Source organism: Sceloporus occidentalis, unplaced genomic scaffold (genome assembly GCF_023333645.1).
Source record: "Sceloporus occidentalis isolate IW3139 unplaced genomic scaffold, rSceOcc1.0.p SCAF_1, whole genome shotgun sequence".
Classification (NCBI taxonomy): Eukaryota; Metazoa; Chordata; class Lepidosauria; order Squamata; family Phrynosomatidae; genus Sceloporus; species Sceloporus occidentalis.
The window spans coordinates 173,328,192-173,472,370 of record NW_028316981.1 but is presented as its reverse complement, the minus strand read 5'-3'; the positions used below and the strand labels follow the sequence as shown (position 1 = coordinate 173,472,370).

The 144,179-nt window shown below is 44.4% G+C and overlaps 1 protein-coding gene across 3 annotated transcripts; it reads left to right on the top strand.

The window, feature by feature from the left end:
• Positions 1 to 40,836: 40,836 nt before the first annotated feature.
• On the top strand, positions 40,837 to 143,921 carry ITGA5 (integrin subunit alpha 5). Of its 3 annotated transcripts, XM_089482554.1 has the most exons (30): positions 40,837 to 41,030; positions 77,083 to 77,216; positions 89,164 to 89,264; positions 94,509 to 94,632; positions 95,599 to 95,660; positions 97,794 to 97,839; positions 100,488 to 100,613; positions 102,216 to 102,260; positions 102,797 to 102,840; positions 105,397 to 105,453; positions 106,890 to 106,942; positions 107,986 to 108,194; positions 110,942 to 111,133; positions 111,547 to 111,592; positions 112,749 to 112,856; positions 114,998 to 115,053; positions 117,032 to 117,186; positions 118,953 to 119,090; positions 120,415 to 120,482; positions 122,381 to 122,531; positions 123,765 to 123,857; positions 124,980 to 125,059; positions 126,059 to 126,139; positions 128,044 to 128,149; positions 129,107 to 129,259; positions 133,862 to 133,963; positions 136,046 to 136,159; positions 137,296 to 137,397; positions 139,222 to 139,344; positions 142,965 to 143,921. In XM_089482554.1, the coding sequence occupies exons 1-30, from the start codon at positions 40,867 to 40,869 to the stop codon at positions 143,046 to 143,048; spliced, it is 3,117 nt and encodes a 1,038-aa protein (XP_089338680.1). In that variant the 5' UTR covers positions 40,837 to 40,866; the 3' UTR covers positions 143,049 to 143,921. The 3 variants fall into 3 exon arrangements, with proteins under 3 accessions (XP_089338680.1, XP_089338687.1, XP_089338693.1); XM_089482561.1 differs by lacking the exons at positions 40,837 to 41,030; positions 77,083 to 77,216 and adding an exon at positions 87,730 to 87,850 and having other exon boundaries at positions 100,493 to 100,613; XM_089482567.1 differs by lacking the exons at positions 40,837 to 41,030; positions 77,083 to 77,216 and adding an exon at positions 87,731 to 87,850.
• The last annotated feature ends 258 nt before the right edge of the window (positions 143,922 to 144,179 follow it).

The following is a 144,179-nucleotide window of genomic DNA, read 5'->3' as shown; positions in this document are numbered from 1 at the left end:
TTATACCAAGCCTTGCTCCTCTGCCTTTAACAACAGATTTCCTTGGATACATGAACAGATTATTATACTTCTCCCTGTACAATGACAGATTTCACTTGCTGATGCTGATTTTTGCAGTTCAGGCCAAATTAGGGTTACCTGGTGAAGTAAGGGAAAGGATTCCTGTAACGGTAATGGTTACAAACCTCCTTTGAACAAATTTGGGCAAGAAAACTCTATGATAGGATTGCCTTACAGTTGCCATAAGTCAGAAACAACTGGAAAGCACATGGATTTTAATATGTAGTTCTTAATCTTATACGGTTTAATATGGATGCATTTTAACTTGTTGTATGCCGCTTTGATTGCCTGGCAAAAAGTGGGATAGAAATAAAAATATATATTTATTTATTATTACAACAGCAACAAGAGGGAAGCTTACATGGCCTTCCGAAATTCTCTCCTCTGCACAATTATTAAAGGCACTGGACCCATGTCCTTATTTCACCAGGCAACTCTAAGCCCAGTTGAGCTATTAGGACAAGGCTTTGGGGCAAAAGCCCTGGGGCCGACTAGGTGGAATGGACACAAAGACCCAATTTAAATATGAGCAAGGATACAGATAACTATCTAAACAGAATCATATGTTGCTGTGGAGGGCCCATAGGTCAATGACAGAGCACATGGTTTCCATGCAGAAGGTTCTAGGTCCAATCCCCAGCACCTCCAGATAGGGCAAGAAAAACACTGTGAGCAAACCAGACACCCAAAAGAAGAAAAATGAGCAAACCAGAAGCAGAGCTATTATTTTTGGGGGAGGGGTATGATTTGCTGCTCTAACTGAAGTAGAAAAAAATGTGGCTGGTCTAGGTTATAGACTGTAGTCACTTTCCACTATGGGCTGCTTCTCCACTGAATGTCACCAGGGGGCATCTTGTCCAGGGGGGGGGGGGAGATCTGGCTTTTAACAAGAGCTAGCTCCCCTTCCTCATAGCTTGTTGTTCTAATCTTATTATTTGAAAACAAATTGCAAGATTTGTCAAAATCTGGGTAGGAACTGTGTACTTCTCAAGATGCTGTTCTACAGTTCCCAGCAGCCTTGGCCAAGATAGCCAGTAGTGAGGAATCATTCCCATCTTTGGTCTAAAAACTGACATACAAAACCCTGATTAATTGACTAATGCTGTCTACAGCTTACCCCATTCAAGCTGAAATAATTTGAAAAACTACTGAATATATGGATGCACACACATTTCACTGCAGCATTGGAGAGGGAGAGGGAAGAGGAGAGTACAATGGGGTTGCACTGAATATAATGGAGCTTGTTCCAAACCTCCTCCATTGTGCTATATATGCAGTATATATTCCCCCAATGCATTGTTCAGTGCATACATGTTTCATTCCCCAACTTGATGTGCTCCAGATCTTGTTATGTGCCTTCAAGTTTACTCCAAGGTATGGTAACCCTATCCTTAGGTTTTCTTGACAAGGTTTGTTCTCAGAAGGTTTGCACTGATTTCCTCTGAGGCTGAGAGAATGTGACTTGCCTCAGGTCACCCAGGGTTCTTTCACACAACACACTGTTATTCTACTTTAACTGCCATGATTCCATCCTATGGGATCCTGGGGTTTGCAGTTTGATCAGAAGCACCAGAGAAGTTCCCTGGTTGAGGATTCTAAGTGCCTTCCCTAAATTTCCAGTTCCAGGATTCCATGGGATGCAGCCATGACATTTAAAGTGGGATTATAGTGCTATAATTCTGTAGCATGAATGGACTCCTGGAGGGCTTACATGGCTGAGCAGGGATTTTAACCCTGTTCTCCCAGAGTCCTAGTCCAACACTCAAACCACACCATACTGACTCAGATGTGCTGGACTACAATTTCCATGCTAGGAAGCATGGCCAAATTTTGCAGCCCAAACACATCTAGAAGGTGCTAGGTTGGAGAATATTTGTGCAGAATATGGGACTTATTTGGTGAGTGAAGTTATTTCGGCAAGCAGAGTGTTTCTGATCAGGAGTTGTTGGATGGCAAGAGGAGGAAATAGGCCTCTTGCAATCTTGCTAAAATTGAAATTTGGACCAATTTACTATTGGTGAATGGAGTTGTGCCATCATGTGACCATAAAAAGTACAAATGCTGTTATACAGAAAGTCAGAAGTGCTGTCTTTAGAATTGCAGAAGTGTGTACATTTTAAAGTTAATAATGTTTCCAAAAGGTTTTTTTAAAATAAATTATTTGGCAGAGCACACCAGCAGACTCCACGGAAGTGGTTCGCTCATTTGGCTCCCTCCCCATTAATACTATGAAATCCCTTGTTCGCTTAATGCAAAACAAGTGTTCTTATTTTCCACTGTAAAATATTGAAGGGAATAGTGGCTGAGAAAAATAGAAAGCTTGGTGTATAGCTGAAATGCCGAGCTGGAAAGACCTTGATTCAAGGCCATGAACCTATGTATGCCCAACTAGAAGAAACTTCCACTGAATTCAGTGATACCTAGAATCATACACTTCAAAGGAATCACAAGGGTCATCTAGTACAACCCTGTGCCATGCAGGAATAAACAACTAAAGCACTCCTAAGAGATGGCCATCTGACTTCTGTTTAAAGAGCTCCATAGAAAGAGAGACCATTGCCCTCCATTCCATTCTTGAACAGTTCTTACAGTAAAGAGGGTCTTCTTAATGTTTAAATAGATGATTAAGTTTTAATTTGAATGCACTGATTTGTGTTTTAGGGCCTGTACAGACTGGCACTTTGTGCCGGCCTGTGGGTGGAGTCGGGGTGCAGTGTCCTGACGACATTTGCTCTAACTCCGCCCCGTGATACCATGATGGCACACACTGCTCCAGATGACACGTGCCATCATGACACACCTCCGGCGCTGCGTCCAGATGATGCAGAGCCGAAGGGGTGCCATACAGCTGTACCACTGTGGCCATGGCACCCTTTGGAGGGTGCAAAAAGGAGCCACTTTTTTCAGCTCCTTTTTGTGCACTCCAGAAGCCAGATCAGGGCCGTGGGATGAGGTTGCCATGGACCCGATCCAGCCAGGAAAGGGGCAGCCTTACGCCGCCCCTTAGGGGCAATCTCTATAGCCCCTTAGTCTCTAGAACAGCAGAGAACAAGCTCCATCTCCTGCATGACATTGCTTCAAATTTTTAAAGATGATTATTGCCAGGGGCATCACTAGGAGGGTGTGGAGAGTGTGGACCGCACTGGGTAACATCTGAGAGGGGGTGAACACCCGATGGGGTGGTCACTTCTAACTGTTGTAAAACCGCCCCCCCCCCCCCGGCTACCCAGAGTGTCTCTGCCATTCATTGGCTGTGGTTGCTGGTGGGGTGCTGGGTCTGGCAAAGCTACAGCCCCCAGTGCAGTAACTCATGCTGTCACCTCCAGGCTTCCTGGCACTCCCCAGATGCCCCCCCCCCCTCTGCCAGCCAGACTACCAGGGTGAGGTGCAGCAGCTGCTTTCTGGGTCTGGCAGAGTTGCTGGCTATGTGGGAAAGAGTGTGTTTCTGTCAGGAATAAACAAAAAGTCAGGAATAAACTCTTACAGAACATGGCCACATAGCCCGAAAAACCCACTAAAACCTATAGAGTTGTTTCCCTTTCTACTCACCCAGCAGCCCCACCAGACTAGGAAAAGGCTGCAGGGCAGCAGCTGCTTCACCTCACCCTGGCAGTCTGGCTGGCGGGGGGGGGGGCATCTGGGGAGTGCCAGGAAGCCTGGAGGTGACAGCATGAGTTACTGCACTGGGGTGACACTAACCTCTCAGTCTTCTCTTCTCCAAGTTGAACATAGCTAGCTCCCCAAGTTATTCCTCATAGGCCTTGGTTTGTAGATCTTTGATCATCTTGGTTGCTGTCCTTTGGATATGTTTCAGCTTATTACTATCCTTCTTAAACTGCGGTGTTCAGAACTGGACAAATTTGGGCAGGAACTCACCCTCGGCAAGGCTGTTTACCTTAGTCTTCCTTCTGTTATCTAAAACATCAGAACTTTGAAAAGTTACATGTGGGATCTCAACTTTCCAAGGCTGTATCCGTGCTGGAGAAATAATCCAGTCTGACATCACTTTAACTGCCATAACACCATGCTATGGAATCCTGGGATGTGAAGTTTGTTGAGGCACCAGAGCTCTCTGACAGAGAAGGCTAAATGTCTCACAAAACTACAGTTCCCAGCATTCCATAGCATTGAACCATAGCATAAAGTGGTGTCAAATAGGATTATTTCTCTAGTGTGGATGCAGCCCAAATTTCCCTTCTTTGCAGTCCAAAAGCTCTACCTAGCATGGCTATTGTAAAGACTACTGTAGTGTTTCCCAGATGTTTAAAAACCGGAGTACAGTTGTTTTTATTTTTGTTTAACTTGATTTTCAAAGAAGTAATTCACTCCCCCCCTCCCCATTATAGCAAAACAACAAAGAGCCCTGATTCACAAGGACTTCACATTTACTGTATGGACTTTAGCTCATTTTGTCAGATGTAGGATGTGTTCTCCAGAATTTCAGATATAAATACAGTACGTGAGTTAAGACTGAGTTTGTACACAATGAGGTCAAAGTGAAACTAAATGTCAAAAATACTGATAGTGGCCCTTGCATTCTTAACCTAGGTCTTCTGCAAAATGGTTGCTGATAACAGAAACATTCTGACACTAGGTCAGCAAGTTATCAGATGCAACCAGTAAGAGGCATGTGTCCTCCTTCCACCTGAAAGAATTTTACTTTTTGAGTTTGTCAAAGTTTGAGTGACTAATCTACAAAGGTGCCACCTCTTTTGCATGACCACATATTGCTGTGAGGTAGCAGCCTTTCTTAACAGCAAGGATTTTGCTATGCAATTGAATAAGCAAATCACAGAGGCATGGCCAAACAAGCCATCCTCCTGACATAGGGGTTGTTCCCACTTAAGATTTGAAACGATTTAAAATACAACGTTTTTAATAAAATCGATTCAAAATAACACTGTTCTTATCCCGCTATCCGAATCGCTTTGTTCATCGTTCCCATCTGGTTATTTAAATCGAAGTTTTTACCTGCAAGCGTTCCTACTTGGCATGAAATCGGTGTTTAAATAAAGCGATTCTTCTCCTCCATACCTTATTTGGAGCTGTCAATCAATAGTACGTCAGAATGACGTAACGTTAATCCGGAATATTTGGAAGCGATTTATCTTTTGGCATCGTTTCCATTTCATTGACTGTTTGTGAATTTAGCGAATTTAGGAAAGTGAATTTAGGAAACCCAAGCTCTTTCCAGAGGAACTATGGGATAGGTTTTGCATGACAGCATCCCCTCTTCATGTCTCCCAAGACAGCCAGGGAGAATCCCTTCAGAGAGCCCAGAGATCAATGGGGGAGGCTTCTGGCAAAGCGAATTTAGGAAACCCAAGCTCTTTCCAGAGGAACTATGGGATAGGTTTTCCATGACAGCATCCCCTCTTCATGTCTCCCAAGACAGCCAGGGAGAATCCCTTCAGAGAGCACAGAGATCAATGGGGGAGGCTTCTGGCAAAGCGAATTTAGGAAACCCAAGCTCTTTCCAGAGGAACTATGGGATAGGTTTTCCATGACAGCATCCCCTCTTCATGTCTCCCAAGACAGCCAGGGAGAATCCCTCCAGAGAGCACAGAGATCAATGGGGGAGGCTTCTGGCAAAGTGAATTTAGGAAACCCAAGCTCTTTCCAGAGGAACTATGGGATAGGTTTTCCATGACAGCATCCCCTCTTCATGTCTCCCAAGACAGCCAGGGAGAATCCCTTCAGAGAGCCCAGAGATCAATGAAGGAGGCTGCTGGAAAAGCAGGGAGGGAGCACTCTTCCCAAAGATTCTCTTTCCAGGGTTGGAGGAGAAGGCAGATTCCATTTGAGAAATGGAGGGAGAAAGGCTCTATTCCCCCCCCCCCCCATTGATCAGAGCCCTTCCTTGCCTGAGCGAGATCAGATGCCTCCTCGCGAGGAGCCTTCCCTTCCCTGTCTGGGCGAGATCAGAGCCCAAGCGGGCAGGGAATGCCTCTTCGAGAGGAGCCTTCCCTTCCTGCCTCTCCTCCGTTAGAAATGGGCTCTCCCCAGACAGAGGGGAGGTTGCAATCCACCGGCAGATGCAGGCGCTTGAGCAGCCGGGACTTCAGGCGCTTAAAGCGCTGAAGAGATTAAGCGCCTGTAAACCATTAAAATAAAAAATAAAAATAATCCTTATCTCTTATTGAAAGACCACAGCGGACAAAGGGGTGAGGGAAGCAAAAATGGCGACAGCCATGACGGATGGGGACAGAAAGGGCAACTCCCCCAAGGCCAGCCCCATCGCACTTGGCTCCTCCCATCCATCTAACCCGATTTCAAAGGTTGTCGTTCCTATTTAAATGCTCCGGTTCCTAACTCGAATCAAGGGAAAAACGTAGGTCGGACCCTAGTGTTTTTTTAACACGCGTTAAATGAGGAAAACTCGATTTAAATTTTTATCCCGCTCTACGATTTGATTTGTAGTGGGGACGATTGCAGGTTGCTCTAGAACTGTTCTAGGTTTAAATCGGATCCTAATAGGAACGCCACTCCTTGGATTCGATTCAGAACGCGGGGTTTCACCTAGTGGGAACAACCCCATAAACTGATTTGTGGGACCTAAGCAAAGACAAAATGGGGGAGTAATGCACAGATGCACCAGAGATGCAACAGGAAGTGGTATCTTTACAAACCATGTCTGTTTTTACTTGGAATTAAGTCCCACCATATGGATTGGGGCTTACCCACTGATGTATGCTTAGAACTGCAGTCTTAATTATTCAGGTGATGTTTTTCAAATGGCACACCTTCATCTCTGATGTCATCCCAGGGTAGCCCAGTTCACAAAGTCTGGCAGTTCCTGGATACTGAAGTAATGAATGCGAAGATATTACCCTATGGCTCATACGACTCTGAACATACCCATTCCCATCTGATTTAAATGTAAGTGGGAATGGCGCCTTTGAGGAATATCAAATTGTTGGCATCTTGATTTTGGGGGCAAATAAATGTGCAAACATTGTATTCTTTATTCCATGTGCCAGAACTGGTATCAGAAACCAGGAGTTTGTTGTTGTGTGCCTTCAAGTTGTTTCTGACTTATGACAGCCCTAAGGCAACACTATCATGGAGTTTTCATGACAATATTTACTCTCAAGGGGGCTTCCTATTGCCTTCATCAGGGTCTGAGAGTATGTGACTTGCCCAAGGTCACCCAACGGCTATCTGTGACTGAGCAGGGAGTCAACCCCTGGTCTCTAGAAATCCTAGTCCAACACTCAGATCACTATACCACACTGGCTCTAGTAATCTTTGCTGTTAATTCTTCCTTGCCTTTAATTCAATGGCTGCTCACTCCCAAATCTAGTCTGTGCAATATGACTGTCAGTTCCTACTCTCTGTCTCACCAGCTTAATGAAAGAGGATATTGAGAAGATTGAAATTTTACATTTTTAGCCTTTTGTTTGAACCACTAGATGCAACTTCTTCCTGAAGTCTGGGCTAAAGCCCCTGGGCATGATTTTGTGGTGAAAAGCCTGGGAGAGAAGATGAAGGGAAAGCTTGCCTTGATTCTGTCTATGCAGTCTGCTAAGAAAACTATGCGTTTGTGCACATAGTTGCACACAGAACCAGAGCCCACAAGAGTTACATTTTTTGGATTACAACTCTCAATCTGTCAACCAGAAGGGCCAATGGTCACTACCAAACACACAACTCTGACTTCTAAAGTTAGAAATGTCAGACTTCACTCAAACACAGAAATCACTCTACCTTTAATTTCAAATGTGTGGTTATTGAGTGACAATGGAAAGGCAATTTGTACATGATCAAAGGGACTTCCTTTACTGTTCTTTCGCATATTCTAGAACTATGAGATATTTTTGAAGCTATGCCTCATAAAAACCTTGATCTGGTTGAAGTTAAAATTTGTCACTTGATCCATTTTCAACTGTGAACATTGCTGTACTCTTCAAGTGGCAAGTCCTTTAGTCTAATGTTGACTGTCAATAGGATAAAAGAAGCAAAATACCAGAGGAGAAATGGAATGAAGTATCCTCAAAAAGGGCACGGCTGACCTGAACTATGAAGAGGATCTCTTCTCTTTAGGATGTAAGGATCCACCCCGCATTCTGTTGCAGATCCCTCTTGCCTATTCTGAACTTGAACCAAGACATCACGACTCAACTTCAGTTGCTCTTTTTGGAAAGATCAGCCCTGGAACATCCAACATGATAATATAAATCAGTTTGTAAAGTGCCAGTGTGACATAGTTGTTTGAGTGTTGACTATGACTCTGTAGACCAGGGTTTGATTCCTGTTCAGCCATGAAATCCATTGGATGACCTTGAGCATATGCTCTCAGCCTCAGGTGAAGGCCATGACAAACCTCTGAATAAATCTTACCATGAAAACTCCATGATAGGTCTGCCTTAGGGTCAACATAAGTTGGAAGTGTCTTGAAGGCACATAGCAGCAGCAGAGTAATCCTGAGTGGCAGTATATAAATGTCATTAACCATACAATTACTACTAATACAACATCTCTGGCCAAATACAGAATACCTTTCCTTACTGCTGAAAGTAGTCACAATGTACTCCCATATACAAGTTGGGAAGCTGGGATAGGGGGAGAGAGATTTTCCATGCCAGAGGGTATGATTTCCAGGCAGGCTTGAGTTGAAGGCCTTGTAAAACGTTACAAATTGCTATAAAGCCTGAGGTTTGTTTTCACAAGTGAAACTCAAATCAGTCTTCCGCATTCCCCGCATCTGTGATTCAAATGTACAACTGAAAATTAGTTGCAGCATACATTCAGAGGTTAAAGATGGTTCTCTCATTGTCTACTCTAACCTTTATTACTAAGGGCAACTTAGTGGCTGGGAAGATTCCAGAGGACATAGAAATTTCTCACTTCTTCAAGTCAGAGTTTGGAAACACTATTATTTGGATTACAGCTTCTAGAGCAGTGGTTCCCAACCTGTGGGTGGGGACCCCTTTGGGGGCCGAATGACCCTTTCACAGGGGTCACTTAAGACCACTGGAAAACACATATTTGCGGACCCGGCAGCGCGGAGGAGCGTTTGGGGCGGGGCCACCTGTCAGCCCCACGGACCAGCGGCTTCCCCAGCGAGGCTGAGAGAGGCGCGGGAGGGAATATAAACCCTCCTTGCTTACCATCCCTCGACCCGGCAGCGCGGAGGAGCGTTTGGGGCGGGGCCACCTGTCAGCCCCATGGACCATCTTCAAACTCTGAAGCGCAGGGCAAGGAAAGCGGACGATTGGCGAAGTGAGCCTGTTGGTCTCACTAGCCTATCTTAGGTGACAAAGCGGGCTCTTATGGAGCCCAGGTTTCCACTCCACGGAGGGGGGTAACTTTGGGGACTCAAGGGGGGCCTGGTGCTTTCTTTCTGGATCACAGCTTCTCCTTGGTTCTTTTTTTTTGGGGGGGGGGGGCTGTGTACCAGAGAGTAAGAGAAGGCCGCAGAGTAGCCATTGTCACCTTAGAAAGCCTTGTGCTTCAGTCTGTTATTTCCAATTGTAGGGAGCATCAACATAGATTAAGAAAGAGACTATGTTCTTATGCTACTTACGGCACAAAGTAACCCGGACAATCTATTATTCTTCTCAATGAAAAGAAAGAGACTAATTTTGACAAAATAAGGTCGAAGGGAAAGGAGGGGAAGGGAAGGGGGAAGTTATAAAGGTCTTTATAGTGGAGAGGTTGTATCATTTGAGTTTAATGTAAAGTTATTATCATCATAGTATATGAGGAGTGAGATATTGGCCCTAGAAATATATTAGTATGGCAACGGGTACGAGATCCAAAAGTCAAACACAAACTCAAACCTTAATTCAAACAAAGGTTTTTTCTAATACAAGGCGAGGCTCCACAGAAATGACAAATAAACAGACAGACATTACAATGACAATATTAAGAGAGTTGAGAGAATTTAAGGTACAAAGTAGACAAGAATTAAAAGAAACAAGGGAGGAAATAAGGTCAGACATGCATAGGGAAATTGAAGGACTAGCAAGAAAAATAGACAAAATTTCAAATGAGATAACAGAAATCAGGGAGGATGTGGAGGAAGTGACAGAAAAAGCTAGGGAACTGGAAATAAGGACTGAGAAAATAAATAAAGAAAGGGAGCAGGATAGGAAATCAGATATAGAGAAAGAAGTGCTAAAATTAGAGGCCTCCCTGAAAAAGAAAATGAGAAGATTCTAGAATATTTATTACCAGAATTGGCAATGAACATAACAGAAGAATTACTTGACACTCAAATAGAAAGAGTCTTTAGGATAAATTCATCCTATGCAAGAGAAAGAAATTTGCCCAGGGATGTGGCAATTTGTTTTACAAATATAAGAACCAGAGAAAAATTGTGTCAAATTAGTTATGATGAAAAATTGATAATAGAAGGTAAAGAAATAGAAATCTTTAGGGATATTCCTGCATATGTGTTAAAAAGAAGACAGGAATATAGATTTCTGACACAATTATTACAAAGGAGAAACATAAGATATCGTTGGGAAAAAATAGAGGGCGTTACATTGACATACAAACAGAAAAGATATAAGATAGACACGGTAGAGAAGGCAAAAGAAATGTATAGAAGGTTAAAGGCTCAGACGAGGAAGGAAGAGGAAGGAGATGTAAAGAAAGAAATATGGATGAAGGAATAACAAAAGAGGCAGATTCGGGAGAAGTCGTAAATGAAGAAGAGTTAATGGGACTAGATTTGGATGGGCAAAATTTATTAGGGGAAGAAATAGGGGAAAGAATAGACAATTTAGAAGGAGTGTATTAGGAGAAAGGGGGAGGGAAAGAGGGGGAGTAGTAGTATATACAAATATAAGTATCAGGATAACTGAAAAATGAAGGAAATTAAGATTGGATCATTTAACGTCAGAGGATTAAACAAAAACCATAAGAGACAGGAAATATATCATTATTTGGAAAAAAGTCGATTGGACATAATATGTATTCGGGAAACAAAAATTAGGAGTAGTGAAATAAAGTATTTAAGAAACCCAAGATTAGGTAGACTCTATTGCTCTACAGATGAAAAAAAGAGAAGAAGAGGTGTAGCAATTTACATAAATAGAAAATTTGATGTAACAGAAATATTTAAAGACAGAGACGGAAGATATATAGCGGTTGAGGTAAACACAGGCAAGGAAAAAACAGAAATAATCAATATTTACGCCCCATTAGAAAATAAGAAGGGTTTTTTTTTGAAAATCTGACAAAAGATTTAGTGAAGTGCAAAGGGAATAATTTAATAATTACTGGGGACTTCAATGGAGTATTGCTACCAAAAAGAGACAGATGGTCAAAGAAAAAGATACAAAATAATCAAGGAAAACTCCCAAAGTCTTGTTTTGAAATGATGGATGAATTACAATTGGTGGATGTATGGACACATTTGTATGAAAATAAAAAAGGATTTACTTTTTGTTCAGGGACATACGATTCTCTATCGAGATTGGATCTTTTCTTGGTAACAAAAAATCTGTTAACAAACATAAAGAGAATGGAAGTAGCACCAAGATTACTGCCTGACCATAATCAAATCGAAATTGTATTGGAAATACAGAATGACAAAAATCAGTGGAGCTGGAGGTTAAATGAGAGTTTGATCAAGGACGAAGGATTTATTGAATCAATGAAAAGGGAAATAAGATTTTTCTTTAAAGAAAATATGACAAAAGAGGTAAAAAGTAAGACTGTGTGGGATACTTTTAAAGCTGTGGTACGAGGAATATTAATAAAGAGGGGGGCAGAAATGAGAAGAAAACAATTGGAAGCAGGAAAAAAAGACAAACAAGTATTAAAAATATTGGAAGATAAATTAGTGAACAATAAAGATAATGACAAAATAAAGAAACAGATTATGCTATTGAAATACAAAATGCAGCAGAAAAACACAGAAGAATTGGCAAATAAATTAAAAATAATAAGACAGAGGTATTTCGAAGGAGCAAATAAGACAGGTCGTTGGTTAGTATATAAGCTAAAAAAGGAAAGAGAAAAGAAGAGAATAAACAAAATTAAAATAGGTGAGAAAATTATAACCAGACAAGAGGAAATTATGAAAGTATTTCAAGAATACTTTAAAGATATATTTAAAGAAAATAAAAAGGGAATTGAAGTAGAGAACAAAATAAGAAGATATCTGGAAAAAAAGAAAGTAGAAAGAGTACCAAAAGATCAGATGGAAAATTTAGAAAAACCAATACAAAACGAGGAAATAATAAAGATTATAAGAACACTAAAAGAGGGCAAGGCGCCTGGGCCAGATGGCTTTACATCTCTTTTTTATAAAACCTTTGAGGGGGAAATCGTAAATGCATTAAATATAATGTTTAATAATATAGTAGAAGAAGGTATTCCAGACACATGGCGTATCGAAAACGTAGCACTCATACCGAAGGAAGGTAAGGACAATATGATTATGGCAAATTATAGGCCAATAACCTTGATGAATATAGATTATAAAAATTTTTCGGGAATAATAGCAAACAGACTAAAAGATATTTTGAATAATATCATAAATAAGGATCAAAATGGATTCCATCCGGGAAGGCAGCTAAGACACAACATACGGACAATATTAAATACAATAGAATATTATTCCATTATGAAAGATAAGGAGATGGCACTAATATTTGTCGATGCCGAAAAGGCTTTCGACAGCATGAGATGGGAATTTATGTTTCAAATATTAAAAAAAAATGGGCTTCGGACCAAAGTGTCTTAAGAATTTAAATCAATTATACTCAGACCAAAAAGTTCAACTGATAATAAACGGACAAAAGACAAATCAGATACAGGTGGAAAAGGGGACAAAGCAAGGTTGTCCACTATCCCCGTTACTTTTTATAACTGTCTTAGAGGTACTGAATAATGCAATCAGAGAACATAACAAAATAAGGGGAGTTAAAATAAAAGGAAATGAGTATAAACTGTGTGCCTATGCAGATGATATGGTATTAATTCTGGAAGAACCTATAAACAGTATAGAAGGCATCCTACAAGAATTAAAAGAATTCGGAAGCATGTCGGGCATTAATGTAAATAAAGAAAAGACACTAATGATTACAAAAAATATGAAGAAAGAAAGAGAAACAGAATTATTTGTGAAAGCCGGAATTAAGATAGTAAAAAAAGTAAGGTATTTGGGAATTTGGATAACAAATAAAAATGTAGAATTATTTGAAAATAATTATAAAAAAGTCTGGACACAAATCAAAAAAGATTTACAGAGCTGGAATAGCAGGGAAATTTCTTTATTGGGAAGGGTGGCAACCTTTAAAATGAATATATTACCGAGGATAATTTTCTTGTATCAAAATTTACCTATAATAATGAATGATAAAGTGTTTATAGAATGGAATAAAGAAGTTAAAAAATTCCTGTGGAAAGGAAAGAGGGCTAGGATTAACTACCAAATATTAAAAAAAAGAAATGATAAAGGTGGATGTGCGTTACCGGACTTGAAAGTGTATTTTTGGACATGTGGAATCATGTGGATACAGGATTGGATCAAAATCGATAACCCTAGGGTACTAAATATAGAATCTGTAAATACAAGATTTGGATTTCATGCTTATCTATGGTACCAAAAACAACAAGTTAATATAGATTTCGTGCATCATGAAATACGTAAACCATTGTTAAAAATATGGAATATAATTAGAAAAAGATATTATCATAAGATTCCGTTATGGGTCTCCACTCAGGAGGCATTTTTCGGTAGGTGGGAAAAAAATAAAGAATGGCTTAAATATAAAGACTTGCTAAAGGTAAATAAAAAAGTAGAAATGGAATTAAAGTCTAAAGAAGAAATAGAAGCGGAAGGGAAAGACATACATTGGTTTGGGTATTTACAAATAAGAGACAAATTTAAACAAGATAATACAACAGAGGGTTTTGAGAAAAGTGATAATGAAATTGACAAAATAATTTGGAGAGAAGATAAGGGGAAAATTGCTAGGTTATATAAGGTATTAATGGAATACGAATTAGAAAAAGAAAATGTAACAGAGATTATGACTAAATGGGCACAGGAACTGGGACATACGATAGCATTGGAGAATTGGGAAAATTCGTGGAGAAAAACTGCAAAGTTTACGGTTGCACAGGATTTAAAAGAAAACTATTTGAAGGTTTATAATAGGTGGTATTTCACTCCTGTTAGAATCGCCAGAATATATAATATAAGTGAAAACAAATGCTGGAAATGTCAAAATGAAAAAGGCTCGTACTATCACATGTGGTGGGGATGTTCAAAAATCAAGGAGTTTTGGAAAAGAATTCATGAGGCAATACAAAGAATATTCAATATAAAATACTCCATGACTCCGGAAATGTATCTTTTAAATATGATCTCCTTTATGGGTATTAATAATGAAAAAAAAATATTGGAGAATTACCCTTAATTTGATAACAGCAGCTAGAATCCTGTTGGCAAAAAATTGGAAAAATAAGAATATACCGAATATGGAGGATTGGGTAAAAAAAGTTTTGGAATTAAAAGAAATGGACAGATTGACTATGATGATGAAAAACAAAGATAAGGAATGTAAAGAGTGGGAAACAGTGGATAACTTCCTGAAGACAAAGTGGAAAAAATAAAAATAAAAAATTAAAACGTATATGGTCATAATTTGTATGTAAAATAAGGAAGAATAATGAAAAGGGATAAGAAGAGAAGAATATGATTTTGATTCATTAAAGAAATGAGAGATGTAATGGAGCAAGGATGTATGGTTAATTCATAAGAAATGCTGTAAGTGTGAGGAACATCAAGAAGATGCAATGTATGTATTATTATTGTAAATATGTATATAAGGTGGTGTTGTGTGTTATTGTATGTTGTGTTTGTTTTAATATATAATAAAAATATTAAAAAAAAAAAGAAAACACATATTTGCATGTAGCAATGAAAATAATGTTATGGTTGGGGGCCACCACAACATGAGTAACTGTATTAAAGGGTCGCGGCATTAGGAAGGTTGGGAACCACTGTTCTATAGTCTTACAGACAGCATACCCTTCAACTGTATTGATTTGATAGGGACATTCCCAATTAATCCTCTCTTACCCTACTTTTCAGCAGCTTTTAAAATGTCCCTCTTTCTCTCTTCTCTTTACACTTCTCCCCTTTGTCCTCAGCTTTTTTCAATTGCTGCAAAGTGAGTTGAAAGGGCAAAAATAGTTTGTACTCAAATAACTCAGCAGAAGGGAGAGGAGAGACCAAATCTTGCCCTTCCCAGTCAGTGCAGGCAAAAGCAAACTGCTGCAGCCTTTCCTAGCTTATGTGTTCTTCCTCTTTAATAATGTCTGTCAATCTTGCCTTCTCTGCCAAGGAGAGTTAGAAACAATACCAACATCATGACAATGGGCTTCTCTCCTGCATTGTGAGACATGGCAAGGAGAATAAGGGGTGAAACAGACATCTCTTTTGCCCGGCTTGGGGTCAGTGTCAGAGTGTAGCGTTTAGACACCGCATGCTTTGACAGTGCCCCCAAGCCGGCATCATGCCACCCACCTGCCCACACAGCAAGCAGCTTTGTGGTGCTCCAGTGGTGTGGCATTTATATGCCACATGCTGCAGGAGCACCACAAAGCGCCGGCGGCAGAAAAACCAGCTTTTGCTGGCTGAAAAGGGAGTGGCATTTTTCTGCCTCTTTTTGGGCCAGCAAAAAACTGGAATGGGGCTGCGGCATGTAGTTGCTGCAGCCCTGATCCAACTTTCTCCGTGGTGGCTTGTGCCGCTCCTTCAGGGCCGTCTGTTTCATCCCTAACTTGGCTGAACCAAGATGATTCCTAAGGCTCAAGGAATGGCCTTGAATCAGTCACCATTGCAAGGCCTACTTCACAAGCCTGTGTGCCCTTTATTTCCTTGGGAGAGAGCTAAGAATCATGCTGCCCTGAGATCACTGGGGATAACAGCAAGATACAAATGTGATTAATACACTTCTTGCCTCTGTACTTCTCTCTTTCTGCAATGAAATAGTAGATGCTGGTAAACAAGGAAAGAAGCAAGCAAATAAACTATTTGGACCTCATCTCACATCAGGATCAGCTCTGAACTCCTTGTACCTTGATAAAGAGACAGATTGCTTCCTTTGGCAGAGAGATTTTGGCATCAGTGAAACCAGCCTTTCATTCCTGCCTTGTTTAGGAAAGGAAGCCACTAAATCTCATCCCCCTCTTCCTAGTAAAAGCAAGGAAATGGACTATGTCTCCATGTGCCATTTCAGAGAAACAGCAAACGTTACAAGTCATGATGCTTTTTGAGTAATAAATTCCCTTCTTGGAAAGGGAACCGTTGAGGGTTCCCGTGTTTTTTCCCCTCTGCCTGTCTCTCTCTGACTAAGGAGTGATGGGGATCTTTGCATTCCTTTACTTGTATGGTAAATGCAGCCTGGGTCCCCCGGGCTGGGAGGGATGTGTTGGGGTGGAGTGGTGGGGGTGAACCAATGTTCTGGGCTTATGAGCAACAACTGATGTGTCAACAGTGCCAAGGGGCTCAGCGGGCCAAGTGCCAGCAGAAACTCCCTAGGATGCTCCATGGGGAACTGGCTGATACACTGTGGAAAGTGCGTGTCAGGAAAATTGGGGAGAGTGGGGGCAGGCACCTACACGTTCTCCAGACAGAAGAGAACCCACATTCTTCCCATCACCACCCCCAGGGCCTTAAACACCCCAGTGGATCAGAGCCAGCTCTTTTAAAAGATGTGAGAAGCTGTGTCATGATCCCCAGTCGCCTCTAGTGAACACTGATTCAGCTCACCAGACACAATGACTCAGGACCCCGACAGCCTCCGAAGTTCAGTTTGTAGGCTTTGTGTCACAGCCCTCCAGATGTTGTTGAATTCTAGTTCCCAACAGCTCTAGCCAGCCTGGCCCATGCTGAGAGATGGTGGGAGGTGTCATTCACCAACATCTCAACGGCCACAGATTTCCCATCTCCTAGCACTATGAGGAACAAGGTTGGATCCAGTCTTCAGTGTCAGATCAGTGGGCCAGCTAGTGGTGATTTCTCTGTAAGATGTTTGCTCCCAAATTGCTTTTCTTTTCTAACTCACTCTTTACAAGCCACCTACATAACATCTTTACCAAATGTTGGTTCACCCACTGTTCTCTCAAACACAGGATTAGAGGAACCTGCCATATGGAGTCATTTCGTTGGTCCATCTCTTCTAGCCTAGTACTGTACATCAGTGATTCTCAAACTTGGGTCCACAAGCTGTTTTGGATTACAAGCAGCCTCAGCCAACTTGACCAGTGGTCAGGGATTTGGGTGGCCAAAGTCCCAAACATCCAGAGGACCAAAGACAGGCAGCCATGTTCTGCACTGGATGGCAGTGACTGAGGTTTCAGACCATGCCCCCGCCCCCCAGCCCTATGTGGAAATTGAGCCTGGGACCTTCTGCAAGCAAGCCATCTCCTCCACTGAGGAACAGCATTCCTCCTTGAACTCTTTCTGTTTCATTAAAAAGTTCACAAACACCTGGATTTTGAGGGAAAGAAGAGAACAGTCTCTGCAGATACAGCTTGCCTTAGCACTACTCTTTCATCTTCTCCAAGAGGTATGGCTTTGATATGTGCAATGACACTTAAGGCACTCAAGACTTAATTCTTCTTCACTGGGGGCCTGGCTTGCCTTCAGTATTGATTTTCTGATCCGTGCCATTGAGGCATTGCACTTATTTCTTTATTTTAAATCCATAAGAACACAAGAACACTTTTTTGTCTGCTGCTTTAAAATGGATATGTGCCATAGCACTTACATGTAGAGATATTATAGTGCCTGTTTAAAAAAATAAAAATAAAAAATGAAATACACGATGATGTGCTTTGGTGTCTGCTGAGGCTCATGATAACAGGGCAGAGGGGCCTGTGGACCATTAGCTGTTGAACTCTTACTCCCATCATCCCTCAAAGGCTGATGGGGCAGCTGATGTTAAAATAGTTCCCTGCATCTGAAAAGTCTGAAAACCTCTGCTGCAAAAAGTTTATTGTCTCAGTCATTAATACCTCAGCGGTAGCATATGATTCAAAATGCTCATCATGATTCTCTGCCCTCTGTCAAATAAAGGCAAAAGATTTTTAAATACTTTGGTCATCCTCTCCCCAACCCATGAATCATGTTGGTCTGTTCCTTTCTGGTCAATGTGTACTGGTTTCTTACAGGACATTCTGGACTTTACTAATTTCTCTGTACCCAAAATAGTTTGTTTCACTGTTTCCACTGCATTCCACCCCTGATTTAGATAATGCTTGCCTGCCAGTCTAGGAGTTTATCACATGGGAGGCAAAGCGTCCAAATCCCATGGATAAACAGGGTTTAAATCCCAGGAATATCCCGCAAAATCCGGGCTGTTTTCAGATGATGTCGGGCTAATTGAGCATTAACATGACATTAACCCGTGCAGAAAGTTGCGAAATCACGCTGCTTTTTACTTTCAAGAAAATTCCAAAAGTAAGAAGTGGTGTGATTTTGCCCACTTTCTGCATGGATTAATGTCATGTTAATGCTCAGTTAGCCCAACGTCATCTGAAAACAATCTCTCTTTTGTGGGATATTCCTGGGATTTAACCACAGGATTTGAGCACTTTGCCTCCCGTGTGATAAACTCCCTAGTCTTTTTGGGTTAGACATGGCATAAGATGATTTGCATCTGCTCATGTGCAACATACCTGTCTCAACAGGGTTGATTTCTATCACCAGATAAAGCATGCTTTCCAATCTTTTCACAAATAAAAACTAGCACACATATGGCTAAACTATATTAGCATGTGATCAAGAAAGGAAAAGTTATTAATGAGGGAGAACATGCAAACTAAGAGAGGCTGTAACAGTTTGCTTTCACCTGGGACTACTGGAAAAGGCAAGAATCTGCTCCCTTGTCTTCTCTTTCTCTTGCTGAGTTAATGGGGTATAAATTACTTTTGCATTTTGAACGCAGTTTGCAGCAATTGAAGTAAGCTGAGGACAAAGAGAGAAAATGGGGGGAGGAGAAAGAAATGAGACATTTTAAAAGCAGCTGAAAAAGTGAGATGACAGAAAGTGGGGCTACAATTAGGATTGTCTATGCCAAATCAGGACAGTTGGAGGATTTGCTGTTGTTGTTGTGCGCCTTCAAGTCATTTCCAGCTTAACAGCAAGCCTAAGGCAAAACTACCATGGGGTTTTCTTGGCAAGATTTGTTCAGAAGGCTTTTGTATTTGCCTTCCTCTGAGGCCAAGAGAGTGTGACTTGCCCAAGTCAGCCAGTGGGCTTCCATGGCTGAACCGGGATATGAAACCTGGTCTCTAGTCATAGTTCAACACTCAAACCACTATACCATGCTAGCTCTCTTAGCTGAAGGCTATAGTAAATCAAACCATGGTACCCTGGGAGTATAAATTGTTAGGAAGTGATGTAAAGGAGCAGGAGAAGGATGCTCTGTATCATGTAGCCTGCCTTGTACGCCCTAAACTAACCTGTTATCTTCAGGTGCAGTGAGACATCATTCTGTCATCAGCGTTGAAGAGAGATTCAACTGCCTATCTAGTTGGCTTTTGTACATGGTCAGGTCTGTATTTCACAGTATTAGGCCTGCTCACTCGCTTTGTGCATCATGACCCTAAGGTGGTTTATTCAGAGGTAAGAGTCATCATGTCTAAAGGGGCCTATTCCCAAATGGATGGAGTGCAGCTTTAAGCACACAGTTCTCTACTGGCAACAAGCGGCATCGAGTGGATTGTAGGTTTGGCTCTGCTCTCTAGGTCTGGCCAGCATCAGAAAGCAGCCTGGGCAAACCCCCCTGATCTTCTCAGACATAGAGCCAGCACTGCTCCACCTCCCACCCTGTGCAGGAACATCCTGCTGTCTGGACACTGTATGGGCTGCTGCTGGAGGAAGTGCTGGGAATCACGTCCTACCAACTCTAGCAGAGCGCCTCCATGGCTATATAGGGTCTGGATGGCGGCATCTTTTGCTAGCTGCCAAAGGCTGGAACAGGCCTGGCTCCTTCCAGCATAAGAGGTGCTGCTGACAAGCAACAATGACTCAAAGGAAACTCGGTGTAAACACAGAGGGATTGATATCACCATAATTAGCTAGGTGGTGGGAGCAATCTGAGTGACACATGCATATACCCGCACATGTAGAAAGACGGCAGAAGGAGGCCTTTGCAAGGCTCCGCTTCCTTTAACTTCACACTCTCCCTTACCCCACCACCACCACCACCCGCCAGGCCCCATGTCACTCACAGTTGTGGCTGGGCCTCAGGCACTCCATTAGCAGATTATCGCTCTACAAGCGGTACCATGGGATACAGCACCAAGCCTAGTTATCAGGCCTTTTGCTGTTTCACTGCTGGGAAGCACTCTCTTGTGTGCTTAGATTCTGGGGCTCCACTCTTATGCAAAACTTGGAAACATTGCTTTTTTGGATGACACCTCCTAGAATCCCCACCTGCCCAACTGACTGGCAATCAATGGATTCAAATTACAAGGGAGGAAAAATACCAACTAGACGTCAGGAAAGACGAACATCCTGATGGTAAAAGTTGTTTGATGGAAGAATAAGGGTCCCTTGGAAACTGGTGGACTCTCATTCATTGGAAGTTTTTAAGCAGAAGTTGGATGGCCACCTGTCTAAGATGCTATATTCTGCTGTTGAAGGAAGTTGCATACTCTCCAAGGAGTTTATCACACAGGAGGAATTTCTTTTAATTTTGAATGAAAAGAAAGTGGGGCCAGAACATATTCACGTGAATATGAATTTGAATTGCGTTCAAACTGACTTCCCATTGCCCAAAAATAGCTTGCCATTGCCCAAAATTACGTGTGATCACCTCTCACGCAATAATGTGAAACCTCATGATTGCGTTCAGACTGACTTCCCATTGCCCGAAATTGCATGTGGTAGTCTATCACGCAATAACATTAAACCCCATGATTGTGTTCGGATTGCCATTGGATTATACTTCCACTTTCCCTTGTCTGATAAACTCCCAACTGTCCTGATTCAGCAGCAGCCATTCCCAGTGATCATCTGTCATCCCACTTTTTCAGGTGCTTTTAAAATGTCAACATTTCTCTCTCTTCCACTTTCTTCCTTCATCTTCATTTTACTTCAGTTGCTGCAAACTGGGTGCAAAGTGCAAATATACTCCACACTCATTTGTTTCAGTGGAATGAGAGGAAGAGAAGGAATCTTGCCCTTCCTAGGAGGCTCAGGCAAAAACTGTCCTAGTGCATGTCTGGTTCTACAGCCTCTCCTAGCTTGTCTGTTCTTCCTCATTAATAATTTGTGCCATCTTGACAATGCATAATACTTAATGATACCACCAGGTACCAGACCTAGGTTTAACGTTTTCGCCCAGAAACCTCAGGGCAATCCTAGAGTGCAGTGCGTTTCAAACTTTTTATCCCTGTGACTCCTTCTACAGCTACATGTGGATGTCGCAGCTCTGCCCCACTCTATATAACAATTTGAGAACCACTGCAAGAGAACATGCAACAGAACACAGAAAAGTGCTTTCAGTGATGCTTGAAGATACTGGGAGAATGATTAGGGCACCATTCTTGGTTTATGAAGAAGGACATCACAATTGCAGGCTTCATGCCTTCAACACCAAGTCGATATCACCTCCCCCCCACCCCCGCCTTTGGTTTTATGCAGTCAGATGAGAACAGGCCTCCTTCAGCTCTCGTATTTGAGCGATCAGGAGAACCAGATCAGCCTTTAACTCTCTGTAATGCCTTCAATTTTGATTTGGCAACTTCAGTCTCTGAGGATAAAAACATGCTTATTGGATCAGGGCTTAAATTGAGAGCATGTGTTGACAAACAGCTTGGTCCTAAGAAGAGGGGAGAAATGGGATGGAGTGAGGGGGTTGGCAGCTGTTACGGAATTGCTATGGCCTTATGCCATGCCCAGAGGGGCAGCACTCCACACAAGGGTGGCCACTTTCTGGATAGGAGTCAGGAAGAGAAAGTAGAAGGCTTCTGAAGGGAAAGGCTAGGAGGGCTTGGGTAGGAGGCAGCAGGATGAGGGAGAGTATATCAGAAGGCTTGGAAGGAGCTATGGATCAGGATGGAGGGAGAAGGAGGACTGTGGGCACAGATTTTTAAAAAGACATCTGCAGAATGGAGTTCATTGCAAGAGAAACATAGGCTCTGGCAATTTCTTCAAACAAATTCATCCTCTCATATGGTTCCATGCACTGTAAAATGCTGGCAACTGTATTTCCCCCTCCCTTTGTTAATTTCCTTAAATATCCTCCAACTTTCTGCATCTGATCCCTATCATTTGAAAAAGACATTTCAGAACAACTTCCTCGACACTAGTATTCTTCAGATGTGTTGAACTACACTTCCTGCCATCCATCATCCTGGATGGGGATGGTGGGGCCTGTAGTCCAACAGGTTCCAAGTTGGGAATGGCTCTTGTGAAAGCTATGGCTGTGCAACCTATATTGTGGCTCCATCCTATGGAATCCTGGGGTTTGTAGTTTTTTGTGGCATCAGAGCTCTCTAACAAAGAAGGCTAAATATCTCACAAAACTACAGATCCCAGATGTCCATAGCATTGAGCCATGGCAGTTAAAGCAGTGTCAAACTGCAATTTCTGCAGTGTGGATACAGATCTGCTACCTAGAAACGGAGCCAAAGAGTTTAGGTAGGGTGGAATTAGACGGTAGGCAGAAGCAGATTGCAAGCAACTGAAGCAGTTGTGGGAAACTGCCACAGAATCTCTTATCCAGAAATACTGGAGGGACCATAAAAAACAGAGCACACAGCTAATAGCCTCATCATCTTTTCTCCTCTCTGATCTTTTGGGGGCCCTGCCTGGTAAAACTGCCTTGCTTTTCCTTCCATTTTTAAACACAATGTTCCTTCCAACAGAATTAAACAACAGTGCTGAGTGGTGATTGTTTCCATTTTTTTAAAAAAATGCCATGCCCTTCAGTGCACATTGCTGATGTTCAGTTAGCCCACTTCCTTTAGTCTCTCATGAGATATTTGCTTTAGAAGCATGTATTATCACAATGCATGTGCTAATGGTCTTACCTGCTTACTGCCAGGAAGTTAGGATAATCAGGAAAAAATATGTGGATTGCTGATGCAGTTGTCACTGTCTGTGCATTCTGCACTGAATAGCCCTCTGATCTCCATGCCCACAATTCCACCTGATATTACATGCAAATTCTGAATACTATGATTATACTGGGATTGGGTCATCCTTGGTTGTTCAGATGACGGGCAAGATAATGGAACCAGAGAGTTGGCAAGGGCTGGATCAAAACAGACCACAGGAAGTTTTCTGCTGCTCCAGAGAACAGGACCCAGAACAATGGATGCAAGCTCCAGGAAAAGAGCTTCCACCTCAACATTAGGAGGAACTTCCTGACAGTAAGGGCTGTTCGACAGTGGAACATACTCCCTTGGAGTGTAGTGGAGTCTCCTTCCTTGGAGGTCTTCAAGCAAAGGCTGGATCTGTCGGGTATGCTTTGATGGAGAGTTCCTGCATGGCAGGGGGTTGGACTGGATGGCCCTTGGGCGTCTCTTCCAACTCTATGATTCCAAGTCCAGATCAATACAGACCACATCTCCCAGAATCCCCTGGTGAGACAGAGAGCGGTGGTTCAAAAATGCAGCTTTCTTTTCTGTTACAATTACAACTACCAATGGATCCTAACATTTATTTGTTAAGTATGCTTGATGAGGAGGAGAAGGAGAAAAACTATGGGAAACTGTTATTTATTTTACCACAAGTGCCAGGATAACATTTGCTAGCAAATGGAAAGTTGCAGAATGTCCTGTTTAAACAAAATGGCTGTTTAAATTAGTTGATCTGGTACAGATGGATAAGCCCACTAACCTTCTAAGAGGCCAAGATTGGGAAAAAATATGGCACGATCTGGGAACCATTGTTTGAATATCTAAATAAGATTAAGGGTGATGGGGATGAAATGGAATAAAATATTGATAGATTAGAATTACATTGATAGAATAAATTGAAAACAAAATGAAAATAAGACAATAAGAAAAGTATTAATGAAACATGATAATTGGGTAGTTTGTCTTTATTTTCTACTATGAAGATGAAAATTATCTTTAATCTGAAAAGAAGCCAAGAAAGGCTGATCATATACTAGAGTCCATGCCTTGGTTTGAGTTAGGAAGTTACTTTTATGTTATAATATATGTTTTATGTTTTGTATTAGGTGTCCAATTATTTAATTGTTTTTATTGTTGTTCTTTGTTTTATGCTAGTTGATTTATGTTAGTCATGGATATAAGTTTATGTCAATGTTTTTGATACGGCTCATGTATATGTCTTTGTATGTAAATTTTTATGCTACAATAAAGTCTATTAATTTTTTTTAATGCAGCTTTCTTAAGCTCTAGTCCAGAAATACAGCATAACCCCTAGCAGATGGGACGTGTTAGCACTGAAATTAATTTGCAAGCGCGTATCATTTCCATGAAAACTATAAAATTAATTTTTTACATTTATCAACAGCCACACATGAGCAACTCACTTCTGTACTTTCAGGTTTTGTTTTGTTTTTTAAGTTAAAATTGATAAAAAGGGCCCAATAATCCCCTCAGAGAAATGGGAAATGGGAAGAGGTTTAGCAAAGGAATAGGGAAAGAATTAGTGTATGTGTGCCTTCAAGCTGCCTGTCAATTTATGGCAATCTCATGAATTTTCATACAATTTTCTTAGGCAAGGAGTCCTCAGATGTGGTTTTGCCAGTTCCTTCTGCTGAAATATAGCCTACAGCAGCTGGTATTCATTGACAGTGTCCCATCCAAGTACTAACCATTGCTGACCCTGCTTAGCTCCCAAGATGGGAACTCCTGCCTTTAGAGTATTGCAGAAGGTGTCAGATACGTCATAACTGATTTTTCAGTTTTTCACAACATATGATTTCAGGGAAGAAATGGACTGGTGCCAGATGTGACTAATTTCCTATATTGAGTTTCCAGTGACATCGCTGCAAGAGGAGGATGTCCCCTACAGCTGTGGGCAGAAGAAGGACAGAGGCAACCTCTGTCAAAAATGTCAGAATTCAGATTCTGGATTTCAGCAATGTCCAATGTTCTTTTGAGGAATACTTTTTAAGAAACCACAAAAATGTTAGTCTTTCAATATTTCAAGGCAATACTGCTAAGCATCAAATTCCCTGCACTGTATTGCATCCATGGCCTAAATCCAGTTGTGGGTCCCACCTAGTGAAGACACATTGAAGGTCAACAGCTCTTACGTAAACCCTATTGATCTCATGGTTCTCTTCTGGCAGGAACCAGCATTTGCACTTAGGCCAGTGTTCCCAGACAGTCTTCCTAAAATCAAAGCAAAAAGCAAAACTACAGAATTGCAAATTGACTAAACAGCAGCAGCAACAGTCAGACTTGTGTTCCTTTCACAGCAGATTAAGATTTTCTGCAGCACAGGGATAAGGATTCTCATCTACTAATTCAGAGGTGAGAAACCTATGGTACTCCTGATTTTTGGGACTATAGCTCCCATAATCCCTTAATAGAGTTGCCAGAATGAAAACTGGGGAGGCTTTTTGTACCTTTAATAGTTGTGTAGAATGGAGAATTTCAGAAGGTGTTGCTTATAACTCTGGTTCCCTGACAAGTAAGACCTTCTGAAATTCCCTCTTGTACACAACCATTTAAAATATGCAAAGGGATCTTGTAGCCCCCAGGACTAACTGTGTGGAAGAAGTTGTACCATAAGTTTTTGTAGATGTCTACTTTCTCGGATGCCTCAGCTATGCTACAGCTACTTTTGCTCAGTCTCAAAGGTGCTACAAGATCCTTTTGATGCTGATATTCCAGACTAACACAGCTACACAGCTCTGAATTGTACAATCATTAAAGGTACAAGTGTTGTCTCCATGTTTAGTCTGGCAACCCTATTACCATTGGCCATGCTGGTTGGGAGTTGAAGTCCAGAACATATCGGACACTCTCTCAGCCTGAAAGGAAACCAAAGGCAAAACCCCTCTGAACAAATTTTGCCAAGAAAACCCATGATAGGTTCCCATTAGGGTTGCCATAAATTAAAAGGGGGCAGAAATGCACATTGGGAATGAGGACAGGGCACTGATGGCATCCTATGGATGGGCATAGGCATGGTTCCTGGTCACCAGAGAGTTAAATGCACACACTCACATGCGTCACTCACTTTCACATCCTCTTTCCCAGGATTGTTGGTTGCTCAGGGATTTGTATGCAAACAGAAACATTGCCTCCTATTTCCTGCCAGCCCCAATGTCTGCTGTGGTTGCTGCTGCCACAACTGGCTCTAATGTTTTTGGGCACTATAATAAGCACACAGTCACTGGGCTGATGGGAAATGGCAAGGGAGGGTATGATGCTGCGGCAGAGCAGGGCAGCGCTGAGAACAGTTAATTGTTTGGACAGACTACAAGTCCCAGAATCCCCCAGGCTAACCTGGCCAGTAGCCAAGCTGGCTGGGAAATCCTAGGAGCTGAAGTCCAACACTTAACTTTCCCAATCATTGGCTCAAAGGTATATTTTGTGGAAACTTTATCTATTAAATACACTGGAGGGGAAATAGATGCAAGGATTCCCACCAGCTTCCTGAGACAGAGAAATTTTGCTAGTTGTTTATGTCACAACTTATGTTCAGTGATAATGGGAATCAGGATTTGTGAGTAACTTTAGGACAAGAAACATTACTAAGTATTCTGTGTGATGTGGTGGGAGGTCAAAGGGAAAGTGTGTGACACCATAAGTTACCACACCAGCTGATGTGAACACTTTTGACTCTTCTGGTCTGGGGTGGTTGCTGGAGTCATTGCAGTGGAAGAAGGGAATACCAGTCTCATTATACTGCTGTTGTCGTGTGCCTTTAAGTCATTTCTGACCTAAGGTGAATATCATAGCATTTTCTTGGCAAGATTTGTTCGGGGTGTGTGTGTGTGTATTTGTCTTCCTCTGCAGCTGAGAGAGTTGGCTTGCCCAAGGTCACCCAGTGGGTTTCCATGGCTGAACTGGGTTGGAACCATGGTCTTCATAGTCATGGCCCAACGTTCAGACCACTACACCATGTAGGCTCTCTATATTGCAGTGACCAAAACAAGACACACAGGTATATAGTGGACTTGCACTGTATATGCCACTGAGAGAATGGCAGCCAGTGTCAGAGAACAGTTCTCTGTATCTGTAATACTGAATGTATGGCCCTCCAGATATTGTTAGACTACATCCCTCATCAGCCCTAGCCAACAGGGCCAATAGTGAGGAATGATGGGAGCTACAATCATTGGAAGTGTGTGTTATTTCAGTCCAAGTTATCAAACATGGTACTGTTCCCATAAAGACAGCCCAGACTCCATATTCCACCCTCCCTTGGTCTAGGCCAGAGGTGGGGACCATATACCCATTCAGTTGTTGCTGGACTGTGGCCCCTATTACCGCTTGGCATTACACCTAGCTATGGTGGCTAGAACTGCTGAGAGAAAGGGCAGTAAAAAATGGTCTGGAAGCTCTTGATACCTCTCCATTCCTGGCCATGGAGAGACCTAGTTGCAGGCATGTGGCGAGAGCCCTGTCAGGAGGCTATACATAACCCTGCTAATTGACTAATTCAGTTATGAACAAATATGAGGAGACCAAATTCTCTAATCAAGGTTTGTCAGATAACACAAATTGCAGGAGCTAAAAGGAAGATGAATAGCATTTCACTTCCAGTCATAACTGGAGTTGTTCAGTAGAACATCTAGTTCATGGATAGGGAGCCCGGTATCCTCCAGATGTTTGGGGATTATGACTCCCTTCATCCCTACCCAGTGACAATTATGAGAGCTGTGGTCCCACACATCTCAATTTAAATCTAGTTGATAGTCCCAACCAGCATAGAGTTGCCAAATAATTGATACAGTAAATGGCCTGTCAGCACTCATGTAAAGCTCATTGATTTGAAGGCTCTACCTTAGTACAGACTAGCAGTTTGATTTAGACCCTGAAGGGCATCAACTTGTCTCTCCTTGATTTACTTGTGTTGGTGGGGCTAGAGAACAAGTAAAAGGTTTGGTTAAGGAGGGGCTAGGGGTCCAGCAGACAAATGATCAAGAGGTCTTAGCTGACAGAGAGCAGCTGTAAATATATTAGTTACTGTGGCTTTAAGAGGAGTAAAATCTTGCATATGAAGCTGGTGCTGTTTATGACAGCCTTTCTGAACTTGATGGCTCTGTTCTGCTTCAGCTCACATTTAATAAAGTGATTTTGCTGTTATTTTAACAGAACTCTTGTTGCTTTCATACAAAGATACAACAGCACCCGTAACACAGCAGCACACACACAGAGTCTGGACAGTGGCCAGGGGCCATCCAGCCCAATGAGCCACATATGCCTCGGGCGGCAAGAATCCAAGGACACCAACTTAATTGGGAAAATCCTCAAAAGAGGTCCACAGTTCTCCTCTGCATACAGCCTTCCTGTGGAATGGATTAAACAAAGTTGCCTTTATGGAGTGAAAGCTAAAGCAGAACATCACAATCTAGCCCTTATCCCAGATCTGACTGCCAGCTATATCAAACAACAGCTATCTGTCACAGCCCACCAAGACAGAGGGACTTGCACCTTTCATGGTTGTTCTCCCAGGAAACATAAAAGTCAAAAGTCATGGGCCATAAGAAAACTTTCAAAATGCATACTAGTGCCACACCTTTTAGCTCACTAATCATCATTAGGCCAAGCAAAAGTCCACAAAAGCATGCAAGCTTCTGAGATCTCCAGGGCTTTTCATCCAACACACATAAGTTACACAAAGCAGAAAGCCAGGTTAGAAAAAAAACTGATTTGAATCATGAAACCAATTTTGGTTAACCAAATAGATTGTTGTTGTTGTGTGCCTTCAAATCCTTTTCCACTTATAGTGATTCTAAAGTGAAATTATCATGGGGTTTTCTGGGGATGAGAGTATGGAACTCACCCAAAGAGATTATGCCAGTATTATTCTAAAGCTGGGTATTGGAATTTAAGATTTACATAGAAGAGGGAAATTCAACAGGCATAATTTAAGAGGTTGGAGAGATACACTGGTTAGAGCATTGGCTAGGACTCTAGAAGACCAGGGCTTGTATCCCCATTCTGCTGTGGAAACCCACTGGAAGAGCTTAGGTGAGTCACACTCTCTCAGCTTTAGAGGAAGGCAATGGGAAACCTTCTTTGAATAAATTATGCCTAGAAAATTCTTTGATAGGGCTGCCATTAAGTTGGAGTTAACTGGAAGGCACATAACAACAACAGGCTTAGGAGGTTAGACAGATAGAGAAGAAGACACATGTGGAATCACTAGATGGTGGAACTCAGAATGATAGCAAAAAAACCATTGGCTCTGATGATAACATCAGATCAGTCCTTACATGACTGCCTCATGCTCTGCTCAGCTGGCCAAAGACAAAACAGTACCCCCCCCCCAAAAAAAAAAGTATCTGAAAGTCAAAAGGCTGCACAACATGTGTACTGTTTTGCACATTGGTGTGGTATTGTCTCATACTTTGGACTCTGCTCATAGTGTGCTTGCCAAAGATGTTGGCCGTTCTTGCCGTATGAGCTGCTGAGTCTGGACTTCCTGAAGGAAGAGAGGATATATGTGTGTGCCATAAATAAATAAGTCATAACTTCCCAGTAGGCTCCGGCCTTCATTCCTCTTTCATGTTCTTTCAGCCTCAGTGTTTCCATATGTTTGCAGCTGAAGCCCCTATCCCAAGAATGCTGAGGTTTTCAGAGCCCTCTGATGATGGCCACTGCGAGTGTCCCATGAATGCCAGGTTGCTTGATGCCCCAAGGAACAGATTTTAGCCAGACATGCGATAAACTGCCATATCCACAGAACCTTATTCTGACATGTACCATGACTGCTGAATATTTCAGTGTCATTTCCCAGGCTATTTCAGAGCTTAGAAAAGGTACTGGCCAAGAGCTTCTGGACATTTTCAAGAACTTTTCCTTGAAAGTTTGCCATTCACTAGCAATTGATCATGCTGCAACATACACACTGTTTTTCTAATGATCATATCATCCATGACTAAGTACCTACACCCATCTCTGAAGAGAACCCACCATGTGAAAGGGCATTGATTCATCCCCCACAGAACAGGTCCCTTCCAAGGAAACATCTCTTTCTTCCTCAGTCTTCCTTCCCTGAATGAGACCATCATTTGCTGCACCCCAGTCATTATCCTGGGAGTGCAGCATCACTATAGGATCTCTAAAGGTCTTGTTGCCAATCTTGCCACTCCTTTCAGCGTCTTCAGGTCAGGTATCTATTGGAAATTAAAGTACCAATGCTGTAGCAAGCAATCTAAGGACTTTATCACCTGCTGTCCTGCTCCAATCATGCTACTTTAAAAATGGAAGCATTCTGGCTTGGTATCATTTCTTAGCACACTTTTCCGCACATAGTGTGCCAGCGATCCATGGTTGTGTGTCTGCCCTCCAGAGGGAAGTTTCTATCAGTTCCCCACATTTCTAGCATTGCAGAGAGCATGACACTGAAAACTGTCCACATCTAGAACTCTTCTACCGGGTGATTTTAAAAGGATGGTTCAAAACCAAATAAGAACAACTTTATTTTTGCATCATTCTTTTTGAATCACCCAGTATTTGTTGTTTGCATTCCCTGGGTAACATGGCCTGCCCCTTTTCTTTGGATGCCTAAGCTGTCTTTCTCAATCAATTGGAGTTTTAAGTTACTGAAATGCTAGAAATTTGGGGACTGAGGGAAAATTGTATAGGGGGCAGAACTCTTATTTATGGGGGACAATGTTCTCATTTTGTCTCCTGTGGCTACATCTCTGAAAGGAATTTCAAACAGAGTTGCTTCAAGTGGTTCACCTTCCTCTCACCAAACAAAAAGATCATGTGGGAATAGGTTTTCTGGGCAACAGAAAGGCGGTCTTTTTCACCCTCTTGTCCTAAAATGCCATGTCAGATAATGTTTGAGTGTCCCAGATTAAGGTTATAGCAATGGCATGGACTTTCCAAAGTAAAGGAATGCGAACTCATTCATGAAGGAGATACAAGCTTTTGTTTGGAAATTTTGTGGTATACAGTATATGCCTCTCACTCTCTTTTGTGGTACAGTACTTTAGTTTCCCAGGATACCAGCTTTTTGTTCAGTCTTTGAGCTGTTGCTGATCATCTGCAAATCTGAGAGTGCTGTCTTCCATAACTTGCTGATCCCCAAATGGAAATGGGGGAACTCTTCCCTGGAGGCCTGTGCCAAGTAAAGCTGACCCCTAGTGGTGAAGCATGGAACAGCTGGTGCTTATAGCCATAAATATTCTAGAAGAGAGTTGGGCAGAGAGGAGGAGAAAATATGGGAGTGCATCTGCACTGGAGAAATAATCCAGTTTGACGTCACTTTAAGTGCTGTAGCTTCATCCTATGGAATCCTGAGGGCTGCAGTTTTGCAAGGCCTTCTCTGGCAAAGAGTGCTTGGTGCCTCACAAAACTACAAATCCCAGAATTTTGTAGGATGGAGCCATGGCAGTTGAAGCAGTGTCAATCTGCATTGTTTCTACAGTATAGATGCACTGTACAGTCGAGGAAGCAGGGGGCAGCTGGACTAATAGATACCAACACATTTGAATGGAACAAAAAGGAGTTGGAGTAATAAAAAATAAAGCTATCCATGCCTGACTAGATATTATGGGAGGATGTCCCACAAGATGTAAGTGAAGCAGCATCTGTAGCTGCAAAGAAGGAGAGAGAAGGAGGTATGTTCTGATACTGTGTGCCTGCAGAGATTTGGTTCTTGTCCAAATGCAAATGTGATGTGAAAGTAAATAGGCACCAACATAAGCATGGCAAGAACAAGTAGGCAAAATCTTCTGAAAAGAAATTGGTGATGCACAGTGAGTGACAGTCTATATCCTGTGTGCGTGTGTCTTCACATTGCCCATCAACTTATGGTGTCCCCATGAATTTCACAGGATAGTTTCAGGCAAGGAATACTCAGAGGTGATTTGCCATTCCCTTCTTTTGAAACATAGCTCTGGATTCAAACTACAGGAAACCAGATTCTACCTAAACATTAGGAGGAACTTCCTGGCAGTAAGGGCTGTTCAACAGTGGAATATGCTACCTCAGAACATGGGAGAGTCTCTTTCTTTGGAGGATTTTAAGCAGAGGCTGGGTGGCCACCAGTCAGGGGTGCTTTGATTGTGTCTTCCTGTATGGCAGAATGGGGTTGGACTGGTTTCCCTTGTGGTCTCTTCCAACTCTATGATTCTATAGCCTATTAGTCCCTGCTTAGCTAAGATGTCCCCAGAGTGGGATGGATAGGTGTGGCAGGGAGGACCACTTCCATTTAATGTTGGTCAGGGACAGCTGTTATTGGACTGCAGCTCCCATCACCCCACATTATATACTATGGTGGCTTGGCCTGTTTTGAGTTGGAGTCCATCTACTCACCTCTGGAAGGCCACACATTCCCTATGGTGCAGGAGTATACAGACTTTTTAGTTTCCAGTCAGTTTTTTTCCAGGCTATATGGAAAGGCAGCAAAGAGAACAAAGACCACATGAGACTGTGCTTGCAGGCATAACAATCTGTTGTCCCTCTAGATACAGAGATAGTAACTTTATCATATTTTTGTTCATGTCAAGTACTTATCTGTTGTTGCACTGCATCATGACTGTGCAATTATCTAACAAAAGGGACAGTCAATCTAAAATAAAGTGTCTTGTGCCCTTTTCTTATGTCCCTGCTAGGAGCCCAAGATTAGTCAAAACTAATCCAATCCATTGATTTCAAGAAATCTTTGGCAGAGCTGCTAACTTTCCCTGGATCAGAGAGACTAGTCTTCTTGAATTGTAACCAACTTTGCACTCTGAGGGTCCATCTGCACTGTAGAACTCATACAGTTTGACACCACTTCAACTACCATGGCTCCATCCTATAGAATCCTGTGATTTGTAGTTTTGTGAGGCTGGCACCAATACTCATTGGCAGGGAAGGCTAAAGACTTTGTAAAATTACAAATCCCAGATTCCATAGGATGGAGCTACAGTACATAAGGTGCATTATTACAAACTGCATTATTTCTATAGTGTAAATGCACCTGAGATATCAAGCTGCTTTTCTTCTGCCCCATGACAAGAGTGTTCAAATAATCCAGCACTTTGCATATTCCTGTGCCAAGATACTCAAACTCCCTTACTTTACTACTGCTTGATTTCTTTATTTGGAACAAAATGGCATCTGAGGATGCTATACTTTAACAAGAAAGGCTGAGGGGGAGGGAGTCCTAACCAGTTTATCAAATCCTGTGATGGGTGAAGAATCTATGGTCCATCAAATATTGCTGCACTGTAGTTGGTATCAGTCCCGGTAGTATGGCCAGGATGATGGGAATTGTGTTCCAGTAATACCTGGAACACCACATGCTCCCATAGGAATAGCAATAGCAGCTTAATTTATATACCACTTCATACCACATTAAGCAGTCTCTAAGCAGTTTACAACTGTAAGCTAATTGCCCCCAACTAGCTGGGTATTCATTTTATCAACCTTGGAAGGATGCTAGGCTGAGTTGACCCTGAGCTCCTGGCTGGGATTGAACTCACAACCTTATGATTTGTGAGTGAGTGACTGCAATACTGGCAGTTAATCACACACAAGGCTGCTTTATATTGCCAGCCTGAAGGGATATTATTCTTGCTAATTTTCTTCTCAAAGGAAGCAAGAAGTAATTTTAACAATTTTCTTCCCACTGCTATAAAGTCTTTGAAAATTGCACAGTTTTTGAAGTCTGTTTACAACTTGGCAGTTATCAGAGAAGTTTGCTTGGCCTATTTTGCACAGAAAACAGCATTTTCTGTGCAGAAATAGTATTCAGCAAAGGAAAGGCAGGAAGCAATAATGTTCAGTGCCAGTCTGTGTGGCAAATAACTAATTATTTCTCTAAATGTAAGTAGATTCTTATTCCTTCCAGGAAGCCAGAGTGGATCTGCTCAAGCTGGGATCCACTAAACATCCCAACAGTTGATTTCCTACAGCCTTGCAATTGCCCCTGCCTCCCTTGAACCTAGAAAACAGTCCTGTACTTTTAAATGTCCTGATGCAAAGAAGGAGTAGGCAGTCTCCAACTGCTCTCTCTCCCTAGTCACATCATTCATTCTCTGCTTGCCCTGGTGAACAGTAATCTGTAATGTATTGTTGTAAACTTTCCCTATTGTAACAAAAAATATTCAAGGATGGCTTGATCTTGAATGGGCAATTAAGACACATGAGCATTACAAAAGGCCTCATCTTGGTAGGGAAGACTGCTACTAGAATAGTTTTGTTGATACTGTTGTTATTGTGTGCATTCAAGTTGTTTCTGACTTATGGCAACTTTAAGGTGAGCCTATCATGGAGCTTTCTTGGCAAGTTTCTTCAGAGGGGGGGTTGCCATTGCCATCCTCTGAGGTTGAGAGAATGTGACTTGCCCAAATGGCTGAGCCAGGATTCAAACCCTGTTTTCCAGAGTCATAGTCCAATACTTAAACAACTATGCTACACTAGCCCCTGGAAGCCACAGCCCTGAGTTTGCAAAGTATTAACAGAGCTGTTAGTAACAGGGCGTCTTGGAGGTCTCTCATTCATAGGGTCACCATAAGTCAACTTAATGACAAATAATAACATCAACATAGCTACCTGTGCTTTTGGGATGTCCTTGGAGGCATAGCTATGGGAACCTATGAGCACTCCATACTTCAGAATCTACTTCATAATGCATTTTGCTGGAGGAACCCATACACAAGGCATACTGTGAAGTATACAGCCAGACCAAAGAGGGCAGCCTGGAGAGATGGAGAACAGATGACATAGTCCCTTCTAGTCAAAAGGTCTGAGCATTTTGACCCTCAGAGTCCTGGGTCCATTATACCACTGGTGAGCAAGATTTGAGACAAGTTGCACAGCAAATGAAGGATGTAAAAGGCATATTTAAGAAAGGATTGGGCAGGGCCAGCCTTGTTTCCCTTTCTTTTCTGTAGCAGTGAGAGATTTAAAATCGTACGTGTCATTGTTTTTTCTAAAGTAGAAAACCTAGATTTTGTCCTCCTAGGTGAGAACCACAAGAATCTGCGTATCAATTCAGTGTTCACACGTCTCACAAAAGACCTAGGAATGTTGATGGCACAATATTAATAAATAATAAAAGCAAATGAGATCACTTCTCCTAAATGTTAGCAGCAAACAGACACTCCCCAAACAAGCTGCCAGAGCATTTTCAAATAGAGATGGATTCCAGTAACAATCAGAGGTGACTTGGAATTCAAATTCCTGATTTAAGTATCCCAGCATCCAGAGTGAGACTTGGGCTGGAGTGGGATGTTCCACTGATTCATAAGAAAATGATAATTTCTTTTGTTTTCAGCTCCCATTATTTTCTGTAGCTTTAATACAGGGAGTGAACAGACAGGCCCAGCTCCATCAGGGCTAGCCTGAAGAAGAAGAGCCCTCCCTCCAGTCCATCTGCCTTGGTCCAGGCCTCAGAGGGAGAGAAGAACCACTGGACCTCATCCCCTTCCCCACCACCATTCCCTTCTCCTTTTGTGTTGTGTCTTTTAGATTGTAAGCCTGAGGGCAGGGAACCGTCTTATTAAAAATAATAATTGTAAGCCGCTCTGATATCCATTAGGGCTGAAGGGCGGGGTATAAATACCATAAATAAAATAAATATAAATAAATAAATAAATAATATTACAGTATTAGCAAGTGATGGGGAAATGTACAGAGTAATCTACAGTTCCAAGGGGAGAGGGTGCATTTCTTTTACATGACAGGAGGCCTTGTCTGTGCTGCAGAAATAAAGCAATTTAGAACCACTTTAACTGTCATGTCTCAATGTTATGGAATTCTGGGATTTGTAGTTCTGTGAGATATTTAGCCCTGGTGCCCCACCAAGCTACAAATCCCAGGATTCTGTAGCGTGGAGCCATGGTAGTTAAAGCAGTCTCAGACTGCATTATCTGTGCAGTGGAGATGCAACCTCTGTCCATTTCTCTCTTTTTTATGAGGAAAAATGAGATGTAACAAACAAAATAAAGGAGTATCAGAGCATAAACTTCTCCTCACTTACAAAATGAAGGATTACTGAGAAGATATTCTACAATGTCTTCGGAATATCTGAAGGGTACCCTCCTCACTTTCTGTGACGGTATCTCCACTGCAGAAATAATGCAATTTGATATTGCTTTAACGATCATGTGCCATGCTATGGAACTGTGGGATTTGTAGTTTTCTGCGGCACCAGAGCTCTCTGACAGAGAAAGATAAGTAGGTCACAAAACTGCAAATCGCAGACTTCCATAGCATCGAGCCATAGGAGTTAAACTGATGTCAAACTGCATTATTCCTGCAGTGCAGATGCAGCCTCTGTCCATCTCTCTCACTCTCTATAGTTTCTTAATTTCCATGTACCAACAAAGACAGAGAACAAGCAATCCAAGCAGGCTGCAGGACTATGCCCTTCCCAGTACAAATTCCTGGGGGGCATCCTGAGACCAGACCCATTTCCCCCAGACTGTGTTGCATCTGTGCCAGAGGAGGGGGGGTGCGGACAGGGGCAGGCAGGGCCTGTGTGCTTAGCTGGGGTAATTTACAAGCTCTGTGGGAATAGTCTGTCACCTGCATGATTCTCACCTCCACCAGCCAGTGTGTTATTTGCTATTATGACCACGCCATGTTTTCCATGGCTTTTGCCTAAGCAAATGTTTTTCTATGTTGCAGGGTCATTCCTTTCCATGAGCTCAGTCAGAGTCAAGGCAAAGGCTCCCCTCCCTCCCTCCCGAGAGCCCACTTGCAAACTGCCCTGCCCTGGGACCTGCCTGGAAAGGATGCACAAGCAGACAAAGCCCAGATTGTGAGTGGGAAACCTAAGGCCCAAAACAGAAAGGCTGGGGAAAGTTACTTTTCTGGGTTCCAACCAGCAGAATCCCTCACCCAGCACAACCAGCTATTGCACTGGGACAAGACTGACAAGATGAAATTCAACAGAGACACATGCAAAGACTTATTTCCCCCCTCTCTCTCTGTGTGTGTGTATGTCCCTTCAAATCTCCTGTCGACTTGTGGCAACCCTATGGATTTCATAGGGTTTTCTTAGGCAATGAATTCTCAGATGTGGCATTGTTAGTGCCTTTCTCAGAAATATAGCCTACTACAGCACCTGGGATTCATAGAAGGTCTCCCATTCAAGTACTAAATAGGTGACCCTGCTTATCTTCCAAGATCAGACAGGATCTAGTGCCTTTAGGGTAGTTTTCAGCATCCCCAGTCCAAAATCAAAAGCAGAGATCTCAGTCTGAAGTATTGCCTGTGTAGAAAATTGCAAGCTGAATATGAGTGTATACTAGTCAAAGATATAGCCGTGTTAGTCTGTAGAATCAGTACATAGAGAGATCTTGTAGCACCTTTGAGAGTAATTGAAAGAAAGAAATTGACAGCATGAGCTTTTGTAGACTTCAGTCTACTTCCTTAGATGTACATCTAAGGAAATAGACTGAAGTCTACGAAAGCTCATGCTGCCAATTCTTTTTTCAGTGAGTCTCAAAGGTGCTACAAGATCTCTCTACATAATGAGTGTGTAAACAGATATCAAAGCAAATGTGATCTTGGGTTGCAGGAACAAACGTGTAGTGTCTAGGACACCAGAAATCACAGTTCCACTCTGTTCTTCATCAGTCCCATTTGGAGCACAGTCGCTAGTTCTAGGCACCATTTTTTAAGAATGGATAAACTGGATGCCTCCAGGAATAAGTGACCACAGTGGTGAGCAGTGTGGAAAGGAGCTCCTATGAAAAATAGTCAAAAGAGCTGGGTATGCTTAGTTTGGGGAAGAGACCATTTAACAGAAAGACACGATGCTCTTCACATATCTGAACGAGTGCCTCACAGAAGGTGGACAGTGGTGTCATCTCATTTTTCCAGCTGGCAGGACAATGACCCACCACATGCCTACTTGGGATGCCCATAAATAGAATGTTCCTTTCATGGAGGTAGTGGCTTTGCTCCACTGTTGCACTCTGAGTACAGTGGACCGTTGTTATACGCTGGGGGTTGGTTCCAAGATCCCCCGTGGATAACAAAATCCATGGATGCTCAAGTCCCATTAAATATAATGACATAGCAAAATGGCGTCCCTTATAAAAAATGGAAAATCAAGGTTTGCTATTTGAAGTTCATACTTTTTTTGAACATTTTCAAATTGTGGATGCTTGAATCCGTGTATAAAAAAAATCTGTGTATAAGAAGGGCCGACCGTATTACCCAGCTGTTGGGGGTTGTTTCATATACTCCATTTGTTGGGCTCTTTTTAAACTTAAAAAGCCCTTCATCCCCTTCAAACCAGTGAAGCGCCAGTGTAGTACAGGGTCACCCTAAGTTGGAAATGACTTGAAGGCACACAACCACAACAACAACAACCCCTTCAAGCATGTCTTTCCCCATTTTATTTTCATCATCATCATCTTCATTGATGCTGTTGTGTGCCTTCAAGTTGTTTCTGACTTACGCTGACCCTATCATGGGGTCTTATTGGCAAGATCTGTTCAGAGGAGGTTTGCCATTGCCATCTTCTGGAGCTGAGAATGTGTGACTTGCCCAAGATCACCCAATGGATTTTTATACTGAAGCGGGGAATTGAACTGTTATCTCCAGAGTCATAGTCCAACCCTCAAACCACTAAGTAAGCTGGATCTCATCGTTATTATTATGCTTATTTAAAATTCTGCTCCTTGAAGGCCCCAAACCCACTTCAGATGGAGGAAAGTCCCTTCCCTCTGAGGCTCTGCTGGGAACCAATTCCAAACCAGCCCTTTTGCCCCCAGATTGCTTAGAAGGAAGGAAAACCCTGGTGTGACCTCACCAGCTCAAAGGAGAAGTTGGCCGCTGTTTTCCAAATGAAGTCATTCTTAATACAAAACATACACAGGTCCTATCTCAAAAACCACGTTGGGGCTTCCCTTTGTAAAAATATATCTCGCTAACTCCACGCCCGGTGTAGTGGTTTGAGTGCTGGACTACAACGCTGGAGTCCAGGGTTCGATTCCCCACTCAGCCATGGAAACTCCACAAGCCCTTGGGCAAGTCCCACTCTCTCAGCCTCAGAGGAAGGCAATGGCAAACCCCCTTCTGAACAAATTTGATGGTGAGTTTCTGCATGGACTGGATGGTCCTTGTGGTCTCTTCTATGATTCTATGATTCAAAGCTTGCTGAGAAAAATGCTGAGATTTTCCCCTTAGGGTCCCCATATGTCAGAAATGGCTTGAAGGCAGACAGACACAAGGGCCATCCTTATCCCTGTGCTGAAGCTCTTCATGGGCTGTGAAAGGAAAACCAGGAAGACTGATGGTTGTTGTGCCTCTTGATGCTGCTTCTAGCCCCTTGGTAAAATCTCTCATTTTGCTTTTCACTTTGAATTTATTTGGGGGAAGCGGGAGACATGGGGGTTCGATTCCCAGCTTGGCAATGGAGACCCACTGGGTGGCTTTGGGCAAGTCACACTCTCTCAGCCTCAGAAGGCGACAAACCCTCCTCTGAAGAAACTTGCCAAGAAAACCCCATGATAGGTGTGCCTTAAGGTCATCATAAGTTGGAAAGGACCTGAAGGCACACAACAACAACAATGTATTTTTCCCCACTTCCTGGAGGAGTCCATCCACACTGGAGAAATAATCTGGTTCGGCACTGCTTTAACTGTCATGGTTCAATGCTATGGAATTTGCAGATGGTTTTCAAAGTCACAATTGTAGGACTCTTTAATTCTCCCTCCATTTCAGATGGATTCATTTATTTGACTGATATCTCGCCTTTCTCTCAGACCTGGGTGATGCCTTTGGGTTTAGGAATCCCTGTCTCAGGCTGCCTCTGCATTCCAGAAACAAAGCAGCTTGCCACCACTCCAAGTGCCATGCATGACTCAAGGCTATCAGATGCTGGGAGTTGTAGTTTTGTGAGCTCTTTAGCCTTCTTTGTTGTCAGAGAGCTCTGGTGCCCCAAAGGACTACAAACTCCAGGCTTCCATGGGATGGAGGCACAATATAGGTTGCAGCCATAGCTTCTGCAAAAGTCTGTGGTTCTCAACCTTTGGTCTTCTAGATTTTGGAGACTTCCACTCCCAGAATTCCCGAACAATGAGCAGACTGACTGGGGCCTCTGGGAATGGAAGTCCAAAAGGCCCAAAGGTTGAGAGCCACTGTGAGCCATGCCCAGCTTGGGACCTCTTGGACTTTATGCAGTGCTCCCCAACCTGTGCTCTTGAAGGGCTTTTGGGACTCCAGCTCCCAGAATCCCAGACTAGGGGCCAACATGGCCGAGGCCTCTGGGAACTGAAGTCCCAAATCTCTTAAAGGGCAGGGTTTGGGGCCACTGGGCTGCAGGCATCCCCAGATCTGAGAGTACTTTTGTACTAGTTTTGTGTAGTTTTGAGAAAGTTGTCTCAGCCAAAAAAGAACTCCAGGACTCCATCGCCTTGAGCCCAGGAGGCAGTTCAAGCGGTGTGGAAGCGGACTGTGTCTCCAGTGTGGATGCAGGCTTGATAACTTCCCTGCTGGCTTCCCTCCCTCTCTTCTCCTCCCAAATTCCCGGGGCTGGCGGCTGAAGGGGAGCCCTCCGCTGCTCCTCCTTTGTAGTGACTCATGATCCCGGAGCCAGCCCGAGAGGAGGAGGAGGAGGAGGAGGAGGAGGGACGGCCGGTGGGTGGGCGTCCGAGGGGGACTCCGGGCTCCTCCTCCTCCTCCTCCTGCGAGGAGCCAAGGAAGGAGCCCCGAAGGCCAGCCGGGACACTCCTCTCCAGCCTGCCTTCCTTCACGATCATGCTTCCTGGGCTGCTCGGCGCCTCCTGCCTGCTGCTGCTCTTCTCCTCCCTGGGACCCCTCCGGGGCTTCAACCTGGAGGCCCAGGCGCCCAGCCTCCTCCGCGGACCCCCGGGCAGCCTCTTCGGCTTCGCCGTGGACTTCTACCTCCCCCAGGAGCAGAGGTCAGCCCCGGGGATCATGGAAGGAGGAGGGGAAGAGAAGACAGCCCTTGCCCATAGAGGACCATGGGAGAAGACTGGCCCTTTGGGAATGCTGACTCTCCAACGATTCCCTATCCTGGGCAAGGGATCATCCCCCATGTCTCCCTATGCAGAAGGAGTCCCCATGACTCTCTATGGGCAAGGATGGTCTCTCTCGGGCAAGTAGTGCTGTCCTTTGTTTTATAGTAGGTGCCGTCGATGGGGGACTGGGCTGGGATGCCTCTCTCTCTCTCCTTGTTTGCCCTCCTCCGCTTCTGGGGGGCTCGGGTCGAGCCAGATGGTGGTGTGGAAGAGGATCGGTGGACTTTGGGATGGGGGCAGGGGGGGCTTTCGCCTTTGGCATGGATAGGAAAAGAACAGCCTCCCTATTTCCTTCTCTCTCTCTCCCCCCCCCCCATTTGTAAGAACACGTTCCCTCTGCCCCCTCTTTGTGGGAGACTTGGGTGGGATGAGTGGGAGAGGATCAGTGGGGCCCCTTGGCCCCTGTGAGCCCCTTGTTTAATTTGGGGGTGCATATTTACTTTGCTGTAGAGCATAGGAATGATCCCCCTCTTCCCCAATCCATGGGATCCTTGAGGGGGATGGGGGAGTGGGGCTGGAAGCGGATGATTGGGGCCCTTTCTGGCCTGGAGGGAGGGGGCGGGAAGGAGGAGCAGCTTTCCTCTCCTCCTCCGCCATTGATAGGGGGATCGAGTTGGATGAGGGGGGTGGAATCAGATTTGGGGTGAGGGAAGTAAGTGGGGGGGGGGGCTGGGGGGCAGGCTCCCTCTTCCCCTTTCTCTCCCCATCGATGGGGGCCTTAGCGGATCCTGGGCGGGGGGGGCTGGGCCCTTTTCTGGCGCGTGGAAGCGGGAGCAGCCCCCCAACTTTTCAGGGGGGTGTAGGAGCGGATCAGTGGGGAGGGGGCAACACTTGGCTCCACTTTTAGCCTTGGAGGGCGATGATGGGGCTGAGGAAGGCTCCCTCTCCCATCTTCGCAAAGCTCCCTCCCCGGCTCCCCTGCCCCCGATAAGTGCTTGCAGACCCACCGACCCCCCCCCCCTTTCCCGCCTCCAGCCCCTCTTCCTCGGGACCCCCGGGATCCACAAGGCTCTGGCTCTGCCAGGGATGGGACCCCCTCTTCTTCCCCCCGCCGCCCCCCTGGAAGGGTTTTCCGTGGGGCTCCCCCTCTGCCTCCCTCTCCCCCCTCTCTGCTGCCCACCGCCCCCTTCTCCTTCTCCTTCTCCCTCCTTCCCTCTCCCTCCTGCCGAGCTGGGAAGCAAGCATTTCCTGTAATCGGAGCCCAGGCTCTTGTTGGAGGGGCTGGAAATTTGGGGGAGAGAGAGAGAAAGAAAAGAAAGAAAGAAAGAAAGAAAGAGGGGATCGTGCGAGGACTGAGAGAGAGAGAGAAAGAAAGAGCAGGGAATCTCTCGCCAATGTTATCATGGGAGTTTCCTCCAGGAAAAGTGGAGGCAGACCCATAGAGAGGGAGGCGATCAGACCTCCTTCCCCCAGCGTCCTCCTTTTCCAGGACCTGTCCTCCATTCCAGCCTTCTGCCCAGGAGGAATGCCCAAAGGTCCTCCCTTTGGAGCATGGCTAAGAAGCATGAGTCTTTCTTTACTGGAGTGTTTTCAGCTTTGATTTGGTCACGTCCTCCATTTTCTGGAGTGTCCTCCATTTTAGAGTGCCTTGTCCTCCTTGGCAGTTGGGACATCTGCTCACCCTGCCTTCAGGTGTGCCTTTGCAGAGAGAGTTTGGCCAAGGCCATCCCACTGCTTATTTTCCTCCTCCCGCTCCTGTCGTGGAGGATTTTATTTCTGGAGGGCAGGAAGAATCTGTCCCAAGGTTGGGACCAAGGCTCCCCTTCTGGGATCTTTTCTCCCTCCTGGTTGGGATGCACAGGACCAAGGGGCCTAATGTGAAACATCTCGGATCCACCTTCATCTTCTCTTGGTGGTGGCCCTTGGACCAGGGTGATCAGATGTCCTCCTTTTCCAGGACATGTCTTACATTTCAGCCTTCCATCCAGGAGGCATTCCAAAAGGTCCTCCATTTTGAGCATCACTAAGAAGCATGAGTACGTGGAGAGATCTTGCAGCACCTTTGAGACTTACTGGAAGAAAGAAATTGGCGCTTTCATAGACTTTAGTCTACTTCCTCAGATTTGGAGGGAGTAGACTGAACAGCATCTGAGGGAGTAGACTGAAGTGGTATTTTTTTGCACGTGCCCCTGCTAATGTGCCAATTCAGGCTTGAAACTTAAAAAGTAGCAGCTGCAACAGTCTGGCGGTGCTGACCATGATGGATTTGGAAGACCTAATAAGCATCCCAGACTTTTTCAGTTTCTACATGTGAAGTTTCCATGGGGGTAGGCGAGGGGAAATCATTCCCCCACATGGGCTGGCAACCATGTGCTCCTCCGGATGTTGTCAGGTGCCAACTACCAACATTCTTCTCCATGGACTATCCTGGCTTGGGCTACTGGGATTTGCATCCCAGCAACATCTGCAGGCCTGCAGGACAAAGCTCCTCGGAGGAATACGCAGGGACCCGGTGCTAGGGCCTTTGGGGTCCTTTGACTTGAGGTTTGTCCCTGACAGAATTTGGAAGAAATGACACCCCTCTCAATTGTCCTGAGTCTGGCTGTACTTTAAGTTCCATGATAACTGGGGATGGTGAGATATGTAAGTTTAAGGAAAGGAGAGAACAGCAACTCTAGGTGGAGCAATCTCCCCTCTTGGCCTCAAATCTCTTTGACTATGTGAAGTCGAAGGCTTTCATGGCTGGCATCCATAGTTTTTTGTGGGTTTTTTGGGGTGTGTGGCCATGTTCTAGTTTCTTCCTGACATTTCGCCAGTATCTGTGGCTGGCATCTTCAGAGAATGCTTACCTGGAAAAAATTGTGTGTGTGTGTGTGTGTGTGTGCACGCACACACACACACACACACACACACACACTGTGTGGGCCTGGGAATGCAGGAGTGATTTGCCTGTGTATTGTTCTGTGCTGATGGCAGGCCTCAGGCTGGGAGGCTAATGCAAAAGAGAATTAGTGTCTGCTAATTGGTGATCATTCTCTGAAGATGCCAGCCACAGATGCTGGCCACATTCCAGATGTGGCCACAGGCTGTGCTGGCTTTTGGGAGTTATAGTATCCAAAATGAATTTTCCCCAAGCTCTGTTCTATCTGTCTGCTTGGCGAGAGCAGAAGTAGCAGGTCTAATCATCTTCATAAGTTTTTGGGTTAAGAGAGTAGGGGAAAGAAGTCCCTCCCAGTCTTGGCAAAACCTCACCCATGCTCTGTAATGTCCATATGACAAGGTCACAAGGAGAAGCAAACCAGAGTTTGAGACAGTATTGTCTCCAGTTCTGGATTCCATACCACACCCCTTCACAAATACACATCCAACAGATAGAAGCAGGACATTCATCTAAATTACAGGAGAGGAAATTTAAGTTGGTGGATGCTTTCCTTCTGTGGGGCTTCCGGTGGGGTTTGCACCATCGGAGAAATGTTCCTGTTGGATTGTATCTCAACTCCTTGGTGAGCTTAGCAACATAATCATAATGCTCACTCTCTTGTGATGTTAAGTGAGACTTACTCCCATGTTAATGTATATGAGTTGCAGCAAAGAGAAATTAAGACTATTCTTCCCCATGGAATATTAACTGCTCTGCAGGGATGGCCCCAGATATTCTGTTTCCTGAGCTATGGGACAAAATAGTGCCTGCTGTCTGAGAAAGCTGCTGAATTTGCAGTTCAACACTGCTGTTGGGTCTGTTGTAAGCCGCTCTGATTGTTTGATTAGAAAAAGCAGGCTATAAATAAAAGTTGTTTTATTATTATTATTATTATTATTATTATTGGAGGGCAATTTATAGGCTGCAGAACAGAACATGTGACACATGTAGCTTTGTCCACCAGCCCCTTGCCCCTCTAGCACCCACTGCCTAAGACCGTTGCCTTATCTCATGATAACTGATGGCAGGGCTGACCCTTCTCAGAATGGGCTTGCAGGCTGCTCTTCCTTGGTGTTAAGCCCTGGCTTAGAACTAGCCCTCGCTGCAAACCACCACGCTCCCTTCTTACCTTGAGAAGTAGTCCTGGCCCTTCATGTCTCAGGAGGTGTGCATCCAATGGTCCCCCAAACTGCTCATTAAGGGATTTTGGACTTCAGCTCAAAGAATCCCAGACCTTGACCAACATGGCTGAGGCTTCTGGGGAATGAAGTCCAAAATCTCTTAAAGGGCACACAGTTCAGGGACCACTGTGTAAACTATGCAGCAGTTCCCGTCTCCCAGCTCGTTTCATAGACAGGCAGGCCAGCTGGAAGCAGGATGGTGCAGTACATGATGTGTTATTTCCTTGCCCTCCAGCACTTTGGCCTAGCACAGGCATCTCTACAGGAAATGAGATTATCTGTCGAGTATTAGCAGGATGTTCTGAGGTCTCACACAGGGTCTGAGCTGAGACTTTTCTAGTGGTGATCAAAATACAGGGCCAAGCTGGTTCAGGTGCCACAAAACTTCTCTCAGGTAAGTGTGGGAGAATCTAACTCTCCAGATGTTGGATTTTTTTCCTCCCATCATCCTTCATTGCTGGTTATGCTCGCTAGGGCTCATGAGAGTTGCAGTCCATTCTGGAGGGTTGTTTGGTCTCCATCCGTGTTCTGTATCTCGGAAATAAAAGAGCAAACTGGCACACAGATCATCATGTATGATGTTCCTAATCTATCTGGATGTTGCAGCATACACATACAGATTGCTTGCTGTGGCATGAAGTGTGTCTTTGATTCCAGATTTGGAGAACAGGCAGGATATAAATCAATACAATACATCTATATGTAGTCATTGCTCTCCATACACCGTTTATGGGTTGTGTACCACAAGGAAGGGGTTTCTATATATTTAAATATCCCCTGCCTAGTTCACTTTGTGCCCACCATTGCATGATGTATTGACTTCTCTCCTTGTTACACATATTTATTTCCCACAGTCCTCCCGCCGTCACTCAAAAGGTCTGATAGAGTGGCGTCCAGACATCAGAAATGTGACAGAAGCTATATATAGGTTACCATCTGAAAGATGTGACATAAAAGGAAAAAGCATGGGGTGGAGAGGAGGGAAATAGAATAGAAAAGCACACTCAGATGCTATGAATTTTAGCAGACCACGAGCTGGATTTAAGCACATTGAAAAAGGCTGCTGCTTCCTTTCCCTCTGCTGTATTTGTATTGGCAGTAGGTATCAGTAGGGCGGGCAGTTTTAAGCTGGACTTGGGTGCAGCCATGATGGAGGGATACCTACTTGCTCCTTCCATTTCTGCTGATGACCCCAGTCATGGCATTTGGTAACTTGAAGAAGGAAGGGGAGTATACACTTGTAGACATGTATTTTTACTTTCTAACATTTCATGCTTAGCAGAATGCCATGGTTTCTCTGTGAAGGAACAGAGAAGGGCTACATCCCTCCAAACTTTCTTCATCTTCAGTCCCCAGTAGCATAACCACAAAAGCAAATGGTGAAGCGTGGCTGCAGTGGTAATGTGTCAACATCTGGAGGGCCACACTCACACCCTTGGAACAAGTGAGAATGGGCCATGATGAGTTAGTAATATCTCTCTTTCAGCTGTTTGTCTGTGTGATGATTTGTTGTATGGGAACAGGATTATGAATAGGAGGACAACCTTGTATGCCTCCTTGAGGTTCTTGGAGGAAAGGCAGGGTGTAAATGAAGTTCTTGTTGTGTGCCTTCAAGTTGTTTTGACTTACGGTGACCCTAAAGCATCCCTATAATGGGATTTTCTTGGCAAGATTTGTTCAGAAGGGGTTTGTGGAAGCTCTGAGGCTGAGAGTGTTTGACTTGCACAAGGTCACTCAATGGGTTTCCATGGCTGAGCGGGGATTTGAGCTCTCATCTCCAGAACTGTAGTCCAGCACTCAAACCACTACACTAAGCTTGCAGCTGTGTGTATTTCCCCAGCACCACACAAAGCCCCGTAGTGATACAACACCATTGGAATTTCTAGACAGTAGTTAGTGCTAGTCTTCTGAAAACCCATTCTTGATTTCTTTGGACTTCCTAGCCAGTTAGGCAATGAACCTTAAATTCAGTTGCCACACCAGCAGCCCTCCCTGTCTTTGTCAGTTGTTCCTGCTATGAACTCTGCCTTCACACTGCATTTTGGAGGTGTTCTAAATCTTTGGAAAGAAACTCAGGGTCAAGGATGAGCCGTGTCAAAGCACATAGGAAAGGGTCAGTGGTGAGCAGCAATAAGGATAGTCCAAATGTTGAACAACATTTAGTGGGAGGCCAGTCTGCCAGTTGTTTTATCAGACCTTTAAACATGAACTAAGATGCAATTTGGGAGCTTATTGCACGGGGCTCCAGGAACGCAAATGGCATGGAACGAAAGGGGGCATGATGGGAACTGAATGGGGAAAGGTAGGGTTGCCATAATTCTGGACCTCCAAACTGGGACAAATGTAGGACAAAAGTAGGACAAAATTTTCAAATGTAGGGCACATTTTTAAAAATGGAGGACACGCAAAAATTGATGATTTTTTAAAAAATGTTAATATAAATGCATGTTTCTTAGACATGATCAAAATGGAGGACATTTTGGCATTGTTCCTAGACAGATGGCAGAAATGTACTTCCCTTTCTGGCTAACCTCCCCCGCCCCCCCATTCCAAATAGCATATTTGGGCATTGAAGAGGAGGAAGAGTGGAAAAGGCAGAGGAGGAGGAAGAGGAGAAGAAGAAGAGGAGGACGAAGAAGGGGAGGAAGAGGAGGAGGAGAAGAAGAGATGGAGAAGAAGAGGAGGAGGAAGAAGATGAAGAAGAGGAGGAAAAGGAGGAAGAAGGGGAGGAGGAGGAGAAGAGATGGAGAAGAAGAGGAGGAGAAAGAAGATGAAGAAGAGGAGGAAAGGGAGGAAGAAGGAAGAGGAAGAAGGGGAGGAAGAGGAGGAGGAGAAGAAGAGATGGAGAAGAAGAGGAGGAGGAAGAAGATGAAGAAGAGGAGGAAAAGGAGGAAGAAGGAAGAGGAAGAAGGGGAGGAAGAGGAGGAGGACGAGAGGAGGAAGAAGAAGAGGAGGAAAAAGATGAGGAAGAAGGGGAGGAAGAGGAGGAGAAAGAAGAAGAAGAGGAGGAGGAAGAAGGGGAGGAAGAAAAGGAGGCAGAAGAAGAGGAGGAGGAGAAAGAGGAAAGGCTCTTTCCCCTGCCTGGCTGCCTCCGTCGCCAATGGAGGAAGCCAGGCAAGGGAATGGGGCCTCGCTGAAGCCAAGCCCCAAACCCCTGCCTGGCTGCCTCCGTCGCCGTTTTGCCCCCACCCCCGGGATTCCCCCCCCCCCCAGAGACGGAGGCAGCCAGGCAGAGGTTTGGGGCTTGGCTTCAGCCGTCCTCCAAGCCCCAGCCAAGCCTGGAGGACTCCGCGATCGCGGAGGAGCTCCCAGGGCATGTCTGGGGCTTGGAAGACAGCCGTCCTCCAAGCTCCAGCCAAGCCTGGAGGACTCCGCGATCGCGGAGGAGCCCCCAGGGCATGGCTGGGGCTTGGAAGACAGCCGTCCTCCAAGCCCCAGCCAAGCCTGGAGGACTCCGTGATCGCGGAGGAGCCCCCAGGGCATGGCTGGGGCTTGGAAGACAGCCGTCCTCCAAGCCCCAGCCAAGCCTGCAGGACTCGCTGGGGGGGGGGAGTCCCGGGGGCAGGGCCAAACTGGGGCGGGACCGTGCGGACCCGCCCCAAATCGGGAAAGTCCCGCCCCCAGGCGGGATATGGGAACCCTAGGGAAAAGATGCATTTTACCACACTCTGGAAGGCCACCGACACTGCCAGAAGTCCCCATTCCGTTCCAAATCTGTCCCCCAGAGGCCGATTTTCAAGAACTGTTCTGAATAGTTCCTGAAAATTTGCCTCTCTGGCACGGATTTGGAATGGAATGGGCACTTCCGGTAGTGTTCCAGCATGCGGTAAAATGCGCCCTTTTTCTGTTCCCAGCATGCCCCCTTTCGTTACGTGCCACTTGCGTTTCTGGAGCCCCATGCGATAAGCTCCATTCTGAGCAGACAATATCATCCAAAATGAATAGGAAATGTGGTTTTTTACCCTCTAACTGAGTTGTTTTAACAAATGACAGCATTTCCATCTGTTGCAGGAAGTCCACAAAGGCGTTCTTACAATTTGAGTATTAGCCAAGTCTTTACACAAAATGAGACATAAAGAGGGAAGCAGGCAGAGCGCGCATCTCTTGTGCCCAGGTTCCTAGAACTTTGATGCTGCTGCCCAGGATCTGGAAATTTCTGGCAAAATAGAAAAGAAAATTGGTTTAGGACCTAGATCTCTCAGGTCCAGGCTTGGGCACTTTTGAACATTTTCCTCTTTTTTGGAGCAACATGCTATTGCTGAGTAGACTGACACATATACACTCTGTGCCACTCCCTTTTCTCTTCTTACTCCTGTTTCTTCTTTCATCTCTTTCTCTTTCTTCCCTCATCATCTCTTTCTATGAGTTACACACCCCTTGTCTTCCTGTCTCTGTTTTCCTCCACACCCAGTAGGATGCTTGGTCTTTCCAGAGTTTAGAACCTATTGTCTGTAGAGGGACTTATGACCTTAGGCTGAGGGAGGCATGAAGCACTGTGGCTTCAGATTGCTCAGCCCTGCTCTAGTGTGCTTGGCTTTGCCTAGCTGTTAGAGAGAGGGACATGTGTTGGATCTTGTAGACTTGACCATAGGATTTTGGGGGCATAGAATCATCCGCCAACTTAATATCTTTGCTTCAAACCATTAGTAAAGGTATGGTTAATGCTTTCATTTGTGCCAAGAGCAGTGAGGATCTAGCAGAGGATTGTCTTCTTGGTAGGATTCTGTTCTTTCCAATGGCTGGTGATTTGCACATGGGATTGATCTGTACATGGTGCAGAGAAAATATTCTCACCCTTTAATTTAGGTCCTTTCTTTAAAAACTTAGTATCCAGAGATGATATCCTATTCCTGAGACTTAAGCAGAACTGAATTATTATTATCTTTGAAAGCAGGGGCAGGAAGGACTGTTGTGAGACTGCGAAACACATCAACTATCCAGCATAACCACTGATGAGGTGCCATGGGAACTGCAGTCCACCATCCAACTGGAGGGCTGCATAACTCCCCAGGCCTTCTCTTTAATTGTATCCGCGCCAAACTCTACAAAGAAAGCCTTTCGCCCTTTTGAAAATATCTGAAGCATTTTAATACAAATACACTCTTGAGAGGATGGTTCTTTAGTGACATGTGCCAGTTATGTTAGAAGGATGCAATTGCATTCCATGTGCTTCATAGGCTGTCCTAAACTACACAGTCTGATTACATGATCTGCAGAGTTCATGGGGGTTGTTACATAACACCAGTCCATTTTCTCTGTGTTATGAGATTTGCAGTCACACTTTATTTATTTATTTAAATTATGTTTTGCCTTTCTCCCAGTACAGGATTCAAAGCAGAGAAAGTATTTAAGGCACAGATTCTTGTGATGCTGTTTAGGAGTGTCATTGCCAACCCACTGAAATGGAAGCTGGTTTAAAAAGGAGGGATAAACTAAGCACTTAAGGGGTCCCCCAGTATCCTCAGTAAAATATCCCCAGTGTAAACTTTGAAAATCTAAATTTTATGGTGCTGTGTTTTTATTTCAACAATTTGGAACTACCTTCCAAGGGAGGCTAGTCTGGCTTCTTCCTTTTGTTCTGCTACCAGGGGCAAGTGTCATTTTGTTTAAACAAAACCATTTGCACTTAAGCTACTTTGCTGCAGGATGAATCTTTAACTGGGGGTTTGGGGGTTCTTTTTAATAAAAAAGAAACCAGTGTTTATTAGACTTACATTTTGTGTTTTCATTCATCTGTTTTATGTATTTGTTTACTTTTCATGCCATTTGTTTGTCACCCGCCAGGGTCCCCAAAGTAGGGTTGCCATAAGTCAGGACCTCCAAACCAGGACAAATGTAGGACAAAATGATCAAATGTAGGACACATTTTTTTTTAAAATGGAGGGCACGCAAAAAATTGATTATTTTTGAATTTTTTTTCATATAAATGCATGTTTCTTAGGCATGATCAAAATGGAGGACATTTGGCAATATTCCTAGACAGATGGCAGAAATGTGCTTCCCTTTCTGGCCAAAAACCAGAAGAGGAGGAAGAGTGGAAGAAGCAGAGGAGGAGGAAGAGGAGGAAGAAGAGGAGGAGGAAGAGGGGAAGAGGAGGAGGAGGAAGAAGAGGAAGTAGAGAGGAAGAAAAAGGGGAGGAACAGGGGAAGGATGAGGTGGAGAAGAAGAGGTGGAGAAGAAGAGGAGGAGGGAGAAGATGAAGAAGAAGGGGGGGAGGAGGAGGAGGAAGAAGAGGAGGAGAGTAAGAAGAAGAAGATGAAGAATGGGGGAGGAGGAGAGGAGGAAGAAGAAAAGAAGAGGAGGAGGAGAGTAAGAAGAAGAGGAGGAGGAAGAAGCGGAAGAAGAAGAGGAGGAGGAGAGGAGGGCGGAGGAGGCGACAAGGCAGGGGAAAAGGGCTTCGCCGAGGCGAGACCCTTTCCCCCCGTCAGGCCGCCTCCCTGACCGGCAGAGGAGGGGGCAAGGCAGGGGGAACGGGCTTTGCCGAGGCGAGACCCTTTTCCCCCATCAGGCCGCCTCCCTGGCTGGCGGAGGAGGGGGCAAGGCAGGGGGAAAGGGCTTTGCTGAGGCGAGACCCTTTTCCCCCATCAGGCCGCCTCCCTGGCCGGCGGAGGAGGGGGCAAGGCAGGGGAAAAGGGCTTCGCCGAGGCGAGACCCTTTTCCCCCGTCAGGCCGCCTCCCTGGCTGGCGGAGGAGGGGGCAAGGCAGGGGGAAAGGGCTTTGCTGAGGCGAGACCCTTTTCCCCCATCAGGCCGCCTCCCTGGCCGGCGGAGGAGGGGGCAAGGCAGGGGAAAAGGGCTTCGCCGAGGCGAGACCCTTTTCCCCCGTCAGGCCGCCTCCCTGGCTGGCGGAGGAGGGGGCAAGGCAGGGGGAAAGGGCTTTGCTGAGGCGAGACCCTTTTCCCCCATAAGGCCGCCTCCCTGGCCGGCGGAGGAGGGGGCAAGGCAGGGGGAAAGGGCTTCGCCGAGGCGAGACCCTTTTCCCCCGTCAGGCCGCCTCCCTGGCTGGTGGAGGAGGTGCCAAGGCAGGGGAAAAGGGCCTCGCTGAGGCGAAGCCCTTTTCCCCTGTCAGGCCGCCTCCATCCCCAGCGGAGGAGGGGGCAAGGCAGGGGGAAAGGGCTTCGCCGAGGCGAGACCCTTTTCCCCCGTCAGGCCGCCTCCCTGGCTGGTGGAGGAGGTGCCAAGGCAGGGGAAAAGGGCCTCGCTGAGGCGAAGCCCTTTTCCCCTGTCAGGCCGCCTCCATCCCCAGCGGAGGAGGCCAAGCAGGGAACGAGCCTCGCTGAGGTGAGGCTCCTTTCCCTGCCTGGCGTCCATCGCGGGGGGGGATCCCGGGGGCGGGACCAAACCAGGGTGGGACCGTGCAGACCCGCCCCAAACCAGGAAAGTCCCGCCCCCCGGCGGGATATGGCAACCCTACCCCAAAGTGATGTACAATTGACAAAAATACCAAAACAAAACAACATTACATGTATAACTAAAAGAAACAGTTGAAAACAGTCCAACCTCTATTTTCAAAACAGTTCTAAAAACAGCCAAAACAGACACACCCATTAAAAGCCATTCAAAACATCACAATCATTGTTGCCCACTGGAAGTTCAGAAGAGATGGAGCCAGCCTAACGTCTCTTGGCAGAGAGATCCATAGTTGGGGTGTGCTGCAGAGAAAGCTCAGCCAGGCTAGCTTAGCCTTGGGGTGCTGGGAGATGTAACAGGGACTCCGCTCATGCTCTTAGGCTGGTTCCACACTGAAGAATTAATGTAGTTAGACAGTGCTTTAATTGTCATGGCTCCATCCTATGGAATCCTGGGATTTGTAGTTTGTTGTGGCACCAGAGCTCTGACAGAAAAGGCTAAAAATCTCACAAAACTTCAAATTCCACAGAATTGAGCCCATGGCAGTTGAAGTGGCTTCAAACGGCATTCATTCTGCACTGTAGACGTGGCCTTTGATTTCAAGCAGGCTCATATGGGAGGAGGCAGACTTTCAGATATCCTAGAATCATAGAATTATAGAATCGTAGAGTTGGAAGAGACCACTAGGGCCATCCAGTCCAACCCCCTGCCATGCAGGAAATCCAATTCAAAGCATCCCTGACAGATGGCCATCCAGCCTCTGTTTAAAGACCTCCAAGGAAGGAGACTCTATCACCCTCCGAGGGAGTGCATTCCACTGTCGAACAGCCCTTACTGTCAGGAAGTTCCTCCTAATCTTCAGGTGGAATCTCTTTTCCTGTAGCTTGCCTCCATTGTTCCGGGTCCTGTTCTCTGGAGCAGCAGAAAACAAGCTTGCTCCCTCTTCAATATGACATCCTTTCAAATATTTAAACAGGGCTATCATATCACCTCTTAACCTTCTTTTCTCCAGGCTAAACATCCCCAGCTCCCTAAGTCGTTCCTCATAGGGCATGGTTTCCAGACCCTTCACCATTTTTGTCGCCCTCCTTTGGACACGCTCCAGTTTCTCAATGTCCTTTTTGAATTGTGGCGCCCAGAACTGGACACAATATTCTAGGTGGGGCCTGACCAAAGCAGAATACAGTGGCACTATTACTTCTCTTGATCTAGACACTATACTTCTATTGATGCAGCCTAAAATAGCATTGGCCTTTTTAGCTGCCGCATCACACTGTTGACTCATGTTCAACTTGTGGTCTACTTGGACTCCTAGATCCCTTTCACACGTAGTTTCATTCAGCCAGGTGTCACCCATCCTATATCTGTGCATTTTATTTTTCCGCCCTAAGTGCAATACCTTACATTTCTCTGTGTTGAATTTCATTTTGTTAGCTTTGGCCCAGCTTTCTAGTCTATTCAGGTCATTTTGAATCTTGATCCTGTCCTCTGGGGTATTAGCTATTCCCCCTAATTTGGTGTCATCTGCAAATTTGATAAGTATGCTCCCAATTCTGTCATCCAGGTCATTGATAAAGATGTTGAATAGCATTGGGCCCAGGACAGAGCCCTGTGGGACCCCACTGGTCACTTCTCTCCAGGATGAAAAGGAGCCATTGTTGAGCACCCTTTGGGTTCGGCCGGTCAACCAATTACAGATCCATTTAACAGTTTCTTTGTCTAGCCCACATTTTACAAGCTTGTTTGCAAGAATGTCATGGGAAACCTTGTCAAAGGCCTTACTGAAATCAAGATATACTATATCCACAGCATTCCCTTCATCTACCAAGCTGGTAATTTTATCAAAGAAAGAGATTAGGTTTGTCTGGCATGACTTGTTTCTCTGAAACCCATGTTGACTTTTTGTGATTATGGCATTGCCTTCTAGATGTTCACAGACTCTCTGTTTAATGATCTGCTCCAGAATCTTTCCTGGTATTGATGTCAGACTAACTGGATGATAATTGTTGGGATCCTCTTTTTTCCCCTTTTTGAAGATGGGGACAACGTTTGCCCTCCTCCAGTCGGCTGGGATCTCTCCTGCCCCCAAGTTGTTTAGGACTTTAATAGGGTCAAGACTAGCACCTTGAATTGGGCTTCAATGCAGATTTGAAGCCAGTGTAGTCCTTGTAGGACTGTTGCTAGGTGGTTTCTAAAGGGCACATCTTACAACAATGCATTTTGCACCAACTATAGTTTCTGAATAATTTCCAGTGCAGCCTCAGGTAGAGCACTTTACATTAGTTTGGTCAGGAAGTGTTTAAGGCATAAGCCACTGTCGCCAGATCTTCCCTCTCTAGCAAAGGGGTTTTGGCTGTCTCTCCACATTTGCGGACTTTGTTCCTTTGCGGACAGCAAGTGGGGAGGGACAAAATGGGGCATGTGCGCTCAGGTAGCATGCTTCCATTATAACCAATGGGGCTTGAATATCTGCGATATTTCAGATTTGTGGAGGGATGTCTGAAATGGATCCCTGCAAATCAGGAGGGACGAGTGTATTTGTTTTGTTTCCTTTTAAAGTTACTCACTTTAAGTCCCAAAGTTGGTATATATATCTTTTTAAAAAAAGTTAAATTAGAGGGGCTGGGAATTGAATCTTGGATTTATGCTGGGACAGCAATGCAGTCTCCTATGGCACTTTAGCCCTTCCCTCCAGATATCCACAGACTTTTTATCCATGAATTCAGCATCCACATCTCCAAAAGGAAACCCTGTTTTTGCCATTTTATAAAAAGAACATCATTTCACTATGGCATTATATTTAATGAGGCTTGAGCATCCACAATATTACAAATACCCAGCTGATAGCAAGGGCCCACTGTACTACCTTTTACAATTCCAAAACCTCTGCAGCTCTTGGAATGCTGACCTTTGATTCACTGCTTAGATTCTGGGGAGGAAAGTGACAGCATTTGGTCTTTTATTGCAGGAAGGGCTGATTGGTGCAAGGGTGGGTTCTGGGCAGTGTTCATTTCCTGACAGGCTACCCAGGCCTTGTACTTGCGCACCAACTGTCCCTGTTAATCCAGGACAGTCCCTCTTTTATGGTTCCTGTCTCCCCAGTAATTCACAAGTCTCTTTTTTTGCATCCTGGGAAAGCACTGCTGGGGTGGGGATGGCTTTAAAAACAGCCTCCCCGCAATCAGGTTCTCCTTGGTACAGCCACTCCCAATCTGGTTTCCCCTAAAGATGCTGAACTTCCATTCCCATCATCCACTGGTTGTGGCTGTGGTCCAACATTTCTGGAGGTAGAGGGAAAGCTGCTTTGAAATGCAGTCTGATGACGTGTGTGAAGAAGTGGGCTAAATTCCAGAAGAACTTGTGCCATAATAAGCAAAACTAGTAAAATACTCTATTGTGTCTGCAGTACAGTTGATTCTCCACCCCCACTCTAAATAGTTTTAGTCTCTTCTCTGGGTCTCCATGAGTTAAGACTCTGGTGGTGGTGTGGGGGAGAATGTGTCCACCTAGAAGCTGATGTGCATAGATGTAAAAGGTATGTGCTTGGATGCAAAAACCCAGTTTTATTGCTTCCTTTCCTTCCCTCCCTTAACTGCCTAGCCAGACAGTGAATGTGGCTGCATGTGGTAGCTATTCCAATAGTAATAAGCACAACTTGGTCCAATATGTCTTTCACTGCTTTTTTCTTAAAGGTGGGTTGGGATTGTTAATGGCAGTTTTGTGAAGGGACTGCTTCCAAAACCAGCTAGCTTGCTGAGACTGTGAATTCAAGCTCCAGCAGCTCACTGAGCTGGGACACTTATGGACACCAATATGTGGGGATTTGAGCCCCATACGGGAGAAGTTGGGAGTAGGAAAAGCACAAGTCCAGCTCCAGTAGACCTTGAGGTTTAGTGGATTATTCTTTCCTAGTGGGTCTGGTTCTTCAGTGACCATTGTTCTGCATGTCCTCTTGACACTTGAGTTGTATATATGTGTGTATATATGTACCTTCAAACAGCTTGCCAACTTATTATGACCCCATGAATTTCATAGGGGTTTCTTAGGAAAGGAATATTCAGAGGTGGTTTGGTGAGTTCCTTCCTCTGAAATATTGTCTCCAGCCCCTGGTATTCATTGGCTGTCTCCCACCCAACTACTAACCAAGCCTGACCCCACTTAGCCTCCAAGATCAGACAGGATCTGATGCCTTTAGGGTATATAGGCTGACTCTTGAGTTATTCAGCATGTAATGCTAGTTGGAACCTTGTCTGTCTTTAATCCTCCCAGGGAGGAATAGGTAATGAAAGAGTAATACATAGGGTGAAAGAGTAATGTGGTAGTGGGAAAAGAAAGGCTAGGGTCGCTTCAGGAACTGTAGTTGTTCCCAGATGGAGACAACTTTAATTTCCCAATAGAGATGGCTCCTGGCTTTGCCCTGAATTGCCTTTTGCACTGTCTGTTGCAGGAAAAGTGTCTCCATCCCCAGGCCGGTTAAATAGATAATTGCTAGCTCCAAGAAGAGATCCTGGTAATGAATGCCCTTCTCTGGGGTGGGTGGGGGTAGTTGTGTTTCCAATGAAAGTAATACAAAATTGTATGACCTGCAAGCTCCACACCACCACCAGTTAACTTTCCCAAATAAACCCATTATACAGGGGAGAAGATGAAGGCCCGAGGGAAGGAGAGAGAAACTGCCACATCAGGCTGTGACACTGATGAATAAACCATCAGAGATCAGACATCAAGAGCAAAGTTTACAGACTGTCACAAACATGGGGATGGGGGGGGGACACATGGGTCATGTTCTAACATCTGGTTTAATCTACTGGCTTGTTACAAAGCTTATATTCATAGTTCTTTGGGTTCTGATGAAATGAGAATCCCTGGTTAGAGACTTAGCAGTTACCTTACCAAAGCCTGGTCTCCAGAGTCATAGTCCAGCACTCAAACTGCTACACCATGCTGGGTCCATATATGGTGCAAAAGTTAAAACAGTATTAAACAGATGGTTCAATTAAAACACTGAATTACTTATTAAAATAATAATTTGAGAAGAATTAAAAATACATAGAACACATGTCACATAGTAAAAGATTGTTCACTCCTTGTTCGAACTGAGGTTTGCACAATTGCTATTTCACAATTTCTATTGTACAACTGCTATTTACAGCGTGGCAACACGGTCTTCCCCCTTCAGATGATTTGTCCCTATACTATGAATGAACAAAACCTGAAGAAGCTTTGCATGACCTCCTCTGCATGCTGATTAAGAACAGATGAGGGAGCCATTGGGTTGCAGGGACTGGCCCTCCTGCAGATGAGCAGAATGTACAATTGAAGACCTTGGCCCAAGACTCTTTTCCTCTGCCTCCTGGAGCAGCTCAACACATATACATCACTGTTTAACAAAGAAGTAGCCATGTTAGTTTGTTGCAGCATAAGAAGGGAAAAAAGAGAAAGAAAAGGACCCTAGCAGCACCTTTAAGGTTAACTGATTTATATTATAGCATGAGTTTTCATTGTATTCAGTCCATTTCCTTAGGTGCAGGGACAGTGATATTAAAGCCTCAGATTGTTAAGGATTTCACACAGCCCCCTTTGAAGATTTACAGTGAGAGTCAAGGTTTGGATTCGATCCCACTCCTACAGCAGCATAAATATGCTTAGTAACCAGAGGCTTTAATGTCACTCAGTCAGTGCATCCGAGGAAGTGAATTGATACTCATGAGCACTCATGCTAAAATATAAATTGGTCTTAAAGGATGCCATGAGATTCCATTTCCCACCCCTTCCTCCCCCTTGTTTTTCTTTTTATCCGTTTTATGCACAGCCTCTTTCCATGCATTTCCAACATAAAAAAGACATGGGGTGTGGCAGCCCATTGACAACAGTGGCGAGGAATGTGACCACCAAGCATTGCCAACTGCATGGGCAGGACTAGCCTGTACGTAGCTCTGCAAACTCACATGTTATTTCAGATTGTGTCTGCATTACGGGAACCTCAGCAAAGATGGGATTGTTTGGAAGGTGGTGGGGGATAGACTTCACCAGCAGTAGGGATGAGGGAAAGAAAGTTTGTGAGGATCAGAATGGATGTTGGAGAAGTTACTTTTTTAAAAAAAAAAGTCTATGGCCCATAACACACTGCAGAAATAATCCAGTTTGAGACCGCTTTAATTGGCTGACTCAGTGCTAGGGAATCCTGGGAATTGTAGTTTATTGTAGCACCAGAGGTCTCCAACCGAGAAGGCTAAATGACAAAACTACAGTTCCCAGAATTCCCTAGCATTGAGTCAGGGAGTTAAAGCCGTCTCAGATTGGATTATTTATGCAGTGTGGTTTGGACCTATAGCTACCTGACTCCCTCCAAGATACACGTCCATCCACTGCCAACAGGAAGAAGGAGGTTCTGGGAATTGTATTCAAAAGGTGGGATGATTGTCATGCTATGAATCAAAGATGCAGACAAAATGAGCCAAGACTGCTTCCTTAAGCAGAGCTCCTTGGTGGTAGTGAGATGATGTAAGGCAAGAGAGCTGCATTGGGTTGTTCAGAGTGGCATCCAACTTCGCCACAGAAAGTCTGGCTCCTGCGGTTGGACAACCCTTTGATTCTAGTGAGAAGCCTTCTGAGTGGGGAGAGATGGCATCCAGCAGCTCTCTGTTCTTGGTTGGTTTAGTCTAGAGACAGCCTTCCCCTTTGCTCATCAGCCAGGGGTGTGTGCCCCCCTTCTCCTTCACCCCGCTCAGCTGGCATGACCCCAGATGGCACTGGGCCAGAGGTGGAGGCTTCATGTTCCCTTCCTCTCTCTCTGCGGTTTTAATGCAGGCAGGCTGGCACTGGGTCTGAAGAAATGGGAATTCCCAGCTGCAGGGCTGAGCCCAGAGTGGGTTGTAAGTCTGGGGCTGTGCAATTCTTTGTGCATATCACTGTTTTTACTTTCAGTGTTATGAATGCTTAATAACACACACTTTCTTACATTTCCAGTTAGAAACAACACACACTTCAGTTAACTTTTTTAGAGTCACTATTCAGAGAAATAGCTGTGTTAGTCTGAAATATCACTATGCAAAGGTAGTACCTTTGAGACTACCTGAGCAAAAGATGTTGTAAAATACGTTTTTGTAAACTTGGCATCTGAGGATGTAAACCACGTCTAAGAAAGCTTATGCTACAGCTTTGTTCACACAGCCTCAAATGTGCTTCAAGATCCCTTTGCATACAATCACTATTATTTATTTATGGCTCAAAACTGTACGCAGCCTGGCTATAATGTCTTGCCTCTTCAGATAATTTGTGTCTTCTCATCTTGGCCAAAGAAGACAAGTGAGGTTTGGCAGTTTATGTATCTGTTTTCTTACAGAAAGTGTTTTACCGAAGTCTTGGAAGTGGTAAGGCAACCTGAGGAGAAAATGAGAATGCTTACCTTTTAGTTTTAAGCTGCCATCCTCAAGGTTTGGAATGGAAAAGGAAGAAGGAGGAAGAGGTTCACAGTACAGCTCAATGTGATGCCATCGGAAAAGGGAAATCATGGATATAGCATACGCTTACAGGAATGGCAGCTGTTACAGAATCCAATTTATCAACAGTGTTGTCCATTTATAGAACTGATTTCTATCAAAGCAAGTCTTCCTTAGCCTAGTATTCCCCAGAGGTAATGGACTACAACTTCCTTTGTGCCCCTTGGTGGGGATGACACAACTTGTTGTTCAAAGTTGTTGTTGTTGTTATTGTTATTATCCTGCCTTCTTCCCAATCTGTGATACAAGGCAGCTTGTGTGTGTATGTGCCATCAAGCTGCCTGTTGAGTTATGGCTACCTCATGAATTTCATATGGTTTCCTTAGGCAAGGAATACTCAAAGGTAGTTTTGCCAGTTCCTTCATGGGAAATATAGCCCACAGCACCTGGTATTCATTGGCAGTCTCCCACCCAAGTACTAACCAGGGTTGATCCTGCTTAGCTTCAAGATCAGGCAGAATCTGTAGGGCATTTAAAGTTAAAATATGTTTACATTGTACAATTTTTTTACATTGTACAAATGTTAAAACTATAATTAAACTATCATTGATAGTGGTATGCCTTCAAGTCATTTCTGATTCATAGCAAACTGATCACAGGATTTTCTTGGCAAGATTTGTTCAGAGTGGGCTTATCATTGCCTTCTTCTTAGGCTGAGAGAGTGTGACTCTCCCAAGGTCACCAAATATAAACAGTACAGCATATCAAAGGCCCTTTCCCCCTTGAACAGTCAGTCCTCAAAGGTCTGCTGTAGCAAATAGACCTTTTGGTTTGTCACTAGGCTACCAAAGGATAGCAACTGCATCTTTATCATTGCTTTGGTGAAGGCTGATCCATTACAGCCTTAGACAGATCCATTACAGCTACAGGCTGACTCTGTTCCACTGCATTCATGGGGATCTCCTGCAGTGGGCAAGATGTAGACAGAGGCCGCCTCCTAAAGATTTTTCAATAGTGAAGTCCTTCTGTTAAGGCTCCATAGGAGGACAGAACCAGACCTCTTCATCACCCCTGTTCAACAATTGACCTCTATCAATTGAGCCCCTGACCTCTGTTACTTCCTCCTTGTCCTCATGGTGTCAAATGACTTGGCTATGTTGGTTTCATCTCTGTGAGGCATCCATGCTTACCAACCTCAGACAGAAGCCTTTGGTGACTCTTGGTCCCTAAGGGTTACTTTATTCTTTCAGTCCACAGTGCTGGCCATCCCTGGTAAGAGCTGAGTGGCTCTTTGTCTTTTCTCTGCTTCCAAACAAGAGGTTCCTAGTGGCTTTGGAGTGCTGGAATTGGCTATAATGATGTATCCACACTATAGATTTATACTCCTGCAGAAACTTTGGTATTATAGTTCTGTGAGAAAGAGCCGGGGATTTCTCACAGTGAAGTTTCATCATTTTAATGAATTGCAACCATCAGGATTCTTTTGGGTGGAGCTCTAACAATAAAACTCATCAAAATGGGGTACAGGCTTGTATTGTAGTTCACCTTAAGATAAGAAGATGACAAAACGGAAAGAAAAGGGGATGACCCGTTGTAGGGAAAGATCCGTGGGAGCAAATGCAGTTAGTTACGGGACTAGTTACACCTAAGCAGGAACAGAGGAAGGTGAATATTCCCATATGGATTTTAGGATGTTGTAAGCTGCCTTGATTCCTTGTGAAAAGGTGGTCTATAAATAAATCATGTTGTTGTTGTTGTTGTTGTTTTCTTGATCTACTTACAAACCAGAAGGAAACATCTCTCTGGGATTGTTAGATTAGATTAGAATTCCACCTCTCACTTCCTCTTCATTCCTCAGCTAATTTGTAAGTAGAAAAGAGAAGCATTTTACTCCTGGATTCACCTCCGCAAACAACACTATTATTCAAGAAATGCTGAAAGTTCACATCTCCCCTACAATGCTTGTTTTTATATGCTTTCAGGTTGTTTCTCGCTTATGGCAACTGCAACCCTAAGGCAAATCTATCATGGGTTTTTATTAGCAAGATTTGTTTGCCATTGCAGTCCCTTGAGGCTGAGAGCGTGTGACTTGCCCAAGATCCCATGGTGGGTTTCATGGCCAAGTGGGGAAACATGCCCTGGTCTCCAGAGTTTTAGTCCAACACTCTGGCCAGTACACCATGCTAGCTGTATCCAAAAATGCCTGCTATACAGTAATTGAGATTCCATCTCAATATTAGGAGAAACATCCTCACAGTAAGGGCTGTTCGACAGTGGAACACACTCCCTTGGAAATTGGTGAAGTCTCCCTCCTTGGAGGTCTTTAAACAGAAGCTGGATGGCCATCTGTTGGGGATGCTTTGATTGAGTTCCTGCATGGCAGGGGGTTGGACTGGATGGCCCTTGTGGTCTCTTCCAACTCTACGATTCTATCTTTCTTTGGCCCTGTTAACACAACATGCTTAGGCATATCTCAGCTGCCCTAATTGTTCACCAGGAAGAATTTCTGACACGTGTTTAGCCAGAGCAGCAATACCATACATGCCTCAAACTTTCAGACTGGAACTTTCTGAATATGCAGCTGCTCCTGTATCAAAACTTAGTTTTTGTCTTGACCCTTTGGCTTACATCTTGTCCAGTACTATCACTCTCCTATTCCCCTTCAGTATATCATTGTCTATAGGCAGACTTCAGTCTTTCAGGTTCTACCTTGGTTTGGATAACTGGGTTGTGGTACCAAATGCCCCCCCCCCCCCCAAAAAAAAATCTTTTAAAATTAAATCATTCTGAGTCCAAGAAATCTAGAAACAAAAGTTTATATACTACAGCTGGAAGGAGCTCACAGTTGTTCCAAACAAAAATCAATTCCTGGTTGTCCCAGATTAATATGCAGTAATATTAATATAGATGGAGGAGGGAGAGAACCATTCTACATCCTCCCTCTGTGTAACCCGAAGTAACACACTTCTCCTGTATGGATATCATAACACTCTGCTTTTTCCTACTGCTGCCCATTGCAGCCAGTGCAGAATAAGGTGCTATCATTATATGACATGCATTTGCATTCCTTTATGGAGAAGGACAAGAAGATAATTTTGACCTGGGCATGGTGCTTTTGGTGGCAGCCATATGACTCCTGTAACATGGACTTCCTTTCTGTCTCTTTGGTCTGAAGGACTCTTTCAGCTGAGTTGCTTAGACTTCTCTGGCTTTTCACTTCCTTTGTCTGAGGCTGGCCAAGCATAGGGCTCCTTAGAGCTGACTTTCTTGTGTTGTGGTGTGTGTGGGAGAGAGAATGAGGTGCTTGTTGGATTTAGCCAGTGAAGTACTATGAAATAACATGGGATTTCACATTTATATTCACTTCTCTATCACTCCACAATTTCTCAGCTATTTGACTTGAGAAACCTGATCTTCCAACCAAAGCTTTCTGAAATGATGTTCATTTAAAACTAGTCCTGTGTACACATGATTCACCTGTAGGGTCCCTCGGGTATAGTCATATACATGAGACTGTGTTCCTGGCCTCACATTTGTTTGGTTGGGGAAGAAGCCTAGCCTAATAGGAGGACTATTTCAGGAAGCTCTTGTAGGCAACTGCCATTTTCAGGAACTGGGTAGAGGAAGGAACACCTGGGGCCCATTTCCCGAGAAAGAGGATTTCTGCAGAAGGGCATAGGAAAACTGCTTCACACAGAATCAGACTACTGGTTTGTGTAGCATAGTATTGTCTATACCAGGCAGTGGCAAAATGCAGTCCTCCAGAGGTTATTGGCTTGCAAAGTCAAGCATTCCCCACCAGTGTATGTACTAGCTAGGGCCTTGCAGTTCAACAACATCTTGAGGGCTCCACAGGTCCCATCCCTACTCTACTCTGACTGGCAGCAGCTCTGCAAGCTTTCCAAGATCTTTTTCAGACCTACCTAGTTGTGCTGAGGACTGAACACCTGGGGGACTATGTGTGTTTAACTTGGAAAAGAGAAGGCTGAGAGGTGACAAGATAGCCATCTTTAAATATCTGAAGGGGTGTCATGTGAAAGATGGAGTGAGCTTGTTTTTTGATGTTCCAAAGATCAGACCATCAATCAGTAGATTCATATTATGAGAAAAGACATTTCCCCTAAGCATTAGGAAGAACCTTCTGATGGTAAGACCCATTCTACAGCAGAAAAGACTGCCTCAGTGGGTGGTAAACTATCCTCCTTTGGAGGTCTTTAAGCAGAGGTTGGAGGGGTATCTCTCAGGAGTGCTTTAGTTGAGTATTCTGGTGTGGTGGAGGATTGATTAATGGTCCCTTCCGACTCTATAATTCAATGAACCTGAGACCCTTGGCATGCAAAGCAGGTGCTCTACCCTGAGTCACCATCACCACCTTCTCCTCTTTCTTCCTCCTCCTCTCCAACATACTCTGTGTTCCTTTTCCCAGGGTGGGAGGTGTCCAGTTCACATTATGAATGTGTCTTGAAGCCTCCTGCTGACTTATGGCAAGCCCATGAATTTCAGAGGATTTTCTTAGGCGAGAAATACTCAGAGGGTTTATTTTTAGGGTTTTTGGGCTGGAAGAGTTTCTGTGGCTGGCATCTTCAGAGGACGCTCTAAAGTTGCCAGCCTCAGATGCTGGCAAAACATCAGGAATAAACTCTTCCAAAACATGGCATAGCCTGAAAACCCCACCAAAAATATGGATTTTGGCTGTGAAGGCCTTCGACATCACACTGAGAGGGGGTTTTGCCAGTTCTTTCCTCTGAAATATACCCTACTGCATCTAGTATTCATGGGTGGTCTCTTATGCAAGTACTAACCAGGGCTGAACCTGCTTAGCTTCCAAGATCAGATGGGATCTGGTGCCTTTAGGGTATTACACAGTTCCCAGTTCACATTACATGCCAGAGTTATCATTAAAGACTTCCGAGGGGGCGCAGATGCTTCTCTGGTGGATTGCAGATTAACCAGGCCTGCTTAATGCTGGCTACTGATTCACCCACCTGAGAAAAAGAGTCTGCCCCCAGAGGCCTGGAGCATGGCCATGGCCTGAGGCAGCCTATTCTGTCACATCTGTTGGACTCATGGCATGTGATGAGATATCACCATAGGGAAGGAAGGCAGCTCTGTTTATCAGGTTCTTTAAGAGCTTGACCATGCTGGCTGGGAGATTCTTGTTTAAACACTTTTGATGTTGCTATGCAGCGCGTGAGGCAACACATTAATGTTTGGCACCAGATTTTCCACCTTAGTGACTGTAGTCAGCAGCTTGTGAGATGGAGAAACACCTCTCCCTTATATGAGCAAGGAGACACTGTAAACTTCTCTCAGATGAGGCTTTTATTCTTAGAAGAAGTTCCACTGCGTACAACAATATATACACGGAGGGACTCTTCAGACTGGCAGCATCCTACAGGACATCCTACAGGAATCTTGTTCTTCCCAGGAGACTCAGGAGAAGCCAACTGCTGCATGTTCTTCCCCATTAATACCTTTTGCCATCTTAACCACATCCTGATGCTACTTGGCCACATCTGGCCCAGTTTTCATCTGTGGAATATTAGAAAGTATTCCTTGTCCAGCTTTTTTAATGGACTAGTGGGCTGTTTTGGGATTCGGTTATTTTGAACAAATCTTTACTGAAGATATCTGACCAGCCACTGAACCTTTTTGGAGAAGGGCTTGGGGAGATAGAAGGGTTCCAGGGCAAGCACATGGATGCAGAGAAGGGCCCTTGAGGATAGAAAGTTTTCAGACTATTATAAAGCATTTGAGCTTGGTTTGGCATGGCTACACCAGAAAATTAATTGTTTTCCTACTTGAAAGCTCAGGATAGAGCTACAATATGTCCACAGCTCAATTTCTGTTTTTTACAACAGGCTCTCACATCCCCTGCTCAGGGATGCTTGACTGCTATTTCATTCTAAGCAGGGCCTTGCTATCCAAACTGGGTTGTGGCAGAGGGGGGCTTTGAATAGTTGGGTGTAGGTAAGCACTTGTTTTGTGTTTATTGGGGCATTGTAATTGTGTTTTTAGTCAGTTTCTAAAATCTTAATAATATTTGTTCCTATTTGATTTTACCACAGAGTATCATCTATTGACAGAAAGGTGGAGTGTGAATTCAGTGCATCAGTGTTTGGGTGGCAGGTTCAGATGGGACAGGTTTGGGCAGAGTATGGCCCTCCAGGATGTTGCTGTACTGCAATTCCCAGCAGCCCTAGTCAGCAAAGTAAGAAATGGGAGTTGTAGTCCAGCATCATCTGGAGGGGTACGTTTTCCTCACCTTTAGTTTTTGATGATAATAGCTCTCTCGGCAAGGTCTTAGTAGAGAGCATTGCTGATAAAGTTGCATTCTTCCATCAGACCCCACCCACAGCAAAACCACCCCAGCTGCGTTTTGTGGTCAATGTGTTTCCTCCTGCCATTATCACCTTGTAATGTCATCGTTTCCTGTGTATTTCTGAGTGAAGCTTTTCTGACTGAACTTTGGAGTTTAACGATGAAGAGAATAGCAGGATACAGCAGTGTGTGTGTTTTGAGCAAGGGTGGGGGTGTGTGCGCGGCGGGGAGGTCAAATCCATTTGGTCTCAAAAGAGCCATGAGAATCATAGAATTATAGTGTTGGAAAAGACCCCAAGGGCCACCATATCCAACTCCATTCTGCCATGCAGGAACACACAATGGAAGCACCCCCAACAGATGGTCATCCAGCCTCTTTTTTAAAACCTCCAAAGAAGGAGACTCTACCATACTCCAAAGCAGCATATCCCACTATCAAATAGCTCTTACTGTCAAGAAGTTCTTCCTAATGTAGAGGTGGAATCTCTTTTCCTGTAGTTTGAATCCATTGCTCTGGGTCTAATTTTCTGAAGCTGCAGAAAATAAACTTGGACTGCAACTGAAAACAAACTTCTGAGGACAGGAGAAAGCTAGAAGGCCAGTTTGGAGGGGAGGATGTATTGCTTTCTCATGAGGGAAAAGCTGTAACAGAGGAGGCATGTAGAGCTCATACATGTAGAGGTGGAAAAAACACCTTTGGCGGGATACAGACCGCCATAAAGTACGTCTTCTATACGTACTAGGGTTAGGAAGGGGCGGTGCTTCCGCCCCCCCCTAACCCTAGTACGTATAGAATACGTACAACATGGCGGCGCCCCTTCCACATGGGCGCCGCCATGTTTACGTATCGGACGCTGAGCGTCCGTACGTGTCGCGGCGCCTATGACGTCGCGAGTCCGCGCCAGGCGCCTCGCGACGTCATAAAGGCGCCGCAAAAAGAAGCTCCGAAATGGAGCTTCTTTTTTGCTCCGCGCGGGAGCCGCGCGGTTTGGCTGCTGCGGCTCCCTCGCGGAGCAAATGGCGCCGTCTGTATCCCGCCTTTGAGTATGCCTTGCCTAAAGAAACCATATGAGATTCATGGGGTAGTCAAATGTCAACACAGTGACTCGAAGGCACATACATGCACATGACAGGTTCCCCTTAGGATTTGCCACAAGTCAGAAATGATTTGAAGGCACACAACAACAACAACTGGTAACCTGAGTATAAAGACAATGCAATATGGGTCATATTTGTGAAAATATGGGGCAGTATAGACCACGCCTGCAGCTGCTCCTTTTCACGCTGGATTGAGCCAGGGCAGCTTCACTGGCAGCCTTACGGCCCCAATCCAGCGTTTTTCTGGGCCATGGAGAAGTGGCACAATGGCCCAGAAAAGGGGTGTCCTTGGGGCTTCATGCCCCCGGACACCCTGGTGCTAAAGAGAAAGGGGCAGCCCCTATCTCCAGAGGATCGTTCCTGCGGCTGTGTGGTTGCTGCGGGAACGACCTGCTTCCCAAAAGGAGCTCTGTTTTGCAGCTCATTGTAGCGATGCCGCCAGGGTGCCATAAGCTGCTTGGGGTGGCGCAGAGATGTCATGCACATGCTGCACTGTTTGGATGCGGCGCACATGAAATGTCATTGATGTGTGCCACGTATGGACGGCGCCACATAAAGATAGTGCCATCCATACGTATTAGGGTTGCAGAGCGTGTGGTTGCTGTGCAGCCCTAATTTTGGCGCTGACACGGCGCTTTCGGCCTGGGTGTACTGGGCCTATGTTTTTCTGTTTTATATACTCAAAGAGGCACTGCTCTCCATGGTAGATGTGTTGTTGTACTCTAGTAGTAGTTCCAAACACTCTTATCTTCTTGTAGAGAGATCCTGTAGCTCCTTTGAGACTAATTGAAAGAAAGAAATTGGCAGCATGAGCTTTCGTAGACTTCAGTCTACTTCCTCAGATGCATTAGACTAAAGTCTACAAAAGCTCCTGCTGCCAATTTCTTTCTTTCAGTTAGTCTCAAAGATGGTGTGAGATCTCTCTGCATACTGATTCTACAGACGAACAAGGCTCTGTCTTTCAATATCTATCTTCTTGTTTGCTGTGTGACTTAAAGACATTTCTGACTCTAAGGCAAATCTATATGGGATTTTCCTGGCAGAATTTGTTCAGAGGAGGTATGACCTTGCCTTTCTCTGAGGCCGAGAAAGTGTGACTTATCCAAGGTCACTTTGTAGGTTTCCATGGCTAATCGATAGTTTGAACCCCGGTCTCCCAGTGTCCTAGTTTTTTACCTAAGCCACTACAGGCTGTGGTGTCCATCCGTCTCTCTCTCTCTCTCTCTCTCTCTCTCTCTCTCTCTTTCTCTAGTATTTTAAAGCTACATCATCTTGTTCAAGACATCCCACAGACTCTGCATATAAATAAGACAGGCTTTAAATGTACTTTCTATGTATGTAAGGCAACTGACGAATGAGGAGTTGCCTCCTTCCAGCATCTGTCATCCTGAAGTTGAGGCATGTTGCCCTAGACTATGTCTTACAAGTTAATGGTGTTTAGGAGTATATATAAGAATATGTTCTTATTATTTCATTCAATTTTTATTTCTTTCATTTTCTTGGAGTGGCCAGGGAACACCTGGGAAGTGCATGCGGAGCTCTAAGGGCTCCTTGTAGCACAGGTTGGGAACCCCTGCTCTACACCATTGTATTTAATAAGACTTGAACATCTGTGGATTGTGCTTTCCATGCTGGGTGCTGGAACCAAACCCCAGCAAATACCAAGGGTCTGATTTACCCTAATTATCATTTGGCCTATGTGTTAATGAGCACTCATGACATCACAGACACAGCGTGACATGCGGACGCTATGCATCTGTCATGTCACAATGGCAGCATCCTATGCTGTATCTGATCAAAAGATTTTTGACTTTACAAGACAAAGTACACAAGGAGTACCTGGCGAATCATACAGACTGAAAATCTAGATGCAGCAATTGATTTGCAGATAAACTACTGTGTTTGTGTAATGGGAGGCCAGAGAGCAGGTTCCCTGATGAGCAATACTGATGGAATCATACAGCGCTGTATCTATTTGCAGACATTTCTTTTTTTTTTTTTTTTTTTGCTTCCTGTGGATGCAACAGTTAATAGTCCAAAGAGTGTCGGCTAGATCACTTATTTAGCCCCCCCCCCTCCGTTATTTATTTGTGGAGCAGACTAAGACTTGGAGCTGGTGCACACATGCCTTTGCCGCTGCTTTGATCACTTGCTGCTTGATTGCCTAAAACAGACAACTTACAGCTGAGTGTGAGATGAAAATTCTGTCCATAGCAATTAGAGTGTGGCCCTGCTCACAGGCTTAAATACACTAAAGGCACAAGATCTGTCTGATCTTGGAAGCTAAGCAGGGTCACTCCGGGCTAGTATTTGGATGAGAGACCCCCAACAAATACCAGGTGCAGTAGGCTACATTTCAGAGGAAGGAACTGGTTAAACAACCACTGAGTATTCTTTGCCTAAGAGTATCCTGCAAAATACATGGGGTCACCATTAGTTGACAGATGACTTAAAGGCACATACACACCACAGCAAAGGAAAGGCCTCAGTGTCCCCTTTTGGACCCCTCTAGCAGCCCCCTGCACCTGGTGTCACCAGGAATGGGACACCACTGGGTCTGGGGGTGAGGAATATGTGACCTTCCAGATGTTGTGGGACTGTAACTTCCAACACCTTTAGCCGGCAAAGCCAGTGGTGAAGAATGCTGAGAGCTAAAGTCCAACAATATCTGGAGGGCCACTTGATTCCCACTGTTGGCCCAGGTTTAGCCATATTGTATCCAAAGCCAGAGCCAGGTTTTAACACATGAGGTAATAAAAAGTGAAAAAAGTAACAAAGGCGGGTTACAGACCACCGAAAAGTGGCGGCCTGCACCTGCCCCTTTCCCAGCCGGATTGGGGCCTCAGCGGCTACTGAGGCCCCGATCCGCCACTTTCCAGGCTGTGGGGAAGCGGCAAAAGGCCCCTTCCCCGCAGCCTGGAAAGGGGTGTCCTTGGGGCTTCAAGCCCCAAAGACACCCCGCAGCGGCGGGGAGGAGGAGAAAGGGGCTGCTTGGCCCCTTTCTCCTTTGCGTCGCTGGGCGCAGCTGTCTGAAGGCTGCGCCCAGCGATGCAAAGCCAGGAAGGAGCTCTGTTTCGGAGCTCCTTCTTGCGCCGCGTAAAGGGCGCTCTAAGCGCCCTCTCGCGGCACAAGGACGTCACGTCCGCGCCGCCTCGTTTGGAGGTGGCGCAGTCGTGATGTCGTAATGGCGGCGGCCGTGTGGAACAGCCACCGCCATTTTGTGTGCGCTCCGCGTGTGCTAGGATTGAGGGCATCCGGAAACCCTAGCACGCGTGGAGCACGCACTTTTAGGCCCGTCTGTAATGGACCCATGATTACTTAACAATGTGCAGCTCTTTTATGCCATTCCAGATCTTCCACCTGAGGCAATTGCCTTACCCTACCTAATGGTAGGGCCAGCCCCAGACTGATCTATCTGGCTGCTGGAGCCACAATTCTGAAGGCATTACATTGACTCTTTTTCTGATACCAACTTAATTCAATGTCTGGTGGGTTACCAGTAAAACACTAAATGAGTGGAAATCAATTGTCTAGACTCAAAAGGAATACGTCCTCTCATGCCAATCCATGTAGGCATTAAAATAATCAGAACAGGTCCTTTGCTGCGGGCCATCATTAGGTGAAATGTATTGAGCATTTACCTGAAGAAGACCTTTCTCTGTATGACCAGTACCAGTTCTATGTTCTTTTCAATGCCATCTCAAGATGGTCTTATTTGCCCTGGCAAGTAAATCTCAGATAATTAGGACAGTTGTGCTTCTCAAGTTGATAACACTGATTTAATTGTTAGTGGTTTTGTAACACTTTTTATTAATCAAATCAAATCATGAAGAATGGTTTAGAATCTTTTTTTTAAAAATGTAAGAAAATTGAATTGGGCCTTTGGTTTAATTGCCAGAGACACAGCTGGACCCTCTGCTGTTTGCTTACACTTGCTGACCCCACATCAGAGTGGGAAAAGAAGAGAGAAGATGGACTGTAATGTATCTCCACTTGCTTCTCTTGGTGCCAGTAAGATTAGCTGGAGCAGGAACCTGACTTCACAAACAGAGATTAGATAAAGAGCTTTAGATTAGAAAGATTTGTCCTGCCTACCTGTGGAAACATTCACAGAGAGGTTGGGTGGGAGGCTTTGGGAAAGGGAAGAATCAAGTCTGCCACTAGCCTAAATAGGGGCAAAATCTCTGTGGCACTGTGGACAGGCTGGACAGGTGTAAGTATTTCAAAAGATGTGCATGTACATACTTAAACCTAATTCAGGGGTTGGCCCTATAGCCAAGTACAATAACATCTAAAATCCACAAAACAGTGATACCTTTGTTCATGAAATAAATGGCTTAGTGACTGCCCTGCTCCAAAGGAACTTTTGGGGACTCTTAAGTGAGAGTCCTGTGGTACTATTCCTACATGATCATGCTTTGTTAACTCCTGATATCAAAATTGAATAGTTATTGCCCTACTCAGGTAGTCACTAACTGTGGCTTGTACACACACACCCTCATGACTTTCCCTGTATTGTAACCCTTTAAAAAAAGACAGAAGAAAGCAATTTAGATTTTATTGTATGTGTTCCAGGCTTCACATTTCTGTGCAAATGGACTCTAGATGACTTGTCTGTTGTTGTTGTTGTTGTGTCTTCAAGTCATTTCCAAATTAGGATGACCCTTAGAAAGACTCTTTCTTGGCAAGCTTTGTTCACTGAAGGTTTGCCAATGCTTTTCTCAGAGGCTGGGAGAGTTTGGCTTCCCTGAGGTCACCCAATTGGTTTTCATGGCTAAGTAGGGATTTGAATCCAATTCTCCCAGAGTCTGCACCACACTGGTTCTCTAGAATTTCCTTACCTATAGTTTTTCTTAAGAGACTAGCAGTCCTAGCAAGAAGGTTTCCTCCAGGTGATAATATCCCCATATAGTGTAGAGCAGGGGTAGGCAACCTGCGGCCCGCGGGCCGGATCCGGCCCGCCAAGGCCTTCCAAGCGGCCCCCGAGCACTCCTGCCGCCGATTGCCGCCGATTTCCCCCGTTTTTTTGCCGCTCTGGGCGCCATTTTGTTTTTCAAAATGGCGGCCGAAATCTCGCGAGACCTCGGGATGGCAAAGGTCACACGAGATTTCGTCGCCATTTTGAAAAACAAAATGGCGGCGCGCATGTAGCAGGCCCGTTGCAGCCCCTAGAGCACTCCAACAGGGCTCCAGGGGCTGCAGTGGGCCTGCAGCAGGCTCCACCTCGTCCTCCGCCCTCCTCCTCCCAAGAGCAGGGAAAGGAGGAGGAGGAGGCAGCAGAAGGAGGGCAAAGCCAGGGAGAAACGGAGCCAGAGCAGCAGCTGCAGCCACAGGTTGGTTCATTGGGGGAGGGGGTTAGGTGGGTGTTCTTTGCAAAATGCCCTCCCAGTAGTACTTTCTGGCTTTTCTTTGCTTGCTGCCTTTTATTTTGAATTGCATTTTAGTAATCTCCATGCTTGTAACTTTAATATTAATATTATTATTTAATTGCCCTGGTGTTCTTTGCAAAATGCCCTCTCAGTAGTACCTTGTGGCTTTTCTGGGTTGAAAGAGTGCATGTTTCCTGCCTTTTATTTTGAATTGCATTTTAGTAGTTTCCATACTTGTAACTGATTATTATTATTATTATTATTATTATTATTATTTTCACTTGCCCTTGGTGTTCTATGTGCAAAATCCCCTCTCAATGAGAAAGAGGAGGAGGAGTGTGACTTTCCAAAGTGCATTTCTGTGTATTTTTGGTGCATTTATTGCTGAAAGGTCTGCTGTAACAATGATAGCAGTGGAGGTGGTGATGATGATGATGATTATGATGCTTCTGTGGAAGCTCCGCCCCTGGAGGGTGGAAGCTCCACCCCTGTTATGTGGCTCTGCCCTGGAGGGTGGAAGCCCCACCCCCAGCATGCGGCTCCGCCCCGGGGGTGGATGCTCCACCCCTGTTATGTGGCTCCACCCCTGGAGGGTGGATGCCCCACCCCTGGCATGCGGCTCCGCCCCCTGGAGGGTGGAAGCTCCACCCCCGGCTTCGGCCCCCCAGTTCTCTGAGGGACAGTAACCTGGCCCCCGGCTCAAAAAGGTTGCCTACCCCTGGTGTAGAGATTTGAATGCTAGATTGGAATTTGGGAGATCCAGGTTCACATTACTGTTGTGTGTTGGAACTCATAGGCTGATCATGGGCAGTTGCACTCTCTCAGCCCATCCTTCTCACCACACTGTTTTGAGGATAAAGTGGGGAAGCAGAGAATCATATACATATCGCTGATAGAAAGGAGGAATGTAGAAATAGCAAACAAATAAGTCTGTTGCTTTTCAGTAGAAACTTCCTATCTTCTCATGGATTTGATTCCATTTTAGAAAAGTAAGAGCTGCAAACAAGTTTGTTAGGGAGTAGAGCAAATCTAGATCTCCTGAAACAGTTTAGCATCTCCAGATAGTGATGCTTGCAGGTCATAGCTCAAGACGCAATACAGACTACTGGTAAATCTTCCTGTTAAAAAAAATATCCTCCCTATCTGAGCTCCTGTGGTTGCCTCTCTCTGATATAATGACTGTGAAATGAAGAACTTGTTGCCTTCCAGCTGTTCTGGACTATATGACCCATCAGCCCTAACACACAAGTCAGAGGTGAAGGATAATGTTGGGGCTAGCCTCATCTGCTCAGTCTGTGAGTTGATGCTGTCTGGAAGGTCCTAATTTGTTCCATCACTGTCATACTTGAATATTTGTAACTGCAGCTGCAGCTTGACTAGTTTTTTTTTAGCTGTGCTGTTTTCATTTCATTCTTGCCTTTCGAGATCCTGGAAGGATATTTCTACCAGTTCTCAATGGTATGGATTTTTCCGTCAGAGTCTGAAGGGAGTTCATCAGAGGCTGGGATTCCTAGCAACCTTCTCCTTTTCTCGGTAGCTCTGGTCTCAGCTGTGAGTTTGGACCTTCACTCCCTGCCAAGTTTGAAAGGGGAAATAATTTTGTTTCCCACAGATCATTTTTAGTGTCACCCTCTCTGTGGGATGCCTCCGGTAGGTTTGCAACCAGGGGGCTGCTTTCGAGGTTCCCCGTACTTTTCTTACCCAGCCACCTCCACTCCCATCTTGATATTGTGGGTCTGTCTCCACTGCCACTGCTGGGTATTTTAAGCTCCTTCCCAGGCCTGTGGGCCCCAGGAGGGGTAGATTCGCTGCCTGCTCGCAGCTGTTGAACTGTACACCTGGCTCGCTTGCACAAGAGCCCTTTTGTCCTGGATCAGAGAGCTCTGAAGAGGAGTGGGGATGGAGTAGGGTGAGGGGAATATAGGGAGGCTGGAAGGAGTTGGGGGGCAGAGAGGAAGAGGAGGAGGAGATGGGAAGGAGAAGGAAAATGAAGAGGATGTGCTCCCAAGCTACTGACCCATGCTTCCCCATCTCAAACATCAGTTAAGGAAATAATTTGAGCCTTCAGGTTGTGGTGCTGTGTGCTTCCAAGTTGTTTCCAACTTATAATAACCCCAAGATGACCCTCTTGCAGGGTTTTCTTGGCAAGATTTGTACAGAGGGGGTTTGTCATTGCCTTCCTCTAAGGCTGGGAGAGGATGACTTCCTCAAGATCACCCTGTGGGTTTCCATGGCTGAGCTGGGATTTGAACCCTGGCCTCCATTGTGATCCAAGGCTCAAACCACCACAAGGTGCTGCCTCTTGAGCTGCAGGTATTCCAGAACAAAACAGGCTACCCTGGCTAGAAATAACTCCAAAGGGAATCCACTGAAGTGGATCATTGTACTATGTAAGGGAAATAAGAAAGGGTTTCTCTATTTTAAGTGAGAATTGTGTAACCTTCCAGGTACCATTGTCATGCTACTCTAAGCAGCTCCAGCCAGCATAGCCAATAATGCAGCATGCTGGGAATTGCAGTTCAACAGCTGCCACGAAAGGTAATAATAATTCCCATCCCAATCTAGCTCTAAGGAATGTCGTTGAACTGTTAGATCTGAGGCAAATATTGGAATGACTGTACTGCAAACCTCAGTTTGTATTCATCACTCTGGGCCCTGATAACCTATGACTACTTGTTTGCAAACCAAATGATTCCCCTGGCAAAAGAATTCTTGGTATTTTCATAGAAGTGCAATTTCTTGATATTGAAACTACTTGTTTCAATATCAGTTGCCTGGTTTAGTTCTGTGCCGCAGTCCCTGTTGTGGTTTAATTCTTAGGGTAAGTGTTATTATGAAATCAGTTATTTTTGCTGTTGTTTTCTGATGGCTCCAGTACCTCAAGTATGAACATTTATAAGGACAGAATTACTTGGAAGGGGACAGGTGGGCAGTCAAAAAAAACCCCTATGTATGGGGATCCCATATAGGAGGATAAAGACTCAGTCGATAACTCTTGAGGAACAGGATAGTGGGTGATGGTCAAACAATTGGAAAAGAAGAATGGAAGTGGATGTTGGGACTGCTTAAAATCATTACAAATCACAGTATCTGGGAGGAGGACATGGCTGTTTGGACCCTTGGGCACACTAGTTTGGGAGAAAGCACTGCAATATATTGTTGTTGGTATTGCTTGCACTGCAAAAACCTCTTTTCCCTTTGAAATAAAACAAGTGGGCCAGTTTTCTTTGTGCTTGCTTCAACCCAGGCCTCCTCTCTGTAAGGTGTACAATAAGGTGGGCATGAAGTGATGGAATAGAGACTGTGCCACCTCAGACTGCAAGTGGGAGAAGTCTATTTTTAAAAATGTATATATTGTCTCCAGTATCCAAAACATGTCTTTGGATAGCAGATGCTATGGAATGTGACTTGGATGGTGCTAATTTGCTCACATCCTGCTTGTGAGCTACCAATGGGCAACTAGTTGGGTGCCATAGGGAAGCAGGATCAGATACACCTGTGGTCTGATTCAACAGATCTCTTCTGTTTTGAATCCTTCCATGCATTTAGAAAGTTAACCCTCCCTGAAACCATTTTCAGAGTGGGGGACAGCATTCAATGAGCCAATTTTTTTTCCTGCCTGATGCACTACTCTTTGCAGGGAATGAGTGGATGGGTATTTTAAGGAGGGAACTGTTCAAATGTGGCATTCCTTATCTGTGATTTGAAGTGATCCTGTCCCTCCTGACACCTCAGTTTGTAACCATGAAGGTTATCGCATGGGGGCAAAACCGTCCCCCGATGTGTTCTAACGAGCACGAGCGCGGGCGCGCACGGAGCGTGATGGGAACCCGATGGGAACCAGAACGCTAGTTTACCGCACGGTGGAACGCCGCCGCTGCCGCCGGCGTTTCCATCGGGTTCCAAATGTGTTCCAGGAGGCGCCATTTCTGGAAACAGTTTCAAAAGCGTTCCCAGAAATAGCGCCTCCTGGAACACATTTGGAACCCGATGGGAACGCCGGCGGCAGCGGCGGCGTTCCACCGTGCGGTAAACTAGTGTTCTGGTTCCCATCGGGTTCCCATCACGCTCCGTGCGCGCCCGCGCTCGTGCTCGTTAGAACACATCGGGGGACGGTTTTGCCCCCATGCGATAACCTTCCATGTTAACCAACTTAGAGGGTCATTTGCAGTATCATGCGTGGAGAAGTTAAAGTTGTCAGCAATGATGGGTAACTTTGTAGGGGTAATTTAGAAGGAAGGAACTTAGCTTTTCTCAGATGCATTTCTGTCTTAGACTTACCTCTTCTTCCCTAAACCCTTCTTTCTTGCAGCGTCAGTGTTCTTGTTGGAGCACCCAAAGACAGAACAAACCAGCCACACATTACAGAGGGAGGTGCTGTCTATTACTGCCCTTGGCATCTTGGCAACAACAGCTGTACACCAATAGAATTTGACAGTAGCAACGGTAAGAGGGAGCAGATACTCACAGTAGTAGGAGCCAGCTGGTCACTTGTCCCCCCTTTCCCCTAGATTTGCATTCATGACTTCCAATCCCACTTCTAGACTACAGGCCAAAATAAAGCTGCTTTGGATCACTTTGGAGGTATGCTGTTTAAATGACGTATCTTAAGAGGCCAGAAGCTGTGCCAAAGCTGTGCTCCAGTCCTTGGGACTGGAACATGGCTTTGGCACAGCTTCCGGCCTCTTAGGACGCATGCAGCATTTAAACAGCATGCCTCCTAAGTGACCTGAAGCAGCTTTATTTTGGCCTGTCTGTTCAGGCCCTATCTTCCTATCTTGGAGCTCTCCAAATGACACCCTTTTTTAAACCTTAGCCTTCCTCAAGACAGCACCAGCAAATGCGTTGGACTATGGGCTTTGTAAGCCACCAGTGTCTCAGGATGGTGGGAAATTCAGTCCAACACACTGGGAGGATACTGGCTTGGGAAATGTAGTGCTTACACAGAGAATATTTCTGTATGGGATGACACTGAAATGTTAATCTTTCTGGGAATATTTTTTCTTATAATCTCTTTTCCTTTTTATCTGGCTGGGTTTTTTTGGGGGGGGTGGGAAGGAAGGGACATAGAATAAAAATACAGTGTGTCTGAAGACATGGTAGAGCTCTCAAATATGCAGGGATGTTTTTGTTGTTGTTATTTATTTCTATCCTGCTTTCCTCCCAAAACTGAAATCAAAGCAACTTACAGTCTAAAAAAACAAAAAACACAGTACCATTAAAAACATACAAAATTGACAATTAAAATGGTATTAAACAATTACAATATTAAAAAGATCATTTGTTTAAAAATAGAATATAATTTTATGTTGCATAGAAACCTGTACGTACATAATACATATATGCATCTTGCATGCATTTATGTATTATCCCACCTTTCTCCCCACATAGGACCCAAGGTGACACAAAACATACAGTGGAACATGGTTCCACAACCCCCAATGGATACCAAAATCCAAGAATGCTCAAGTCCCATTATACACAATGGCATAGTAAAATGGTGTCCCTTATATAAAATAGATTTTTGGATTTATTTATTTATTTATTTACTGGATAGTTTTCAAGTCATGGATGGTTGAATCCATGGGTGCAGAATTTGTGGATACAGAGGACCGATTTTAGATTAAATACAGCTAACAACAATGATTACAATGAGAAAGTTTTTTAAAACACAAATCAATATGCTTTGGGTAACAAATTGACAAAGCAACACAGGCAATCCAGGACTACCATATATACTTGACTATAAGTTGACCTCATGTATAAGTCGAGGGCAGGTTTTGGGACCAAAATTATGATATTGATATGACCCATGGATAAGTTGAGGGTAAAACGTAGGGGCATGCAACAAAGGATCTAAATGATGAAGCAAAGGAAAACGATGCCAAAGAACTTAGAAAATTCCAGCAGGCATAATTGTCTGGGCTTACTCTAAAGGCTGAATGGTTGAGAGAGTCAGTGCTTCCAGGACACCAGGGGATGGTTCCCCTTTTTAAAATAAGAGTTAAAATATTTACATTGACCCACACATAGGTCAACCCAGGTTTTGTACATAGTTGATGGGGGTGGGGAGGGTACAGTTGATGTTTCTACTCTGTCATCTTACATCCCAGGCTCTCTTTGCCTCACATTGGCTGTTAGAGGTGACCATATTTATTATGATATTGAAAGCAGCCTTGGAGAGGTGTGGGGACTAGAATCCCTTGGCAAGCGTTTTCTCCATGCCCCAGTCTGGCAAATTGATTCACTGATTTACCAAGTTTACTGATGGGCAGTGACATAATGAGAAGAGATTGGAGGATCGTTTGGCATTTTGGCATTTAATTGTTCCCATCTTTTTGAGCATATACTGTGTTTAGAGCCTTATGAAAGAACCATGTATACATATTAACAAAGTAGTTGTGTACTTGTGCTTTACTTCCTTAACAGAAACTTTGGTACCAGCGTGCAAAGGAATCCTGTAGCATCTTTGAGCCTAACTGAAAGAGAGAAGTTGGTAGCATGAACTCAGTACCAGAGGTTAGAAGTAGAATGAAAAGAATAGAAACCACAAAAAAGATGAGTCACACTGCAGCACCTAGAGATTCCTAGAGAAAACACTTTTCTGTAGGCATTTGTAGGTCCTCTAGTGCAATCCTGGAGTCAGCTTCTGCCAAATGTTGGCCATAGAGTTGCAGTGGAGGACCTAGAGAATCCTAGAGAAGTATTCTCTCTGGTAAAAAAAAAGAGTAGTTTTTTATTTGCAGTTGTGGAGGGCTCACTGTATATGCACCTTTCAGGTGCATTATCAACTTCAGATTTCTTCTCCCTGTTGTGAGAAGTGGGGACAGGCCCTGAAATCTAGGATTCAGGAGGTTGGAGCCATGGAACTTAAAGTACCCTGAAACTGATGTAACTCTGTAGTGTAAATAAACTCATAGTGCTGCCGAATGGTCTGCTTTTAAAGTTGAAAACGTTGATAATTGCCCATGTAGACCACAAGGCATTCATTGTGGTGGGGAAAGGAAAGGGTCCAACCTCTCCCACGTGCCTCAGGAGGGCCTGCGTCTTTATCTGGCTGGCTTGGCATTGGGTTTCCCTGCCTTGGCATGCGGCTGTAGACTTGGCTTGGAGCGTACCCAGTGGAGCTGGGCCAGAGAGAGTTTCCTTGCCTCAGCTGGGAGCAGAGATCACATTCCAGTCAGAGAGCAGAACAGGACACTGCCTGGAGAGCTGTGGTTTGGTGTACTGTAGACTGCATTAGAGGGAACTGGGTTTCAAGTGGCTGGTAAAATGCAGCTCTCTGTGTTTGGACAACAGGACAGAAGGGAACACAGGACCTTTGTTAGGCCAGCTCACGGTTTAAATTCTGTGACAAGGCGCAATAGCTGCACAGGAGAGGGGATGTTTCAGGCAAAGTGGCTCCAAGCAAAAGGAAGATGCAAACTCACAAAAGGGAATGCAAGTGAAGTTTGTTAGGTTAATTGCTTTGAGGTGTTTTAAAATGTGATACACACACCAGACAGAACAAACATGAAAAGCTGGTTTCTGAAGTGAATTTTTGTTTGTTCGTTTTTTTTTAATAAACATCTTTATCTTTTTATAACCCTTGAAAGCAGGGTAAGCTAAAGGAGCTCAGTACAGTGGGCCCTTGGTATCCCACTGTATCACGCTGGGGTTTGGTTCCAGGGCTGTCCCTGGATACCAAAATCCATGGATGCTCAAGTCTCATTAATTACAATGGCATAGTAAAATGGTGTCTCTTAGATTAAACTGCAAAATCAAGGTTTGCTATTTGTGTGTGTGTGTGTGTGTGTGTGTGTGTGTGTGTATATATATATATATATATATATATATGGAGGCTTGAATCCATAGATAAAGAGTCTGTGGATACAGAAGGCTGATTGTCTATAACAGTGGTTCCCAACCTGTGGGTTGGGACCCCTTTGGGGGTCGAATGACCTTTTCATGGGGGTCGCCTAAGACCATTGGAAAGCACCTATTTAATTACAGTTATGAAGTAGCAATGAAAATAATTTAATGGCTTTGGGTCACCACAACATGAGGAACTGTATTAAGGGATCACGGCATTAGGAAGGTTGGGAACCACTGGTCTATAATAAGTGAAACAGGATGAAAATTTGGAAAACATGTTAGGTAAAGAACCCTACCTTTTTTTCTTTCTTTTAAAATAATTTTTTCATAGCATTACTTACTGTTCACTGGAGTTTGATCTTGTGCCCCATCAGAACAAAGAAGGCAAGGGAAGGCCAGCCCTTCTATTTGGTAGAATGGCATCACCAGAATGCCACTAGGTTATAGAATCATAGTTGGAAGAGACCCGAAGGGCCATCCAGTCTAACCCCCCCTGCCAAGCAGGAACTCTCAATCAAAGCATCCCTGATAGATGATCATCCAGCCTCTGCTTAAAGACCTCTAGGGAAGGAGACTCCACTACACTCCGAGGAAGGAGTGTGTTCCACTGTCGAACAGCTCTTACTCCTAAAGTTAAGGTGGAATTAACAGAGAACACCCTGCCTTCAAGATGCATGTTGTGGGGAAACATCAGTAATGGTGTGAATGATTATCTACTGGTATCCTTGGTGAAGGACTCATAAGGAGTTTTCAAGGTGCCTGAGCTTAAGAGTTACTAATGATAGGTGATTTCTAAGCAATACCATTCTGCAATGGTGAGGGATGGTGAAAATTTATTATGATTGTAATATAGGTGCGTTCCAGATGGGCCTTTGGCCCGCCCCCAGTACGTACTAGGGATTGGCCGAGGATACAGTGTCCAATCAGGCCTCACCCCTAGTACTTACTGGGTACATCAAAATGGCGGTGCCCAGTACACATGGGCGCTGCCATTTTGACATGGTGGACGCTTAGCGTCTGCATGTCGCGGCACGGTTAAGATGCTGCAAGTGCACCATTGGCACCTTGCGGTATCAAGTGGGGTTTTTTTGCGGCGCCGGGGACCCGCATGGTTTCCCTGGCGCAGCAAACATGGGCGCCAGCAGAGGGCCCTTTTGGTGCTCTGTAAAGTGCCAACGAAAGAGCTAACTTTTCTCCTTTTGTGGTATAACTGTTGCCTTAGATGCTGCTGCAAAAAACCACACAACACAAACTTGGAAGAAAGGCCACAACTTTATTAGCAAGCCATTGCTATGGGTTGGCACAAAGCATGAGGTCAGGATCTGCGAAATCAAACAACCCGATGTTGTCTGATTAACCAACCTGGCACCCACCAGGCGCTTGGGATGACCTAGGGGCTAAGGAACACCAATTGATCGCAAACCATGCCATGCGTTCACATATTCACTAAGCCCCTAGTCACCGGGAGGCGCACCCGCGTTATGGCCCCCGCAATGGCCATACGCCTGCCCAATTCGCCCCCGGGTACCTAGTGACTCCCAGACCAGAGCACCATGGCCCTGGTACCTACACCGTGCCAATCCTGGCCTATGCTGCTGCCCAAAGTTGTGACAAAAAACCCACAAGACAGCGGTGGGTGGGCGGGGGAAGCTACTCCAGTCTTCCTCCCTTCCTTCTTGGCTCCGCTCCGTGCGAAGCCAAGCGCCGACTGAGGGGACAGGGCCAACAACACGGCCTAATAAAGGCCTAGGCCCCGCCCCCTCCAACGTGCAGTGCGGGGCTTCTCCTCCAGGGCAGCCCAACCAATGAGCTGCCCTGGAGGACCGGAAGTCCCGCACCACAAAGTCCGGCTCCCAGAGCGTCGCGGGGCGGAAGGGCCGCTCCTTCCGCCCCGCGCACCAATAGGGAGCCGGGCAAGCCCCAGAGCATTCTGGGGCTTGTAGTTTTTTGCCGATTCTTCGGCAAAACGGCCTGCCCCGCAGCGAGGCGGCCGTGATTTGCCTTAGATGCTGCTGCAAAAAACCACACAACACCAACTTGGAAGAAAGGCCACAACTTTATTAGCAAGCCATTGCTATGGGTTGGCACAAAGCATGAGGTCAGGATCTGCGAAATCAAACAACCCGATGTTGTCTGATTAACCAACCTGGCACCCACCAGGCGCTTGGGATGACCTAGGGGCTAAGGAACACAAATTGACCGCAAACCATGCCATGCGTTCACATATTCACTAAGCCCCTAGTGACCGGGAGGCGCACCCGCGTTATGGCCCCCGCAATGGCCATACGCCTGCCCAATTCGCCCCCGGGTACCTAGTGACTCCCAGACCAGAGCACCATGGCCCTGGTACCTACACCGTGCCGATCCTGGCCTATGCTGCCGCCACAAAAGGCCTACACCGAAGGCCTACCGCCAACCCTGCCAAGAGCGATGCTAATGATTAGTGCATTGGTCCAAGTGCGGACGAACATAACCAGCGTAGGCCTTAGATCTCCACCTTCCGATTTTTTGGATGTCCTGCGCGGGCAAGCCTGCCCTGGAAGCAGCCGTAGCAGCGCCTATGCGAAAAGAATGACCTCCGAATTCCTCAGCTGGGAGCCCCAAACTTTTTAAAGTCATTCTTAGCACCGAAACAAATTGGTATCTGGTAAGCGGTGATCCATCCAAATGAACAAAAAGCAAATCCAAACCCATAGGCCGAATCTTCCAATAAGATCGAAGGGCCTTAACAGCACAGACAGGTGAGCCACGTAAGCGATGCAACACCACAGTCTGACCAGCTCCCAATTGGTCGCACTTGGACCGGCGAACCGTAAAAGAAACACCGTGCTTTAAAAAATTGATGTCAGAGGCACCCAACGCCCGCCCTGACACATCGCTCTTGGACCCAGCCACCAATTCTCCCAATCTGAAGGCACCAAAGAAAGCCACTGTAAATGCTGCACGAAACAGTTTGATTTCAAAACGAGATGAACAAACAACAGGTAAATGCATATACAACTTGCATAACAATTGAAAACATATGGGGCGACGTACATCTTTAGTACGTCGCATGAGCTCTTCTCCATCCTTCGACAGCCCTTTTTATCAGAAAAGAAGCGCAAGGGTCACCAAAACCACCTGCCTTTGAAAAGAAAGAAATGCCAGCGAGATGAATGGCCATAGTTTTGGGAGCAATGTTATTGTGCCTAAGCCAAACCAAAAATTGCAAAACCACTTCTGTGGTAACCGGCCAACAAGGCTGTAAAGCTGATTCACCAAAAGACTGAAAGAGTTTCTTTAAGGCATTCTTATAGCTCTTAAATGTAGATGGAGCAATGGAACCCAAAATACCATCTATTATTTCAGACATCCAACCTCCCACATGGACACCGGAAACTGAGTAGGTTGAAGATCTGCCTCTGGGGCCAACAGACGAAACCGCTGAACCTGGAATCGAGAAATCGCATCAGCAATATCATTTTTTAAACCTGGGACATGTCGAGCTGTGAAAGAAATATTGTTAGTCAAGCAACACAAAACAAATTTCCTGACCAAACCCATGACCCTATTGGATTTAGAGGTTTGCTTATTAAGGACGGCCACCACGGCTTGGTTATCGCACCAAAAACACACCTTTTTGTTAGAAAATTCGGCACACCAAATGATGACTGCTACAACAATGGGGAAAAGCTCCAGGAAGGTCGTATCTCTTAAGATATCTGACCCATGCCACTCTTCAGGCCATTTTTCGGCACACCAATGGCCTTGAAAATAAACACCAAAACCGATGCTTCCAGCAGCATCAGAGTGGACTTGCAATTTATCTTCCAGACACCAAGATTTTTGCCAGATGGCAATACCATTAAAGCCATTTAAAAATTGCAACCAGATTCTCAGGTCCTCCTTGATTTGTCTGGTAATGCGAACGTGATGATGCAAAAGCCTGGGGCCAGCCAGAGATCTAGCAAGCCTGGCACAAAAGGTTCTACCAGGAGCCACCACTTTGCAAGCAAAGTTCAGATGCCCCAATAAAGACTGAACTTGTTTTAACTTAAGCTTAGAAGCAGCCAAGGCATGGTCCAACAAACCACACAGATTGGCAACCTTTTCTTGAGGCAAAGAGGAAAAGCCCTTAACAGAATCCAAATGAATACCTAAAAAAGACATAGCCGTAGCAGGGCCTTCCGTCTTATCTGCTGCCAGGGGAACCCCAACCTCAGCTGCCAACCCAGTGAAGGCATTTAACAGATCAGAACACTTGGTGGAGTTTGCAGGACCCACAAACATAAAATCTTCCAGATATTGAGTAACCAAAGGGGAAGAGGCCCTGCGTTTTAACTCCCACTTCAAAAAGGTGCTAAAAGCCTCAAAGGCTGCACAGCTGATAGAGCAGCCCATAGGCATGGCCATGTCAAAATAAAATTTCCTTCGAACTGGAAACCTAAAAATTTGAAATCTTCAGGATGAACCGGAAGGAGTCTAAAGGCCGACTGAATATCGCACTTGGCCATAAGTGCACCTTTTCCACACGCCCGAACGAGTCGGACCGCATGATCAAAGGAAGCATATTTGACGGAACACAACTCCTCTGGGATCGCATCATTCACCGAAGACCCTGGAGGGTAAGAAAGGTGATGAATGATTCTAAATTCACCAGGTGCTTTCTTAGGCACCACACCAAGGGGAGAAATATGAAGATTATCAAAAGGGGGAACATCAAAGGGACCGGCCACGCGTCCCGCCTGGATTTCCTTGTTGATCTTGGCCCTAAGAACCTCAGGCATGGATCTAGCAGACAACAAATTATTAGGAAAATGATGCGAAAGTGGGGCTTGAACTGGGATCCTAAATCCAAAGAAAAAAACATCAGCCAAATAAGAAGCAGCTTGCTTATTAGTGTATGCTGACAATAAAGGGAGAAGAGCATTGGTATTTACGGGCGTAAAAGCCCTGGCTGATATCTGGGTTGAAACCTTAGCAACCTGTTCATTTTTGGCTCCCTGTAGCACCGGCATCTGTGCCCCCCGAACTTTCTCGTTTGCCAGTGGTCGCGGAGGCAGGGTACCCAGCTCAAAAGGGCTGAGCGGCTGGAGCAGGGCGGGAACACGATGACCTAGGATGAGACCCTCTACAACTGCTACAACAATGTTCAAATTTACAATTTGTGCGAGAACAACGTCCAGCATTATAGTCCCAACAAGATAATTTTGCGTCCTTCTTGACCTGTCCTTTCTGTGGGCCCTTGAACCTAGCAAGGGTGCCCACCTCTAGCAGCCAAATTTCGTTATGGAGCAAGTCCCAACGCTCCCGTGAATTCTGCGATGCATGTTGACGAAAGGCCGCATCGTAGGCAATGGCAGCAGCATCACCTGCGAATGTCCTTGCACGCAGAACATTCAAAAATGGCTGTCCAAATGCCAAGCACGTTCAGGGAAGGCCATGGAAACCACAGCCTTGAAGATAACAAAGCCCTCTAACCAATTGGAAAAGGTGGGCTCAGCAGGAACTGCCTTTGGCTCGTGCTTACTTGCCTTTGTTGAAGTGACAGCCACAGCATCTTTTCCTTTAGGTTGAAGAAGGGTAAAAACGTCTACATAGCAACCCTTCAGGATATTCTTGCGCACTTTCTTCGATAAATGTGCGCCAGGTGGACGCTCTCCAGGAGAGCAAACAGGAAAATCCGCTGCACGCGTATCCACCCACACACCCTGGAGGCCTGGGCGCCAGGCCCTCTTTTTGATGGCCCACTTGGGCAAACCAGGAACCAAAGCATGCTCAACCCAAAAACCGTCCCTCCCAAAAGGCACCCCATGAGGATCTCCACCTTCCACGGCAGGCTGAAGAACTCCCTCTCGACGCGCTCTGCGACGTCTCCTCTTGGCCTTGCGTTTTCGTTTCCTCTCCTTCCGACGCTCAGCTGATGACGTGGAGGACGAACTCGAGCTCGATGAGCTGGACGAACTGGAAACCTGCCGGACGTGATGTCGCGATGAAGGAACCGATGAACTGGAGCCTTGACCACCCGAAGATGTCGATGCAGGAACCGACGATCTGGGAACCTGACGTCCGGATCACTGAGGCTCATGTGTCGCAGATGCCGAAGAGCTGGCAAGCTGGCTAGAGGTAGTAGCTTTCTGAATGAGCTCAGCAATGGATCTTGACAGTACAGCCAAAGATTCGCCCGACAAACCAGTAGCCCCATCTGGCTGCGTCAATGTGTCCCCAGGTTGTCTAGAAGGAGGCCGATGCCTCTCCCCAGACCCACTGCTAGAGCTGGGAGAGATGTCTCTGGGACCTGTCCCAACATTTGGAGGGACCGACAATCTGAGCCGCTGCACAGCTCCTGACCTCTGGCCCCTGCCAGTCCTGGACTTCTTAGGAGGCATTATTTAAATACTGAACAGAGGCACCACAACAAGCAATGTCCTGAAGTCTAAACAAAAGAACAAAGCTTGCAAGCAAAGTCTCATTAATAAAAGCAAGGCCTGGCAATTGCAGCACAGAGGATAGTGCCTCAAATTGATTCTAAATGGTGGATTTTCCCGCCAAAACCAAAATGGCAGGTGCGCCAAAATCCCCCGAGGGGAAGACAAGATGGCCGCCGCGCCCGCAGGCCAGGCCTCAACCGGCCACGAGGACCCCCCCACTGGGTCCGTCGGCGACGGAGCCGCGGACCGGGGCGAATGGCCCCAGTGGAACGGGGATGGGGGAGGACCAACCGCCCCCACCACACCGCCCCACTTACCCCGGCCCCGGCCGGCTCCAAGGAAGGGAGGAAAGACTCAGGAGGAAGCTACTCCAGTCTTCCTCCCTTCCTTCTTGGCTCCGCTCCGTGTGAAGCCAAGCGCCGACTGAGGGGACAGGGCCAACAACACGGCCTAATAAAGGCCTAGGCCCCGCCCCCTCCAACGTGCAGTGCGGGGCTCCTCCTCCAGGGCAGCCCAACCAATGAGCTGCCCTGGAGGACCGGAAGTCCCGCACCACAAAGTCCGGCTCCCAGAGCGTCGCGGGGCGGAAGGGCCGCCCCTTCCGCCCCGCGCACCAATAAGGAGCCGGGCAAGCCCCAGAGCATTCTGGGGCTTGTAGTTTTTTGCCGATTCTTCGGCAAAACGGCCTGCCCCGCAGCGAGGCGGCCGTGATTTACTGTTTTAGTTACTTTAATAGATATAGCGATTGGTAATTCTTTCTTTTAAAAACCCTCTAAAACATGAATAACAAGAAACTGCATGAACTACTTTAAAAATGTAACTATAATGCTAATTAACTGTTTTGAGGTGCCCTTGTAACTGGAATAACCTGCTACTGTAAACATTACATTACTCATTAAAACAAATTTTCTGGGCTCTGTAAGACACCATAGATTTCCTGTATTATAGATTAAAAAACCCCATGGACTGGATAATTCAGGACAGGGCGGGGGGAGAGGCTTTCGACTTCTTTTTTCCCCCAGAAAAGACTGTACTTTCTTCCTCCAGTCTTTTCTCTATTTTGATCTCTCCTTTCCTCACCAAACGGTAACAATACAAAATCCTGAGGAGTAGGGGATGAAAGACAGTGCTGTATTGTGTGTTTTCCCCACAATAAACAGGGGAAGAATTTCTTGGGCATTGATCACAGCAGTGTTACTAGTTTTCTGAAATAATAAACTGCAACCATTGTTCATTTTCCAGGCATTGATATAAATTAAGTAAGGCAGTTAGGAGACAGCCATACTGTATGTTTGGACGTTAATTCAAAGATGGAGAGTTAGAAAGGCCTGAATTCTCTTGTAAGAGTTTGCAAGCCTTTGTGTTGGTAACACCTGCTCTAGAGTAGCCTTCTGGGCTCTTTGCCTGATGTGGTTCTGAGGGGAGGAAATGCTGTTTTTTCAGGATCCCTGGATGCATTCCAGCATCCCATTGGATCACTGCCTTGGTACTGAGCAGCTGGAATATTAGTGGCCTTCACTAGAGCAGAGCCAAGAGGCTAGATGTGCCTTTTCTGGTCTGGATTGAAACCAAAGGCAACAATTTATAACCTAAGATCTGGGCTAGTATTTCCCAAACTTCTGAAAGCTGAGGCACTCACCTCATAGTGGAGGCTTATATCTCAAAGTATTTACTTTCAGAATATGTTTGAATGATTCTGGAAACCAGGGTTTGAGTCCCCCACTCAGCCATAAACTCTATTGGGTGAACTTGGGCCAGTTAGACCCTCAGCCTCAGGGGAAGGCAATGGCAAACCTCCTCTGAACAAATCTTACCAAGAAAACCCAATGTAAGGTTCACTTTAGGGCCACCATAGGACGAAAATGACATAGGCACACAACAACAACAACAGCAAAATCTGGTGTAAAGTACCATATTCTTTGGGTGATTCCATTGTTCAAGGAGCTGACAGAGAAAGTCAGCCCACCAGCTAGTCAGTCTGCATCTAACCCTTCTTGTGATTGTGAGATTAAGGTCGGTTTTTAATCTAGGTTGGGGGGGCATGGGGTGGAGGAAGGCAGAACTGTGTCACTGGTATTGGAAGCTTGAGAAGTGCTAATTCAGATCTATGCATGCGCTCTGCCCCACAGGATCCCGTGTGGAAGAGATCAATGGAACACTGGAGCAAATGGAGTTTAAATCCCTGCAGTGGTTTGGAGCAACAGTGCGATCCCATGGCAGTTCCATTCTGGTAAGATCTGACTTGTGACATAGATGTTTTTGAGCCAAGAGCCCTGAGCTTCTGAATGACTGCAGTCAGTGACTGCAGTGACAGTAATGTGAGACTGGGTCAGGCCTGGCTTTGTTTGTGGCTATTTCCTTTAATCACCTCAATCAAGTCCCTTGTAGTATGTGAGCTGCGCCAGAAGGATCTGAGATGCGGCAGCTCTGGTCACCAGGAAAGAGCTTTGGAGATTGTTGAAGCTGCAAGAACTAAGTTCTGTTAGCATTTGACTTGTATCTTGTGCTAAGGTGTAGCTAAATAACTTTCAAATTAGTGACAAAATTTGCCCCAAATATAGTATAGTTCCCATATTTTGGATAATTAAGCAATACAATTGTAGCACTTTTGGGAGGTGGGGGCTTGAACTGGAGGGTCAAAATAGCTGATATTTCCCATCCAGGGATTCTTGATAAGATTTATTCTTTTAAGGCTGGATATCTTTTAGGACCTTATCTCAAAGGAAATCACATCAACCAAATTGACTCTTATTTCTTAGTCAACAAGGTTACTCAATGGGCTTGCACTGTAAAAAAACCAATAGCCCAGTATCTTGTCCTCCTAAACCTGGGACATTTTTAGACTACAACCAGCAGGGCCAGTTCCAGTGGCCTTGCTGACTGGAGGACTCTGGAAGCTGTAGTTTGCAAAGTTAACTTTTCCAAGCTCTATATCTCCTCCCTTCTAGCTGCTGAACCTCTACTAGCCATGCTGACTGGAGGATTCTGGAAGTTGTCGTCTCCAAAAGTAACTTTTCCAAGCAATATGTCATGCCTTCCAGCTAGCTGCTGAGGCTCTAACATACGTACAGATGCACATTGTCAGACTTTGTTTAAACTGCAGTTGTAACACTGATGTTTTGTGGTTACAGCAACTGATGTAGTTTTAAAGGGAAATAAATATTATAACAGTACTGGGTTTTTTGTGGGTTTTTCGGGCTATGTGGCCATGTTCTAAAATAGTTTCTTCCTGACATTTCACCAGCATCTGTGGCTGGCATCTTCAGAGAACGCTTGCCTGGAAAGGAGTTGGGTATATATATTGTGTGACCTGGAAAGGCAGGAGTGATTTGCATGTGTGTTGTTCTGTTACTAATGGCAGTCCTCAGGGTGTGAGGGTCTGCACAAGAGGACTAATGTCTGCTTGATTAGTGCTCATTGTCTGCTGGGAAACCTCTGACCCTGGGAAATTTCTCATTTGCATTTGTTGAGTCTTCCTCTTGCTATCTTTCAGGACTGGTAGCCAAACCTTGTTTATTTTAAGGGTTTCCTCTTTCCTGTTGAAATTGTCCAGGTGTTTGTGGATTTCAATAGCTTCCCTGTGCATCCTGACATGGTAGTGGTTGGCATGGCCCAGAATTTCAGTGTTTTCAAACAATATTTTATGCCCAGGATGGTTTGTAACATGTCCTGCTACCATCCTGGGTATAAAATACTGTTTGAAAACACTGAAATTCTGGACCATGCCAACCACTGCCATGTCAGGAAACCATTTTTTGAGATGATATCGAAGTGCTACATGAGACTGTATGTTTCAACAGACTGTGGTATCTGTTTCCCCCCTCCCCCTATAAAACAGTAATAGTATGCAGTATGAGAGCCAGTGTGGCATAATGGTTTGAACATTGGACTATGACTGGAGACCAGGGTTGGAATTCCCGCTCACCTATGAAAACCCACTGTGTGACCTTGGACTAATCACATGCTCTCAGCCTCAGGGGAAGGCAATGGCAAACCATAATTGTCAAAGAATAGTAAGCATGTTCATCCACATACAAATGATTTGGTTTCCTCTGCTGCAATGACAGCAACTTAAGCTGGGCCTGCACAACTCTTTGGGCAAGACGGATGCTGTTTCTGGACAATGGGAAGACTTGCTTCCCATACCTATTGAGTTTGTTGTTGTGTACATCCAAGTCATTTTTTGATTTATGAGGACCCAAAGGAGAATCTATCATGGGGTTTCTTTGGCAGGTTTCTTCATAACAGCTTTGCATTGCCATCATCTGAGCCTGAGAGTGTGTGACTTGCCCAAGGTCATCCAGTGGATTTTTATGCTCAAGTGGGGAATTGAAGCTTGATCTCCATAGTCATAGTTCAACACCCAAACCACCACACCACTCTGGCTCTTGTAACTATAGGGTACTGAGTTAATGCTGCCTCCTGGCCTCCCTTCCTTTTGGCTTCTTATTCAGGTCTCTGGGATGTAACTGCACTTTTTGATCCATTCTGGTTCTAGGATTCCCCTCAGTGATCAGCTATGTTCAACCCATTAGCTATGTTATCCTTGGTTCCCCTTCTCACAGGATGATGGCCATGCCCATCATTCTTTTTATTTTTAAAGTACAGAATTGTCCCCCCCCCCCCCCCAAAAAGGAACTCAAGGCAGTTAATAAATCAGAAAATATTCTACAGTTACACACACACTAGAATTATTATTATTATTATTATTATTATTATCTTTATTTGCATCCTGCTCTTCTCCCAAGACTGGGATTCAGAGTGACTTACAACATTAAAAAAACAATACAATTAAAAGTATACAAAAATAGTACATTAAAAGAGAATTAAATTACTACAATAATTAAACAAATTACATATTAAAATATCAAATAGTTTAAAAATATAAGTGTTTAGAACACATTAAAACAATATAACACCCCAGCCCATTATTTAAAAGTTTTATGTTTTGGATCCCTGTCTGAAGAGGAAAGTGGTCGCCTCTCGACGGAAGGCCATCAAGGAAGTGGCCATTTTGGTCTCCCTGGGAAGGAACTCCACAGTCTAGGGACAACCATGGAAAAGGCCCTCTCTTGTGTCCCCACCAACCATGCTTGCAATAGAGGTGGGATAGAAAGAAGGAAGGATCTCAGAGCCTGGGCTGCTTCATACAGGAGGATAGTCTGCCAAATAGCCTGAACCTGAGCGATGTAGGGCTCTATAGGTCATAACCAGCACTTTGAATTGTGCCTGGAAACAAACTGGCAGCCAGTGGAGCTGTTTCAACAGGGGCCTTGTGCAGTTTCTATAACCTGCCTCTGTTAACAACCTGTCTGCAACTCTTTGGAGCAGCTGAAATTTCTGAACACTCTTCAAAGGCAGCCCCAAGTAGAGTGCAATACAGTAGTCCAAACGGGATGTAACCAAGGCATGTACCACCGAGGCCAGATCTGGCATCTCAAGGAAAGAGCACAGTTAGTGCACAAATTTTAAATGTACAAAAGCATTCCTCGTCACTGCAGAGACCTGAGCCTCGAAGTTCAAAGCTGAGTGCAGGAGTAACCCCAAACTGTGAACCTATGTCTTCAGGGGGCGTGTGACCCCATGTAACACAGGCTGGATCCCTGTTTCCTGCTCTGTCTTCCAGCTCACCAGGAGCACCTCTGTCTTGTCTGGATTAAGTTTAAACTTGTTTGCCCTCATCCAGACCATTACTGATGACAGACACTGGTTTAGCACCAGGACAGCCTTCTTGGATTGGGGTGGAAAGGAATAGTAGAGTTGAGTGTCATCAGCATATTGATGGCACTGCACCCCAAAACTCCAGACGACCTCTCCCAGTGGCTTCATGTATGTGTTAAATAGCAAAAGGGATAACACAGAACCCCGAGGGACCCCACAGGCCAATGGCCAGGGGGTCGAACAGGAGTCCCCTAGCACCATCTTTTGGGTTTGCCCCTCCCAAGAAGGGATGGAGCCACTGTAGAACAGTATCTCCAAGTCTCATCCCAGAGAGGCGGCCCAGAGAAATACCATGGCCAGTGGCATCAAAAGCTGCTGAGAGGTCCAGCAGAACTAACAGGGAGACACTCCCCCAGTCCAGTTTCCTGCATAGGTCATTCACCAAGGTGACCAAGGCTGTCTCTGTTCCATAGCCAGGCCTGAAACCAGAGTGTATTGGAACTAGATAATCCATTTCATCCAGAAGCCCCTGGAGTTGGGAAGCCACCACACTTTCCAAAACCTTGCCCAAAAATGGTAGATTGGACACTGGCTGATAATTATTCATTATAGGAGCACTGAAGGATGGCATTTTTAACAAAGGCCTCATAACAGCCTCCTTTAGACAAGATGGAACTCTGCCTTGTTGTACGGAGGCACTGACTACCTCCTTTACTCACTCAGCCAGTCACCCTCTGGCCTGTTTAATGATGATGATGATGATGATGATGATGAACATTATACAGTTATACACACATACACACACATAGTAGAATGCTTTCCAATTTAATTGCCTTGAGTTCCTTTCAAAAAACAAGTCTGAATTTTTGAAAATAAAATTATACCTATCCTTTCTAAAAACAGCTACCATACAACTAAGCAATATTAGTAGAAATTGCAAAAAGAGCGAGACAGAGGCTGAGAGCGAGCGAGAGATTATTATCTCTGGTGGTCAGGGGAAGATGGATTTGATGGATATGCCCAATGTCGTAGTCCAACTTTTTCATGAGCCTACTGACATGCAGTTTAGGAAGCAGTGCTCTCAGGCAGTGGAAGAGAATATGTGGCCTTCCTGGTGTTCTTGGACTAGAATTCCCATACATCTTGGCTAATGGTGAGGGGATAACAATAATAATAATAATAATAATAATAATAATAATAATAATAATAATAATAATTTATACCCCGCTCTTCAGCCAAGGCTATCAGAGCGGCTTATAGTTTGTTAATTAGACATATCCCTGCCCTCAGGCTTACAATCTAAAAACGACAAGACACAAAAGGAGAAGGGAATGGCAGTAGGGAAGGGGAAAAGTCCAGCAGATCTGCTCTCCCTCGGAGGCCTGTTGGAGCTGGCTTGCCTTCCTCTCCATCAAGATGGTGGATAGAAGGAGGGCTCTTCTTCTTTCAGGCAGGATGACACATTCCTAATCTCTACTTCAGGAAGAATGTAATACAGGGGTTCCTAACCTGGGGTACCCGAACCTCCAGGGGGTGTGAGATGGAATTTCAGGGGATGTGACAAGGAATGACTTGTGTTTTTTAGTGACGACTCATCTACTGCTTGTGGATTATGACACTGGAAAAATAACTTGTGCAAGCTGTAGACCTGAAATCTGGAAGACAGTAAGAGGCCAGCCTCACTAGAGTCATGCTATTCAACCTTGTAGACGTGTGAAACTGATTTGCCCCCAGCTGAGAAATCTTTGGGCCCAAATCCAAAGGCTGATGAGCCTTGGATATTTTATTTACTTGTCTGGTCTTCTTCTTCTAGGCCTGTGCCCCCCTCTACAGTTGGCGAACAAATAAGGATGAGCCTGAGCACGAAGTTGTGGGCACCTGCTACCTGTCAGTCAACAACTTTACCAAATTTGTGGAATACGCACCTTGCCGCTCAGGTAACTCAGGCAAAAAACCAGGACTGCTGTAGAGAGCCTTCTGCTTTTACATGTCAAGTCCTGGAAGTTGTTTTCAACACCCGAGAGCAACAACAACAGCATGGGCTTAGTCCCCATGTTGCACTGGCTTGGGTTTTTCTGCTCCATGGCTGTGTCCCCACAAGAGACCTGTCTGTGAGTTTTATGGGAGCCAGAGTATTCTCTATGTTACAGATGAATAGTTGGAAGTCTGTTCTGCTCCCATTCTGTGTAGCAAGTTCCTTGATTTATTGTGCACTTTATTTATTTATTTATTTATTTATTTATTTATTTATTTCTCCCAACACAGAATCCAGAATGGCTTACAACATTTTAACAGCACACTACAATTTAAAAAGCTGTTAGTACAATAGAAACACAAACTACATTTCTGTTTTAAAAACACAAGCTAAAAACGGCATTTAAAGGTGCTTAAAAACATAATAAAATAAAAACACTACACCTCAAGTAAAAGCTATATCTCCTGCTTACACTAAAAACAAAAAGCTACCTTAAATTAAAAGCAATTCCATGCTGCTGGAAAGTCAGTAGGGAGGGAGCCAACCGAATCTCCCGGGGAAGGAAGTTCCATGACCATGGAGCAGACTTTGAGAAAGCTGTCTCATTCCCTTACCACATGTCCCTGGGATGCTGGCGGGATCAAGGGAAAGCCTTCCTTTTCAGAGCTTTAAAGCATGACTAGGCTCATATAGGGAAAGCATATGCATGAAAATGTAAGCACAGAATGCAAAATAAAAGCTTATCACATCAAGTTCTAAAAAAACAGCATGAGTGCTACAGATGTGTGATTTGGCTGATGTGCAGTGTATAGCTGAGTTCCATTTGCGTCTTATATCTAAGAGGTTCTGCACTGAAATTTGTTAAACCTTTCCCTCACAAACCCCTTTCTTGTCTGTCTGTCTGTCTCTCCTTCCCTCTCTTCGCCAGACCGGAACTCTGCCCGTGGACAAGGCTACTGTCAAGGTGGATTTAGTGCTGAATTCACAAAGGTGAGTTTCCATCCATCTGGGGAACAGGGACAGTATGGCACTTAGAGTTTCTGCATTTGCACAGTTGAGACGTATAATCTCCTTTGGGTGCGGGTAAAAAGATATGGATACAAAATTGGTACTGTTGGCATGGCCATACAGCAATTGCTTGTGGTCCCTGTTCATAGAATGAAAACTGGGAAAGGAAGAAAACCACTGAAAAAGTCAAAGGTAAAAATGTATATACATCGCTGCAGTGATGCGAAGACATTTGCTTTGTAAAAACTGCAGCCTCTTTAGTCTTGAAAGAGTCCTTATCACCTACATACAGAGGTCTAGGAACATACTGACTGGAACGTACTGTGCGGGCTAGCTGCCCCAAGATAAGCACCACATAAGTAATCCTATATCCTCATTATTGTCTGCCATCAATCCAGCTCTGTTAGGGATGCACCCTTTCTCCTTCCTTTTCATAGCTAGTAGGTGATGTGTCTTCCAGCCCTGCTTCCAAAAAGGTTTGTTCTCTTTACTTTATACAATACTATGGCTGTTCAAGGAAAGGACATGCTCACAATCTGTGGTGCTCATTTTAGGAATGTCTTCTCTGTCTAGGGTTGCCATATTCCGGTTTTGGACAGGACAATCCCGGATTGGAGGGTTCAAAAATGTCCCGTCTTGATTGAGCATTTTTGACCCTCCAGTCCCATATCTCTGCCTTGCTCCAGGCCACATTTTGTAAATTTCCAGTCTGCTGGAGAAAATGGGCCTGGAACATGGCAGAAAGTCTCCTCGGGGTCCAGCTCCTCCTCGTCCCTCCCTCTCCAAGATGTCCTCCCCACCCACCCCAGGGCTGGAGGGGGAAGCCTGAGGCTGAGGCCCCAAGCGCAGTGCCACCTCCTCCAGTCCTAGCCTGCGCGGCTGGCTAGGCCTCTCCATGAGTGGAGGAGGTGGCCCTTTGCTCAAGGCCTCCGCCGGCGCTGGGGAGGCCTTGGCAGTGGCACCGTACTCTGCACCTCAGCTGAGGCCTCCGCCAGCGCCGGGGAGGCCTTGGAAGCAGCGTCCTGCTTGGGGCCTTGGCAGAGGCCCCAGAAGATAAGGTAAGGGGGCATGGGGACAGGGTGGATGCTAGGCCTTCTGCTGCCACCTCCACCTCCCTTTCTGCCTTTTCAGGATGGCAGATGAGCAGCAGGGAGGCCTAGGGCCTGGGAGGGGGGCTTAATGTTTGTTTTTTAAAATTTATTAATGTGTTTCACTTTTAATTGTGTGTGTGATCCATTTTTTTAAAATGTTCTACATTTTGCTGCAAAATGTCCTGATTTTGAGGTAGGGAATTATGACAACCCTATCTCTGTCTGTCCTGTGAGCAAATGTACACATGTCAGCTGTGGGCATCTGGACTCTTGGCATCAAGAGTTATCAACATGGCAGCTTTTTTCTCACCTTGCACCCTCCAGGCCCATTGGACTATATCTCTTATCATTCGCAAACTGCATGGTCAATGGCAGCTTCTCCTCTCTCTCTTCTAAAACCCTCACTCTTCTTCATCCTAGGACAATTGTGATAGGAGTTGTAATCCAAAACACATATGGGGAACCAAGATGGAGAAGGCTCATAAATGGATTATGGAAGTTGGTGGTTAGGAGTGTTGTTGGTCAATGCTTCTGGAGATCACCAAGTTGCTTACCTTAGTAGATTGGTCTTGATTAGATCCCGCATTCAAATCCCTACATCAGCTATGATATTTGTTGAATTATTGTTGGTACACTCATAATCTTTGACCTAACATGGCTCATTGTCTCTGTGAACATACAAGGGAGCAGCATTCCCAGGCATTGCATGTTAATTATTTAATGTTTTCAGTTTGTTGCCTCCTCTGTATTATTTTATTATTTTGTAGAATGTACGCCATAGGCAGGCTTATTTTTATCCATATTCACCTATTTTATTTATTGTATGTACAGCACTGTGCAAATTTACAGTGCTATACAAATAAAGCATAATCATAATAATAATAATATAGGTCATGCTGAGCCTGATTGGGCTCAATAGAGTACAAATGTATTAAAGGAGGAAATATATTTCTTTGTAGGTAAAGTTTGGATCTGCTTGATCAGACTTTTCTGTGGGTAGTAATACTTTCCTCTCTCTTTACAGACTGGACGTGTTCTACTTGGTGGCCCTGGAAGCTATTTCTGGCAAGGTGAGCCCTGCCTCCCACCTTATTCTCATTTCTTACCCAACTGCTCTTTCTCAAGCACCCTCCTGGATGGGACTTTTCTTGGACAGGGAAGACAAAGGCAGACAGGCCAGGATATCTTGCTTTCTACATATACTCATTTGGAGATAGTCATAGATTCATAGAATTGGAAGGGTTCTCATGGTCTTTGGGTCAGTGCAGGATTTCCAGTTGAAGTATCCCCAGCAGGTAGCGGTTTAGCCTCTTTTTGAAGATGTCCAAAAAGGAGTTTCTACTACCCTTCTCAAGGCAATTGGTTCAATTGCTGAACCTCTTTCACTCAGTGGCATCACTGTGGGATGTTGGTGGGCCACACTGAGTACACCCCAGAAGGGGGTGTCTCCCAGTGATGTGATACACGCAGAGGGACTGGCAAGCTAGAAAGGACACTTTCCCACTTGCCCAGCAGCTACACCAGACACTAAACTAGTCAGCCCCCTGAAGGCTCACTACAGCATGCCCCCTCTGTAGTGACAGCTGCTGGCGGGAGTGGCTGGCTTCAGATTCTGGCATGTCAGCAGCTATGCCAAATTCTGAAGGTCTTTGGGGGGTTGGAGGCTGCCTTCTGAGTTGAGAGAGGCTGCAGCCACACCAGCCGCTGAAGGCTTTGGGTGGGAGGGGGCACTGCAGTGGTCCGGCCAGGCAGTGGGGAGGGCAAAGCATTCCCCTCACCTACCCCGCTGGCATTGGGTGGCACCAACCTGAGGACACTGTTGCTTTTACTGTTTTATCGCCTCACATCTTAGTTGTGAGTAGAGGATGGAGAAAGAAAGTAGATGATGGGGAAAGAAGAGAGAAGAGAGTGCAAGGATCTTTGATTAAAATGTTGAGATCAAACAAGTCACCAATGCAAGAGTTGGCCATGTCCTTATTTTGGCCACTTAATCAGCAGAATCATGGTAAAGGTTCCCTTGACCCAAACTGAAATTGCTTGTTGGAAGGTTTTTCAGAGCAAACATAGCTTTTCTTGGAACTGTGGTAGGTAGATTGCAGTCCACAAGTATAGCTCACAAAGTAAGGATGGCAACCTTTGACACTCCAAATATTTTGGTCATAAGCTATCTCCAGCTCCACCCAGAATGGGCAGTGATAAGGGATTATGGGAGCTGAAATTCAGACCATTAGGAGGAACAAAGTTACTCCACCCCTGACATAGACTCTGCTCTCCACTTGTGAGCTTCTCAAAGGCATCTAGCCACTGTAAAAAACAGAACTGTGTATTAAATGGGCCTTGGTCTGATGATCCACCAAGGCATTTATCAAATTCCTTAGTGAAGATTAATATTTGCTGTTACTTGACACAGATTAGTTCTGCCTTAACTGTTCAGAGATCCTAAGTATGATTTTTTTTTTGCTTCATAATTTTTGAACCAAAAAAGTATACCTTACAAACCTGAATTCACCCACTTGTGGTACAGAAAACTAGTATATCGTGAACTAACATACTCTTCTCCTTGCTATATGTGGATATTCCTTTCCTCAAACGAATGTATTTTCAAATATTCAGTCCACATCTGCTTCTTGAAGTCACAAGATGGCTTTTTATATAAAGATGTGGATTACAGTAATGTATATTGGTATGCAGAAACATTTTTTTTATCAAGGACAGCCTCTTGCACTGTATGGCACTGTAGATAAATCATAAACCCAGGGATTGGGATATATAAGGCGACAAATTAAACAATAATCCACTAGAATAAAACACCATTCTGGTGGCACTCCTCCTGTTTCCTGATGGCTGGCAAATTTTAATTAAGGGTTCTATTTTGATTCCAGTGTCTGAGGAAAGCAGGATCTTAAGTGGAAAATCTGTAGTGAAGGTAGCTGGCACTTCTCATATTCTGTAGCTGCTGGCAAGTGTACATAAACCTGGAGATTATGCAAAGATAACTCTTTGTGATCTTTCCCCAGATATTAAATCAGCCTCTGAATTATGCTCTGTAGCCCCACAATTGTATTTCAAAACTTCCAATTTTAATTCCTTGTCTTCAGTTTGAGTTTGTCAGTTGATTGTTTATGTTTACAACCAGCCCTTCTTTCAAACAGCTCAAGGTCTGCTTTTGTTGTTCTCTCTCTCTCTATATATATATATATATATACGTATAAAAGGTTTAAAGTACGGTACTTACATATGTATATACTTATATGTATGTACTTATATACATTAAACCATGGATAAACTGACCCAGGTTTTTTGGGTCTATATTTTACTAAAATTTCTAGATTTGTATATGAATATATACAGTACTTTAAGGTTAATTGAATGGCTGAATGACAGGGTCATTCCTACAGTTAGGCAGAGTGAAGCTTACATTCAGGTACAAGCAGATTTTGTGTGCCTTGAAAACGCAGCAACAGGTCGGTTACTTAATTTGCTCTTGTTATATTTTTGCTACCAGAAATGGAAAGAAGTGCTTGAAAAATCCTCTCTCTTAATAATAACCTGGCTGCCTCTTAATGTACCTTACCTTACCTTGGTATTGGGGGTGAAGTTTGCTGCTCAGCCTCATGTGACAAAATGTCTTAGGCCAGGCTTGCTAGCTTGGTATTTGAATAGGATGCCTCCAGTCCTGATCTGATACCCTAACTGCTGCACCACACCTTTTCTTTAGGCCAGGTGCTGTCGGCAACCCAAGATGCCATCGAAGAAGTCTACGATCCTGAATATTTAGTCCTGGTGGTTAAAGGACAACTTGAGACCCGACAGACTCACCTCAATGCTGATGACAGCTATCTTGGTGAGTGCCAGAGAGAAGGGAGAAACTTGTTGTTTTAGGGTAGTATTTTCTTTCTTATGGTTGATTGCTTTTATCTATTTTGTGCTTCATGGATGGGAATCCTAATTGCAGGCTGTGGGGTCTATTTAAACAGGATTAATAGAGGTATGGACTCTTCAGCTTACTTCAGCTTTTGATCGGTCTATAGAAGGAATGGGTAACGGGAGCTCTCAAAATGTTATTGGATTACATTTCCCTTTATCCCAGCCAGCATAACTAATGATGAAGAATTATGGGGGTTGTATTTTGGCAACATTTGGTGGGCCTCAGGTTGTCTACTCCTGGTGTGCAAAGTAAATGCCCAAAATCATCCGGCCTTCCCCTTGATTTCAAATATCCACAATATTGCTTACTCCATATTCATAACACAATAGCTCATTTCTTGAAGATACCATTTGTATCTTTAACCCCTTTATTCCCATTGTAGACCACCAAGACTTCTCCCTTTAAATATCTCATTGCTGAATCAAAAATCACAAACAGTGAGCAACTGAGAAGTACTTAAAGAGAGAGTCTCTGCAAAAACCTTTACTGCTAATTACACTGGGTTTAAAGAGCACTTTGCCAAGTCTCAGCTAGCGAGTCAGTGGTTGGGGGGAACCAATGTTGGCATGGAGTTCAAAATATGAAATGAGAGGCCAGGATTTGGGAGATGAGTCAGACTTTGCTGTCAGCTGCAACAAGTGAGCAGCCTCTGAATGATCTGGGGTTCCTGATGATTTCATTCCTCATTCTAGGGAAAGTGGTAATGGAAATAATGACAAGAATTCACAAATAACAAGCATGGTGGCCCAGAAATAGTTTTCCATGGTCAGGAATGATAAATACTCTGGAATTCCCTTTTCTTTTAGGTAGTTGTGATCACAGAGCTATCACTTCTGAAATTTATCTGTGGCTTTTCTGTGGTTTTACCTCTTTTTTTTTACCCCAGTTAAGGCAGCTTCTTACCTTAGAACAAAATGCAGCCTGTGGACCATATACAGGCCTTGAGATTCCTGAGTATAGCCCCTGAAGCCCTTCTGAGCCACCATGCCCCCTCCTCCAGCTTTATTTGTTTTAATAAAAAAATATTGTGTTGATTTTCAGGCAATTTTTCACTTGAAAATCAGCCACAAATGCATACATTTACTTCTTCACTCCAGAACCTTCTAACTCCTCCACTAGGCCAAAAATAAGTCAAAATGTCAGCTAGAAGTGACATAGTATTACTACTGGCACACCGAAATGTAATGTTGTCAATGGGTGCAGCGGGAAATGGCCCTCTCCTCTTCCACAGTTGCCAGCCCCTTCTTAGAGTAACATTTCCTGGCAAAAGTGATAATGTGCCCTGAATTTTTAAGAGAACCATAAGCACATAGTGACCTATTTCAGTTCCTACATTGGGAAGGATGTTCCTACTGGATCTACATTGGGACATCCATAGGGACATCCAGTCTGTGGTCAGATTGCTAACCAGTTAATTTTGTGAGACCTATGGCAACCTAGTGTATGCAAAGCATGCGAGTAAATAACAGTAGATCTCCCAGCAGGTGTATCATCGTATCCTTTCCATTTTCTTCCTAGGTTACTCTGTGGCTGTAGGTGAATTCAGCGGTGATTCCACTGAAGGTACTAATAGGCTTAATGATGACAAATGATAGTGACAGGGTTGGTTTATATGTACCTTTTGGAGGGCCAAGAGGTGATGTATATACCCTGCCCGAGAAAAGGATAAATTCCCTGCATTTAGAATGAGTTATAAGACATTGGACTTACAAATGTTGTGTGTTGCTTTTAGAAGACTATAGTTTTATAAATGAATTTCAATTTTTTTGTACCTGTTTTGGTCAGAGGGAATGTGAAAGGAATGCTAGAATGCAAAATGAGGGTGCAGTTGGAGGCAGTGAGGGAGAGATTGGGGTCATGGTATGTAGTAGTAGGTAAACAACATGAAATTACCAACCACGTACCATTGACAATAGTTTCTTTATGGTCATATATTGTATGTGTAAGGGGCTGGCCATAGGTATGTGTCCTTTCCCCCCAACAAAGACTATAAAGAGGTTTTGTGCTACCCAATTCTCTAATGTTTGCAGTGTGCTGGCAGCAATATTTACCCCTAATTGCTGCTGTTGCTGAACATTCTTTTCTTGTCTTCTTTGCAGATTTTGTAGCTGGTGTTCCCAAAGGAAATCTGACCTATGGATATGTAAGAGCTATACCTGTGTCTTTCCTCCCCACTCCTCTCTTTTTTGTGTGCATTTTGCTTCTCTCTCTTATATTCCTTGTAAGTTTGGGCGGTACAGACGACCCCCAAAGGGGTGGTATGCATCCACCCCTTTTTGCACTGAATTGGGGCCAGCGCAGCCTCACTGGCAGTCCTGCAGCCCCAATCCAGCATTTTTCCAGGCCATGGAGAAGCAGAAGCAAAATGCCACTTCTTCATGGCCCAGAAAAGGGTATCTTGGGGCTTCATGCCCCCGGACACTCCGGCCCTACAGAGGAGAAAGGGGCAGCTCCTTTCTCTTCAGGATCATTAGTGTAGTTAACACGCCAATGATTTACTGCCAGGAAGAAGCGGCCTGAGTCTCTTCGTCGTGCGGACGTGTGGATGCACCATGGTGTCAGTTACTGGAAGTGACACCTTTGGATTTCCCATTCCTATATGCATGAAAGAGAACATCAAGACATAGGAAGACTTTTTGGCCTGGATTGTAAAAAGAGATGGAGATCCCCTTGAAAGCACTGGCTCTTTCTCCCTCTTCTTTTGCTTTCATGAGCCTCCATAGTTGTAGCTGTTCCTGCCACAGGGTGAATGAGATGGCCTGGACATCCATTTATTGTAAACTAAGTAAGACATTGCCTCACCCAGTCATACTAAAACATTATATCTTCCCCACCCACTATGAATCTGACATTTCTGAGCTGCACATGTATTGTTGACACTGTGGTTACTACAGTAACCAATGCCTTTTTAAGGAGGAGGAAAACAAAGAGGTCAAAACTGGAACAAAACTGATTTCCCCCAGGCCGTTTGACTATGGCCAAGAACAAACCCGTGATGGTTACTTGAGGGATGAGATTTTCACTGCCGCTAGCATGTGACATGGCTTTTCTTCCTCTTGGTACATCCTTTTACAATGTGAACTTGCCGTGACCTGCTTGGTAGCCCACGGAAAAGCCTGACAGGAACCACAGCCTCCGCTACTTATTTGTTTATTTGTTTGTTTGTTTGTTTATTTATTTATTTATTTATTTATTTATTTTGGTATTTATACCCTACTCTTCAGCCCTAAAGGCTATCAGAGCAGCTTAAAATTGTTATTTTTAATTAGATGTCCTAACAGCATTGTGCTCCTAAGTTTTTTTAAAAAAAAGATCACTACCAAACTCCTTCTGAAAAGCTCACTTATTTATTTGTATTTATTATTTATTTATTTGATTTTTATCCTGCTTTCCTCCCAAATGTGACTTAAAGCGGCTTACAATGTAAATTAAAATGGAACATCTTAGCGATCCAGGAGAACCCATCCAAGAGGCACTATTAAGCTGGATGGTGAAAGACATTTATTTTTATGTTCCTGGTTTGGTAATGTAGCTCAGAAGAGGAAATACGGAGGGAAGTCCTGAGTTAAAATGGAAAAGTTTCCCCCCAAAACCATTTCCAATCTACCTTGTATGAGTAGGGTTGCCAGCTCAGAATCATCCCAGGTCCTGAAATTTCCAGGCCAAAACTTGACACTGAGAAAAGTCCCTGTTGATGTCATTAAGCACATTAAGGTGGATGCTAAGGAGAGAGTGAGCCCTGATGTCCCAGTGACTGGGAGAGAAGGAGAAAGCCAACTAAATAAATGCATAGGCCTTCTGGAGAGTCTGCAAGTTGCAGCAATAGATCAATTGATGCTTGCAAACTGTAACATGCTGCTTCTCTGCTAGGTGAGCTGGAGATTTGTACATAGCCTTTTCCCTCACCTGGAGCAGAGCCCAACAAAACTGGAGAATTTTGGTCTCCTGCCTGGAGATGACTCACAAAAACTGAAAACTGTTTTTGAGTTTTTGTGACTCTTAACTGTGAGAGAGGTAACTGTGTAAACAAGGAATGGCCTGTGAGTCGTGGTGGGGTTATCCCACTCTTGATTTTGGAATAAAATGATTTTGGACTTCAGAGGAACTATTCAAAATGCTGACTCTTGTCTTCAAAAGAGGTCCAGTACCTTGCTTAGTGCCTTTAAACGGTGGAATGAAGCCCAAAGTGGATTTTCTATATCAGTGATACGTAATTTATTTATTGTTTGTTTCATTTCTATGGCACCTTTCTCCCAGGAGGGGCCCAAGGCAGCTCACAGATAAAAACATTTATTAAAAAATTGCACTAAAATTTAAAACAATTAAAATCAGCTAAAAACAGCATAAAATTACATGTAAGCCTCTGGCCATCCCTGATTGGATAGAGGGAGAAAAATGTCCTAGTTGTTAGAGGCATTTCAAGTGATGGCAATTTGAACAAAATACTTCTTGAAAAATAAAAAGACAGGGATTATAGGGAATTATAACCAGGACTCATGAATTTTATGCTCAGCCCCAGACAGGTGTTTTTAGAGCAGAAACTGCAGGGCTGTACTCCCAAGTACAGGTTCCTAGATTTTCCTTCTGTTCCTATGAAGAGTTGGGTTTCCTGATTTGTGCTTCTGTAGGAGATTGAAGGTCTCTGTGGGAGATGTTGGCTGATCTGTTGTGTCTGTTTTCTTTTCTTTTTTCTCCTCAGGTCACAATTCTAAATGGGAGTGATATTCGGCCGTTGTTCAACTTTTCTGGAGAACAGGTGTGTATCTACATTGTCTGCAGCAAAGCCATGAAGAGGGATTCATTGCAAGAGGTGGGACAGGCCTATCTACCACTGATAAAAGCTCAAATGCATCAAACTAGTGGTTTCCAAATTTTGGTCCTCCATGTATTTTGGACTTTTAACTCCCAGAAGACTTAGCCAATTTGCTCAGTAGTCAGGAATTCTAGGGGGTGAAGCCCAAAATGCCCAGAGAACCAAAATTTGGGAACCACTATTTCAAACCATAATAAGTTGTCTTCTCCTGATGTTCTACAGCCCATATCTGTCTTAGGAGTTGGTTCCCCCCCCCCCCAAGGAAGCAGTAGAGTACAAGAAAAAGGAAGTATATTATGATTGCCAAGAAGCTACATGCTTCCTTATAATGTTTCCTTTCCCCATGAATTAGCTTTCAACTTTTTAGGGCCATAGACTGTGTCTATGAATGATTCAGCAATAGCATAGCAGGTGCACAGAATGTGGTGCTGGGTGTCTTGTTCCCTGGGATTCTGAGCTTTCATTTAAACTACTTTAGTTAAATGAACGCTAAGGGCCCCAAACAAGTTAAAAGCTATTGTAAGCCATATGACTTCAAAGATATGATTGAAGAATGTGTGAGCAAATGCCTGCTGATGTTTCAAAAGCCAGAGATGTGGCTGATTAATATGATTCATCCTATTACTGGTAAACTCAAAATAAACTAGTCTAAGTAAAAGGAATTGTGCCATCTCTCCCACCCTGTGCATAATTTATTCAGGTTGGAAGTCCTGCTTTTCCTGGCATAATATTTGCTTTTATTGCTGCAAAATATCAAATTTATTTTTAGTCTAGAACACATCTACCCTGCTTTTCTGTTGGCTGTGCAGAAGCAGCGGGAAGAGGGGAAGACCACTCCCAGTCATTAAAAATCTGGTTAGAATCTAAGTCCAAGAACAGTAATAGCAAATTTGGATCTGAGGAAGTTGGCAGCCCAACACAGGCTCTTTCACCTAGCAGGATGACTCCTTTGGCCTTTCAGATGCTAGGGACTTCAACGCCTAGAAATCCCACCCAGTTTGGCCAGTGCAAGAGACTGTAAGAATTGTGATCCCAAGCATCTGGAAGACCCAAAGTTTGTGACATGTCCAAGAGCAGCATTCTCCACCCTTTTTTGGACCAAAACTCCTGCCAGATGTGGGCAGCATTGCCAGTAGGCATCAGTGATGGAGGCTATTGCCTAAAATGGGTGGATAAAACCAGACTGAGTAAAGCCTCAGAATTGCTCTTGATCAGCTGGTTTTCATGAAGGCCACCAAGCATGTGGGGAGTGGCTCTCAGGGAAATGAAATTGAATGGCTTTAAAGAGATCAAGAGCACCATCCTGGCCATTCTTTCATGGTTTCAGACTGCTTAACCCATGCTAACTTTCTTGCCTGTGATTTTTTTCCCTTCAACAGATGGCTGCTTATTTTGGATATGCTGTGGCTGCCACTGACATCAACAATGATGGGTGAGTTGTCGAAAAAGGCAAACCCAGTCATTAGTAAAGATGGTGGGAGAGGGCATGCAAGCAAGCCTTCTTACCTGTAGACAAAGGGGAACATTTGGTAATGGGACCAGTTTTGGAGAGACTTTCATAAGGTGTCAGATTTGTGTAGGCTGAACAGTAGAGGGAAAGCTATGCACTCCTAATGAGAAGCTCAGGACCAGAGCCTGGAAAAGTTAATTATCACACTACAACTTCTAGAATTCCCTAGAGATTTTGGGAATTACGTTCCAAAATGTAACTTTGCCATGTTCTGGTCCTGACAGTCTGTACTGCTTTTCTATTTTGGTTCAGCCCTGGCTAGAGAATTCTTAAGTGTTGTAGTTCTTCCCAAAAGTGTTTACAGGCTCTGAGACTATAACACACTACAAAGTTTTAGCATGATAACTCTGCAGCTGTATTCTATTGAATCCTGGGGTTTGCAGTTTGTTGTGGCACTAGAGAAGTCCTCTAGCTGAGGATTTCAAATATATCTCATTGTGAGCCTTCAAGTCATTTCCAACTTCTGGTGATCCTAAGGTGTACCTATCATGGGATTTTCTTGCCAAGATTTGTTCAAAGAGGATTTGCAATTGCCTTCCCCGAAACTTGAGAGAGTGTGACTTTCCCAAGGTCACTCAGTGGGTTTCCATAGCTCAAGAGAGAATTTGAACCGTGGTCTCTCCTACTCCTAACCCAACACTCAAACCCCTATACCAGACTATCTCATGTGGAATTCTAAATGCCCCTGCTTCGACTGCCAGCCCCAGCATTCCCAAGGTTAGAACAAAGGTAATTAAAATGGGAATCAAGCATCATAATCTTGTAGTGTGAATAGGCCCCTGATCAGGACAAGACCGAGTGAGTGGGTTGGCAAGGGGTTTTGTTTGACCAGACGCTGTTTCTGTCACACTTCCAGCTGATTTCACAATGCTTTCTGAAACCCAGTAATGAGCTGTGTATCTTTCAACTCTAGAGAGTTGGCAATTTCTATTCTTACTGTATTCCCCTTCTCCCCTGCCATGCAGCTTAGATGACTTACTGATTGGTGCCCCCTTGTTTATGGAGAAAACGGAAGATGGCCGTGTGCAGGAGGTGGGCCGAGTCTACATCTACCTGCAAAAGCTATATGGCATGGAGTCTCATGCATCAGCCGCACTTACTGGTCACCAAGAGTTTGGCCGCTTTGGCAGTGCTATTGCCCCTCTAGGGGATCTCAACCAGGATGGCTACAATGGTATGGAAATTTGATGGGCAGTTTATGGCAAGGGGGATAGAGAAGAGAATATTTGTGACTGGGAAGGTGTCTCTGTGAGCAAAGATATGGAATGTCTGCAGACATATTAATGTAGATGCATGTACGCACACAAATGAGTGAACAAGTTCCCAGTAGTTTTCTTGCAAAATATAAATGTCCTTTTAGAACAATTTCATTCTGTTGTTGTTATTAAATGCTTTTCATTGTGAGTGGGCAGATTTACCAAACAGTTCATTAATTCTAGCCTTCTCTTATTTCACAATGTCAAATTCTTTTCCCTTTCAAATAGGGTTTCCAAACTTTTCATAGTTGACATACAGTGTTTTGTTTTGTGACATTGTTGAAGAACCTCTGCCAATACAGAAGTTGTTGGTCAACATCCCTGACAGTCAGCCTTGCTGGTTAGGGGTGATTAGAGTGAGAATCCAACTTCTTTTGGAATGATTTGCCTCTCTGGTCAATATGTAACAATTGGAAACAAATTTCAGTCTTATATTCATGTATTCTTTGCTGTTCTGAAAGGAAACAAGTTGAAAGCAGCAACTCCCTCGCAACCACACTCAGCCTCTCAAGGGAAGGTAAATACAAACTCCCTCTAGAAAAATATTGCCAAGAAAGCCCCATGATACATTTGCCTTTGGGCCGGCATAAATCGGAAATGATGAGGGCACACAATAACAACAATTATTCCAACACATAGATTTACATTTCTTTTAAAACAATTGTAGAGATGAGAAATAGAGTTTTTCAAACCAGCATACCAGTAAATCCCAGCAATGTTGCAAATTGTACCTGCAGAAATTGTCTTTTATTTGAACTGTTAAAGGTACCAAAGCTCTCAGGTCAGGTGGTCTACTGTGCTTTCTAGGCAGATCTACCTACATCCCACTATTGCTGCTTTAGCATTACTTTAGAGCAGGTCTCGGAGTCTGTAGTTCTCCAGACGTTGCTGAACTACAACTCCCATTGTGCTTCGCCATTGTCTAGGCTGGCTGGGGCTGAGGTTATATGGAATCCAGCATCCTAGGGAAAGCAATAGCTTGCCCAATCCTGCCTCAGAGGTCCTTTTGAAATAGTCTAACAAAGTAATCAACAAATGGGTCTGGGATCAGACCAGAGCATGCTGGGGTCAGATTTCCTTCAGCAGAAAATGTAGAATGGGTAGCGGGTTGGACTATTAGAAAGAATGGGTTTGTTTTTGGCTGCTAGGCCTGAGGCTCCCCGCCCTAGACATAGCATGCATACTCAAGATAACATGGGTTACTTATTCTTTTAACAACTATGCTCGGTGAAAATCACAGAAATTACAGACGCATTGAACACTAAGGAGTGACTTTTCCCCCTCCCCTTCCTGTGCTTATTTATGGGCAAAGTTGGGATTCTGAATCCACATCAGCATGCAGTTAGGGACAACATTTTTATAAGTAGGAGAGTTTCACCTCATTAAAAGTAACAGAGTAGCGAAGTCCTGCATGTGATTCTGGTGCCATCTGCTGGTTGATATTCCTCCCATCACACTTGTAAGATTATCTCTGCCTTGGCTCAGTTTGGTGGAATTTGTAGAAACTCACAGGATACTACCATTTAAAAAGCATTGTACAGCTATTCCGTCTTCCCTTCCTGAACAGATGTTCTTGAGAAGAAAACAGAGGGGAGAAGCTTTGGGATTCAAAATGGACAATGTAGTCTGGAATCCCTCTAAAATTCTTAGGACATTCAGGGCAAAGGCACCACAAAAAAGCCTTGTCTGAAAGCAAACCTGGTTTCTCCACCTCATTCTCTCGTGAGAAGTTTCATGAGAGGTTTCCAAAGTTGCTAGGAACAACAACAAAAGAGAAAACAGCAAGAAAAACCTTAAACTAAGAACCTGATGTGCATTTCCATATATAGATATGGAGAAACTATCAGTCTGGTGTTAAACCTTCCATAGCAGACATGGAAGCAGACTTCTGGGCATGGAAGTTTAGGAAAGGTGAGGAGAGAGGATATGTGATTTTCAGTTGGAGAACTAAAGGCAAGTGGCCTAATTTTCCCAGAATCCAATTCTTGAAACTGTGCAAAGGTAGATAGATGAAGGTAATGGTTGGAGCAAACAGTTTTATGTAAGGGTGGCATAACTATTAAAGGTCTAAACAACACTATGCACATATACACACATATTTGGGACCATTATGCCACCTTGAGAGGCTTCTGTACCTTGGATGTAACTTTATGAAACCAATTGTGATGATTATATATTACTTCAAGTAGCAGAGATATTGTACCTTTGAATATCAGTTGTTCAAGACAATGAGCAGCAAGGTGCTACAGGTTGAGTCTTCCTTATACAGCATTCCATAATCCAAAATACTCCTAAAACCAAAACTTTTTTCATGGGTGGCTGACACCTTTGCTTTTGGATGGTTCTATGCTCACAAAATTTGTTTCACGCACAAAATTATTAAAAATATTGTATAAAATACATGGTTTTATGTTATGTGTGAAGTACCTTAACAAACCTTTGGTGGCCCATGAAAATTTGAATAGAATGCTCTTTAACTGGGGAATACTCTTTCATTTCTCTGTTGGTGTCCCTCCCATGCTTGCACAATGAGCTACTACAGGTGATAGTTGGCCATTCCTACTATTTCCTTTGACTCAGTCTCTTGCTAATTCTTGGTCTCTTCAGGACTTTGCATAGCAATAAGCTTACAGACAAATACTGACTCTAGTGTATTTTCTTGCAGATGTAGCAGTTGCAGCAACATTTGGTGGCAAGGCCCAACAAGGAGTGGTCTATGTGTATAATGGCCAGCATGATGGGCTGAACCCTAAGCCTTCACAGGTATTGCAGGGCCACTGGCCTCCTGGCCAGACTCCTGACTTCTTTGGGTTTGCCCTGCGTGGAGCCAAAGACCTGGATAAAAATGGCTACCCAGGTGAGGATGATATGTGAAGTAGTAAAGATGGCATGTCTAGTGTGGAATGAGCACAACTTACTTGGTTGAGTACCAGCTGTGTATGCATAAGGGCCCTGGTTCAATCCATGCCACCGTTAGTTAAAGCTGGATATGATGGAGGAAGACACTGTGAACTCTTAAAATACAGAGGACCAGTAAAATGATTTGCCATTAACTCTAATAGCTAAATATCTGTATACAGCTATACAATAATTTTAATGATGTCCAAATACAATATAAAGGTTGGTCCTGCACCAAACAAAAAAGGCCCCAAATGTGACATTTAGCTATATTCTATTTTTTTAAAAAAAAATCATTGGAAGTGGTATCAAACTGTTGCAGTGAGATTTCCAGTACTTAGATGTTTCTCTCCTTTTTTCTCTCTCCTGCAGATCTGATTGTAGGTGCCTTCGGAGTAGACACAGCCATAGTTTACAGGTAAGCATTGTATGTGGGTGAGATCCTCAGCTACTTAGGAAGAGAAGAATTCAGATTTAGAATAATAATAATAATAATAATAATTATTATTATTATTATTATTATGCTTTATTTATATAGTGCTGTAAATTTATACACACTATATAAATAATGATGAAATGTAAAAGCTACCACATTCACAGTGTTATTTCTTTTTCTCTGCTTCTGTCTCTTTAACTTTAGTGCTCTCAGTACTTCAGTACTCTCAGTACTTTAACACTCAGACAAACCACATATACTTAACTAAACACATAGCTCACTTTCTTCTATCTAGATTATCCTGGAAGTGCCAGATGTGCCAGGACATTTGGTTGCTCATGACTTGGAGCATTCACAGGAGCAACAATCCAGATGCCCCAAATCACTGAAAAAAATCCCACCCATCACCTTGTAAATAACTGGCATGTGAATCTATCCTATACCTCCCAGGGATGTAGTAAAGGTCAGATGGCCATTTTCACCATTTTCCATGGATTGTATCATGTCACTGCCCTATACCCTCCACCTGTTTTGATTTGGCAAGGGTCCTGATTAATCCTCTGACATTCCATTTTTTCAGCTACTTTTAAAATGTCCCAGTTTCTCTTTCCTTCTCCCACTTTCTCCTTTTGTCCTTGGCTTACTTTTCAAGTTTCTGAAGGGATTCGAACTCTGTTCTTCCAGAGTCCTAGACCATCAGACAACCCACTACACCACATACAGGCTATCAGTTGCTACTAGTCATGATGGCTATATGTTGCTTCCAGTATTACAGTTTGTATACCTCTGAGCTCAAGGGTGCCTTTGCTTTCAGTGCCCTGTTTGTGACTGCATCTGATTGACTGCAGTATGAAGAGAATGGTTAGCTGGATCGACCTTGGTCTTATCCAGCACACTTCTCCTTATGCTCTTACCTGAAAGAGAGAAGAGTATGGACAGATATAGTCCAGCCAGTGTAAGAGGATTTAAAAAGGCACAAAACTTATGGGTTCAGTTGTGCCCCCTGTTTTTGCTTTGCTCAAAACCATCCCCATGACTTTGTCCTTCTGAGTTTTTGCTGTTTCCAAGCCACTGAATGCTTGCTTCCAAGGTCTTTGCTCTCAACTTGGATCAATTCTCTCTCCTACCCCACCTACAGGGGTCGTCCCATTGTTCATGCCAGTGCTACCCTCAGCATCTTCCCTAACATGTTTAACCCTGAAGAGCGAGCTTGCATCCTGGAGGGCACAGGAACACCGGTTGCTTGGTGAGTGATGTTTGGGCAAGAAGGAGAAGCCATTTTGCAAGGTACCATTGCAAGAACAAACTGTAAATGTTTTTCCCCCCTCAAATTGATCTGGGAAGTGTAGTTTTGTTTCAGCACCTACCGTACTTCCCCCTAAGCTCCCCTTATGTTTCCAAGAGTTCCTTGGCAGACATCATGACTCTTAAAGCTAATCTAAGGCAGCAGCTTCCCCATAGCAAGTGCAGGGATATATCCTGAGCAGAGGTAGTAAGCACTATTCTTAGACTACAACCCCCAGAACTCTTGCTAGTGATACTGGCTGGGGGATTCTGGAAGTTGTACCCCCCCCTCCCAAAGTAACTTCCAAACTCTGGTCTGGAGGGAAAGTTACCCACCTTTCATCAGGAAGTTTTCTAAGGTTTATCTGGCGGGACAGTGAGAAAACTCTATGCATATAAGATCTTGGTGGATTATGGCTGAAAGCAGTCTCACTGCTTTTCTTGTGAGTAACAGGAAAGAAGAGATCCGGATTTTAAACCTTCATCAGTGTTTTGCAGCCTGGTTTACATTTCCTTTTGCACACTACCTTGTAGCTATATAAGACAGGGTTTGGAAATGTTGGGCGTTTCTTACACAACTATAATTTGAATGTCTGTTCCTTTGAGCTACTGCTGGTCTAAATATGAATTCATTTGCCTATTTAATTTTTTACTTTTATATCCTGTTTTTTCACTCAGTGAGCTCAAGACAATAAATATGTCTCTGTTTCCCTTTCCTGCTTTGTCCTCAGAACAATCTTGTGAGGTTGGTCAGTCTGAGAGAGAGGAAGTGGCTGAGTCAGGGTGGGTTTCATTGCTCAAAGGGGACTCAAACCTAGATTTCCCACATCCATCCCAGGACTTTTAACCACTGTGCCACACTGACTCTCATGTTGTTGTGTAGCAGTGCAGAGAGCTGGAAGAAATCACTTGGTAGAAGCTTGTGACAGCTGCTGCCATCAAAAGCTGCAATAAATACCTAGAGTGGCCTCTGTCCTGCATGACCCAGCTCATCATTTCATGGATGAGCAACCTGGTACCCTGCAGATGCTTTGGACTCGAAGTCTATAAGCCTCAGTAAGCACCAGAACGGGTCTGCCTGTGGCTGTGAAACATCTCCGTGCCTGTGCTAGCCTTCATTGGCACACTGTACAAGTGACGAACTAGGAAGGGGAGAGTGCTGGCCCACTTTATGACAGCAGTGGAATAAATGATCACATGGAAATCATTTTCAAGTTATCTCCATGTGGCTAAAAATATCATGTCTTGTGTTTTCCAGATTTGCTTGGGCTAAGCAGGGTCTGTGCTGTCTTTCTGGCTGTGATAGGGATATGGGTGGACTGGAGAAGAGGAGGTTATTTACGCAGGCTTGAGTTTTTCAGTTGCTGAGCAACAGGGGGGCTGTGTGTGTGTGTGAGGTGTTTGGGTTCTTGGCTGCATGTCCAACCTGTCAATTAATTGGCTGATTGTAGAAGACCAGGGGCCTAGCTGGGACCACATGATGGGAGGCTCTGACAGATCTCATCGTTCTAACACCCCAGTTAGATGTTATCACTCTCATTTTTCCATTGCTGCAACAGAAAGATTGGGCCCTTTCACACTACACAATTATAGTACTAGTCTACGGTTGTACTTTAACTGCCATGGTTCTTGTGGAGTTGAGGAGAATTCTCAGCCAATGAGCTCTAGTTCCTCACAATGCAAAGAGACTACTGTTACACTCATGTCCTGCTGGTGAGCTTCCTCTAGGTAACTGACTGGCCTGTGTGGGAACAGAATGGTGGACTAGAATGACCTTTGATCTGATCCAGCAGGACTTCTGGCTGCAGGGATTAGCCTATCTGTCTTGATTGGCTCCTCCTCCTTTGTATACTGAGTTGACTTTTTATTATGTCAAAGTGCTTTGCAGTCATCATTGCCTCCTCAAGCAATCCATTGAAGGTGGCTCTTAATAGTATGATGCTACTATCAGTGGAATTGCAGAGGAAATCATGACCAAGCAATGGCTCAAACTCCAGATATTGAAACCACCAAGCCTAATCAAGCCTCTGTCTACTAGACCATCCTGTCTCTTACAGGTTTCTTTCAGTCACTCATTACTCTCTTCTTTCCCCTTGTCACCAGCATCAACCTGAGCTTCTGTTTGAATGCATCTGGGAAGCATGTGCCTGATACTATTGGTAAGTAACAGGTTGGAGAAGTGATGGGATGAGGGAAGGGGCATGTTGGCAGGTGATATGTTTGCTGTCCAGGAATATTTTTGTCTTGCAAATGGGGATCCAACTGACCTCTCCGTGCACATCCATACCACCTGCAATGCTGGCTGGGTAGAATACTATCTCTCGGAATCTTGCAGAGATGATTTGTGGTCATCAACAGGCCAAAAGACTAGATCAAAGGTAGACAAGGTGTATTCATCCAGTTATTGTTGGACTGCAAACCCCATCATCCCTAGGTAGTTCAACCAGTGGAAAATGATGATAGGAAATGGGGGGGCACACATTTTCCAGCCCTGATTTACAGTATGATCAGCTGGAGGTTGACCCAATGCCAGATTTTCAGGTCTGTTTGGGAGGGCTCTTTACGCAGAAGCAGGAAATGGGGTCATGAAGTCACTTTGTGAAACAGATGGAAAAATTCAGAAGCAGCAGAGATAGTCAGATGATAATCCTGGGAGAAGACAGGCTTGTATAAAGCAAAAGGCTACTCAGCAGTGAATAAACACAGGCCTGTAGCTCAGGCAAGACAGGGGGTGGCACAAACATTTACCTTAACTTTGAAATCAGACAGAGTTTTGGGGGTTGCAGGAAGAGAGATCCAGGACAGATTCTTGCCTAAATGATTCTTATCAGTAGGTCTGGAAATAAAGAAAACAGTTGTTTGTTGTTAGGTTTCAGCTTGGAAGGCTATGGCAGCCATAAACTGTATGGAGCCTGGGTTCATAGGGTGAGGTTTTTAGGGTTGTTGTTAACTGCCCTTGAGTTGACCCCAACTCATGGTGACCCTGTGGATGAGACATCTCTAAGATCCCCTTTCCTCCATCTTCCCACTCAGATCCTGCAAATTAAGTCCCATGACCTATCTGATTGAATCTATTCATCTGGCATGTGTTCTTCCTCCCTTTCTACTACCCTTTCCTAGCATTATTCCTACCCTTTCTAGCATTATTGTCTTTTCCAGTGAGTCGTGCCTTCTCATGATATGGCCAAAATACGATAGCCTTGGGTTCATCATGTTGGCTTCCAAGGAGATTAAAGACTTGATCTGTTCAGGGACCCATTAGTTTGTCTTTTTGTTTTTCCATGATATCAGAATTCTTCTCCAGCCCCATATTTTGAATAAGTTTATTTTCTTTCTGTCAGCTTTCTTCACGGTCCAGCTCTCACATCTGTAAATGGTGATGGCTTGGACGATTCTAACTTTACTGCTCAGTTGTATGTCTTTGCTCTTTAGGATCTTGCCTAGTTCTTTCATAGATGCCCTTCTCATTCCTAGTCATCATTCTGTTCAGTGATTGATCCTAGGTGGGGCCTATATTCCACTCTGTGTATTCAGAGTTGGCCATGGCTTCCTTCTGTCCATTACCAATTGTTCAGCATGAACAACCAGCTTGGCAAGGGTCACATAATAGACAAGACTAATAGAGTTCCACCTAGTCCTATAAATCTGCTGGCTGTGGCCTGTATCTCTCAGTCTGAGAGTTGCTAAGGCACAGACAGAGCTCTAAAATTTCCTGGCCCTGCCTGCCTATATCTTGGGTCATCTTGTCATGGCAAGCAAGAGATGAGGAAGAGCTAACAATGTGGAGAGGGAGAGCTGTCCTGTAACAGAGGTCCCAGGGATGCTTGCATTTTTAGGCCCTTGCTTTGTCAGTTTTAGGGATTTCAATGCGTTAGACATTATGATGAGAACACAGGAAGATGCTGTGGGGATGTTGCCCATGTACAAAGATGCAGAGGGCCCAATGCATGAAGGCACCTTCAGATGGAAGGTTAAGCACAAGAAAACTGAGCAGTAGAGTACATGTTTTGCATGTAGAAAAATCCATATTTAATCCATGGGGGCAGAGGGAGGAATGTCATGTTGCAGGTGGATGCTTTACCTGCTTGAGCATGGCACTGTTAAATCTCAGAAGCATGTTCTCTCTTATCTGGGCAGGATTCACTGTGGAGTTGCACCTTGACCGCCTCAAGCACAAAGGGGCAGTGAAGCGGGCGCTCTTCCTCCACACCCAGCAGGCCCACCTGATCCAGACTCTCCAGCTCCGTAATGGTGCCAGCTCTGAGTGTCGTGAGATGAAGATCTACCTCAGGGTAAGTAACAAGCAGTGCAAGCAAGCCTTGCTGCCACTATTTCGAGAGAGTCTCTAGCAGAAGGAGAAAAGTCCTTGAAATGGCTTACATTATTTTTGCATCTCAGGCCAAATAGTGCACCTGTTTGACCCCTAATTCAGGGGTGGGCAAACAGAGGGTCTGGAAGCCACATTCACCCCACCCATTTTCCTTCCTCTGGATTAATGCAGGTTGCACCAGTTTTGTGGGAAAATTAAAAGGCTTTAAATAGATTTAGAATGGAAGCTACTAAGGGCCTAGTCCTCTGTTTGAGGCCAATTTTGTGGAGTAGTAGAAGGGCTCCCAGAGGCATCCTGCATCATTCCCACCCTAAATCTGTACATGGATCTCAACATAAATCATGATCTATAAAGAACATAGGACTTCATCTGGAGGAGAGGTTCAGTAGATCTTCCTGTTTGGAACCTGACTGCCTCTGAGTCTGCCTACTGAGCTGTAAGGTTGTAATTTGGGTGGGTTAGAGGGGAATTTGTTCACCTTTTGATGCAAATCTACCAGATTTAAAAAAGGCAGATGAGGGGCTATTTCTAGCTTTTAAAAAAATAAATATCTTTCAAAAATTATGTGACTGGGGCCACTTGACAGCTTCAGAAACTGCCAGTGGGGAGTTTACCTGCAGACAGCACTTTCCCTACACTTCCCTTTAAGGATAAGAAGAAGATAAAATTGTTGTTGTCTGCCTTCAAGTCATTTCTGATTTGTGGTGACCCTAAGGTGACCCTTTCATGAAGTTTCATAGCAAGATTCAGAAGAGGTTTGGTTTTATCTTTCTCTGAGGCTGAGAATGTGTGACTTGCCCAGGGTCACACAGTGGGTTTCCATGGCTGAATGGGGAGTCAACGCCTAGTCTACAGAACAATAGTCCAATGCTCAAATCACTACACCACCCTGGCACTCAGCAAGAAACAAAAACCTTTCCTCAGTTAACATTTTTACTGTCATGTGCATGTGTGTCTATAGGACAGAGTGGAACTTAGTAACTCTGGCACATGGTTGTCATTGTATAAATGGTAACAGCAATGTATATGGGATTTGACTGGATATGCAACTGTTTTGCAATCCCCACTGTTATTCTGAGAACTAGAAGAACATCAAAGATCCCATACTCCATCCATCAAAAAAAAAAAAAAAAGTTGTGGCACATGCTTCAGGCACTTATTTATTTATTTATTATATTAATTTGTATCCCACTTTTCTCCCAAAATTGGGACCCAAAGCAACTTACAGTCTAAAAACTTACAGTTAAAAACTTACAAAGCTGACAGTAAAATGGAATTAAACTATTGCAATATTGAAACAGATCATTTGTTTAAAAATAGAATAACTTTAAAAAGAGAAAAGCACTTTAAAATCATACACATCAAAACAACACACCAAGTTGAAGATGTTTTTTAAAAGCTTTCTGTTTTAAACCCCTGTCTAAACAAAAAGGTATTAGTCTGCAGGTGGAAGGACAACAAAGAGGAGATTATTCTGGTCTCCCTTGGAAGGGAGTTCTAGAATCTAGGTGCAGCCACCAAGAAGGCCCTCTCTTCTGTCCCCACCAGTTGTGCTTGTGATGGTGGTGAGACTGAGAGAAGAGCCTCTCCTGAACATCTCAGAGCCTGGTTTGGTTCATACCGAAAGATATGGTCTGCCAAATAGCCTGAACCTGAGCCATATAGGACACCTTGTCCTCACTCTCTCTGTCTGTCTGTCTCTCTCTCTCTCTTATTCTCTCAATCCAGAGCGAGTCTGAATTCCGGGATAAGCTGTCCCCTATATACTTGTCTCTCAACTTCTCTCTGGATCCAGAGGCTCCACCAGATGCACATGGTCTGCAACCCATTCTCAACTACCTCACTCACAACCACATTGAACAGAAGGTGTGTACTGTATGGGTGAGGGATTGTCCATTAAGGCTGGGTGTATGTGTGTGATTTTCAGTGCTCAATGAAAGTGTATTGAGTGCCATGGATTTATTCAGAAGAAGCTTCTTCCCTTTCTCACAGGATAGACTGAAGCACAGTTGTGTACACACATGAGAGAGGAAAGCCTAAGATGTGCCTCCTCCCTCCCGTCCCATGATATGTGCCTGTTCAGTCCAGAACAGTCTAGTTTTCCAGTGTAGCCTTTTGCTTTCTCTGCTGCTGTGAAGATGTTACTGTGAGCTAGTATAGTGTAAAGCAGTGCTTCTCAAACAATCTGATGTGGCAGACTGGCAATCATTTTCCTCAGTATGCCAGAGATTTGCATCATATTTGTGCCTTGTTGTTATTTTCCCATAGTAAGCTGGAAGCATGCTACAGATCAGCAGCTGATAGATTGCAGTCTGGCACTAATGCAGGGGCCACCACTTCGAGCAGCACTGCCATAGGCCAGGAGTGTGAGGAATATGTCACCCTCTAGACATTGCTGGACTGCAGTTAAGCTAGCATAGCAGGCAATGAGGGATTATGGGAACTGCAATGCACCACTTTATAGAGGGCAACCTGGTGTTACAGCATAGAATGCTGTAACCCAGATTCAGATTTATGCCTCTCTGTGAGGTTCATGGGAGGAAGATGAGAGGACAAACATTAGTGGCAACTTTCATTCTAGATCATCTTACTGCATGGGGAAGGATTATAAAGATAAAAAAGAGAGAAGGATCCCAGAGTGGGCAGTGAATGATATCATATTGGGAGCTTAAAATGTAGGTTGTTTTCATTTTTTCTGTCTGCCATTGTTTCTTCCTCCTTTGAGGAATCAATAAGTAGTACAAGTGGGATGTGATTTTCAGGGACCAAAGCAAGGGGTTTTTGTGGGGTTGCTTGTAGCTGAGGCCTGAGATTGTGGTCCAGAAAGACTCTTCTAGTACAGATGGCCTTTCATCATCATGGACTTGATTGCCTTGGCAGAGAATATGGTACCTTTCTGACAAAGCACATAAGTCCACATGTTTTCTGACTCAGTTTGGTTGCTTGTTAGCACCGTGATGCAACACACTTGTTTTTGGCACATTACATACCAGTAATTTGGGCAGCTGTGGTGTGAATAACAGTTGAGGTAGTTGGCTTCTTGGTACCTTTCACACTTCATACATTGTAGACCATGCAAGAGCCTGCAAGAGGTTAGCAAATATATACAGATCAACTGATTCCTCCCAGTGTAGGTGAACAGAGATCAAGAGGTGCATCTGTCTCATATCTGGTATTCTTGGTCCACCAGGCCCAGATTCAGCTTGACTGTGGTGAAGACAATGTCTGCGTCCCTGATCTCCAGCTTGACGTCTTTGGGTAAGGCTCTGCCCTGCTTCCTTTTGCTGAGCCATAAACCAGGCTGAAATAAAGTAACTGCATGCCACTCGCCCCCTCAACATGGCCATTTCCCTGTTTTTAGAGAGCAGGAGACTGAACAGGAACACATCTAATGATTTTCCTGTAGATGGACACTGCATCCACAGAGATCACTAGAAAGTTTTTGTGAGTTATGTCCATATGACATCCTTGCAGCTCGTCCAGCTACAAAAAAATAGTTGGACGTGTCTGCACTCTTCCCCTGCTTTCTGACAACATGGAGTGCTTAAATGTGAATTTTGAGGGGGATTTTGCTTATCTCATGGTTGGAAGAGAATTCTGACTCACACAGGATGCCAACAGCTGCATATGAATACGAACATATGTTTATGTGCACCCAAGCAGAACTTTGACATTGGAGCCCCATGGAGCCACAATCTCCCTTGCTTATACTTGACATTTTGCTTCCCCCTTGTAATGACTGGGCTCCAGTCAATTGAGGTCTTCTTCAGGCAGTAAAGGGAGGTTTATGCAAATACAGAATGACATCACTGCTATGGAAGGCTCACTTGACCAGTCAGTGAGCAAGATAAAGGTTTTTCTGCAAGCTTCTGTGAGAAGGAGATATAAGGCCTCAGAGACCAAGTGGCACTTGGGGGAGAGAGTGTCGGTTAGAGATCGGGAGTGATAGTTAAAGAGTGAATCTTGGAAGTTAGAATCAGAATAGGACATTTAGGTTTATTTATTTTTTAATAGTGTGTATGAATGGAATATTATATACTTACAAATATTGTACCTGCAAGATTCTTTCTTGTATGACTTATATTTTAGTTATATTTTGTTATTTATAATAAATATCTCCTTAAAGTATCTACTACTCGACACTCCTTTTACACGTGTTCTGGCTCGGTTGATGCTTGAAATGATCAGTAAAGAAGTAGAAATAAAGTTCCTTAACTGGTCCCAGTGTAGGTTAAGAGAAATTCTTTTATAAATCCACGGGGTGGAGGCAGCATGAATTTAAGGGTCTGCTGGGCTAAAAGCCATAACAGGGCTGTGGTTTGGCTGCTTGGACCACAGGAGATCATTACACCCCTGGTGCCATCAAAGGGAAACAAAAGAGTGCAGGATAGTGAATGGACATATAGGTCAATACGAGATTTCATACTTTGCATGGAAAAGGTTCCAGGTTTAATTCCCAGGGTCCTCAGCATCTCCAGGCAGGGTCAGGGAAGGCTTATGTTGGAACTGCCAGGAAGCGTCACTGCCAGGAATTATTAAGCTAGATGAACCAGTGGTGTGTCTTACTAGAAAGCTTTCTTCCCGAGATCTGTCAAAGATCATCTAATTAATCATGATGAGTCTCCTTTCCCTCTTTCTTCTTTGGTAGCATTGAAAAGGTTCCTGTTTCAGTACTTAGGAAGCAGATTCCAGCAGTTGAGGGGGAAACAGTAAGCAGTTAAGAGGAAAATAATATAACTCCAGATATCCAGTATTGTGCACATTTGAGATACCTTTTAAAAAAACACTTGTAAAAGTGTGTGTTGTGGTTATTTTCCATCAGTCTAATAATAATAATAATTATTATTATTATTATTATTATTATTATTATTTGTATCCTGCCTCTCCCTGTATTGGATCAAGGCGGGTCTTATGTCTTGTAATAATGCTAGCAATGGTATTAATGTTCAGGACAACATAGATGCAGAAGGGTCTGTATCTGATGTATCTCACGTATAGAAAACACCCATTGTCCTATTGTCCAAAATGGAGAAGCTGTGGCACCCCAGATACCGATGTTGAACTTTCTGTCCTTGACTTGGCATGCCTGTATTTTAGCTTTGGGGTCATCCACTTTGGTATGTGCTCTCACTCGTTCTGGACCTAATCCTTTGCAGAGATCATTCCGTTGTCTATCTGGGAGACAAGAACGCACTGAACCTCTCATTCCATGCTCAGAACCGTGGAGAAGGTGGAGCCTATGAGGCTGAGCTACATGTTATCATCCCACCAGAAGCAGATTACACAGGGGTTCTGCGGAACCATGGGGTAGGTATCCCTCCACGTGTAACATCCCAATGCCTTTCTTCAGGCTTTGCATCTCATTGGTTGGAAATGTGGGGTGTGAATTTATTTTACAGACTTCTCTGAAAAGAAGCCTTGACATCAGGACACAGGAGCAAAGCTGTTCCATATTCATGATTCTTTATTTCCCTTATATTCTGATACATAATGTAGATTTCCAAGGGTCATTATTTGAGCCATTGTTTTTTTTAAAGCAGGAACTTTGTAATGAGCTGAGGAAATATGTTTGCTGTCATGCAGATTTGCAAAAAGTAGTACTCCTCATGAGAGAGGGAACTTGTATAAGTATATCATATTGCACGTCAGTACTGGTTTTGTAGTTGTAATTATTATGACCACTCCTCGCAAGGGTCCTGAGAATGAGGCCATAACAAATAATCAGTGAGGTTGCCTTGCTTAAAAGCAACTGTCCCTTCTCATCTCTTGGAAGGCAGAGCTCTAGGCATGTCCTAAGCCTCCTAAACTCTCCTGTTGCCTCAAGTGCCATGAAGGCTCTTATTCTTTTATCTATCAGTCCAGTTGGCTGCTGTGTGAGAAACGAGGAGGTCAGGCAGTCAGATGCCCTCAGCCAACCCTGCTGCTCTTGGAAGAGGATTTCCTCCTTTTCTCATATACACACAGAAGGGAATGGCTCTTGTTTTAAGATGACTCCTATTTGTGACATTATCAGTGGCAGTATATCTCAGTAGCAGGCCTACCTCAGCCTACCAATTAGAATGGAACCCCTTCCATTCTAATCATACATTTTGAATGCAAATCAATCATTCATTTTGAATTAAAAAATTAAACATTGCTGTTTTTAAATCTATCTAATAGTGTCGCTTATTCCATTCAATGACTCAACTAAGATTAAAAAAAAAGCAAATAGATGATTGACAACCATAATAGTGAGAGTTCTGACAATTTTCTGTTAGAAAACTCTGGCTGCTATCCATCCCTTCACTGCTCTTATTCCTTCACAAAACTTTCCCCAGGATTTCTTAGGTTTAGAGGGAATGACTACTGAAAAATGTTCAATTCTGTATTGGCCTTGTGCTTTATTTGTCATTTGCTTTGGTATACAGAACTCACCAAGAGTTGCTTCTGGAGAAATATTGCTACACTGTGTCTTCCCCTCTTGTTCCCTTCCCTTCACAAAGTAATGGGCAATAGCAATTCCCTCTTCTTATCATGACTTCTTTTTGCCTTTCTCTCTAGAACCTTTCCAGCCAGAGCTGCAACTATGACACAGTGAATGACACCAAGATGGTCATCTGTGACCTTGGCAATCCAATGAAAGCAGGCATCAGTGTAAGTGTTTGGCTCTTTGCTACAGAGTACTTGTTTGGATCAGGAAATATGGGACTTCCTGGAATCTGGGACATGGTAGGAGATTCTGGTGTGTGTGTGTGTGTGTGTGTGTGTGTATACACAATACACACACACACACACACCTCATACATAAAATAAGCAAATCAACCACAAATACCATACAGAATGAACACAAAGAAAGACACAGTCCCCCTACTCCCTATTATAATTACAAAGTCTGGTATGATGTACAGAGCCCAGTACACCATAACCTAAGAACTAAGCAGAATTCGAAAATATTTACTTTTGATCCACAGATACCAGAATCCCACAGCCAGCATCTCCACTGGCCATGCTGGCTGTGAGATTCTGGAAGATGTAATCCAAAAAGATAACTTTTCCAAACTTTGAAACTAAAATACCCAGAAATCTAACTGCAGTGAAGGAAAACCTGGTAATGAAGTAGGAGTGGTGCATGTAATTATTACCTGTCTGAGAAGGTATGGGAAAACAAGCTAGATTGTATCAAAGACACCTTAAGTTAGTTGTTATGGGAGCTGTATAGCAAAGCATGAGATGGATCTTCAGTGTCTTTTAAGGTGTTCCAAATAAGGATTGTGATATCACCAAAAAAAATGCTAAATATGCAAAGTACATTTGTAGGGTGGGAAGAACTTGTAAAAAGTGTCCAGAAGTTTGCAGGGCCATTAACCTAGAAACATACATACATGCAAACACCAATCAGACATTTATCTATGAGTGGAAATCAGCTCTTTGGGATAAGACTAATTCATACTGCACAGAATAGCAATCATTTTTGGAGAACTGCCCAGTTAGTTAGGCCATATTTTTGATCTAGTAGAATGTAATGTCCTTCACAAAATGATAGGCAACATACCTCTGTAGCAGCCATGGTAATTGAGAATTTGCTTGATCATACACCTATAAAGACTTGGCTTATGCTGCACACACCTGGCATTAGTGCACAATATTAGTTTCCTAATATTTTTCAATTGTTTTAAATGTCTGCCCTATTTTATCTTCTAAATAACTCAGAGTGGCTAATGTGAAAAATCAGGGGGTCCGTTACTAATCTCTTGTCTTTTCATGTCTCTCTTGTAGCTTTGGGGTGGGCTCCGCTTTACTGTGCCTCATCTCATTGATGCTAAGAAATCCATCCAGTTTGACTTTCAGATTCACAGGTAAAAACACAAGGGGACTACCTCCCAATACAACTCACTCAAATTAGCATGACTCCTCTTACCAGCCAGGAATGCACTGAGCAGTTTGGAAGTAGATGAGTGTTCCTGAGAAATATATCTGCCATTAATGATGTGATTGATGAGCCACAGGGTTCCGCAAGACATAGTTTGAAGGAATTAACACTTGAAGTGATTAGCAACAGTACAATGGAAATCAGTATGAACAGGGTGATGATTATGGAGCTCTGGTGGCACAGTACTTAAATGCCGGTTCTGCAGCCACTCACTCATAACAAGCCACAAAGTTGTGAGTCCAATCCCAGCCAGGGGCTCCAGGGTCGACTCAGCCTGGCATCCTTCTGAGGTTGCTAAAATGTGTACCCCGCTTGTTGGGGGCAATTAGCTGACATGTTGTAAACCGCTTAGGGAGTGCACTGAGAAGCGGTATAGAAATGTACTTGCTATTGCTACTGCTATGATTCCCAGGATGCTTGGGAAAGGGCACTCTAGCATGCGTAGTGTTGTGAACATTTGATGCCATGGAGAGAAAATGTAGAAAAGGGTATACAACCACTCCTCCACATTTGCAGATTAAGCATCCATGGATTTGATTATTTGCTGTCATATCTGATGCTGCCCTATACATGACTGAAAAAATATGTTATCTCTAGGCATTTGTAGGCCCTACAGTGTGATTCTGTGGTCTATTCTATTCTATGGAGGACCTACAAATGCCTAGAGATGACATATTTTTTCAGAGAGAGAAAAAACAGTGGACCTATATTTTCAATTTTTCTACTTTTGCAGGGATCCTGTGCCCTTAACCTCTGTGATAGTTGGGGGCTTCAACTGTATTCTGAACAGAGTCATGTATTATGATTACAAGCCCAAATGACCTTGATGCTTCTTCTGGCATCACTTATTCTTTATAGTTCTACCACTTCATGCACACCTGCTCATGTGTAACCAAGTTGTCATGCACAATCTCTTTCTCCACAGCAAGAACGCAAACAATTCCCACAGTGAGGTGGTGTCATTTCCCTTGCGTGTTGAAGCTGCTCTCCGTATCTCAGCTCATGGGTGAGTGTGATGTCAGGTATAAAGGATACAGTCCAGTGCTTTAAAAAAATATAGACGTTTGGGTGCATTAAATGCAGAGCTCAAAATCTTACTTTTTGTACTTGAGCTCCCAAAATCCAAATGGTAATTCTGGGTGAGGTATTCTGGGTGTTTGTACAATCTGAGTCTCCCTCATCTGGCATTCCAAAACTAGAAATACTCCCAAGAACCAAAACTGTGGCTGAGATAGTGACTTCTTTGCTTTCTGATGGTTCATATGAAATGTCAGTGAATTTCATGTTTGTATCATAGATCATTGTTACCTCTGGAAATCAGCACATTTGTACACACTGCTAAAAACTCATTACAATTTCCCCTGTGCATCTACTCACATTAATTAAGCCAAAATACTGAGAAGAAGCTCAGAGTAAATCAGCCGTAGCCCATTAGTCTTTCCTTCCACCACCACCCCAACAAATTTCATTATGCAGAAAGACATTTTGGATGGGGATTTTTGGGTTTTTCCAAGTTCATTTGGCTTGGAAAGAGTTAAACTGCCCCTTCTGCTGTGTTCACCAACACCTACTCCTTCCCATATGGCAATGAAGCCTAGAATTAAAGTTCATGTCAGATCCTAATAATGAAGTGGGATGGCACTTCTTGACGCTTTTGTGTCTCCAAACCCTTATTGTGGCTTACAGACAAATAATTTTTTGTACAACTGGGGCCCAAATCTTTTAAGTACTTCACAAAGCCCCTACTAGGGATGATGGAGGATGTAGTCCAATACATCTGGAAGTCCCAGGATTGGGGAAGGCTAGTGCAGGAACTTCCAGGCTTGCAGTTCTAGCGCTCCCTCCTTGTGGAAATGCAAACAGGCATTCAGAAAATAGCTTTAGATGATGCAGACATGCCAATTTTGTTGGGAGACTTAAGCTCCAAAGGAGACAATGAACAGTTTTACATGAGAGTTTATTTCTAGGTACTGGAATACACAAGTCAGGTTTTAGGTTAGCTTTGAACAGAAAACAGGCAACTGGGAGCACAGTGATTAGCAAATCCTCTTAAGTAGTTAGCTAACTCTTAAGCAAGAAATGTACACTCAGTCTACTGTTTAAACTACAGGTCAAAAGTTGAAACCACAGTTCAAAAGCATTAAGAGAAGCATCTCTCCTATCAGTCTTCATGAACTCTATTAAACAGTGCCAACTTCAAAGTCCAGTAGATTCCCCAGAAAAGCCTTGGTTGCCCAACCAACAGTGGTCTCCAGACAGGACATCTACTGTAGAAGAATGCTTCCTAAGCAGATAATAAGCTCTTGTCTAATTGAAGCAACTCCAACCCAAGTAAACTTTAATTATAACATACCATAGAGACAAAACTCCATCCTCTTGTAAGCCTTTCAGTAAACAAGACCAGACAATTTTGTCTTTAGGTTAGCTTGAAGTCAGGATGTCACAGACTTTTAATACCAAACTGAGAATTATTAAAAAAGGTAAATTAAATGTTCCTTACTCCCAGGAAGTTGCCTTACATTAGTTCAGGCTATTTGTCTGCATAGCCTTGTGTTAACTACTCCAGTCATGCCTCTCCAAGCAATTCTTGCTAATTTGTGACACATTTTGATGGAAGGGGGCTATTAGTGTCCCTTGCTAGTCAAATAGTGGGAAATCTTCATAATAATGGGGTGACTTTATGCTACTGAAAGTAGTGGTTTCTGGACCAGTACTGGTCCCCAAGCCATCAGCCACTAATCTCCAAATAGTTTCTGGGAAAGAAAGAAACAATTGTAGCAAAAGAGCAGAAATTTGTTGCCAGTCCTTATGCATTGAGTCCAAAACTCAAACCACTACACCACACTGCCTGTCAGTGTCTGGAAGGATGTTTATTTCCCACCTAAACTGCCTTGTCTTCCTTTCCAACAGAGCATCTATGCCTGACGCCGTGTCCCTTCCCGGCTCTGGCTGGGTCCCAGGTCGATCAGTGCACCGAGAACAAGATGTGGGCCCCGGTGTGTGCCATGTCTATGAGGTTGGTGTGATGAGCTGAGAAGATGAAGCTGTGGCAGGGTCACAGTTTGTCTGTGGGCAGGATTACTCTTGCTTTCAGAAGCATATCAAATGTTTATAGTTTATAATGGCTGAAAGTTTTTGATTCTTTTTCAGAAACACAAAAAATATTCTGAATTCTGTGGCCAATATTATTGTCTGTGTAGGCATTTTTCTTCCTGCCCTATTCTTGCATAGTTGTAGCACAGACAGCATTTCATGTTCTTACAAATGGTTTTCCTATCAGGCAGACTTATATGAAAGCAAAGCTAAGGTTTAGAAACAGATGACATATTTTGCATACAAATGATCCCAGGTTTGGGCTCCTGTCATCTGCCACTTGAAAGATCTAAAAAAACACATGATGGGAAAACTTCCCCATGCTCAATATTTTATTTGTTTATTTCATTTCTATGCCACCTTTCTCCCAGAAAGTGACCTAAAGCGACTCATAGATAAAAGTGTTTAAAATCACATTAAAAATTTAAAAACAATTAAAGTGACCTAGCCAAGAACAGTGTAAAATGACATAAAACATACAAAAGTTTAAAAAACATACCTAGATTTTTTAAAAAAGTTTAAAAAACATAACACCCTTTATAAAAGCCTTCCTGATATGATTATATAATACATGTCTGTTTGAATAAAAATGTCTTTTGCCTGCCGGTGAAAAGAAAGCAGGGAGGGGGCCAGCTTGGCATGAGCTTTCTTAGACTTGAGCCTACTTTCTGAGATGAGCCCCAATTCATTCTGTGCATCTGAGGAGCAGACCAGGTCTATGAAAGCTTATACTACAAAATCTTTCACTCATTTTATCTTATAGGTGCTACAAGATCCCTTTGAACACTAAACAAAGTGGGCCAAAGTTTGACCTGATCTGATGCATCTTCCTATGTTCCAATGATTATTTCCCCCTCCCCTCTTATTTTTTTCCCTGCAGTTTGTAAATGAGGGACCAAGTGCCATCAGTGAGGGAATTTTGGACATCAGCTGTCCGCTCCAAATGCAAGGGAGACCTGTGATGTATGTCACACGCTACATGGTGCAGGCAAATTGTACCTCCAGTCATCCTATCAACCCATCACGTTTGCAGGTAAAAGATGGGAAAGGAGTGGGAAGGAAGTGGGATGGGAGGATTGCAGGGGATGTGAATTTTGGGGATGGAGCTCAGCCTCTGATACCAAGGATAAGACAAGCAAGAACATTTAGGGCCTTTTCATGTTTCAAAAGAAAGATGAAAGGCACAGAAGTTGCTTCTGGCTTACCTTCCTACACAATGTCATAGTATTTCCATTCTCCCTCCAGAGAGAGCCAGTCATAGATGCATAGCTTTTGCCAAATGGATTTTTCAAGCAGGATAAAGGCCACACATTCATGATCCCTTGTAAGTAGAGCAGAAGTGCTTTGTAGGCATGTGGGACGGTAAGCCAGAAACTGCTTCTGTGTCACTGCCTTTCATCTTTCTTTTGAAAAGCGATTAGGCCCTGAGTAACACATGCTGAGGAAGAGGACAATAACTTCATTGGCAGAACCCCATGCTTTGCCCCTTCTTAAGCCTTTTCTTTTTATCTTTTACCCACATACTTGTTGCCATTTTTGTAACGTGCTTCATTATTTACATATAGATATTGTGTGTGTTTTAGTATGCAGTTAGTCACACACATTGCATATCTGTTCCTTGGTCCAATGTGTATCTTGTGAGAAGGGTGAATTGCCTGTGTGGGATCATTACAAATGAAATTGAAAATAAAACTGTCAGTATCTCAATGCCTGTATACCAAGCTATGATGTGACCATACCTGGGGCATTGTGCAGTTCTGGTCACCAGATCTCAGAAAGGACAGCATAGAACTTGAAGGGATCAACAAAAGAACCAAAGAATATGTGGTCACCAAAGCAAAGGAATGGGCAGGGTTTGTTCTTTAAAAGAGCGGTTGATTGCCAAAGGAAGAGACTGCTAAAAATTGTGTTTTAATGATGAAAGTTTCTCCTTTCTCCCATTCTTAGCAGAAAGGAGATACTAATTGCTGTTCATGATTGTAGCAACAGCTCTTCAGGAAGAATTAATTGACAGTTTTTGTTTTTAAAAATGTAAGACAGTCATCATGCCATATTTGCGGGTTTGATATTTGCGGATTTGATTAATATGTTCTTTCTAGGAATATCTACTCAGGGGTCGGCAACCTCCGGCCCGCGAGCCGGATGCGGCCTGCGGAGGCCTTTCGGCCGGCCCCTGCCTACTCCTGCCGCCACCACCGTCAATTGCGGCTTTTCGCCGCTCTGGGGCGCCGCCATTTTGTTTTTCAAAATGGCGGCGAAGTCTCGCGTGACCTTTCCTGTGGTCGCGCGACACTTTGCCGCCATTTTGAAAAACAAAATGGCAGCGGCATAGAGGCGAAGTCTCGCGCGACCACAGGAAAGGTCACGCGAGACTTCACCGCCATTGGCAGCGGCCTCTAGGAGGCCCGTTGCGGTGGCCGGGGCCCTGCAACAGGGCTCCAGCAGCAGCAGCGGGCCTCTGGGACTTTTTTGCTGGCCTCTGACGGGGCCTGGGGCCCCGTCAGTGGCCGGAAAAGAGGGGGAGGCCTCCAGCACTGGTGGCCCCCGACGGCTTTTTTGCCAGAGGAGGCCTCCAGCACTGGCGGCCCCCACCGGCTTTTTTGCCAGCCTCTGACGGGGCCTGGGGCTCCGTCAGGGGCCGGCAAAGAGGGGGAGGCCTCCAGCGCTGGCGGCCCCCACTGGCTTTTTTGCCGGCCTCTGACAGGGCCTGAGGCCCTGTCAGGGGCCGGCAAAGAGGGGGAGGCCTGGCTCCCAGAGGGTGGAAGCTCCGCCCCTGGCATGCAGCCCCATCCCCGGAGGGTGGAAGCTCCACCCTCCAGCTTCGGCCTCCCAGTTGTCTGAGGGACAGCAACCCAGCCCCCGGCTCAAAAAGGTTGCCTACCCCTGATCTACATGCTCCACTGCAACTCTATGGTCAACTTTAACTAAAAGTTTCACTGAAAGACCTAGAGATTCCTAGAGAGAATACTCTACTAGGCATTTGTAGCTCCTTCACTGCAGATCTAGGGTCAGTGTATGTTGGACATTGATCACAGAGTTGCATTGGAGGGGGACCTAGAGATTCCTAGAGAGGTGTCCTCTCAGGTAAAAACATGGTATTTTTGTTATTTGCGTTTTTTCCATATTCATGGGGGTCTTGTGCCCCTAACCCTAGCGAATATGGGGGAGCAAGTGTATTTTGTATGTAGTGTGATTGCTGTCTGGGGAATCCAGTTCCCATAGAATGATCTACAAGGTTTGACCAGAATAAAAGTGTCTTGTCACACCTGAAAGACTGAACATCAAGGTTAAGGAAAGCATGGCCCAAGGGCTCCAGGCCATTGAAGTTCCTTGATTCCCCAGAAATATTTGGGAAGAATCTAATTTATTATGTCTCATATGCCTTATGGTCACTTAATGATTCGGGGGAAGGCCTCTTGTAAGTCTGAAACAGATGGAGAACAGTGGCGTCATTAAGGTTGGCATCACCCAATGTAATAACTCATAGTGACACCCACTCTTCATTGACCTTCCTCCATACCACATCATATAGAATTCTTAATAATGTGGTTTGAAGAATTTTTTTAGAAAATAAAATGTTAATTAAAATTAATTAATATTCATTTAAAAATGAGCCTCACCCTGCTCCCACCGTCTCTTCCACTGAGCTCCAGTGTTTTAAACACAATAGTGTGTGAGTGAGTGTGTAGGTGCAGGTCCTGGATTTTCAATGGTTGTTCACCTAACATCTTCAGTGTGGCATAACCTTTTGTGGAATAATACTCATGATATCAGGTGCTTGAACCATTACCACTCACTTGGTAAATCTTTCCTGGGGATTAAAAACAGGAGAAATTGGAAGTGGGGGAGCTGATGTTACTGAAAAGGGAGGCCAGATGGGCCAGCCAAGAGAGGCATATGCTGTCACTATGCAGAGTACAAGTGCAAAACAGTTTCAGCCAAATGCTTCAATTTGCAGGTTGCAGGTCAGATAGTTTGTCTGTTTCTGTGTCTGTGTCTGTATCTTTGCCTAACATATAAAGCAGATGATGGGGGCCAGTCTCTATAACAAACCAGGTAGAGGAAGAAGAACTCTTGTAATCTCCCATTTTATCTCCATCTCCCGAAGGGATTTTCCCTTTTTAAAATTATTTTTTATTAAACCAAAGAAAATATTATCAGGGAATGAATAGAAACAGAAGAAAGGCTTAAAATGGGAAAGAAGAATATTAATACAGTATAAATATTAGTCAGGTCTTCCTTGTATTATAACTCTTCCACTGAGGCACACTTTTTTGCTAAATTTTATTTATATCAAGCCTCTTTCTAACTATGTATAAACCATATCTCTACTGCTTATTGCAAATCTTCTTATTGCTTTGTACAGAAGTATCGAATTTAGTAACCAAGGTGTTCAGTCTATTATAATAGTGTTATCTTCTCACCTCTCTTTCTAGTAATATGTAACTAATCTCCACTGTTCCTTAAGATACTTTCAATTAGTTTTTTTTAAATAATGGTAATTAATTTCTCGATTTACATCATGTCCATCAATTTAATCAACCGCTTGTCATATGTTGATATAGTTTGGATTTTTCAGTTTTTTGTGTAAACAATCCTTGCTGCAGTGATCATGTGTAATAACATTTTTTATGTTTTTTATTTGTTGTGTTTAGTGAGTTAAATTTTGGCTTCATTTCTGTGTTTAGTATTTTAATACTTGTCTTCTTATCTGGTATTTCTTGTCTTTCTTATATGACCACCATACGTGGTAGAAAGTTCCACATTGCTCCTTGCTTTTCCAACATTTTTTATTCTTGCTTTTTGTTGTTTTAGCCAATTTTGTCAGGATCATGTACCACCTGTGGAACATTTTATAATAATTTTCTTTTAAATCATTGCACAATGTAACTGTTAAATTTATATTCCAAGATTTTTCCCAATGGCCAACTTGGATTGCGTGTCCAACGTTTTGCATCCATTTGATTACACATTCTTTAATTGCTTCTTCTTCCATTTCATATTTCAATATACATTTGTATAGCTTAGTGCTCAGATGGTTGTCTTTTGTAATTATTCCATAGTCTGGTTAGGTATTCTTATTTTCAATACCTTCTAGTTTGATAATCAACTTAGTTTACTTTTTTCATAGAGATGTCTATAAGTGAACCATTGGCACTCTGTCTCATCCATTGATATTTCTTGTCTTTATTTTAGTCTTGGACTGTTGTTTTCTCAATGTTTTGTAGGTCAGTCATTCTGAGGTACTTTTCTTTCCATCCAGAGAGCGAGGTCTGAGAAGCAGGTCTGCCACTGAGAGGCCTTGCCCCCTTGTGTCTACCTAAGTTCCATCTAAAAAGCTGGTACTCAAAGAAAGAGCCCTGCTTGGCTTGGGCAAATATTATCCAGATAATTAATGCCACATTTAGATGTCTTGAATCCAAACCGAGAAAAGAAAAGTGGTAACATGTTTTTAATATATCACAAATGGGAAACAATAAAAAAAATCCTTCCAAGTTCTGCAAAAGACTAAAGAAAGTATGACTAGGCAGGGCAGGTAGTAAACTAGACACTAACTATTGAGAATTCATTTAGAAGGGTGTTATAAATAATATGCATTCTCTCTCCCCTGCCCTTTCTTTCTCTGGATATTCAGTTGGACCCGCCTCCAACATCTTTTCCTTGGCAAGAACAGCACTATGTCCAAAAGCAAGATGGAGGATGGATTAGTGGATCTGGAGGGCATGGCTTCAGTCTGGTAAGCCTACACTGGGATCGCTCCCTGCCATACCTGTTTCTGGTGCAGTCTTTCCCAGTTGGACACCCTAAGTCAGGGGTAGGCAACCTTTTTGAGCCGGGGGCCGGGTTGCTGTCCCTCAGACAACTGGGGGGCCGAAGCGGGGCGGGAGCTTCCACCCTCTGGAGGCGGGGCTGCATGCCAGGGGTGGAGCTTCCACCCTCTGGGGCGGGGCTTTCTCTGCTCCCTTTCCCAACCTCCAGCTGTCTGAGAGACAGCTAGAAGGGGGGGATTGGGAGAGGGGGTGACAGGCGTGCACCTGCTCCTCCTGCCCTTCCTTGGCCCCCAGCTGCCTCTCAGAGACAGCTGGGAACTAGTAAGGGCCCGTGAGGGGCAGGAGCAACAGGCGCGCGGCCCCTGCTCCTGTCCTCGGGGCTTTGCCAGGCCTGAGGTGTCTTCCGAAGGACACCTCAGGGCTGCCAAAGCCCCTCAGGGAGGAGGAGGTGTGTGCCTGCCCTCTCCTCCTCAGCCCCTTCCTTCGGCCGAACTGGCTCCAAGGGGCCCTTTCGGCCGAAGGGGACGGCCAAAACCATTCTCATTGTAAAAGCGGACCTTTTAGCATTGAAAGCACTGAAAATACACAGAAATGCACTTTGGAAAGTCACACTGTCTCACCTTCAGGAAGACTGCATGTCCCACAAACTGACATATAATCATCACTACCACTCTCATTGTAAAAGCAGACCTTTTAGCATTGAAAGCACTGAAAATACACAGAAATGCACTTTAGGAAAGTCACACTGTCTCACCTTCAGAAAGACTGCATGTCTTCATCCTCCTCCTCCTCCTTCCTTCCTCCTTCTTCCTCCTCTTCTTCATCCTTCCTCCTCCCTCCCTCCCTCCTCCTCCTGCTCCTTCTTTCCTCCTTCTTCCTCCTCTTCTTCATCTTTCCTCCTCCCTCCCTCCCTCCCTCCTCCTCCTGCTCCTTCCTTCCTCCCTCCTCCTCCTCCTCTTCCCCTGCGGACCCCCGCCTCCTTCTCCCCAGGCCCGCGGCCCCAGGGCTTCCCCCCACATCTTTGGGAGGGCAGAGGCCATCCCAGGGGGTGGGGGAAGGAGCGCTCCGGCGGCCCCAGGGTTTTCCCCCGCCTCCCTGGGAGGGCAGAGGCCGTCCCAGGGGGCGGGGGAAGGAGCGCTCCGGCGGTGGCAATCAGCAGCAGGGCTGGCTGGGGGTCGCTCCTATGGTGCCCGCGGGCCGGATCCGGCCCGCAGGCCGTAGGTTGCCGATGCCTGCCCTAGGTGGTGGATGATAGGAGTGGCAGTTTAAAACAGTGCTTCCTAAACTATATGATGTGATAATACCAATTTTCCCCCTTTTGTTACAGCTGTTTCTTCCTCTCACAGAAACTGTTCATGGATTATCACCTGACGGCTTTGTGGACTGGCACTGGTCCACAAGCCACTACTTTAAGTAGCACTAATCCAATGTTTCTGCAGGGCACCAAGTTGAGGAAGACACATTTCCCTTCTTCCACAGCTTTTGCTTGCATAATAATTTCACACTGTTGTTAAGTATTTTATACAGTCCGTCCTTGCCTTACGCGGGGGATCTGTTCTGGATCCCGCCGCGTAAGGCGAATTCCGCCTATGCTCGAGCCCCATTGGAAACAATGGGGCTCGTGCGCGGTGGCGCGGCATCACGGGAGCGTGCAGGGCGCAACAGACGCGCGCGCCCATTCAATTGAATGGGACGCGCCACCCCTTCTGCCCCGCGCGCCCCGCGGCTTGAGCGTGTATGCTCAAGGCCGCGTATGGCGCGCCCACGTATGGCGCAGGCGTGCTGTATAACCATTTTCCAAATGCGGTATTGTGTAAAGTCCTTAAGCTTGTTTCCAGATCAAATACTTATTTTCCTTAGAGGGAATAGCTTGGTCAAGGCAATACAGGACAAGCAAAATTTAAGCCTAGTCAGCTGATCTGGTTGTTACTCTGCAGTGCATACACTGGTTCAGTCAGTTGATGTGCTCACAGCCATTCTTTGAAGAAGGTCCTGTCACTGGTTGTGTAACTCACTTTAATGTCTGCTGTTCCTTCTTGCAATTGCAGGAATGTAAAGAGGGGGAATGTTTCCAGGTACGCTGCCACACAGGGGCACTACAACGGCAGGAAAGCATCAGTTTGCGCCTCTACTTTCGTGTCTGGTCCAAGAGCTTCCAGCAGGTGAGCTCAAAACCTGCCTGATGATTGCTTACCATCAGTTTTTTTTTAATTTGCAAGCTTAATTCTGGAATCAAGAAACCATTTGGGCATTGTGTGTATTAAAGTCAGAGGGAGAGGGAGGGAGAGATAGAGAGATCCTGCATACATACATTTATACATACATTCATACACACACACACACACACTCCTGGCATTCATAGTAGAGGGAGTATTGCCCTCAGTTGTCTATCAGCTCATCCATGGGGGGCCTATTCACACTACACAACTATAGCATTATGGTTCCATTTTAGCTATCCTGGCTATCTCCTGTGGAATTCTGGGGTTTGTAGTTTGGTTGGAGGCAACAGAGGAGCACCCTAGCTGAGGGTTATAAAGGCTCCTTCTTTAACTGTCAATCCCAAGATTTCATAGAATGCTGCCATGGCAATTAAAGTGGGACCATTGTGCTATGAATGTTTAGTGGGAATGAGCCCCTGGGGAGCACCTTCTTTTCTCCACTTTCCTGGCTTCCTTCTTCTCTAACTTTGGTCCACACATGAGATTTGGAGCCTTGGTGGTGTAGTGGTTCAGTGGTGGTACTGCAACCACAAGGTTGTGAGTTTGATCCCAGATATTTTTTTTCTAAGATTCTCCTTCCCTCCCATATCTTCTTGTTTCTCATTCTTTAGATTCTTAGGAAAGAAAATGAATGAGAGAGCATGTAAGGTGGTAGTAATTTTAAGAATATGTGGGATGGTGATATTAAGATCATAGCTTCACATGTACACATGCGTGTGTGCATGTGCACACACGTACACACACACAGTTTCTATCTCATGCTCAGACACATCCTCTCAATTCACACATATACTTGGTTTTCCTGCTAGTCTCTCACTTGTTCTCCAAGTAATGGTAGTAACATCTGGTACAAAAAGGAATGGAAGATGCCATGGGTGGCATGATTCACTTCTTTTTTTCAAGTTTCAAAGTGAAAATGAAAAAAGGTGAAACTTTGGTGAGAAATTGAGTGAGAGAGATGTGTTAGATGCTACACTAAGACTCTTTAGAGTCTGCTCACCTCAAACATAGCTGTCTGTCCTGGGCTCTTTGTGAAGCAATCCCTTAATCTGCCTTTTCTTCACTTTTTGCTGTTACAGAAAGAGAATCATCCTCACATCATCCAGTGTGAAGCAGTCTATCATGTACAGAAAGTACCTTACCACATCCAACCTGAAGAGCAGCCCTCTGCCAGCCTGAAGGTGAGCATTCATTAGTAATTGGTAATAGTAAGATAAGATGAAAATCAAATGAGATAAATTAGATAACGATTAGTAGTAAAATATTACTAATAGTGGTAGGATGATAAAAGTGATGGTGATGGTGATGATGTGTAGTAGCATCAGCAGCAGTAGTAACAATATACTAGTAGGTTTAAAAAAATTAGTAGTGGTAATTATTATTGACTATCAAAGTCAGAAACATCCATATCATAGTATTTCCACTTTCTTTGAATCAGTGGTTCCCAACCTTCCTTATGCCGCGACCCTTTAATACAGTTCTTCATGTTGTGGTGACCCAAAGCCATTAAATTATTTTCGTTGGTACTTCATAACTGTAATTAAATAGGTGTTTTCCAATGGTCTTAGGCAACCCCCATGAAAGGGTCATTCGACCCCCAAAGGGGTCCCGACCCACAGGTTGGGAACCACTGCTTTGGATGGTTGTGAATGCTAGACAATGAAGAAGCCTGACAGGAAGAGAAACTATTTGAAATGTGGTGATGGAGGAGATGAATAATAATAATAAAAATAATAAATTATTTATTTATAGCCCGCCCAATCACAAAGAATCCGGGCAGGTTACAGGAATAAAAGTGTATACAGAATACAATTAAAACATTCGACATTAGCCCCTTTCCAATCCCCAATCCCCCTCTCTCCCTCCATGATGGGAGATGGCAGTGGTTGCCATGGAGGAAGGGCTCAGTCTCTTAAGGGTGCAATAGACTGCCAAAATGACAAATAAAGGGGTCCAAGGTCAAAATGCTGAACTCTCACTGAAAGGCAGAATGACTAAACTGAGGCTATCATACTTGGGATATATTGTAAGACTACTTGTCTGATTAGAAACAACACTAATTCTGGAAAAAGCAAAAGGCAGTAGGAAAAGAGGGAGACCACACCACACGTAGATTGATTCAATTTCCCAAAAGGAAACATTACAATATCTAGGGCTACTTGGTATTGAAAGAAGGGTAATAATGTATGAGAGGGCAGGATATCAAAGTGCATAAAATGATATGTGATGTGAAAAAAGTGGATAGGGAGACATTTTCCTAGATGACTCAGTGTTGTCCAATGAAGCGCAACAGGGAGATATTTGGGCCACCATTTACGGTTAAATGATAGAGTCTACTACCACAAGATGTACTGATTTAGATAGCTTTTAAAGGCGATGAGTCAAATTCATGGAGGACAAGAATATTTGCCTTTTTTTTTTGGCCTCAAATTTGGCTTTTTTTGGGGGGGGGGCACATGTTGGCCCAATTTGGAGGAAACTGGCAGGATCACTGACATTTTGTAGTTGCCCACCCTTGAACTGGGCCTCTCCACCCTGGTGAGCAGGAGTGTGTGTGTGGGGGGGAATGTGTGCTGTGGCCCGCTTGGTTTCCCATGGATTTCCCATTGGTTGCAGTAGGAAAAAGGACGATGTGTTACAGAGATGGGCCTTTAGTGGGATGCAAAGGGTTCTTCTTATAATTGCCTTGCTGCCTATTGCCAAGGTACTTGTAGCTCAGTGTTCTGATTTTAACAACAGCTGGACAGCCAGCCAGCTGTGCCTCGTACAGCCTAGCCAGGAAGCATGAAACCATACTTCGTTCTTGGTCCAAGAACCCTTAGTCTGCATAGAGAAGACTGATTTAACTTTCCTGACTAACAGTGTTGCCAGATAGACTGTCCTCAAGATACAAAACAGATTAAGGCTTTTATGTGGGTCTCTTCCAATGTAGCAAGACCATACTTGGCTCCATAGTGGCCTATGATTAGTACCAGGCCTTAGCTGTGCTTCCTTTCTCTCGGCAGGTGTCAACGTCACTGCACTGGGCCAAGGGAGAGACCAGCCAGGGGGTTCCTCTCTGGATCATCATCTTAGCCATTCTGATTGGACTCCTGCTCCTGGCACTCCTGATCTATGTACTATACAAGGTGAGATAGCTGATTGGGGAGCAATCCCACGAAGAGGGAGGGGTGCACATTCATGTTTGCAGTGAAGGGTTTAGAATCTCTGAAATGCTAGGTGCGAGTAGGACTGCAACATTTGTGTATATCAGAAAGGATGGTTGCTCCAATGTTCTCTGGCAGATTTAGCTGAGAATCATCAGCCAGAATTCTCTATTGAAGTCTACTTTGCATTACTTTACATGTACTTAGTTACATAGCAGAGAGGCTAAGGAACCCTATTAGTGAATTGCAAAGAAACATACTAGGACACTGTTGCACCTCAGTCCCATGCATTGGTTCCCATTGTGCATTGGTCCCAATGATCATCAAATCCCAATGCACATCAGTCCCATTATGTATCTAGTCTTGTTGAGTATCAGTTCCCCATGCATATTGTAATAATAATAATAATAATAATAATAATAATAATTTGTGTTTCCCTGCCTCTCCCAGTGGACTGAAGCGGGGTTACAGACTATTAAAATCAATACATGTAACACTCTTATAAAAACATAAAAAATATTACATCAACAGTCATCAATACAACAGTACAAGAATCCACCAAGCATCCAGCATCCAGGGGCAAGGCAGAATATCGTTGTTAGCAGGGATATTGGTCTTCATTCTTCGGGGGGGAAAGCTTGACAAAAGAGTACCGTTTTAAGTCTCTTTTTAAATGTTTCCAAGGGGGTCATGAGATGGAGCTCCTCAGGTATTATTATTATTATTATTAACCTTTATTTATAAAGCGCTGTAAATTTACACAGCGCTGTACATACGGTAGGCTATTCCAGATCCGCGGGGCCATTATAGTAAAGGCCTTTTGGGATGAGGAAACGTATTTGGAAGATGGTGTTTCCAATAAGTTCTTATCAGATGTTCTGAGTGTGCAGGTGGATCATACAAGGAGATGCGGTCCCTCAAGTCACTCAGGCCCAAGCCATGTAGGGCTTTATAGGTGATAACCAACACCTTGTACTGTGCCCGGAAGCGAATAGGAAGCCAATGAAGATCTCTCAAGATAGGTGTTATATGGTCAAACCTAGAGGCACCAGTGACCAATCTGGCTGCCATATTTTGTACTAACTGTAGCTTCCGGACTTGAGACAAGGGTAGCCCCATGTAGAGCGCATTACAGAAATCTAGACGAGAGGTTACCAGAGCATGTACCACTGTTTCAAGGTCCCTTTGGCCCAGGTAGGGTCGCAGTTGGTGTATCAACCAAAGTTGATAGCAAGCACTTCTGGCCGTCGCATCTACCTGAGATGTCAATTGCAGAGACGAGTCCAGAAGTACTCCTAATCTGTGAACTTTGTCCTTCAGGGAAAGTGTGACCCCCGTCCAGGACAGGTTGGCAAATTTCCTTCCTTAGACCCACAGAACCTATCACAACTACTGTTTTCTGAGTTTGTTTTCCCTCATCCAGCCCATTACCTACTCCAGGCAGGCATTCAGAGGAGAGATGCCATCCTTAGTCCCTGTATCAGTCAGAGACATAGAGAAACATATTTGGGTGTCATCAGCATACTGATAACACCGCACGCCATGTCTCTGGATGATCTCTCTCAGCAGTTTCATGTAAATGTTGAACAGCATGGGGGACAGAATAGCTCCTTGAGGGACACCAGATGTCAGTTCCCTCTTAGAGGAGCAAGTGTCCCCCAGCTTCACCATCTGGAATCTGCCAGAGAGGTAGGATCAGAACCACTGGAGCGCAGTGCCCCCGATACCCAAGTCCCTCAGGCGTTCCAGAAGGATACCGTGGTCAATGGTATCGAAAGCCGTTGAGATGTCCAAAAGGACCAACAAGGTCACACTTCCCCTGTCGATGCCCAGACGGAGATCATTGTCGCAAGCGACTATGGCAGACTCAACTCCCTATCCCACTCTGAAGCCGGTTTGAAATGGGTCCAGATAATCGGTTTCAGCCAAGACTGCTTGGAGTTGGAAGGCGACCACTCTTTCGATCACCTTACCTAAGAATGGCAACAAAGAGACCGGTCTATAATTATTTCTCACCAGGGGGTCCAGGGAGGGTTTCTTGAGCAAAGGTTTAACTATTACTAATTTCAAATTCGATGGAAATTTACCCTCCCTGAAGGATGCATTAATTAAGAGTTGTAATAATAATGTTACTGCATCACTACCCTGGGCGGTCAACCAAGAAGGACAGGGATCGAGAGAGCACGTTGTCTTCTTAACACTTCCAAGAAGCTTGTCCACTTCATTGGTATGTACAAACTCAAAGTGATCCAGTTTAATAGAGTCCACGGAAGCTCTGGATACCTCTCTTATTGTTTCTGTTGTAATGCCAGTGTCAAGATCAGCCCTTATCCGAGAGATTTTTTCTGCAAAAAAGTTGTTAAAATCATCACAGCAGGCCTTAGTTGGTTCTAAAATAGGGTTCAGAGTGGGAGGAAGCTGAGTCAGTAATAACAGACTTTGCAAAACTACTCAGTACTATTTCCTACAGATGTAAATCCACTTACGATGATGTCAGTCCCCAAGTGAATTCTGGCCATCTTCTTTTTCTACCCAAAAGCCCATACTTCTAGACTTCATGGTTAGAGAGAAAGATAGAAAAGAATAAGAGTTATAATGCAACCTGAAGAACCAGAAGAAAGCTTTGCAGTTTCCCAAGGATTGATCATGGGGTGGAGTTTCTGCTCTCCTCAATGGCTTCCAGTCTTCTCTGGGTTCTACACCTGTTCTTTTCTAGTTCTGCACCAACACACATTTTGAGACAGAGGTCCATCCAAATTTGCCATCACCTGGATACTCAACACAGAGGGAACAATGTACCTCTGTGATCTGTTTATTTCAAAACATAAGTTTGCTGTATTCTCATATTTCAGACTCATTGGATACTTAAAATTGCAGTGTGCAAAGAAGTACAACCATGAACTGAGGTATACACATAATGGCCAGAATTCTGTTAGGAACATACAGATGCTTAAGTGCCCCTTACACATGCAGATGTCCTGTTTGGGCATTGCTGGGTTTGTTGTTCCCTGCTTCCCTGTGCAGCGCCCAAAGATGTTCTGCTTTGACTTGGCAAAAAGCTGCTGAAACCAGCCCACACAGCCATTCTGTGCTTTATTGGGAGTGGACAGGATGAGAGAAGTGTCTGTCTGTGTCCCTCAGCCAGGCATACCTATTAGAGGAATGCTGAGGGACCTCACCAGATCTCAGCGCTGATGTCATCACTTTATTATGATTTATTCTGAATGTAGATTTTGGCATGGGGTGGAAGGCAAGGCGGTTCTGCCTTTTTGATATGTTTGTACCTTGTACAAAACCCTGAAACCTCTCCCTCTTTAATATATGAAATTTTCTTGTCTTCAAGGATTTGGAGGCAAGATCTATGAAATTGTGTTAGTAATAACACATGCTGGAAGGATGGCATTGCCCTTCCCAAGCATTTTGTGACATAGGCAGAATTTTCTGGGGTTGTCCCCTTTTGCCCCACGTTGTAATGTGAGGAACTTAATCTAGAAGGGTTTTTGCACAAGAGCTGTTTAATTTCAATGAGGTTTGCTCTAGAGACAATCACAGGATGTTTTTCTCCATGTAGACCTTGACCACCTCTCTATTTCCTTACACAGCTGGGCTTCTTCAAACGCTCTCTTCCTTACGGCACGGCCATGGAGAAGGCTCAGCTGAAGCCACAAGCAGCGTCAGAGGCCTAGCATGTCCAGCATTGCCCTCTGCATATGTGTGTTGTCGCTGCTGCCCTGCAGAGGGGCACCAGTATCGTCTGCCATGAGCACTGGGGAGGGGAGCACAGCCAACACCAGCAGGGCATAGAAAGGGCAGGGCCACAGAGGCTGAGCCCCCCAATGGACTGCCACAAAGACCAGTGTGCCAGGCACCTCTCCCCCTCACTGAAAGAGGTTGTAGGCTCGAGGCTCAGTGCCCTCTCTTCCCCATTCCTTGGGACTTGGATCCTACAAACACGTCGTGCCCTCACTGAGATTGGCAGCAGCCTTTGCTCCCAGTCAAAGGGAATACTTGAAGCCGCTGGAGCGGCCGGTGCTGGCCTGATCTCAGGCTCCCTCTGTCAAGCTTCCTGTTCCGTCCATCTGTGGGGAAAGGAGTGTCGTCCTGGACAATTTCCAAGCTGTCAAATCTTCTCTGAAAAGCTTGGTCAAAAGGAAGATGCTGTTGAAGAAGAAAAGCACAATCGCCTCCCAAGTCCAGCCCTTTCCCTTCCACAGGCCGGAATGGAAGGTCCTGGGCTTTCACTTCCAGTTGTCCCCTGGCCTGCTTCCTGGGGAGAATGACGTGGGACACAGACTTAAGCTGGGAAAGCCGGATGCTCCTGTAATGCCAAAGATTTGCCACGTTGGGAAGCCAAGCCATCGCCCGGTGTCGGCCCGGACTTGCCGACAGTCTTCGCACTGATCTCCGGAAACTGCTAGAGATTTTATTTTTCAGATGCCACTTTAATTAAAAAGGAAGAAGAAGAAATGAGGAAGCTGCTGCCGCCTCCTAATAGCAGAGACAGGGGTTGCTGTTTTAATTTAAATTGTCCAATGTGCAATAAATGCTTCCATATTTTCCATGCTGTCAATAATTTGATTTGTAATGCCTCTAGCCTTTTATTAAATATTAACAAGAAGAGGAAGGGTATGGATGAGAGGATGTTTGTTCCTGTTGGTGTATAATAAATCTTTGGAGTGAAGTCAGATAAAGGGAAATATTAACAAGGAGCACTGCCCAAAAGGAGGTATTGAAAGATAAAGGAAGCACTCATGGGCTTCTTTTGGGAGCCTAGAAGGAAGGAGGAAATTTTAGGCAGCTCCATATGTTTTTCCTGC

Coding starts and splice junctions, on each gene's coding strand:
- ITGA5 (XM_089482554.1), top strand. CDS start 40,867: ATGCTTCCTGGGCTGCTCGGCGCCTCCTGCCTGCTGCTGCTCTTCTCC. Junction 97,840..100,487: donor TGGAAGCTATTTCTGGCAAG/GTGAGCCCTGCC, acceptor CCTTTTCTTTAG/GCCAGGTGCTGTCGGCAACC. Junction 139,345..142,964: donor TGATCTATGTACTATACAAG/GTGAGATAGCTG, acceptor TTCCTTACACAG/CTGGGCTTCTTCAAACGCTC.